Here is a 144,179-nt window from a genome sequence, read left to right on the forward strand (position 1 = left end):
ACTTGCAAAGGCCAAGTCCAGAACACAGGGTTATACATGCCTTTGCCTGTTCCTGTTGCTCCATGGGAGGACATTTCTATGGACTTCGTCTTGGGCTTGCCAAGAACAAGACGAGGAAGCGATGCTGTATTTGTGGTCGTGGATAGATTCTCTAAGATGGCTCATTTCATCCCTTCCGCTGCGAATAATAGAAATTAAATTCTTGAAACATAAGGGATTGGTGTTCGAAACAATGCGTTTTTCTTGGCTATAGCCCTTAACATAAGGGATTCAAATGTCTAGATGTTCCCACTGGTCGAGTTTATATCTCTAGATATGTCATTTTTTATGAAACCAAAATTCCATTTGAGCAACTCCACCCCAATGCCGGTGCTTTACTTTGCAAAGAAATTCTCCTTCTTCCACCACACCGTTCCAATTCCAGGGCTGATAATTGTCTTGATCCAACTATGACTAACCCTCCTACTAATTGTGTATCTCAGTTGTCTCATGATGCAGAAAATTCAGAGGAAAACAATGATCATGCAGCAACAAGTAGCACAAATAGCACTCAAAACCATCAGTTTATGTGTCACCCAGGGAGAGACACAACTGCTGGTGGCATTCGAGGCATATCCGCCTCAGAGCAAGTACAATAGAGTGACTTAGCCAGGCTATAAGAGATGTCACATCAGATTTGTGCCTAGTTGCAGGAGAGAAAAGAGGAGAGAGAAGAGAAGTGGGCTACAAACATATAGCCGAATGTAGCACGAGACCCAACAAATTTTGTGAGAGAAAGAGGTGGGCCATATATTAATTATACGACATACTAGTATGGCTAATTATTGTATGGGTGGGCTATTAGGTTGGCTATAAGTGACATGACAACTCCATATAGCCGGCTCTTGGCTATATTATTAGTTAACCACGCTCTCACATCAGGCATAGCAGCCGCCTGACGTAGCAGCTTCGGGATCGGCGCACGATCTGCGGCAGGAGCCGCGCACTGGTCCGGTTGGCCGCCCGCCCCAACCCGACCCTGCCACGTGCCCAGTCGGGCGCTGTGCGGGGACGCCCGTGATGACACACAAGTATAGGGGATCAATCGTAGTCCTTTCGATAAGTAAGAGTGTCGAACCCAACGAGGAGCAAAAGGAAATGATAAGCAATTTTTAGTAAGGTATTCTCCCAAGCACTGAAAGTAGCGGTAATAGATAGTTTTTTAGCAGGATAATTCGTAACAAGTAGCAAGTAACAAAAGTAACAAAGGTACAACAAGGTGGCCCAATCCTTTTTTATAGAAAAGGAAAAGCCGAAACGTTCTCTTATATAAAGCAAAGTGTTCTTGACGACACATGGGAATTACCGTCTAGTCACTTTCATCATGTTGATTTGATTCGCGTTCGCTACTTTGATAATTTGATATGTGGGTGAACCAACGCTAGGGTGCTTTTCTTACTTGAACAAGCAACCCTCTTATGATTAGCCCCTCTCGCAGGCATCCACAACTACGAAAGAAGAATTAAGATAAATCTAACCATAACATGAAACTTATGGATCCAAATCAACCCCTTACAGAATAACACATAAACTAGGTTTAACCTTCCGTCACTCTAGCAACCCATCATCTATTTATTTCTCCGCAAATGCCTTCCCTTAGGCCCAAATATGGTGAAGTGTCATGTAGTCGATGTTCACATGACACCACTAAAGGAAGAATAACTTACATATCATCGGAATATCGAACGAATACCAAATTCACATGATTATTTATAACAAGACTTCTCCCATGTCCTCAAGAACAAAAGTAACTATTCACAAATCATATTCATGTTCATGAATCAGAGAAGTCTTGAATATGTTTAAGGATCTGAACATTTAAAACCAACTAGCACCAACTACGAGATGTAATTAACACTACTAGTAACCCATAGGTACCAATCTGAGGTTTTGATACAAAGATTGGATACAAGAGAGGAACTAGGGTTTGAGATGAGATGGTGCTCATGAAGATGTTGATGAAGATTGGTCCTCCCACGATGGGAGGAACGTTGGTGATGTCGTTGGCTTTGATTTCCCCCTCCCGAAGGGAAGTATCCCCAGCGGAATAGCTCCGCCAGAGGGCAAAAGTGTTCCTGCCCAAGTTTTTGCTACCTCTTGAGCATGCGTTGGTTTTCCCTTGAAGAGGAAAGGGTGATGCAGCAAAGTAGCGTAAGTATTTCCCTCAGTTTTTGAGAACCAAGGTATCAATCCAGTAGGAGACTACACGCAAGTTGCCTAGTCCCTGCACAAAAAACAAGAACCTTGCAACCAACGCGATAAAGGGGTTATCAATCCCTTCACGACCACTTGCAAAAGTGAGATCTGATAAAGATAATAAGATAAATATTTTAGGTATTTTTGTTGTATAGATTGGAAAATAAAGATTGCAAATAAACGGCGACAGAAATAGCTAGTTTGATGGGAAAATAATATGATGTAAAGTAGACCCGGGGGCCATAGGTTTCACTAGTGGCTTCTCTCAAGATAGCATATATTACGGTGGGTGAACAAATTACTGCCGAGCAATTGATAGAAAAGCGCATAGTTATGAGAATATCTAGGCATGATCATGAACATAGGCATCACGTCCGTTTCAAGTAGACCGAAAGAATTCTGCATCTACTACTATTACTCCACACATCCACTGCTATCCAGCATGCATCTAGAGTATTAAGTTCATAAGAAGGGAGTAACGCATTAAGCAAGATGACATGATGTAGAGGGATAAACTCAAGCAATATGATATAAACCCCATATTTTTATCCTCGATGGCAACAATACAATACATGTCGTTTCCCTTTCTGTCACTGGGATCGAGCACCGCAAGATTGAACCCAAAGCTAAGCACTTCTACCATTGCAAGAAAGATCAATCTAGTAGGCCAAACTAAACCGATAATTCGAAGAGACTTGCAAAGATATTAAATCATGCATATAAGAATTCAGAGAAGAATCAAAGATTGTTCATAGATAATCTGGATCATAAACCCACAATTCATCAGATCTCGACAAACACACCACAAAAATAATTACATCGAATAGATCTCCAAGAAGATCGAGGAGAACTTTGTATTGAGATCCAAAGAGAGAGAAGAAGCCATCTAGCTAATAACTATGGACCCGAAGGTCTGTGGTAAGCTACTCACACATCATCGGAGAGGCTATGGTGTTGATGTAGAAGCCCTCTGTGATCGATTCCCCCTCCGGCGGAGCGCCGGAAAAGGCCCCAAGATGGGATCTCATGGGTACAGAAGGTTACGGCGGTGAAAAAGTGGTTTTGTGGCTCCCATGGATGTTTTCAAGGTATAAGAGTGTCGGTGTACAAAAGTAGGGGCCCTATTTTGTACCCCTTTACTTGTAAACGGGCAGTTAGAGCCGCGCCTGCGGCCACACTTAGCGGGGCAGAGGGAGGAAGTAAAGACACAAGACAACCAGAGAAACGCCAAGCCAGAGACACGAAGAGCAGAGGGTGAGGTGAACTCCCCCGGCAAGGCCCTCGCCGGGGCGGCCTCCACAACCCCGGCAAGAACCTTGCCGAGGCAACTTTCCCAACACCAGCAGAGCTGCCACCCTTGAGCCTAAGAGTTCCGACGCCATCAGCCACATTGGAACCAAGGCTCGGGAGGCGCCTCCATGGTGGCATGCAGATCTTTGTGAAGACCAAGAACATACAAGACTAGATGAGAATCAGAAGACGAAGATCCTCGGCAAGATCCTTGCCGAGGATACCCATGAGACCACCCGGCAAGACCCTTGCCGGGGACGCCCACAACGCCGCGGCAAGACCCTTGTCGGGGCCCCAGCAAGACTCTTGCCGAAGACATCCGCGGGGCCACAGCCAGGCCCCCACCCGCCAAGACTCCACCGCCGTTCCCACGCAGCTGCCAGCTCACCAACTAGGTGAGCACCTGCGTGGCAACGTGCGGCCTCCAAGCCAACTCAGCAAGCACCTGCATGGTGGCATGCAGATCTTCGTGAAGACTCTGCCACCGCACCAACTCAGCAGCCAGCCAACGTGGCACTATGCGCCTCGTCAACTCGGACGCGTGTCGAAACCAGGCGAGGCGGCACAGCTGGGATGAGCTTCCTTGCCATCCCCGATAAAGCAAGAAGGGCACGTCAGCAGCGCATTAAATGCGTTTGTCCTACGGTGCCAGGAGATAGACTCGACTGCTGTACAAACTTTCCACCTCATGTGTGCCACTGTGGCAACCCATTTATCTATAAAAGGAGGCCTGCGGCGTACTGGGAGGGGATTCGGACTTTTTGGACCCTGCACGCCTTGTAGCTAGTCCAAGAACACCAGATAAACATAAACCAGCAGGAGTAGGGTATTACGCATCACTTGCGGCCCGAACCTGGATAATCCCCCTGCGTCGATCTTCTAATCCCGCTCTTTTCACAGCCCTATGCCCGCCAACCGTAGCAAAAGGGATTCTACATGATCCCGTAGGTGTCGTTTCCCCCGTCATCTTTGGTGCGCCAGGTAGGCGGCGGAATCTGTGAAAATCCGGTTTTGAAGCCGACGCTTCGACTTCATCATCACGATGGCCCCCAAGAAGAAGGGGATGACAACGATTAGATCACCTAGAGCAGGCCCGTCCGCACCAGCGCGGGCGGGCGATGGGGTGGCCACGTATGGCGCCGGAGGCGCCGCCCGTGAGCATCCACGACACTCTGGCACCCGGAGCCGGGCGAGCGACGTCGTACCGGCCCAAGACGACGGGCCACACGCCGCTGGGTCCGGGGGTGGCACCATGCTACCCAGGGGCGGCGCAGCAACCTCTACGGCACCCTAGCTGGCACCCGCGCCGCGGCCTTCCCAGGCCGCGCGCGATGAGCAACACCGCGATGCCAGAGCCCCAGGGCACCGCCGCGGAAAGAGCCCTGTGCGCCACTCGCAGGACGCACCAGGCCGGCGAGCGCGCTCGGACGCCGGCAGAAGCGGCGTGCGACTACGAGACCGTGGCAGAGCCCCTTCTAACTTGGTTAGAAGCCTGAGCGCGTCACGGTCTACGCAGCTCTCGCCACCGCCCACTCTCGCAGAAGCGCTTGCGCGCAGGCAATTGCTCCTCGACTTCCCCCTGCTGTGGAGAAGCTCGATGAGTGGAGGGCCACCAATTGAAGCCTTGTCTTGCCAACAAGGACAAGCCGCTCCCAATGGACCCTCACACCGGCGTTCTGTCGTGCCGGTGCATGTCGGCGGTGGCGGGACCAGAGGCGCTGCGACTACGATACACTCCCCTCCCCCACGGCCGCGACAGCAGCCACCGGCCCGTCGGGCCGACGCCTGTGACAACGTTTCCACGGCGTCGTCCGACCCGCAAACCCACTACGATCAACGTCGAGTTCTTCGAGAGAGAGCTCAGGAAGACGCTCGAACTACCATCGAGCGACGGCGGGAGGCGCGCCATCAGTCAGATCGACGTGCCGGGCCTGCTATGGACCACCCAGCGCCGGGGGCCCATGGTGGCCTGCCTTACGAGGTGGGCTGTCCGGCCTTTACCCGAGAGCTGCAGCGGTTCTAGTGGCCCTCCCACCGCACGTTCAAGCTTGATGTTGGGGAAAAGTACAACGGCAAGACTCACCCGTCGGAGTTCCTCAGCATCTACACCATCGTGATGCAAGCTGCCGGGGCTCGCGACGATAAGGTGCTCGCCAACTACTTTCCGCTGGCACTTAAGCCCAACGTGATGTCATGGTTGATGCACCTGCCGGTAGATTCCATCTCCTCCTGGTCGGACCTGTGCCACGAGTTTGTTGGCGCCTTCACCAGAGGCCACCAAGCTCCTGGTCAGGCAAGTGACTTCCATGTCATCCCCCAGAAGGATGGTGAGTCCCTGCGTAAATATATACAGAGATTCAGCTGTGTGCAGTACACCATCCTAGATGTTCATCCCATTGCTGTCATCAGTGCATTCCACCAGAACGTACGCAACCGCAAGATCCGTGAAGAGCAGGCGATGAGCAAGGTCAAAGATGTGGCCGAACTTTATGTTCTGGCTGATAGGTGTGCTCTGGCTGAGGAAGGAAGGAAGTACCCCGGCGAGGACGCCGGCGTGGAAATCGATTCCATGAACGAAGACACCGCCGCCCCGACGAAGAAGGGCCGGAGCCGCAACAGGAAGCATAAGGGCAAGACTGTACTTGCCGTTGAGGGATCCGGTGACCCCGGCGCCACCAAGAAGGCCAAGGCTGACGACCCCGGCAAGGAGATTGCCGGGTGCACCGCCTGCCAGGCCTTATCGGCCGCCGACAAGCCAGGAAGCTCCAACAAGCAGTACTGCAAGATCTACTACACCAAGGGCCATGACCTCCAGAACTGCCGACAGGTTGAACTGCTTGCAGAGAAACAGAAAGCTGAATATGAGAGGCGGGACAAAGAGAAGGGTCAGGATGGTGCTGAGGGGTCCGGCAAGAAGCGTGGCGGCCAAGGAGGTCGACGCGGCAAGGATAATCGACAAGAAAGGCCCGCTTGGGGCCGCGACATGAAGGAGGAAGATGATGATCACGACGAGGACGACGAGTCCGGCGAGCACGAATTTCAGAAAGCTACAGAGGCCATGTGCGTTGATGGTGGCGCCTCGCTGCACACCTCTCACCGCCAACTGAAGCAGTGGCCGCGTGAGGTCACTGCGGCAGAGCCGTCATTCGATGCCCAGAAGCCGTTGAAGTGGTCCCGCACGCCCATCATTTTTGACACCGAGGATCACCCTGACCACACAACTGCGGTCGGGTGTTTGCCGTTGTTGGTCTTGCCAACAATATGCAACCTCAAAGTGACAAAAGTGCTGGTCGATGGTGGGGCCGGTCTGAATTTGATCTCGCCCGCTGTGATCAAGAAGCTGCAGATTTCTGATGGAGACCTCGAAGAGACGGGCACGTTTCAAGGGGTCAACCCGGGAAGGAGCCAGCCTAAAGGTAAAATCACGCTGCCCGTTACATTTGGGGGCGAGCTAAACTATAGGACGGAGAAGATCGTCTTTGATGTCGCTGAGATTCCCTTGCCATACAATGGGATCCTTGGCCGCCCATCGCTGGCCAAGTTCATGGCGGCATCCCACTACGCCTACAATACATTGAAGATGCCGGTGCCGCTGACCATCATCACCGTCCCCTCCGACAAGAAAGATGCACTCATCTGCGCCAATCAACTCTACCGAGAGGCAGTTGCAGCAACTGCCGCAAAGACACTTGCTCCTACCACTGAAGCCCCAGAGAGGAAGAAGGCCGGTAGGTCTCCTTCCGGCAAGACCTCTTCCGGCGAGACCTCTTGCACCCACTCCGGCAAGCGTGCCTCTTCGGAGTGCTGCGCTCCCGTTGAGGATGTGCTAGAGAGCTCCACCGGCAAGAGCAAGAAGTCCAAGGCTGCACCACCGGAAACCAAGAAGGTGTCCGTCAAGGAGGACGGCATGGGCGGAGCTTTCACCATAAGCTCCACCTTCGACAGCAAATAGGAAAGCACGCTCGTCGCCTTCCTGCGGGCGAATGTCGATGTGTTTGCATGGCAAGCATCCGACATCCCCGGCGTTTCCAGGGAGGTGATTGAGAACCATCTTGTTGTCTGTCCTCATGCGCAGCCCGTCAAGCAGAAGGTCAGGAAGCAAGCTTTGGAGCGACAACAGTTCATCATAGAAGTTGGGGGGCAGCAGGCCTGGTTAAAGGAGTACTCCACCCCACGTGGTTGGCCAATCCGGTGGTGGTGTGTAAGGAAAATGGCAAGTGGAGACTGTGTATTGACTACACAGATATCAATAAAGCTTGTCCAACGGATCCTTTCCCCCTGCCACACATCGACCAGATTGTAGACGCCACTGCCGGGTGTGACCTACTGTCATTCCTTGACGCCTATTCAGGGTACCACCAGATCTTCATGATGAAGGAAGACGAAGAGAAGACCGCGTTCATCACCCCATGTGGTATGTACTGTTTTGTTCGGATGCCTTTTGGGTTGAAGAGAGCTGGTTTGACGTTTGCCCGAGCGGTCCAAATGGGTTTTGAGCCCCAACTGCATAGAAATATGGAAGCCTATATGGATGATATAGTGGTCAAAACCAAGGATAGGGCCATGCTCGTGCAACATCTAGAGGAAACATTTGCGAACCTGCGCAAGATCAACCTCAAGCTCAACCCAGAGAAGTGTGTGTTTGGTGTCCCGTCCGGCAAACTTCTTGGGTTCTTTGTGTCTCAGCGCGGAATTGAAGCAAATCCCGACAAGATCAAGGCGAGCAAGCAGATTGAAGCACCGAAGCGGGTCAAAGACGTCCGTAGGCTCGCCGGCTGCGTTGCCGCCCTGAGTAGGTTCATCTCCAAATCTGCTGAGCGCGCCCTCCCCTTTTTCAAAGTTTTGAAAAAGGCAGGTCCAGTAAAGTGGACTCCGGAGGCAGAGGCTGCACTGCAAGATTTGAAGAGGTACCTCTCCTCCACGCCAATACTAGTCGCGCCCAAACCACAAGAGCCATTGCTGCTATACTTGGCAGCAACGAATCAAGTGGTCAGTGCTGCGCTGGTGGCGCAGAGGGATCTTGGGGAAGAAGCAGCAGTAGCAGCAGAGCCATCATGTGCCGGGCCGGGGCCCTCCCCGATAGAGTCCGACCCCGGCAAGACAGAACCCCCGGCAAGGCCCGATCCCGGCAAGGCGGAGTCTCAGCAGATGAGCAAAGTGGGACAGAAGAAGAAGATGGTACAGCACCTAGTTTATTTTGTCAGTTCCTTCTTGCAGGGGGCTAGGTCAAGATATTCTGGTATGCAGAAGCTACTTTTTGGCCTCCTCATGGCCTCGAGAAAGCTGCGCCACTATTTCCAAGCACATGAGATCACCATCGTCACTCGCCTCCTGTTGCAATGAATCTTGCACAACCCAGATGCAACTGGGAGGATTGTGTAGTGGGTGTTGGAGTTGTCGAGCTTTGGCCTCAAGTTTCAAAGTACTTCAACAATCAAGAGCCGAGCCCTGGCAGAGTTCGTAGCAGAATGGACCGCAACGCCCGACGGGGACATTCAAGAGACCACCCTTCCCGGCAAGGAACGAGCAGTGAGTGGATTATGTACTTTGACGGAGCTTTCTCACTCCAAGGTGATGGCGCCAGCGTACTACTCGTTGCACCCAGCGGAGAGCACCTCAAGTACGTAATCCAGATGCACTTTGCCCGGGAAAAATCAACGAACAATACGGCGGAGTACGAGGGGTTGATTGCCGGTCTCAGGATCGCGGCAGACCTCGGAATCAAGAAGCTCATCATCAGAGGTGATTCGCAGCTCGTCGTCAAGCAAGTTAACAAAGATTACCAGAGCCCGTTAATGGAGGCCTACGTGAATGAAGTGAGGAAGTTGGAAGAATGTTTCGACGGCCTGCAGGCAGAACATGTTCCCCGAGCGGAGAACAGCATTTGCCGACGACATGTCAAAACGCGCTGCCCTCAAGTTGCCTGTGGAACCAGGTACCTTTGTACTTCAATTAATTCAGTCATCCATAGAGTCATCAGCAGGGCAGAACAAGCGAAGGAAGACAAGCCCCGGCAAGTACCTTCCCACCGAGCTCCCAGGAGCCGCCGACAAGGAGGTTGCCGGGTACCCCAAGCTTGCCGAGGGGCAACCACCTTCGGCAGGGCCCCAGGCCCTGACCGTAGAGGAGGCCGCCCCTACGGCCGAGAATGAGCCTTTAGTCCTCGTCGTCGAGCCCCAGGCCCCGGCATGGGCACAGCACACCGTCTGTTTCCTCCAAACAGGGGAACTCCCTGAGGAGCAGGAAGAAGAAGAAAGAGTAGCCCGTCGGTCCAACATGTACCAGTTTGTGGATGATACCCTGTACAGGAGGAGACCAAACGGCGTCAGGCTGAAGTGCATTCCTCAAGAGGACGGACTGGAGCTGTTGGCGGGCATACATGGAGGTATGTGTGGTTCCCACATAGGGTCAAGAGCCCTTGCCGGCAAGGCATTCCGGCAAGGTTTCTTCTAGGCCACAGCCCTCCAGGATGCAGCTACGCTAGTAACCAAGTGTGAAGCGTGTCAGTTCCATTCGAAGAAGCTTCATCAACCAGATCAAGCCCTTCAAACAATCCCTCTCTCCTGGCCGTTCTCGGTCTGGGGGCTCGACATACTGGGTCCCTTCCCCCATGCTGTCGAGGGCTTTGAGTACTTGTACGTCGCAATCGACAAGTTCACAAAGTGGCCCGAAGTGGAAGCAGTGAGGAAGGTGACAGCACAGTCAGCCGTCAAGTTCTTCAAGGGGCTAGTTTGCCGTTTTGGTATGCCGAACAGAGTCATCACCGACAATGGCACGCAGTTCACGAGCCGCGCCTTCATGCAGTACATTCAAGACCTCGGCAGCAAGGTCTGTTTCGCTTTTGTTAGCCATCCCAAAAGTAACGGCCAAGCTGAGAGGGCGAATGCGGAAGTGCTGCGGGGCCTCAAGACCAGCACTTTCGACAAGCTGCACAAATGCGGAAGGCGCTGGATTGATGAGTTGCCAACGGTTCTTTGGTCAATCAGGACGACACCAAATCGAGCCACTGGCCAGACACCCTTTGCCCTGGTATACGGGGCAGAAGCAGTTCTCCCCATGAAACTCACATACGGGTCACCTCAAGTGCTCGCTTATGACGAGCTTGAGCAAGAGCAGTTGCGGCAAGATGACGCGACGCTCCTTGAGGAAGATCGTCTTCGGGTGGCTGTGCGAGCTGCACGCTACCAGCAAGCCTTGTGCCGCTACCATAGCTGCAAGGTTCGTGCCCGAAGTCTTGAGGAAGGTGACCTTGTTCTTCGGCGCGTTCAGTCGGCCAAGAATTCCAACAAGTTGACGCCAAAGTGGGAAGGCCCTTATCGGGTAATACGAGTCACCAGGCCTGGCGCAGTCCGCCTGGAGACCAAAGATGGTATCCCAGTGAGCAACTCCTGGAACATCGAACATCTTCGTAACTTTTACCCATGAGGCGCGGTTGCCGGGCCTCCCAGCAAACCACCTTTTGTACAAGCCATGCCGACAAGGCATGTAACCCTTTGTACAGAGCCAGGCGAAGACCCTGAGCATAAATAAATGAAGCGCTGGCGCCCTAAGTTTTAGCATACATGCTAGGTTAAGTCTCTCTCTTTGGTAGGGTTGATAGTGCTCAGTGGCAACTAACCCTTAGCATGGAGGTCGGGTGTGTTTCTTACCGTTCTTTCCAGTCCTTTCTTTGGTTCGCAGGCTGCACATGCGTTTTTGCCAAGCCATTTAATGGCAGGGAAACGGATCGACATCCTCGCCCCCGGCAAGCCATTGCCGGGGGCCGCAGATTCAAGTATCCAACCATGGCAAGCCAAAGTTGTCGGGGGCTGCAGATTCAGATAAGTATTTTGTCCCCTGTTATGCATTCCCGTATGGAACTAGGACGTATGAAGCCTCGTTTATTCCTGGGCCACCGTGCTCCCCCTTTCCTGTGTCAAGAACTATTCTCTGGGCCGGAACTTGGTTGTAGTTGCGGTGACAAGGAAGCAAACAAAGGGCCTAATCCTACTTCGCCTCTGCCTCCGCCGAGAGCATGAATACGGTCGTGCTATGAAGTAAGGGGACGGCGAGGCCTGTTGCTGGGCGACAATGTTTATCTTAGGAATAACAAGAATTCATTCCTTGGCATGGGCCTCGCTCACGCACAAAGAACCCGGCAAGCACCCTTTTTCATTAATACGTTCCAAACAAGTACAGTTCGTACAGAATGTAAACGTGAGCAAGGGGATTACAAGGTTTAAATCTGACAAATGCCTGTAGGCTTAAAAACTAAAAAAGGATAAGATGCCCGTAATCCATTTCTTGTCCCTCTCCTCAAGAAACGGATCAGGATAAGCGGGAGGGCAAAAGGGGCACCTGCGAGGTACGAGCAGCAGAAGACACCAAGAGAAGGCTAGTGATGACGGTGCCGGGGAAGGGGCCGAAAGATGAGGCAGCGGGCCGGCAATACGCGACGAAGGCGTCGGTGCCATCATACTCCGAGTTGGCGGCCCTCCACCCGCCTTCTTCGTCTTCTCCGGCCCTCCAGCGGCAGCCACCAGAAGCAGCGGCCCCGAGAAGTTCAAGGAGCTGACGATGCGAATGGTGGTGCTGCCGGCGTCGCCTAGGGACGGTGTATCCGACACCTAGTCGGACCCGTCATCCTCCCGCCCGCTACCCTCGTCGTCGCTGTCGCCCGAGGAGGAGCTTTCGTCGTCGGTCGAGCTCTCCGCACAGCACCCTAGCCTGTGTCCCGAGCGCCCGAAGACCTTGATGGAGAGCAGGTCGCTCTCCGCTAGCTTGAAGCAGAGGACGTGCCCATCCATCAAGCAATGGGCACGTGCGATGGTTTTCTAGCCCCGACGAAGGAGCATCACATGAGGGGCGGGAAACCTTGTGTTCGCCCACATGTCGCCGTGGCAACACCCCTTCATATGAAGCCTCAGCCGCGGTGGTCGGTCGATCTCCAGCACCCTCGCGAACGCCCCGGGAAGGCGAAGGCGGCTGCGCAGTGGCACACGCAGCTGCAGAATAAACTCGAGCGTCGTGTCCCCAACGTGACCACTCGACGAAGCAGGAGGAGATGGCGATGGAGATGGAGACGACGCAGGCGTCCCCCTTCCACGCCCACCTCTGCCTCGGCCACCTCCGCCTCGGCCGCCTCGCCGACCGCGGCCCCGTCCGGCGCTCCCGCCTCGAGCATGGCCTTCACCTTGGGCATCTGGCTCTTCCTTGACCACCACAGCTCTCTGGCGGGAGGAGGACCTGGTCGCCTCCGCAGAAGAACGGCCGCGACCACGCCCTCTCGCCATGACAGTGGATGAAGAATGGAGACAGAGGGGAGGCGCAGGGAAATGCTCTTCCTCCTACCCCTGAGTTCCCTTTTGATAGCTGAGTGGGAAAGGCCAAAAGACAAGCTCTACACCTCTGAAGAGCCCGCTTAGGTCCGGCTCATTAAGTGGCAACAAGCAAGGCCATCGACCGCCCTCCCCGCCCAATCAAAGGCACGTGAGCATCGACCCCCGCGCGCCTTCCCATATTCCATGCGTCTGTCACCTACCCCACGTCGTGCATGCGACGTACATGGCGCAAGGGGCAGACGTAGTGGGAAACGTGGAATGACGGTTCCAAGGCAGAGAGAGTAAATGGGCAGTGGCCCTGCAGTTTTAAAAGGACACGCTAGCCGCCTCTTTACTATTCACCACGGGATGATGCGAGCATGTTGCGGTCATTCCACGCACGACCCACGTCACGCATTCAACACAGGTCGTGGGGAAGCGCAACTGGCGAGATAGTTACTGTAGTAAAACTCGTCCCCGCAAGCCCGCGCACCGTTTTGGGCCTAGCCCAACAACGCGTCGTGCTTATGTGTGGCCCAGGCCCGGGGGCTCCTGCCGGTGTACAAAAGTAGGGGCCCTATTTTGTACCCCTTTACTTGTGCACGGGCAGTTTGAGCCGCGCCTGCGGCCACACTTAGCGGGGCAGAGGAAGGAAGCAAAGACACAAGACAACCAGAGCAATGCCAAGCCAGAGACACAAAGAGCAGAACGGCAAGGTGAACTCCCCCGGCAAGGCCCTTGCCGGAGCGGCCTCCACAGCCCCGGCAAGAACCTTGCCGGGGCAACTTGCCCAACACCAGCAGAGCCGCCACCCTTGAGCCTAAGAGTTCCGACGCCATCACCCACATTGGAACCAAGGCTCGGGAGGCGCCTCCATGGTGGCATGCAGATCTTTGTGAAGCCAAGAACATACAAGACTAGATGAGAATCAGAAGATGAAGATCTTGCCGAGGATACCCATGAGACCCCCCGGCAAGACCCTTGCCGGGGACACCCACGACGCCGCGGCAAGACCCTTGCCAGGGCCCCGGCAAGACTCTTGCCGAAGACATCCGCGGGGCCACAGCCAGGCCCCCACCCGCCAAGACTCCACCGCCGTTCCCACGCAGCTGCCAGCCCACCAACTAGGCGAGCACCTGCGTGGCGACGTGCGGCCTCCAGGCCAACTCAGCAAGCACCTGCGTGGTGGCATGCAGATCTTCGTGAAGACTCTGCCACCGCACCAACTCAGCAGCCAGCCAGCCAGCGTGGCACTACGCGCCTCGTCAACTCGGACGCGCGTTGAAACCAGGTGAGGCGGCGACAGCTGGGATGAGCTACCTTGCCATCCCGATAAAGTAAGAAGGGCATGTCGGCATCGCATTAAATGCGTTTGTCCTGCGGTGCCAGGAGATAGACTCGACTGCTATACAAACTTTCCACCTCCTGTGTGCCACTGTGGCAACCCCTTTATCTATAAAAGGAGGCCTACGGCGTACTGGGAGGGGATTCGGACTTTTTGTTCCCTGCACGCCTTGTAGCTAGTCCAAGAACACCAGGTAAACATAAACCAGCAGGAGTAGGGTATTACGCATCACTTGCGGCCCGAACCTCGATAATCCCCCTGCGTCGATCTTCTAATCCCACTCTTTCCACAGCCCCGTAGGTGTCGTTTCCCATAGGTGTCGTTTCCCCCGACAAAGAGTATATATAGGCGAAGGAAGTAGGTCGGTGGAGCTACGAGGGGCCCATGAGGGTGGGGGCGCGCCCACCCCCTTGGGGCGCGCCCTCCTGCCTCGTGGCTTCCTCGTTGCTTCCTTGACGTCCACTCCAAGTCTCCTGGATTGCGTTTCTTCCAAAAACGATCCTCGCGAAGGTTTCATTCCGTTTGATGTTCCTTTTCTGCGAAACACTAAAATAGGCAAAAAAACAACAATTTGCACTCGGCCTTTGGTTAATAGGTTAGTCCCAAAAAAATATAAAAGAGCATATTAAAGCCCATTAAACATCCAAAACAAATAATATAATAGCATGGAACAATCAAAAATTATAGATACGTTGGAGACGTATCAGTTTTTCCTCGAGACGGCGGTGTTTCGTCACGAAAGTCCTCCTCTTTTTTTTCTAGGGCAAAAACCCTTGTATAGCAGCAGATGGGGGATTAGATGATTTGCCCCACTTTACAAGGGGTTAGATGATTTGCCCCAGGGTTGTTTCAATTACCAGTGGCCCCGGCCCCATCCGACAGTCTCAAGGGAGGGGGGATTATCTAATGGAGAAGTAAAGTGGGGGCAAAAGATCTAATTTCCTAGCTGAAGATGGACACCGGAGGGCTCATGTGGGCTCGACAAGGCATCAGGGCGCACCCAAGGGGATGGCCGCACCCTGTTTCCTTATGAGCAACACGTGGCCCCCCTCTGGTATTTCTTTGCTCAAGTATTTTTTTTTATATTCAATAAAAAATCCTTGTGAAATTTGAGGTCATTTGGAGCTTCGTAGAATAGGTATCTCTGATGTAGTTTTTTAGTCCAGAATTCTAACTGCCGGTGATTTCCCTCTTCGTGTAAATCTTACAAATTAAGAGAGAAAAGGCATTAGAATTGTATCATAAGGTGAAATAATGACCAAAAACATTATAAATAACAGTACTAAAACATGATGCAAAATGGACGTATCAGCCCGCTGCTACTTCTTGAGCTTGTGTTGGTTTTTCCCTTGAAGAGGAAAAGGTGATGCAGCAAAGTAGAGATAAGTATTTCCCTCAGTTTGAGAACCAAGGTATCAATCCAGTAGGAGACAACGCATAAATCGCCGAATACCTGCACAAATAATCAAATAACTTGCACGCGATGCGATAAAGGGATTGTCAACCCCTTCACGGTTACTTGCAAAAGTGAGATCTGATAGAGATAGATAAACGATAAAGTAAATATTTTTGGTATTTTTGGTTTATAGATCGGAAAGTAAAAGATTACAAAATAGTAGATCAGAAACTTATATGATGGAAAATAGAAACTTATATGATGGAAAATAGACCCTCGGGCCATAGGTCACACTAGAGGCTTCTCTGAAGATAGTAAATAATACGGTGGGTGAACAAATTACTGCCAAGCAATTGATAGAAAAGCGCAAAGTTATGAAGATATCTAAGGCAATGATTATGAATATAGGCATCACGTCCGTGTCAAGTTGACCAAAACGATTCCGCATCTGCTACTATTACTCCACACATCGACCGCTATCCAGCATGCATCTAGAGTATTAAGTTCATAAAGAACGGAGTAACGCATTAAGTAATATGACATGATGTAGAGGAATTAACTCAAGCAATATGATGAAAACCCCATCTTTTTATCCTCAATGACAACAATACAATACGTGCCTTGCTGCCCCTACTGTCACTGGGAAAGGACACTGCAAGATTGGACCCAAAGCTAAGCACTTCTCCCATTGCAAGAAAAACCAATCTAGTTGGCCAAACCAAACCGATAGTTCGAAGAGAATTACAAAGATATCAAATCATGCATAAAAGAATTCAGAGAAGATTCAAATAATATTCATAGATAAGCTGATCATAAATCCACAATTCATCGGATCTCGGCACACACCGCAAAAAGGTATTACATCGAATAGATCTCCAAGAACATCGAGGAGAACATGGTATTGAGTATCAAAGAGAGAGAAGAAGCCATCTAGCTACTAGCTATGGACCAGTAGGTCTGTGGTAAACTACCCACGCTTCATCGGAAGGGCAATAAGTTGATGTAGAAGCGCTCCGTGATCGAATCCCCCTCCGGCAGGGTGCCGGAAAAGGTCCCTAGATGGGATCTCACGGGTACAGAAGGTTGCGGCGGTGGAAAAGTGTTTTCGTGGATGCCTCTGGTGGTTTGGGGATATATGAGAATATATAGGCGAAAGAATTAGGTCAAGAGGTGCACGAGGGGGCACAAGGGTGGGGGCCACGCCCTCCGGTCTTGTGTCCGCCTCGTGGCTCCTTCGACTTCATCTCCAAGTCTCCTAGTTGTCTTCTGGTCCAAGAAAAATCATCGCGAAGGTTTCATTCCGTTTGGACTCCATTTGGTATTACCTTTTTGCGAAACTCAAAAACAAGGAAAAAAAAATAGGAACTGACGGTGGGCTCTAGGTTAATAGGTTAGTTCCAAAAATCATATAAAATAACATATTAATGCATATAAAACATCCAAAACAAATAATATAATAATATGAAACAATAAAACATTGGGCCATTTGCAATTCTGTCCCTAACTCGAACCACCTACTCATATTTGCCCCTAATTTCGAAGCATGCTCAAATTTGCCCCTCTGTCGTTAGGTGCGCTTATAGAAATGCCCATCTGTGCCGTTTCCGTCCGGTCAAAGCTGTTCGACCGGTATCTGGCCGTTTCTTTGACAATTTTTGCCCCTGTCTTCATGTGTCACTTACCAGTAGGACCCACTCCCTTTTTTTTGAAAAAACCCTTTCTCTCACCCCCCATCTCTCTCACACACACTTACATGTGGGTCCTAGCTAGACAAAAAATATTTTTCTTTCTCTCACCTCTCTTTCCCTGCCGAACGACGACCGACGCCACTCTCTCTCAACTCCGGTGAGAGTGCCAAACGGGCGCCGCCTCTGCCGCTGGCCTCCCCTGACGCCGCATCCCTCTTGCCCTCGTTCTCTTTCTGCCGCTAGCCTGCTTTCTCTCTCCCGCCCTTGAGCCCTCTCCCGCAAGCACGCTAAAGAGTGACCTGTCGCCGTCGTCTGTCAAGAACGTGGCCAAGGGCAACCCCAAGCCCCGCCAACTCGCCGGGAAGCTCTTACGACATGAACGCATCCTACCAGCCTACTAATTCGACCAGAGACATCAAGGATTGAGCGCTACAATGCATCTTCCCCGCCTCTAGTCTCGGATTGCCGCCTTCGATTCGACGCCATTGAGGCACGCCGGTCGATTCCACCTGCTCCCCGGGCATCGTGATGTACCGAAGAAGACGTGGGCTTCCTCCACAGCAAGCGCCATGAGCTCGGGTTGTCTTCCCCGCGAGCTCCGAGCTCTGCCATGGCCGCCATCATCGAAGTCCTCGCTCTGGCCTTCTCTTAGCCCAAGCGGCGTAGCCATCGTGATCCTAGTGATGGAAGATCCCCCACACAGCCTTTTTCCCTCTCCCTCCCGGTCGCATGGAAGCTCCCCCACTTGCGCCGCCCAGAGCCGCCACGGGAATGGTCGCCACTGTTTGTTCCGACGACCATATGGTTCGACGACAATATCCCCGCATGCGGTAGATCGAGGGCTATCGCCTGGTCCTCTCGGTCGGCCTCCTTGCGGCCTCCCTGTGTGCCTCCGATGCGGGAATTGGTCGTCGCCGGCGACCGTCGGCCTAAGCCACGGTTTTTAATTGAGGCAGCCTAATCCACTGCTAATTAAAAAATCATTTGAGAAAATACTGATAAGCCAATGGCATGTGGGCCTAATATCTAGTTTGACTAGTCCTTTTCTATTTTTCATTTTAGTTTTTAGCTAGGACCCATGTGGAAGTGTGTGAGAGATAGGTTTTTTAACCAAAAAAATGGAGTGGGTCCCATCCATAAGAGACACATGGAGACAGGGACAAGATTGTCAAAGAAACGGCCAGATACCAGTCAACCCACTTTGACCAGACGGAAATGGCACGGAAGTACATTTCTATAAGTGCACCTAACGACAGAGGGGCAAATTTGAGCACACTTCAAAATTAAGAGCAAATATAAGTAGCACTAGTAGGAAAAGGGTCTTTTACCCCGGTTCATAAGGGCCTTTAGTTCCGGTTCTGGAACCGGGACTAAAGGGTCGTTACTAATGCCCTAGCCCTTTAGTCCCGATTCTTACACGAACCGGGACTAAAGTCCGTCCACGTGGCCGGTGCGGGGAGCCCAGGCAGGAGGGCCTTTGGTCCCGGTTGGTGCCACCAACTGGGACCAATAGGCATCCACGCGTCAGCACCTGGCAGGAGCTGAGGTTTTTGTTTTTTTTAAAGGGGGTGGTTTAGGGGTTTTGGGGGGTTAATTTAGGTGTTTCATATATTGTGTTAGCTAGCTAATTAATAGAGAGAAGTGTCCTCTCTTATCTCCGTGCTTGGTCGACGCTACGTACTATATACGTATGGAGAGCAGTAGACATGCTAGCTAATAATCAAATGAAGGAAACAGAAGATCGTCATGAACATATGCATACAGAGAGAAGTGATATCGACCACCTCTCCTTCTCCGAGATATTGGTCGAACAACAAGTTCTCGTATATCTATCCGACACTACCGGCTACATATATACAATAATTATCTCTTACAATACAATCTCCTAATTACATTGTAGGAACACAGGGTCCACATAGTATTCTCCGTTTTCAGCAATCACGTGGTCAAGGAAGAATGCCGCCAATTCCTCTTGAATTCCTCGCATACGATCTTCTGCTAGGAGTTCATCCCGCTTTCGAAACATCTAATTTGAATAAGGGGGTCAATACATATATATATGAATAAATGAAACTCAACACAAATGATCGTAATAAAATAAAATTGTGAATATTATTGCTTACGCACTTCATATTGTTCTTCAGTGTAGCCCCGCTCACAGGTATGGTAGCGGATGGACTCGCAAACGTAGTATCCACAGTAATTATTCCCGGGTTCCTCCCACAACGACTTTACAAGAAATAGAGGTCAATCAAACTGATAAGCAAGCATGCTAAATGGTATTGATGAAACTACCGCTTGAATCACTAGGAGATGCGCGGAACATGCTACTATAGTACTTACTTTCGGGTGATTAAATTGCAGCTTCTTCGGCAGTCCCGGAACTTTTGAGGTGAATTTTCTCCAAACCCTGCCAGACAAAGAAAACAATTACTTGATATCAGGAAATGAACAAAGTTGCTGATATGGTGGATAATGATCGATTTAACTTACTTCTGGAGCATTTGAGTCATGTTTGCATAGTCCTGGGGATCTTTTCGTCTCGAGTCTAAGACGGTTACTACTCCCGGCTCAAGCTTAATCTCTAGGAGAATATAGTGGAAGCTGCGCATGCATGCATAAGTCATCAATTACATTACCATAACCTGGACTAATAAGGGAAACCGAATATGCACAAGACAGTAACACTCACTTGAAGTTGTAAGGAAAGAGTATTATATCTTTGTTTTGATTTAATACCAACGATTGTAGCAAGTTGGCCTCGGCTTCTTTGGGATGTTTTTCAACCGTATATGCATCTATGAGATTTGTGTTAATGAACCCAATATCACCGATTTGTCTTTTCTTCAATTCGGCGATCTTCAATCTGCATAATATAGTGAGGATAAGTATAAATACATGCAATGAAAGAGCTGACCTATATAGAGAGACTTAATGACAGAAGTAGTACTACTTACAGACAGTAGCAAGTGATCGTTGTTTTATCGAGGGCCTTTTGATTGTAAAACTGGAAGAAATCCTCAAATGGAACATTCAGCAGTTCAATTCCAATGAGGTCATGCTCCGGTTTAACTCTCAGCGTCAAAGTACTCATCCCATCAGACTCTCTGCAGGTTTTCATGTATCAATCATGTAGTCTTCGCATCCTCGTGCTTAGAGATCTGACATCTTTGACGAGAGGCTTCCCGTAATGGTATTTGTGTTCGTCCACCTCCATGATTTCATAATGTACATCGTCGGGCAGGTAATCTCCAAGATTGCTATAACCGGGCACCATACTCGGATCATTAGCGACGATGTCTTTTGACACCTTGAGCGGGGGGCACGATTGGTTCGCTTGTTCGCCGAGCTGGGCAATTTTTTTCCCAGCTCGTCGTTCTTTCATCCTTTTATCACTGACAGTACTTCCCGACCGCTCCGCTTTGGCATATGTCTTTGCAAGAACGCGCTCATAGTTGCCTCTCGGCGGAGACTTTGGTGGTTTTGTCAGGGCAGCCAGAGTGCGCTTTGCTTTCACCGGATCTACCTTCTCCTCCGGAGGTGGATGTTTCTTTGCTTTCACCCCTTCAAAGAAGTTCTTCACTTCGGCTCGCACGATCTTCGCGTTCTCCTCCTCGGTCCTCTCATATGGTAACTTCTCTGGAGTCTTCAGAGAAGGACCGAATATGTATTGCCTCCCGCCTCTGGCAGCTGTACTGCTAGACGCCGGCAGAGCAGACGGAGCGGCTGCGGCTGTCTTCTTTCCTTGCTTACGAGGCGGAGGAGAAGGACTACGACGCGCCGGAGCAGCCGCAGCGGCGGCGGGTCTCTTCCGCCCTTGCTGATGAGGCGGAGAAGGAGGAGGCTGGCTGCTCTGGCGCGCCGGCGCTGGCGGAGAAGGATGCGGAGTGCCGCCACGCGCCGGAGAAGGAGGCTGAGTGCCCTGATCACTTGCCGGAGGAGGAGGCGGAGGAGGAGGCGGAGTGCCCTTACTCGCCGGAGCCGTCCAGTTCGGAAGCTTGATGAGCTCCTTCCGCCATAGGCATGGAGTCTTCAGAGCTAAACCCAGCCGAGCCTCCCCTTCACCGGTAGGGTGGACAAGCTGGAGGTCCTCAAATCCCTCCGTTATTTCATCCACCATCACCCTAGCATATCCTTCTGGAATCGGCCGGCAGTGGTAGGTTGCGCCGGGTTCATTAGGTAAAACAGAGCCAACAGCCGCCTTGACTTTCAAGTTCTGCCATTCCGCCATAAGGTGGCAATGTTGAGACTCCGTGATAGCATCCACGGGGTAGCTAGCAGGAGCCGCATGCTCCAGCTGAGGCAGCTCGGTGGAAGCCACGCTGCTTCTCCGCTGAGATGGCGGTGTAGCTTGGGGGCAGTTTCGGCATCTCGATTGCCGTCTCGTTCCTCTAGCGCTTGAACCCTTTCGTGCAGCTTCTGAATTTGGATCTGCTCCACTTTTTTCCTCCTCTCCTGGGTTTTGTAACCGCCCGCGTCCGGAAAACCAGCCTTCCACGGAACGGAGCCTGGCGTGCCTCGTGTCCGTCCAGGGTGCTCAGGATTCCCGAGGGCCATTGTGAGCTCGCCGTTCTCTCTATTTGGAACGAACGTCCCTTGCTGCGTTGCATCGATATAATGCTTAAGCTTCTTGACGGGTATTGCAAGTTGCTCGTCCGTCCAACGACACCTCCCTGCTACAGGGTCCAAGGTTCCGCCAGCCACGAAGAACCAAGTCCGGCAACGGTCTGGCCAGTTCATTGTCTCTGGTTCGATCCCTTTATCAAGCATATCCCTCTCAGACATGGCCCACTTAGGCCGGGCTTTGAGGTAGCCAGCTGACCCCGTGCGATGGTGAAGCTTCTTCTTCGCAGCATTCTTCCTGTTTGTCGCTGACATCTTCTTACTCTTTTCCGATGTCTTGTGGGCCACAAATGCGGGCCAGTGATCTCTGATCTTCTCATACCGGCCGATGAATTCTGGTGTCTCTTCTTTGTCGACAAACATTTTCAGCTCATTCTTCCACCTCCTGAATAGGTCTGCCATCTTCTTAAGAGCATGAGACTTGATTAATTGCTCTATAACTGGCTTCTCCGGATCCTCCTCTGGCGGTAGGGTGAAATTTGCCTTCAGCTCAGTCCAAAGATCATCTTTCTGCATATCATTGACATAAGACACCTCAGGGTCTTCCTTCTTAGGCTTATACCATTGGTGGATGCTGATCGGGATCTTGTCCCTAACTAGAACCCCGCACTGAGCAGCAAAAGCATCCTTTGTCCGGAGGGGTTCAATCGGTTGGCCGTCGCGCGCTGTGATCTCAAACCTTTCATCCGAGCGCAACTTTCTCTTCGGGCCTCGTCTCTTTACCGCAGTTGTGCTCGATCCGGAGGGCTAGAAAAAAGAAGAAAGACGAGTGTTAATTAATATGTGTACATACCAAAACAATGAATGCATCAATTAGCTAGTCAGCACAGGCTTAACTAATATATTTACCTGGCCGGACTCTGTTCGGTCACCGGAGCCGTCACCACGGGCTCCTTCTTGCACCAGCATTGGGTCACCGTCATGTCTTTCCTCCTCCACTCTTTGATCACCGTAGCCTGCTTCTTCACCCTGTTCTTCCAGACCATCATTGTCGTTACGATACGACAAGATATCACCTCCGGCTAAGATTATGTCCCCCAACACCTCTTCTGCTTGCTCATCTCGTCTGTGCTCCATTGTTTCTGCAAATATTACAACATGGCAATTATTACACAAACATGACAGCAGGTGGATATATTAGTGCAAACGTAGACCTAGCTTATTCCGGGTTTGGGGTGGCCTAGGAAACGCTTCAAGGGTAGGGGCGCGGCGGGAGGGGGTAGGAGACCGACATCGTTTTTTCTAGGGTTTGGGTGTCCTCGAGAGTTTTGGTCGAGCGAGAGGGTCGGGGGGTGTTCCCGTGGTATAAGTTATCACGGTCGAGAGGGGGTATACATATCGACCGTCCATCATGTCGAAAGTTATCTGGGAGGGAGTTATATATATCGACAACAACGACATATATACACGGGAAAATAATGTTATCGGGGAGGGGGTATATCGACCCCCCCCCCACGTGTTGAAGTTATCGGGAGGGGATTTTATATCGACAACGACAACATACATACACGGGAAAATAATGTTATCGAGGAGGGGGTATATCGACCCCCCCCCCTCGTGTTGAAGTTATCCCCCCTCGTGTTGAAGTTATCGGGAGGGGGTAATGTCAACAACGACAACATACATACACGGGAAAATAATGTTATCTGGGAGGGGGTATATCGACCCCCCCCCCACGTGTTGAAGTTATCAGGAGGGGGTTATATCGACAACGACAAATATATACACGGGAAAATAATGTTATCGGGGAGGGGGTATATCGACCCCCCTCGTGTTGAAGTTATCCCCCCTCGTGTTGAAGTTATCGGGAGGGGTATATATCGACGACGACAGACCTGATAAAACATAAGAAAACGAAGAAGAAATAAAAAGAGGAGAAGAAGAAAGGAATAGAGGAGAGGATTGAAGAAAAAAAAAAGAAGAAAAAAAAAGAGGAGAAGAAGAAAGGAATAGAGGATATTCTATTTTTTCTTCTTCTCCTCTATTCCTTTCTTCTTCTCCTCTTCTTTTTCTTCTTTTTTCCTCTTCTTATTTATTTCTCCTCTTCTTCCTCTCCTCTTCTTGTTTCTTTCCTCTTCTTATTTTCTTCTTTCCTATCCTTCTTTTTCTTCTTCTTCCCTTCCTAGCTAGATATGTAAAACTTTTCTAAAATTGTAACTTTTACATATATAAAACTTTTCCATGTGGATCATCATTTCTCATATATATCGAATATATATCCATTGTCATATATAAAAACTTTCTATATATGAACAAAAAACTTTCTATGAACAAAAAAATTTTTTGACATATATATTCATACATTTTGAACATCTACATACATACAAAAAAAAAATTTTGTTCACATATACATTATAGCCACATACACATATACATCACATATGAACAAAAAAAATTAAACAAATAAAAATAAAAAAACATATAGCCACATATGAACAAAAACATATAGCCACATACATACACATATACATTATATATATATATATGATCAAAAAACAATTAACTAATAAAAAAACAGAGCCGGTGCGGCGGCTCTCACAGCGGGGGCGGCTAGGACGATGGCGACGGCGGGGGCGGCGAGGGCGCCGGCGCGCGGGGGCGGGACGGGGCGGGGGGCGGCGAGGGCGCCGGCGAGCACGCGCGGGCCAGGCAGGGGGGCTCAGGGCGCCGAGGCGGCGCGCGCGAGCAGGGGAGCACGAGGCAGGGCGGCGCGTGGGGGCAGGGCGACGGCGACGAGCACCGGGCAGTGACCCGTCGAGGCAAGGGCGCGGGGCGACGGCAACGAGGAGCGGGCGGCGACGGCGAGCACGGGCAGCCTGGCGGCGTCGGGGGCAACTGGCGAGGTATCTGAAAATTTCGCAAGTGTTGGCTTATATAGGCACACCTTTGGTCCCGGTTGGTGGCACCAACCGGGACCAATGCCCCCCCCCCCTTTAGTCCCGGTTGGTGCCACCAACCGGGACCAAAGGTCCCTTTTCAGCAGCCCAAAGGGCGGGAAGCGGCGGCCTTTGGTCCCGGTTGGTGGCACCAACCGGGACTAAAGGGGGGGCATTGGTACCGGTTGGTGCCACCAACCGGGACCAAAGGCCTTGCGCTGCCCGCGGCCAAAAGTTTAGTCCCACCTCGCTAGTTGAGAGGGGCTCGGAGTGGTTTATAAGCCCCACTGCGGCTGTCCTCTCGAGCTCCTCTCAAATGCAGGCTTACGGGCCTAATGTCACACTGTGCTGTCTGTGGGCCTATTGGGCCTTCTGCGGGCCTGAATCCTGACCCAGGTTGGGTTTCTAGTCGTATTCAGGCCGTGGTGGCCCAATAGGTGGCAGTTTTTTAAAAAAAATCCCAGTTTTTTGGTTCTGTTTTTTGCATTATTTATTCTCTTTTGTTTTTTGCTTTATTTTTTAATTCTTTTTTGCTTTTAGGTCAGCAAAATTATAAACTGTTTGTTAGTGCCATTAGTTTTAGAAAACATATAAACTTTCTATTAGTGCCATTAGTTCTTTATGAAAATTCTTTTTGCTGTATTTAGTTTTTTTGTTTTCTTTTTTGCTATATTTATTTTGTTTTGTTTCTACTTACAACAAAAAACTTATTTAGTGCTATAAGACCCTAAAATTGAAAAGCATTTCAAATGAACTCTGAAAAGGTTGAAAGTTGGCATGGTATCATCATTTCATCCACATCTCATGTGCAAGAAAGTTGAGAGGGTTACGGCAAAAACTAGATGCACTTCTTGTACAAAACGGACAATGGTATCATACTCGTCTATTACAAAGTTGGCATGGTATCATCATAATAGTTGCGGGAGAAAGTCTTCACTTTTTCTTCGCTTGTGTCATTTGCTTATTGCGCCGTAACCATGGATAATCTTCATCGTTTATCAGGATGCTTGGGTCAGCCTTGACTTTGAAGGGAGGAATTTCATGAAACTTTTCATAATCTTCAGACATGTCTGTCTTGCCCTCCACTCCCACAATGTCCCTTTTTCCTGAAAGAACTATGTGCCGCTTTGGCTCATCGTATGATGTATTCGCTTCCTTATCTTTTCTTTTCCTCGGTCTGGTAGACATGTCCTTCACATAGATAACCTGTGCCACATCATTGGCTAGGACGAACGGTTCGTCAGTGTACCCAAGATTGTTCAGATCCACTGTTGTCATTTCGTACTGTGGGTCTACCTGTACCCCGCCTCCTGACAGATTGACCCATTTGCACTTAAACAAAGGGACCTTAAAATCATGTCCGTAGTCAAGTTCCCATATGTCCATTATGTAACCATATTATGTGTCCTTTCCCCTCTCGGTTGCTGCATCAAAGCGGACACCGCTGTTTTGGTTGGTGCTCTTTTGATCTTGCACTACTGGAATCAGCTAATTTGCCATCTGCCAGATCTTTGCCATCTGCCAGATCTTTGCCGTCTGCTAGCTGACGGCAAAGAAGCTCTTTGCCATCAGCTACACACAAACAGACGGCAAAGAAAAGGCTGACGGCAAAGAAGCTCTTTGCCATCTGCCAGGTCTTTGCCGTCTGCCAGCGGACGGCAAAGAATCTTTGCCGTCCGCTGGCGGACGGCAAAGAGTGTGGTGGCCCCCACCCCCCGCTCGTTTGAAAAAATCCTAACGGCCCACCTCTTTGCCGTCCGCTAGCGGACGGCAAAGAGGTAGAAAGGCGGACGGCAAAGGCTGGCGGACGGCAAAGAGGGCACTTGCCTAACGGCAGGTACCCCCCGCCCGTTACTCACTTCGTCCTCGCCTCGCCCTTCTCCTCCCACCCCCCCCGCCGCCGCCGCCGCCCGCCGCGCGCCGCCGCCCCGTCGCCCCCCGCCGCCCCGTCGCCCCGCCGCCCCACCGCCCCGTCGCCCCCCCTCCCCCGCCCCGGCCCCCCGCCGCCCCGCGCCCCCCGCCGCCTCCTCCACTGCCCCGCCCCGGCCCCCCGCCCCCCATCCCCCCCGCCGCCCCGCCTCCTCCACCGCCCCGCCCCGGCCCCCCGCCGCCCCGCCCCGGCCCTCCGTCGCCAGCCCCGCCCCGGCCCTCCCCCACAGTGAGCCCCTCCTCCCTTTTTTCTGTTTTTTTGTTTTTTTTCTGTTTTTTTTTTCTGTTTAAGTTTAGGTTTAATTAGTTTAAATAGTTTAGTTTTAATTAGTTTAGGTTTTTAGTTTAGGTTAGTTTAGGTTTAGGTTAAGTAGAAGGGGGAAGAAGAAGAAGAAGAAGAAGAGGAGGAGGAGGAGGAGGAGGAGGAGGAGGAGGAGAAGGAGAAGGAGAAGGAGAAGGAGAAGAAGAAGAAGAAGAAGAAGAAGAAGAAGAAGAAGAAGAAGAAGAAGAAGAAGAAGAAGAAGAAGAAGAAGAAGAAGAAGAAGAAGAAGAAGGAAGAAGAAGAAGAAGAAGGAAGAAGAAGAAGAAGAAGAAGAAGAAGAAGAAGAAGAAGACGAAGAGGAGGAGGAGGAGGAGGAGGAGAAAGAAGAAGAAGAAGAAGAAGAAGAAGAAGAAGAAGAAGAAGATGAAGAAGAAGAAGAAGAAGAAGAAGAAGAAGAAGAAGAAGAAGAAGAAGAAGAAGAAGAAGAAGAAGAGGAGGAGGAGGAGGAGGAGGGGGAGGGAGAAGGAGAAGGAGGAAGAGAAGAAGAAGAAGAAGAAGAAGCGAAGAAGTAGAAGAAGAGAAGAAGATGATGAAGGAAGAAGAAGAAGAAGAAGAAGAAGAAGAAGAAGAAGAAGAAGAAGAAGAAGAAGAAGGAAGAAGATGAAGAAGAAGAAGAAGAAGAAGAAGAAGAAAGAGAGGAGGAGGAGGAGGAGGAGGAGGAGGAGGAGGAGGAGAAAGAAGAAGAAGAAGAAGAAGAAGAAGAAGAAGAAGAGGAGGGAGAGGAGGAGGAGGAGGAGACACCCCGAAGCCCCCGACCCCGAAACAGCACCCCGACCCCCGACAACGGCACCCCGACACCGACACGGCACCCCCGACACCTACACGACACCCCGACCCCCGACAACGGCACCCCCGACACCCCCGACCCCGAGAACCCCGACCCCGACCCCGACCCCGACCCCGACACCCCGACCCCGAGCCTGACCCGACACCCCGACCCCGACACCGACACGGCACCCCGACCCCGACCCGGCACCCCGACCCCCGACACCGACACGACACCCCGACCCCCGACACGACACCCCCGACACCCCGACCCCGAGACCCCGACCCCGGCCCCGACCCCGACACCCCGACCCCGAGCCTGACCCGACACCCCGACCCCGACACCGACACGGCACCCCGACCCTGACCCGGCACCCCGACCCGACACCCCGACCCCGACACCCCCGACCCCGACACGGCACCCCGAGACCGACACGACACCCCCGACCCCGACACGGCACCCCGAGACCGACACGACACCCCGACCCCCGACACGACACCCCCGACAGCCCGACACCCCGACCCCGAGACCCCGACCCCGACCTCGACCCCTGACCCCGACACCCCGACCCCGAGCCTGACCCGACACCCCGACCCCGACACCGACCCGGCACCCCGACCCGACACCCCGACCCCGAGACCCCGACCCCGAAAAGGTGTTCTTTGGCCTTCCAGAAGCCGACGGGGTCATATATTTGTGAATTATTAGTTAGGTCATATATCTTTCGATTTTGTTATGAAAAACATCATATATAATTGTGTTGATCGGGTAGTTTTAAATGTGCAGTTGTTTCATCGCTGCGAGGTTTGGTGTTCGACGACCTCGCCGTGCGTTTGACGAGCTCTGCCCCTTCGTTCGTGGGTGAGCACAAATGACATGTCCTCCTCCCCCATTAATTATTTGATCTATTCCGATGAAACTTGATAGCTAGATATATATGTGTCTTGAATCATCAGTATGCGTAACCAATATGTGTCTCCCGTTCGAAAGCGTCATAGTTATAAATATGCATGCATTTGCATATTTATAACCTTGATTCTTTCGAATTGTCCAACGCTATCCATGGACAGCCCGAGTATGTTTAGATTGGGTTCGTTTTCCCATATGCTTTGCTCCGGATCCGACGCATAAATTTCGTCAGTGCCTCCCCTGTTGTTCTCCGGGTACACATCCTCTCTGTTTATTGCAGAGACATGTATCAGGAGAACAGCGGGGAGGTGCTGCCGAAATTTTGCGTAGAATCCGGGGCATACCATGGGAAAATGAACCCAATCTAAACATACTCGGGTGGGATTAGGACCTATCATTACCTATTAGAGTGTAGGTTGCATGGACGTAATAAAATTGACAAAGTAGATCAACTGATGAATACATACATGGTGAATTATATATATATATATATATATATTTGTTGTGTGTCTAGTAGCTCTGAAAGTCAAGATGAGTGATCGTGCGTGGATGTACACCGGTCACACTGGTCAGAACAAATGGAGCACTGAATGGTTCACAAAAACCAAGGGGTTTGTGCGAGCCGCATTTGCAAATGGCCAGAGGAAAACCTGGTGCCCCTATTTACGGTGCGGCAATTGGGAAAAGAGGACAGAGGCTGAAATGGGCAAACACCTGCAGAAGAGTGGTTTTACGCCCGATTATACGGTGTGGACATTTCATGGTGAGTCTGCCCAACGTGACCGAGCTGAGGTGGATCGTCGTCGCACCGACGAGCATGGTACCGGTATGGAAAACATGGTGCAAGACTTTGATGATGCTCGGGATTCGGACGAGGAGATGGAGGAATCTGCAAAGGCCTTCAATGAAATGTTGGAGTCTTCAAAACGTCCGCTCCATGAGCACACTGAGCTTTGTCAGTTGGATGCCATCTCACAAGTAATGGCTCTGAAGGCTCAGTTCAACTTGGGCAGAGAATGCTACGATGCAATGATGACAGTATTTGGACGCTTTCTACCCAAAGGCCATGTAATGCCTGCAAACCTGTACCAGTCGGACAAAATCCTCCGTGCACTGAAGATGCCCTATGATAAGATACATGCCTGTGAGAAAGGATGTGTCTTGTTTAGGCTTGACTATGCGGACTTGAACTGTTGTCCCATTTGCAAGTCTTCCAGGTATGTTGTGGTAGACAACGGTATGGGTGAGAAGACACAGACCAAAATCCCCGTTAGTGTTCTTCGGTATATGCCAATCGTACCAAGACTTCAACGTCTTTTCATGGTCGAAGAGACGGCCAGACAGATGACATGGCACAAAACGGGCAAAAGAACCGAACTAGATGCAGATGGGAATCTGATGATTGTACACACATCGGATGGTGTTGCGTGGAAAAAGTTTGATGAATTACATGGTGACAAAGCGGCAGATCCGAGGCATCCTCGAGTCGGCATCAGCACGGATGGGTTCAGTGTGTTTGGTATGACGGCAGCCCAATACATTTGTTGGCCCGTATTTGTCTTTCCACTCAATCTCCCCCCCCCCCCCGGACAGATTATGCAAAGAAAGAACATTTTCCTGACGTTGATAATTCCAGGGCCCAACTATCCGGGGAAAAATATGAATGTGTACATGCAACCGCTTAAGGACGAATTGCAAGAAGCCTGGGATAATGGGTTCAAGACATACGATGCCTATAGCAAACGGAACTTCATAATGCGTGTCTGGTACATGTACTCGACGCATGACTTGCCGGCGTATGCGCTATTCGTTGGTTGGTGTGTGCATGGAAGGTTCCCGTGCCCCACATGCAAGGGAGCTCTTGAGTTTCGTTGGCTTCAGGCCGGTCGCAAGTTTTCTTGCTTCGACATGCATAGAGAGTTCCTGAATCCTCGCCATAAGTTCAGGAAAGACAAGAAGAACTTCATCAGAGGTAGAGTTGTCAAAAACTCTGCACGACATGCATTGACAGGCCAACAGACCCTGGATCAGTTAAACGCTCTCGAGCCAGATCTCGAGCGTCCAGGGTACTTCAAGGGGTATAATTCTAAGCACGCCTGGAGTCACAAAACATGCTTATGGGATCTGCCTTACTTCAAAGACCTCCTTTGCCCACACAACATCGACGTGATGCACACTGAGAAGAATATCGCCGAGGCACTTTTTGGTACATTGTTCAGCATAGATGGGAAGTCAAAGGATAATACTAAGGCTAGAGTCGATCTGGAGGCGCTATGTGATAGGCCGTTACAAAACATGAAAGAACCGAAAGGAAAGCAGAACTGGACGAAGCCAAAGGCATGGTTCAATCTTGGAAGGCCGGCTATGAGGGAAATTATCTTGTGGGTGAAAATGCAGTTGATGTTCCCCGATGGGTATGCAGCGAATCTACAGAGGGGAGCCAGTCTTGATAAATTGAAGATATTTGGTCTCAAGAGTCATGATTGGCACATATGGATTGAGCGGGTAATGCCGGTGATGTTGCGTGGCTTCATCCCTGAGGATGAATGGCTAGTACTGGCAGAACTCAGCTATTTCTTCCGTGTTCTTTGTGCGAAAGAACTATCGCCTAGCGTGCTAGAAGAAATGGAAGAGTTGGCGCCGGAGTTGATCTGCAAGTTAGAGAAGATCTTTCCACCGGGCTTCTTTAATCCAATGCAACATTTGATTTTGCATCTCCCGACCGAGGCAAGATTGGGGGGGCCCGTGCAAAATCGTTGGTGCTACCCAACTGAGAGGATGCAGAAGACGCTTCGACAAAAATGTAAAAATAAACGTAGAATTGAAGCATCGATGGCTGAGGCATTCATCACTGAGGAGGCGGCAAACTTCGTGACAGCACACTACGAAGCCAAAAATCGTCATTTGCATAATCCGAAGCCTCGGTACAATGCTGACGACCCTAAAAAGGGTGGATCCAACCTCAGCCTATTCAAAGGGAATCTCGCACCAGCCAGTGTTTCAAATCCAGTATCTTTGGATAACGAACAATGGCGGACCATTTCGTTGTATATCTTCAACAACCTAATAGAAGTGCGGCCGTACATCGAGTAAGTTCTCGGTACATAGTTTCGCAACTTCTATTTCCTTTGAACTGCTCTTATTCCTGGATATTTCATACAGTCGATACGTCGCCTTATTCTCGTATGGAGCGGTGATCCAAAAGGATTTTGTCGAAGAGTATGAGCTTCTCGCAAAGCAAGGTGGCGGCTATCCCGGTTTCATCTCTTGGTTCAAACAAACGGTAATTTCTATTAGACTTGTAGGCTAATTTTTAGGCGGCTATCCCGGTTTCATTCGCTAATTTGTGCGTAATGCAACAATCCTTTCATATTAAACTTGTAGGCTAATTCAGAGTCTATGGACGCCGAATTGAGACAAGTCGCTAATGGTTTTGACTATAAGGTCCGTTCATTTGACAAATACGACATCAACGGGTATCGCTTTCGTACCTATGGCAAAGAGCTATCTATGGCCGACCGAAAGTCTACAAATTGTTGTGTATCTGCTATCGGCGAAGGAGGTACCGAGTATTATGGGAGAGTTGAAGCAATTTATGAACTTCTATTCTATGGTGAAAACCCACCGAATGTCGTAGTCTTCAAATGTTATTGGTTTCAGCCGAAGGAGACTAGAAGAACTCATGAACATATAGGGCTAGTTGAAATCAACCAAAGCACCCATTTAGATGTTCCTGATGTCTATATTACGGCTCAACAGGCGACCCAAGTATTCTATCTACCGTGGGCCTGCCAAACTAATCCAAATCTGAAAGGTTGGGATGTCGTTTATGAAGTGCCGCCACGTGCTAGACTATCTCCCCCAAAGGAAGAGGATTATGAACCTCACATTAACCCAGACACATATGAAGGAGAATTCTTCCAAGAGACACGTCTTTCCAAAAAGCGTTTCAAGAACCGCTATACTTCACCCCAAAACATTGAAGTAGACAGTGACAGTGAATCCGACATCACCCGAGAGGAGGAACAAGAAGAGCCGGAACAAGAAGAGGTTACTGCTGCGGATGACCTGTCATTGCTTGACCGATTACGTCAAGGTGGCCTTGCACATGTTGATGCCACTGAACCCTATGAGCCCGTCATTGATTATAGTGATGATGATGATTATGCATTTATTGATGATACTGATCGAGATTATTAGTAGTGTCAGGTATTAAATTTTTTAATGTTGTACTTGATGATGATACACTTAAGTGATACACATATTATTATTCATGTCGGTCTTTTTTTATGTTGTACTAATTTCGTTTACTGTTTGTCATGGCAGGTGTTGAAAGATGGTGGGCGCTGGTCGGGAGCGCGCCAAGGCCCCTTCTTCCTCGGCGCGTGGTCTGAGGTCTTCGATTCCAGACGTACCTCTTCGCCGAGCGTTGCTGGACAGTATGTCCACACCGCCGGGCCCTTCTTCGTCCACCGCGGTGCCCAGCAGGGGACGAGGTAGGAAGAGAGGAGGTGGGGCACGTGGTCGCGGGAGAGGAGGTAGGGTGACTGCTAGGGAGCCTTCCTCGCCGCCACCCCCAGCTGTTTCACCCGAGCACGTGACTGCTAGGGTGGACTCGTCCGAGGAGGAGGCTACATGGACTCCGGTCCACGAGCCTCCGGTCCACGGGTCTTGGGCCCACGAGCCTCGGGTCGACTGGCCTTCGGCCCACGAGACCCCGGAGGAGCACACGTCCGGATGGGGTACCTGGCCGGATCAGCCCGAGGAGCCGAGTGGCCATGCTGATGATGGCGGGGAGCCGACTGGTCTTGAGGAGGAGGGTGGCACCATCTACCAGCGTGGTGCTACACGGCTCCCATCCGTGCCGGCGACCCGCGAGCAGAGGTGGTTGATCTTCCCTGATGGGGAGAGGTACGTAAGTGCATTTAATATTTTTGTACCTTCTGCATTCACGTTTCTTCAAATAACTAATGTGTTGGCCTTGTCATGCTGCAGCGGTTGGGACCACCATCATAGTGTCCGCCGGCCCAACTCCGTCCTTGGAGTTCTTTGCCGGCAAAACTTCCCGGGGTTTGTCACGTTGCCTGGTGAGGGTCGGCTTCCAGAGCTTGGGTTGAGCTGGGAGCACTACGTGGCTGCCCCGGCCCCGCCGGATGTCATTATCGACGGTGTCGTGTGCGACACGAGGGCAGACATGGTGATCAGGACGTTCTGGGTAATTTCTCCTTTACACATTTCAAAATCTTCAACTAGCTAGTTATTAATTGTACTAATCAATATTGTCTCATTTGATTGCAGACATTCTACAGGTGTGAGGAGGGATACGAGGAGGAGTGCGCAAATGTTATCCAGAACGTCTGCAAGCGCCTACTCCAGAACTTACGGCACGAGGCTCGGGTGCAGGCTGTTCGAGACTACTACGCCTTGCGTGGTATCAAGAAGCCCAAGCCGGCGTGCCGCGATAAGTTCCTGAGTAAGGAGCAGTACATGAAGGTAATTCTTAAGGCCTTCTACTTAAGTTCCTTCATTTAGTAATTCATAGCCGTAGCGCTCAGGTTTCTATTTGCTAACTTAGGCGCCTCCGAGATGGTGTGCGGATCGGATGGATTGTTGGGAGGTGTTGGTCGATGAGTGGTGCTCACAAGAATGGCTAGCCCTCCACAACCAGGCCAAGGACAAACGTGCCCAAATGGAAGGTGTGCCACACCATCAAGGCAGCTCCAACTTATATCAGTTCGGGCGCAACTGGGTATGTGGTTTGCTTCATGATTCATGCAATTCATTCATCATGCTAGCTTGAGCCCTTTAATTACTAATTTTCATTGTTTCTCTCTTTCAGGCACGCCACAATAAGGCGGATAAGGTGCCAGAGGTGTACGACCTGTATGCCATGGCCCACACTGGCTCTTACAAGAAAGTCAAGGCTTTCTCTCAGTCTGACCTCGATGATGCAAACAACTTCACCAACATCTCCTCCCACAACAAGCTCGTGAGATATAGAGATGAGGGGAAGGCGAGGAAAGGGGAGGACTTTAACCCGAGCCAGGGTCCCATTGATCCAGAGCTGGTGATGATATCTGGTGGCGGGAGGTCCCATGGCTCCATAGCCATTGGAGATGGACTTATCCGTTGTCCTAGCACTCTCCCGGAGATCAAGGCGCGCCAGTCGAGCTCCGCTCCTGAGATAAGGCCTCGTGAACGGCCAGTGCAACTCGCCATCAAGGTTAGTGATACGTACTCAGCTATCTTTCTCCATTACATTGTGTGCGCTTCCATCAATGATTACAAATGGTCATGTGAGTGGTGTTGCAGGCTGCTATACAGAGTGAGAGAGATAGAACGGAGAAACTTCTGGCGGAGGCGGCGGAGAGGTAGCGGGAGTTGGAGGAGAGGACGACAAAGATGATGGAGGAGGAGAGGGCACGGAATGACATGCAGGAAAGGGCCATGTACGAGCTCCTTGTGGTAAGTTTCTTCTGCAGATTAGCCAAAACATTCATGTAGTGTTTGTCTCATTACTAACTAGTATGACTGAGTCGTCAAAACCAAATGTGCAGTCTGTGTGCGAGAAGACCGGTCAGACCGCTCCGCCGATGCCAGTGATTGCTCCTGGGACCACGGTGAGTTTAATTTGAATGGACATTACTTGCTAGTCTTAACATTTGAGTGTCATAATGCTAACGAGACATTGGAAATGATCTTTGGTGCAGCTTAACTCCAGAAACGCATCGCATGATCCTTCTCCAGCTACCGGCACTAGCCAGCCCGCTCCTACACCTCCCTGATCACGGTAAGTTTCTCTAGTGTTTTGCTTAACAAATGCATAAAGACCTAGACTTAGCTTTATTTCCTCCAATATGCTTACCATAATGACCTAGAGTTAGCTTCTTTTCCTCCAAAATGACTTAATAAGCTTACTGACCTCATAAACCATCCATTTTACCTAAGTTAGCTCTAAAAGGATATGTACTTAGCTTACTTATGTCAAAAATTGCATAATTAGCTCATAAACGACCCATTTCACCTAGGTTAACTCATAAACGACCCATTTCACCTAGGTTAGCTCATAAACGACCCATTTCACCTAGGTTAGCTCATAAACGACCCATTTCACCTAGGTTAGCTCATAAACGACCCATTTCACCTAAGTTAGCTCAAAAAGATCCATTTCAACTAAATTAGCTCATAAATGATCCATTTCACCTAAGTTAGCTCAAAAACGATCCATTTCAACTAAATTAGCTCAAAAATGATCCATTTCAACAAAGTTAGCTCAAAAACTATCCATTTCAACTAAGTTAGCTCAAAAACGATCCATTTGACCTAAGTGAGCTAAAAAAGATCCATTTCACCTTAGTTACCTCAAAAACGATCCATTTCAACTAAGTTAGCTCAAAAACGATCCATTTCAACTAGGTTAGCTCCAAAATGACCCATTTCACCTTACTTAGCTCAAAAACGATGCCCTTCACCTTAGTTAGCTCATAAACGACCCATTTCAACTAAGTTAGCTCATAAATGATCCATTTCAACTAAGTTAGCTCATAAACAACCCATTTCAACTTAGTTAGCTCATATATGATCCATTTCACCTAAGTTAGCTCATAAATGACATATACTTCTTGTTCTAGTCTTCTTCTTGTTCTAGTCACCTATTTCTAACTTTCTTATTTACCATTTTGCAGATTTCATTCACTTGATGGAAGCTAGCTTGCTATGATGGAGTGCTTGCTTTTCCTTTGATGAAACTTTGCATTGTATCTAGCTTGCTATCTTCATGACACTTTGCATTGTAATATATATATGGATGGAACAATGTGTATGGATGGAACTTCCTTATGTATGAACAATGTGTATGGATGAAACTGATGTGATATGTGATATGAAACTTATGTGCTAGATATGTGTTGGATATGTGCTGGATATGAAACTTATATATGTGATATGTGCTGCAAATTGTGGGATTTAATAAAAAACAGAAAAAACAGACAATATGCAGGCTCTTTGCCGTCTGCCACCGACGGCAAAGAGCCTTTGCCGTCTGCCGCGGACGGCAAAGAAGCCACGTGGCAGCCAACTGTGCTTCCTGGGAGCTGACCCATTTGGTCAGTTTGCCTACAGTGGCAGACGGCAAAGACTTTGCCGTCCGTGGCAGACGGCAAAGAACCTGCACTTTGCCATCAGTGGCAGGCGGCAAAGAACCTGCCATCTAGTGACGTGTAGATGACATCATAAGGCGGACGGCAAAGACCAAAGGCTCTTTGCCGTCTGCGGCGGACGGCAAAGGTCTGCCGTTAGCCACTTAACGGACTGACAGCGCAAATATTGCCGTCCGCCCTCTTTGCCGTCCGCCGCAGACGGCAAAGAGCCTTTGCCGTCCGCCGCCAGGAAGCAGACGGCAAAGCAGCTGTTTACCGTAGCCTTCTTTGCCGGAGCCTTTTGCCGTCCGCGGCTGACGGCAAAGGTCTTTGCCGTCCACCTTTCGAGCCTTTGCCGTCCGCCATGGCAGACGGCAAAGTAGCTGTTTCCTGTAGTGTTGGGCGATCGTGTAAAATGTATTCCCATTTATCTCGTATCCTTTGTAAGTCAATACAGTCGAAGATGGTCCCCTGGACAACGAGTACAACTCATCACAAACAGTGGTGTCACCTCTGAGACGTGTTTCCAACCAACTGCTGAAAGTCCTGATGTGTTCACATGTAATCCAGTCGTCACACTGCTCCGGGTGTTTGGAGCGCAGACTGTTCTTGTGTTCATCGACATACGGGGTCACCAAGGTAGAGTTCTGTAGAACTGTGTAGTGTGCTTGAGACCAAGAATATCCGTCCCTGCATATTATTGAGCCCCCCCCCCCTCCAAGCGTGCCTTTTCCAGTCAGTCTCCCCTCATACCGCGATTTAGGGAGACCTATCTTCTTAAGGCCAGGAATGAAGTCAACACAAAACCCAATGACATCCTCTGTTTGATGGCCCATGGAGATGCTTCCTTCTGGCCTAGCGCGGTTACGGACATATTTCTTTAGGACTCCCATGAACCTCTCAAAGGGGAACATATTGTGTAGAAATACGGGCCCCAGAATGAGAATCTCGTCGACTAGATGAACTAGGACGTGCGTCATGATATTGAAGAAGGATGGTGGGAACACCAGCTCGAAACTGACAAGACATTGCGCCACATCACTCCTTAGCCTTGGTATGATTTCTGGATCGATCACCTTCTGAGAGATTGCATTGAGGAATGCACATAGCTTCACAATGGCTAATCGGACGTTTTCCGGTAGAAGCCCCCTCAATGCAACCGGAAGCAGTTGCGTCATAATCACGTGGCAGTAATGAGACTTTAGGTTCTGGAACTTTTTCTCTGGCATATTTATTATTCCCTTTATATTCGACGAGAAGCCAGTCGGGACCTTCATACTGAGCAGGCATTCAAAGAAGATTTCTTTCTCTTCTTTCGTAAGAGCGTAGCTGGCAGGACCTTCATACTGCTTCGGAGGCATGCTGTCTTTTTCGTGCAAACGTTGCAGGTCCTCCCGTGCCTCAGGTGTATCTTTTGTCTTCCCATACACGCCCAAGAAGCCTAGCAGGTTCATGCAAAGGTTCTTCATCACGTGCATCATGTCGATTGAAGAGCGGACCTCTAGCTCTTTCCAGTAGGGTAGGTCCCAAAATATAGATTTCTTCTTCCACATGGGTGCGTGTCCCTCAGCGTCATTCGGAACAGCTAGTCCGCCGGGACCCTTTCCAAAGATTACGTGTAAATCATTGACCATAGCAAGTACGTGATCACCGGTACGCATGGCGGGCTTCTTCCGGTGATCTGCCTCGCCTTTGAAATGCTTGCCTTTCTTTCGACATTGATGGTTGGTCGGAAGAAATCGACGATGGCCCAGGTACACATTCTTCCTGCTTTTGTCCAGGTATATACTTTCAGTGTCATCTAAACAGTGCGTGCATGCGTGGTATCCCTTGTTTGTCTGTCCTGAAAGGTTACTGAGAGCGGGCCAATCGTTGATGGTTACAAACAGCAACGCGTGCAGGTTAAATTCCTCCTGTTTGTGCTCATCCCACGTACGTACACCGTTTCCATTCCACAGCTGTAAAAGTTCTTCAACTAATGGCCTTAGGTACACATCAATGTCGTTGTCGGGTTGCTTAGGGCCTTGGATGAGAACTGGCATCATAATGAACTTCCGCTCCATGCACATCCAAGGAGGAAGGTTATACATACATAGAGTCACGGGCCAGGTGCTGTGATTGCTGCTCTGCTCCCCGAAAGGATTAATGCCATCAGCGCTTAAACCAAACCATACGTTCCTTGGGTCAGCTGCAAACTCAGCCCAGTACTTTCTCTCGATTTTTCTCCACTGCGACCCGTCAGCGGGTGCTCTCAACTTCCCGTCTTTCTTACGGTCCTCACTGTGCCATCGCATCAACTTGGCATGCTCTTCGTTTCTGAACAGACGTTTCAACCGTGGTATTATAGGAGCATACCACATCACCTTCGCAGGAACCCTCTTCCTGGGGGGCTCGCCGTCAACATCACCAGGGTCATCTCGTCTGATCTTATACCGCAATGCACCGCATACCGGGCATGCGTTCAGATCCTTGTACGCATCGCGGTAGAGGATGCAGTCATTAGGGCATGCATGTATCTTCTGCACCTCCAATCCTAGAGGGCATACGACCTTCTTTGCTGCGTATGTACTGTCGGGCAATTTACCCTTTGGAAGCTTCTTCTTCAATATTTTCAATAGCTTCTCAAATCCTTTGTCAGGCACAGCATTCTCTGCCTTCCACTGCAGCAATTCCAGTACGGTACCGAGCTTTGTGTTGCCATCTTCGCAATTGGGGTACAACCCTTTTTTGTGATCCTCTAACATGCGATCGAACTTCAGCTTCTCCTTTTGACTTTCGCATTGCGTCCTTGCATCGACAATGACCCGGCGGAGATCATCATCATAGGGCACTGGTTCCTCTTGATCTTCAGCAGCTTCCCCCCTTGCAGCATCATTGGGCACATCGTCTGGTTCCTCTTGATCTTCAGCAGCTTCCCCCGTTGCAGCATCACCGTATTCAGGGGGCACATAGTTGTCATCGTCCTCTTCTTCTTCGCCGTCTTCCATCATAACCCCCATTTCTCCGTGCCTCGTCCAAACATTATAGTGTGGCATGAAACCCTTGTAAAGCAGGTGGGTGTGAAGGATTTTCCGGTCAGAGTAAGACTTCGTATTCCCACATGTAGGGCATGGACAACACATAAAACCATTCTGCTTGTTTGCCTCAGCCACTTTGAGAAAATCATGCACGCCCTTAATGTACTCGGAGGTGTGTCTGTCATCATACATCCATTGCCGGTTCATCTGCGTGCATTATATATAATTAAGTGTGTCAAAAACCATTACAGAACATCATGAATAGATAATTAAGTGACCAAATTAATAGAAGTTCATCATCACATTAGAACCAAAGTACATACATAGTTCTCATCTAACAACATATATATAGCTCTCCAGAGCATCTAATTAATTAAACCATACATTGAAACTATGTAAAACATTTCAATGCGAAAACAAATGCGATCATAATCGCAACCAAGGTAACAATTGATCCAACGGCATAATGATACCAAGCCTCGGTATGATGGCATATTTTCTAATCTTTCTAATCTTCAAGCGCATTGCATCCATCTTGATCTTGTGATCATCAACGACATCCGCAACATGCAACTCCAATATCATCTTCTCCTCCTCAATTTTTTTTATTTTTTCCTTCAAGTAAATGTTTTCTTCTTCAACTAAATTTAACCTCTCGACAATAGGGTCGGTTAGAATTTCCGGTTCAACCACCTCCTAGATAAATAAAATCTATGTCACGTTGGTCGGTATATTTGTCATAAACAATAAATGAACCAAATAGTTATAAAAAGATAATATATACCACATCTGAATCATAGACAGGACGAGGGCCGACGGGGGCGGATACCAAAACCATCGCACTATGTAATAAGAAGGAATAATAAAAGTAACAAAATTAGACAAGTAACTATCTAAAGTAAGAATTTTTTCCTTTCAGAAAGAAGATAAGAACAAGAGGCTCACCACGGTGGTGCTGGCGACGAGATCGGCGCGGGCGATCGACGGCGGTGAAGACGGGGACGGGACGTGACGGACCGCTAAACCTAGACAAATCTCGGGGAAAATGGAGCTCGGAGGTCGAGTTTCGAGAGGACAAAGATTAGCTAGTGTGGCTCAGACATTTCATCGAACACCTCATGTGCATAGGAGGTGAGCTAGAGCACCCAAATGCCCTCCCCTCGCCGGCCAGAAAAAACAGAGCACTCTGAAGTGCTTTGCTGTGGCGATGGGGTATATATAGGGAACTCATTGGTCCCAGTTGATGGCACCAACCGGGACTAAAGGCCATTGGTCCCGGTTTGTCCCACCAACCGGGACCAAAGGGTCCGGACGAACCGGGACCAATGCCCCCACGAGGCCCGGCAGGTCCCTGGCCGCACGAACCGGGACCAATGCTCACATTAGTCCCGGTTCGTGACTGAACCGGGGCTAATGTGAAAACTGTCCTGTGACCTAAGCCCCTTTTCCTACTAGTGTAGTGGGTTCCAATTAGGGACACAGATATAAAAGACCTAAAAAATTATATATACATTGAAATTGAAGACGTATCACTTGCGCTGAGCCGGCCTCCATTTTGGTCGGCCACAAAGGCAGGGTAGCGTCTTCCACGCCTGACCAGGTAGGTCCCACGTCCACCCATGCCCATGCAGTCCTGCCCGCTTCGGGATCATGAGGATCCCCTGCTGGCGCATCTCGTCTGGGATCTGGGCCACCAGGATTTCCTACGGTGCCCAGATTTGCTGCCGCTGAGCTGCATGTAGCCGGATCTCCTGCGGCGGAGCCGCATGTGGCTGCTGCTTCTCGTGTGCATGGAACACATATGGACGTCCCTCCATCACCAAGTCCTCCTGCAGGTGAACCCCGCAGTCTCATGGATGCACTTGGTGATGCACAATGGAAGAAGGCTATGGAAGAAAAGTACAAAGCACTGCAAACGAACAATACGTGGCATGTAGTTCCCCGAAGTTAAGGTAAAAATTTAATTAACTGTAAGTGGGTCATCAGAATCAAGAGCAAATTTGATGAAACTATTGATTGCTATAAAGCACGACTTGTAGCCAAAGGTTTTAAACAGCGATATGGTATTGACTATGAGGACCCCTTCAATCCTGTTGTCAAGGCCGCTACTATTCTTCTTGTCTTGTCTATTGATGTTTACAGGGGATGGAGCTTAAGGCAGTTAGATGTGCAAAATGTGTTTTTTCATGGTGTTCTGGAAGAGGAGGTGTACATGAAACAACCTCCTGAGTTTGAGGACAAGAATGCACCGTTTCATGCGTGCAAACTTGATAAGGCTCTTTATGGTCTAAAGCAAGCACCACGAGCCTGGTACTCCCGGTTAAGTGCCAAACTGGAGGTTCTTGGTTTTGTTCCTTCCAAGTCTGACACGTCCCTATTTATTTACAACAAGATGCACACAACCATATTTGTTCTTATCTATGTTGATGATATCATTGTGACTAGCTCATCTGACAAGGTAGTCGTTGGCTTGCTCAAAGGATTTGAGCTCAGACTTCGCCCTTAAGGATTTGGGTGATTTACACTTCTTTTTGGGCATTGAAGTAAAATAAACCAGAGATGGTTTACATTTATCACAAGAAAAATATGCTACTGTAGATCAAAACGGGCTCTCTGCTCGCCCGAGCCGCTCTCGCGGGCGGCAGGGCAAAAACCTAGCCGCCGCCCGCCAGCTACCCCTCCCCGCCTCTCCCCCTCCCCGCCGCCGCCGGAGGGCGCCACCAGGCGAAGCCCGGCTGGCGTCGGTGGCGGCGGGGTTCCTCTCCCACCTCCCCTGGGGCCCTGTGGCGCGAGACACATGGTCAGGCGAGGTGCGCGGCGCTGGCGCAGGGCGGCGCGGCAGCGCCCCGGGCTACTGTGCGGCGGCGGCTGCGTGGAGCTGGTGGCGGGGCGTGCTGGCTTGGGGGCGGCAGGGCAGCAGTGGCTGCTTCGTCAGATCCGGTGGCCGGCGACGAGGGATGCGGCGGCGCGGGCTGGGGGCGGCTGCCGGCTTAGCTGGGCCGGCCCCTGGCGTGGGGGAGCTGCTCTTCCATGGGGTGGCTGCATCGGGCGGATCGCGCGGGATGGCCCCGGTTGGATCCCGCGAGATCTGGCGCTGGGGTTCCTTCCAGCGGCGAGGGCTGGGTCCAGCAAGAGCCGCGAGCGGCCGGCGTTGCCGTGCTTAGGGGTGGCAGTGCTGGTGGCGTGGTTGTGGCGGTGGCGGTGCGTGTGCGTCCTCGGGTCCGGCCGGGTCTCCCCCGGCTTGGGCGTGCGGCGTGCGGCGCGGGCAGGCTGTTTGTGGCTCTTCCTTGGATGCGGTGGCGGCGGTTCTCTCCCCTTCTTCGACGGACGCGCGCCGTCAGTGGCCTCTCGCTAGTTGGTGCCAATGGCCGTGGTGGGGCGAAGCAGCGTGCTTCGGGTGGGAAGGCCGGTAGGATGGGGGCTTCGACGAGGTCGAGCCGCCCGTCGCCGGTCGGAGCCATGTGCCGCTCCTTCCTTCCCACTTCCCCAACCTGGTGCTTGTTGGTTGCTGACTCGGTGTTCTGAGGCGGGATGGTCGTTGCAGTTTTCGGCGATGGTTGGGGTTTGCACTGGCCAAAGCTTGCTCCTTTGATGATTCCAGGACGGTCTGGATGCAGGGCGGCGGCCCTGGCGGTGGGAGGCGTGTTGATCTTGGGCGGATTGCGCGGCTCGGGTGCGGGCGGGTAGACATGGCTGCCCGGGCGCCATGGATGCGGGTGGTTGGCGGAGTGAGGTTGCGTCGGAGGGATCGGTGCACCAGGGTACATCACTTGTCCAATCTCTGTACTGGCCGACGGTGGCGGCGTCCGTGGACGTCATATCCTCCCTGCAGGCTCCGTCGCGGTGCTCCCTCTCCCTTCAGGTTACTCCGGGTGAAAACTTGATCCGCGGGATCGGACGGTGGCGGCTTTGGTCGTTCCCTTCTTGGAGGCATCGTTTTGGAGTCCTCACTCCGCCGTTGGCCGTCTCATTTCTCCTCGGTGGATTGCTCATGGTGATCTCCGTCGGCTCTAAGCGACGCTTCTTTGTTCATCTTTTTGGTGCTTTGTAGTCGTTGGAGTGGTGGGTTGGTGCCCCGCACCCTTGTATCTATTCTTGGATGTGTGGTGTGTGTAGTGGGGTGTGTGTTTGTATCGGCTCGCGGTTGTAATTGGTGATGCTTTATAATATAAAGCAGGGGGAAACCCTTTTTCGTAAAAATATGCTACTGATCTATTAACTCGAGTTGGCATGCATGACCGCAAACCCTCTCCCACTCCATTGTCAAGTTCTGAACATTTATCCTTGACAGAAGGAGAACTCCTGAACCAGGAAGACAACACAAGTTACAGAAGTATAATTGGTGTGCTTCAGTACTTGACTCTCACCAGGCTTGATATATCTTTTGCAGTTAGCAGAGTATGTCAGTTTCTGCATGCTCCCACCACTGCTTATTGGACGACAACCAAATGTATTCTGAGGTATGTGAAGAAAACACTAGGTACTGGCCTAACATTCAGTAAATTATCCTCTACTCGCATAAGTGCCTTTTCCGTTGTGGATTGGGCTGGGTGCTTAGATGACAGACGGTCCACTGGTGGTTTTGCAAATTTTTATGGCCCAAACTTAATTTCATGGCGTGCAATGAAGCGGAATATAAGGCACTAGAAAATGCAACAGCTGAAGTTATTTGGTACAGTCTATACTCAAAGAACTTGGGGTGTCACACATACAAACTCCATGTCTTTGGAGTGATAATCTTGGTGCTACTATTTATATGCAAATCTAGTGTTCCATGCCAGGACTAAACATATTGAGATCGATTTTTATTTTGTTCAAGAACGAGTTGCTAACAAACAATTGCAAATCAGATTTATCCCGTCCAAAGATCAACTTTCAAATGGATTTACTAAAGCCTTGCCCACAAGAAGCTTTGAGGAGTTGAGACGTAATCTCAACTTGTGCAGTTGTGATGGGCGGATGTTGAACGTAATATTAGTGGGCAATATACTTGGCTCATATGTTTGTATTAGAAGGATATTGTTTAGGAGATTTCTTCTGATTGTAACCTTCCTTGTATTCTCTACAATATCTCTCTCTGTGATTTCCCTTGATCCTCAAGGATTGTAACCAAACATGTGTGCGCTGATGGGATAAGCCCCCCATATAATCAATCTAAACCAACGCGGGCTCTCTACGAAGAGTTGAGACGCTTGGATCATCTTCCACACATTCCCTGATCCTGAAGAAGAAGAAGCCATAGCTTGCACGAGGAAGCAGCAAATGGAGGCGAAGAGGCCAAGGTCGGCCGCCATGGCCGCGCTGTGCGTGCTCCTCCTCCTGGTGCTGCTGCCCGGGGAGGTGGCCGCCAAGTCCAAGTTCTGCCGGTGCTTCGACGACTGCTTCCCCGGGTGCGTGAACAAAAAGGTGCCGCACTTCCTCTGCCAACTGTTCTGCGCCAACAAGTGCAGCCCCAACACCGCCGCCGTCCGCGGCGACGCCATGTGCAGGATGGCCTGCAACAAGCTGAGTATCAACATCTGCGGCTGGTCAGCGGCGCCGGCCGGTAAGAAGACGTCGGACCGTCTTGATCACATTCTTCTTCTTGATGAGTTGAATCCATGTGTTCTTTTCCTTTTGACAAGAATGGTTTCGTCTTTTTGTTCTGATGATTTCTGCTCTTGCGTTGCAATTTTTGCAGATGCAACTGACGCCCAAGTCTGCGCGCAGAACTGCAACAGGAGACTGAGCCACATGGCCCGTACCAATTAACCTCCAAGCTGCTCCGGTTTAGGAGAAGAGAAAAAAAGTTTGAAGATCTAGCTTATCGATCGTGGGATCATTACGTATATGATATATATGATGTTGAGTGGCTATGATTGTAGCAGCAACAAATAAAATGAGTGCCTCGATATGTAAGGCCGGCATATATACATAATATGAAGTTAATTATGCTTTGATTTGGTATTTCCAATGTTTTTTTCTTTTTTGTGATGAAAAAGTGCGACCTTCACCCCCTTATCCCGAGATGAGAAAAAAAATTCGAATGTTAGCCAAGCCATTGAAGTTGAAGCTTTCGCTACAGATCAGAGAAAGGAGAAAAAATAACAGGCCCAGAAGCAAAGTAGCATTCTACTGAAACTTAATAACAAAGGCTAATACTGATTATTTGGCCTTGGTTTGCCTGTCTTCCTAAGAATAAGGAAATCATTTCTTCAGAAGCAAGTTAGGCTTGGACTTTTTGTCAGAAACAAGTGAGCCATTTTATTATTGGCAAAAAAAAAAAGCGAGCCATCTTATTTTCTTCAGAAGCTAGCTCATAAAATATTTCAATTGTTAGCCAACTCATAGAGGAATTCCAAAAAATTTCAACTGATACAACATCCAAGGCTTCATAGCATCTAAAAAACGAAGAAAAAGTAGCACTGGAACCTCTTCCCAACTCCCAGCTCAGACTAGACTACTAATGGGATTCAAAATTCATTAGTCAGTACTATATACTTCCGAATATTGAGGTGCAAATTTAACAACAAAAAACACGCACAAGGGGCATAAAGGAATATAGGCAAAGCAGTAGACAGTAGCTACCATATGATTTAATGAAGGCGCACGACACAATGACATTCCAGAGAAAGCTCAAAACGGAACAAGGAGCCATTAGGGAGATATTTAGATAAACTTACGACTGTAATTTCAGAAACACAGTCTCAAAAACAAAAAAACAGAAACGCAACTCATTTTTGAAACAAAAATAGTTTTAGATATATAAAACACAACTACTGTCAAATTTACTGAATATTCCCGAAACAGCATGTACTCATTAATATCGTATGAAAAATAAAGAATATGCACAATCAGAATTATCTGGTCAGAAGGGAGGAGTCATCCAGAGCTATCGTTTAAGCTTGTTCTACACAATACTGGAAGACAAATAAAGTATACTACTACTGAAAAATCACGGCCACAATACGTAAGTGGTCATGATTTACTTATCTAAACAAATCTAGCCTGCCAAGATGAAATCATTTTTTTCTGGCACCAAATATTCCCCACTGGAATTATTACATCTACAAGCTAGTAAACTGCCTGGAAATATTTATTTGCTGTCATGCCAAATTGCCAATGAAGTATTGTCTCTCACGCGTAGCTGTACAGCTAATTAAAGAGATACTAGTAGAGTAATGTTCACTCGTATAAAAAGAATTGGATCAGAACTGCATTCTGTTCCCTTTCTACATCAACACAGGCAGCTTCATAGTGGCTTGCCTGCAAAAACAGAGATGAGCAGCATTCCCTTGTCTCTAATCATTTTTAGGTCCAAGGTTAGTTTCATGGTGAGTGGTATTATCTTCAGAAAATGAGTACCATGGCAAAACTGGCTGAAGGACACGCTCCACCTGGCCTTCATCCATTCGCCGAAAACACGCCGCCGCATAACACGGAGGCGACGCTAGGGAAATCGTGCCCATTTTAAACCGATAGCCACAACATCCATAACTGTGTCTATCAGCGTAGAGCCATAGACACGGTTGCATGTAGCATCGAAGTAGGATCATTTTCCGCAGTGTGGATACTTGTATATGATTTGCGGCATGAGTTCACAAGGGTTTGTAACATATTCTAGGTTTTCAGATGGTTCTTGCCTGTGTAAAAGAATGAACACATAATTTGCCACATGTTTTTTCTTTTAGAAAAGGAGGATTACCCCCGGCCTCTGCATCAGAATGATGCACGCAGACCCTTTATTAAGCAAAGTATCCGAAATGTGTAAAACAAAAAACTTGTAAACTGCTTGGAAGTATTAATTTACTTGCTGTCATGCCAAAATGAAGTCTGATCTCTCTCACGCGTATAGCTGTACTGGAAAAGAGATGCTAGTGGTATAGCCTCCACCGTACTGGTATATATAAACAGAATTGGATCAGAACCGCATTCTGTTTCCTTTCTACATCAACACAGAGGCAGACTCATGCATGGTGGCTTGCCTACTTAAACAGAGATGAGCAGCATTCCCTTGTCTCTAATCATTTTTTAGGTCCAACAAGGTTGTATTCACAGTGAGTGATATTATCTTCAGAAATGAATACCATGCATGGCAAAACTGGCTAAATGACACACTCTCCACTTGGCCATCAACCATTTCGCCCAAACTCGCCGCATAACCCGGAGGCGGTGCTAGCAAAAATCGCGCCCGTCCCAATTTCCCGAAAACAGCGAAATACGATGCTCGATGCTCGGAAAACACATCATGAGTCATCCAGGTTAAATGACGGTTATGCCCTCTGAACGGAACTCCGGTGCCCATATAAGAAGAGCCCACACTGCCACAGTCTCTCACACACAGACACACTCACCACAGCACTTCTTCTCTCCACTCCCTGACCCCGAAGAAGAAGAAGCCATAGCCCGTAGCTTGCGCGAGGAAGGAGATGGAGGCGAAGAAGCTGAAGGGGGCGGCCACCATGGCCGCGCTGTGCGTGCTCCTCCTCCTGGCGCTGCTGCCCAGGGAGGCGGCCGCCAAGTCGGAGTTCTGCAAGTGCTTCGACGACTGCTACCCCGGGTGCGTGAGCGGCAACGTGCCGGGCTACGCCTGCGATGTGTTCTGCGCCAACAAGTGCAGCCCCAACACCAACCACCCCGGCTATGGCGTCGGCGTCGGCACCTGCAGGATGGCCTGCAAGATACAGATCTGCGGCCACTCAGCGGCGGCGCCGACCGGTAAGACGACGGACCATCTTGATCACATTCTTCTTCTTCTTCTTCTTCTTCTTCTTCTTCTTCTTCTTGATGAGTTGAAAATCTGCGTGTTCTTTTCTTTTTGACAAGAATACTTCCATCTTTTGTTCTGATGATTTCTGTTCTTGCATTGCAATTTCTGCAGATGCAGCTGACGCCGACGTCTGCGTGCAGAACTGCAACAGGAAGCTGAGCCAGATGGCCCAGACTGATTAACCGCCAAACCGCTCCGTTTTATGAGAAGAGAAGAAGATTTGAAGAGCTACCTTGTCGATCATGGGATCACTACATATATATGAATATGATGTTGAATGGCTGTGATTGTAGCAGCAACCAATAAATTGAGTATGTCGATATGTAAGGCATAATATACATGCATAATACTAAGTTAAATTGGCTTTTATTTGGCATTTCCAAAGTTTTTTGTCTTTTTTGCGACAAAAAAGTGCGACCATTTCCCCCTTAACTTAACCCAGAGATGAGAAAATTTTAGGCAACTGATACAACACCCAAGGCTTCATAACATCTTAAAAAAAGAATGAAAAGTAGCACTGGAACCATATGTTAGAGCTAGTTGTTGAATCGCCAGCCATATATGCAGTAGCAAATAATACCAGGATAAGGCAAGTGCAAATTCAGTTCAACTCACACGAACTTCTTCCCAACATTCCTAGCTAACATCAGACTGAGAGACTACCGATGGGATTCAACATTCATTATTCAGAACAGTGCTTCTAAATATTGAGGTGCGAAGTTAACAACAAAAAACACGCAAAATAAGGGACATAAAGGAACATAGGCAAAGCAATGACAGTAGCTAGCATATGATTTAATGAAGGCGCATGACACAATGACATTTCAGGGAAAAGCTCAAAACTAAACAAGGAGACATTAGGGACATATTTAAATAAACTTACAACTGTAAATTCAGAAATACAACTCAGTTTTGAGAAACACACACCCTAATAGATAGTATATAGAACACGCCTACTGTCAAATTTACTGAATATTTCCAGAACAGCATATACTCATTAATATCGTATAAAAAGGAAGAATATGCACAATCAGACTATTAGCTGGTCAGAAAGGAGTCGTCATCCTGAGCTATCGTTTAAGTTTGTTCTACACAACACTGGAAGACAAATAAAGTATACTACTACTGAAAAATCACGGCCACCATACGTAAGTGATCATGATTTACTTATCTGAACAAATTTAGCCTGCCAAGATGAGAGTAGATCATTTTATTCTGGCACCAACTATCCGACTGGAATAGCATTCAGAAGCTTGTAAACTGCCTGGAAGTACTTGCTTGCTGTCATGCCAATGAAGTATGATCTCTCTCACGCGTAGCTGTACAGCTAAAGAGATACTAGTAGAGTAATGTACAGTTGTTCACTCGACTGGTATATAAACAGAACTGGATCAGAACTGCATTCTGTTTCCTTTCTACATCGACAAAGGCAGACTCATAGTGGCTTGCCTACTTATACAGAGATGAACAGTATTGTCTTGTCTCTAATCATTTTTTAGGTCCAACATGGTTATATTCATAGTGGATGATCAGTGATATCATCTTCAGGAATGAATACAATGGCAAAACCGACTAGAGGACACACGTACTCCACCTCGCCTACATCCATTCGCCGAAAATACGCCGCGGCATAACCCGGCGGCGATGCTAGGGAAATCGTGCCCATTTGATTTACCAGGAGATAGTAGTACCGAATGTTCAGTTCTTCACTCAAACTGGTATATAGAAACAGCATTGTATCAGAACTGAATTCTGTTTCCTTTCTACATCAACACAGGCAGATTCACAGTGGCTTGCCTACGAAAACAGAGATGAGCAACATTCCCTTGTCTCTAACCATTTTTAGGTCCAAGGTTAGTCTCATGGTGAGTGATATTCCCTCCGATCCATAACAGTGATTGATATTTTGTTCAGAAAATGAATACCATGGCAAAACTGACTACAGAGGACACTCCACCTGGCCATCACCCATTCGCCGAAACACGCCACACAATTGAGCCGTGACGCGGCGCTATGAAACCATAGTCATTTGATTTGCCATGGAAATAGCGAAATACTATGCTCGGCTAACTTACGAATTATCTGGGCCAAATGTCAGTTTTGCCCTCGGAGCTCCAGTGCCCCCTATAAGAAGAACCCCAAAACTGACTAGCAGAGTCACCACCAACAGCAGTCCCCTTCCTTCCTTCTCCTATTGATCCTTAAGAAGCATCGTACGTTGGTCCCCAAGAAAGAGATGGAGGTGAAGAAGAGAGCGGCAGCCATTGCCGCCCTGTGCATCATGTTCCTCCTCGTGCTGCCGTCCGGGCAGCGGCAGCAGGTGGCCGCCATGTCCGACTTCTGCAGGTGCTTCAACGACTGCTACCCTGGGTGCAGGAGCCCCGGCGTGCCGCGCTGGCTCTGCATCCCGTTCTGCGCCAACAAGTGCAGCCCCAACACCAACCAGGCCGGCGACGGCATCGGCTCTGCCGCCGCCACGTGCAGGATGGCCTGCAAGATACACATCTGTGACTTTCCAGAGGCGCCAGCCGGTAAGACAGTAGACTACCTTGAGTCCTTGATCGCATTCTTCTTCTTCTTCTTCTTGATGAGTTGAATCTGTTCTGAGGATTTCTGTTCTTGCGTTGCTATTTTGCAGATGCAGCTGACGCCGACGTCTGCATGCAGAACTGCAACAAGATGAAGATATGGAGCCACAAGGCCCATAATTAGCTTCCAAGCTGCTCTAGAGGAGAAAAGGATTTGAAGAGCTAGCTTGTCGATCATGGGATCGTATATATACGATGTTGAACTGCTGTGATTGTGGCAGCAACCAATAAAATGAGTTTATGTGTCTGTCATGTCATCTATACTATTATACTAATTTAATTTGCAAGGAAGAAGTGAAAACAAACATTCTCAAGCTAACTCATAGACGACCTAAAGTTCAAATGTTACCCAAGTCGTGGAAACCTTCGCCACACCTCAGCGAAACGAGGAAAAAACGTCCCACAAGCAAAGTAGTATTGCTACTGAAACTTAAAAGCAAAGGCGGTAATCGATGTTCAGAAGCAAATCAAGGCTAATATTGTTTTACCTATCCCTGTCCTGATAAGAACTAAATCATTTCTTCAGAAGCAACAGCAAGTGCGACAAGTTTTTTTTTTCTCCAGCAGGAACAAGCGAGCCATTTTATTTCTCATCAAAGAAGGCAAAGAAGCACCGAAACCCAGCCATGTATGTAAGCAGTAGCAAATAGAACCAGGGCTAAGGCAGGTGCAATTCGGTTCAGCTTACAGGAACTTCTTCCCAACTCCCAGGCCAGACTTCTGATGGGATTCATTCAACGTTCATTGGTCAGAACTGAGCTTCTAAATGCTGATACAGCATGAGTACACACTAAAGTGCTAGCAAGATCAATCGGCGGATGAATTTAGCAAAAAAGTGATTAATTCCTACAAGTGCACTACATAGCTGACAGTGCATGCTACATAGAGGATCCATCTCCACGGCGAGCATACAAATAGAAGAAACTACACCCAACAACTCTCTGCATCTCAGCCACTGGAATGTAACTTTAGATACCTGCAGAGCAAGCAATACCACCGGTCAAACATATATGTACTATAAGAAAGGTGTGCTATCTCCCGGGTGTCCCTACACCTACTCCCTACACCCTCATGAACATTAAATTAAAACAAAAAAAATCTGAAACTTTGTGACAACGAACATGTTCACATGTTTTAGGTGCTTGTTCATTCTTGTCAAGAAATATCATCTGATGAGCTCTACACATGAGAAACAAAATCAGTGCTCAAAAGTCCTCAAAACTCTGAGCAGTGAAATTATTTTCTTGTGTAGAGCTCCTCGAATGTTTTTTAGGCATGAAAGCTTGCAAGAACGTACAAAATTTGAGAATATTTGATGTCATGAAATTTTAGATTTTTTCTATTTTTTTATTTACTGTTCATGGAGGGCACCCGGGAGTTGAAAAACCACTCTCCTTATCCCAATAGCGGCCCATCTCAGCCACACTTTATCAGCCCTGTTCAGTATCCCAGCCCATTCCACTGACACTGAGAGCCCATGGTTTTCCTTTAGAAATTGATTGGACGAGAAAAAATGAAATAAAAACACTATTTGTCATTAGCTAGAACAAATAAGAACAAATTTTATTTGCCGGGAAAGTGATACAGCAACTTTGAAAGAAGTGGTAAACAAGCATTTTGTAAAGTGTAATAAAGTGCAAGTGCTCTTTTTTTGTTCATGTGTAATATGCCGAAAAATATAATGTATCTACGCAAACAGTAGACTTGCGCAAGCAGGAAGGATTCGACATCAAGGATGTGTACCTGGTTGCAACATCAAGGATGTGTACCTGGTTGCAAGAGGTTTGCACTTGCACTAACTAAACCTGCATTCAAAAGAAAAAACTAAACCTGCATCAGTAATCAATGAAACAGAGCACTTATCTACCGTCCATTAGCAGCTGGGACTCCCAAATTCAGTGGAAACTGGAAAGCGTAGAATGCAGTCATATATTTTGCTTTACCGAAAATTCTCTATTAAGCGGGTGCTAATCATATACTATACCATAAGCTTGGCAGCTATTAACAAAGGCACCAAAAACCAGGAAACACTTACTTTACAATGATCACACACTGAGCTCTGTAAGGCTGCCTCCACTTTTCTGGACCTACTATCCACTTCACTCGGTTGGGTGGAGGCCTGGTGAACTTAATTAGCTGCGAGAGCATGTTTACGAATTAAGTCCTGTGATCAATCATCTCATTCTTCAGGAAAAAACTCAGGGCACCTATGTACATACAACATACGAGATGACCAAGATTATTATTTCTTTGACATGATATTATATGAAACCAATCGAACCAGTACAAATGTAGAATCATACAGAGTCAAAACCGAAAATGTCATTAGGAACACCGCATCATCGTCAGTTGTATTTTGTAGTGTGTCAGAGTGAGAGACTACAAATGCATCTCTGTTGGGAGTCACTAAAAGCAACTAGTGACTGCTACTCCACACCTTTTCCTTTCTACACTCTGGAAAGCAACACCTTTGTGGTTGTCAAATGCCACTTCTACTCTTTTAATATTATTTCTTTTTAGAAGAAAAGATGCACTTGGGTGACCAAGTATGATTGAAGTACAATTTATAGGTTATGACTACTCAAGAAGAACCAAAAACAATACATGGTCAGTTCTGGGCAATTAGCTTGATTTCTATATATCGAGTGATACAAATAAAATCCTGTTGTGAATACCGACGGGTTTGCCAGGACCAATAGCATAGATGCAGGGAAAATGCCTATAAAAAAAGGTACAAGTGGATCGCCAATAAATCAATGAATAAGTAAGGAGAAAGGGCACACTCTTGATATACACAAAAATGATCAAAGTGTTAAATAATCTGCATTACAACTGTAAAAGTCTCAGGCAGAAAAAACAGAGGAAAAGTATAGTTAGAAGGGTATACTTAGGTTGTCTAACAGAGTAGTATGTGCATCATCAGCGGTTTGACACATTGGATTAAATGAACATAGTCGCATAATCATCTCACAACATTACGTGGTGAGCGACTTGACATGGGATTGAGTATGAGGGTACATATGTTGAACAGCAGTTATTTTCTTTGGTTCATTCTACCAGCTTTCCCCAAGCTCAACCTTTCTCTCAGTGCCTTTTAATTCATTGATTGATTCCTGAAGTTATGACATTTAGTCGCCCGTAAGGGTAGTACTAAGTTTGTCAGACATGTTAAAAAGAAAGGAAAATTTGAACCCCTCATAAACTCACCCAACAACCAATAGTAAAAAAAAGTCTCTCAAGCAAACACAAATGAGTCGGTTTATTGTTGCCTCCTTTGTCGCTTGCGTCCTTCTGAAAGGAATGTCAAGTTGGTATAGAACTGGGAACCTGGCTTTTGGATAATGGAATCTGCAGGCCATTAGGGAGACCGTGTCCGATTAATTATTCAACAAACTAAGCCATCCCCGGCATGTACCCCATTGCTAGTGCTAGAGTAGCCTTTATAAGTGGGAAGGATTGATGATTCACTTTGCAAGCTGCAAGGAACAAGAATACACCACCAGCATCGATCAGGTAGCAGGAGCAATGACAGGGTTTCCCTCTCCATGCGGCGCATGCAAGTTCCTTCGGAGGAAGTGCGTGAATGGGTGTGTCTTCGCCCCACACTTCTGCCATGAGCAAGGGGCTGCACATTTTGCCGCCATCCATAAGGTCTTTGGTGCAAGCAATGTCTCAAAGCTCCTCACGGGCCTCCCGTCAATCGACCGCCGCGAGGCTGCAGCCACCATCTCCTACGAGGCACAGGCCAGGCTACATGATCCTGTATATGGTTGCGTCGCGCACATATTTGCTCTGCAGCAGCAGGTTAGTCAGTTCTGCATTACTGTTGCACTCACACCGACTTCAACAACAATTCTGTTGCTTTCTGAATTTTTATTTGGTGAACTGCTAATTGGATGGACAGTAATAACTCAAAACTGATGCCATGCAATGTTCTCTTAGGTTGTGAATCTGCAAGCACGGTTGGAGTCACTAAAGGCTCAGGCACCACAAGAGTATACTTATTCCGTATCAAGCCCTGAAGAAGATAGTATTAAGGCCAAGGTTATGGCTTACCAGAAAGGGGAAGCTAGGATGCCACGGCCAGCAGAATTATGCCCCGCTGTAAAGAGTGAGGGCGAAAGCTACTTCGGCAATGACCTTATGACCTGTACTTCCATGCAATCTTCTCAGGATTACAGCATGTCACATGTATACACATCTGACTATACAGCCCCGTTTAACGATGAGGGTATCCACAGTAGCACCATGTTTCCCGGCGATATCCAAGAATATCTGCAAGAGAATGGGAATTATTGGCACTGAGGGCCTCTAATCGGTTGCCTTTGCATATGTCAACTAGGTGTCACATCATGTGTTTGGTAACTGCAAAACTACCAGCAGTTCTCTTTTGTAATGTGCAGTCCGTCAGATTATAAGCCATGGATAGCCGTTGTAGAATGTTCCATGAGCAGCCCGTACTAAAATGCTGAATCAAGCAGGGTGTAGAAGTCATGGTTTTTACTAACCATCATTGAAGTATGCTGAAATGCCTCATCGTGATTTTTTAGCTGTCGTGACTTGGCCAAGCTATATTTTTCTCTCCTTTGATCATTAATTCGTTGCCTACAAGCCAGACATTTGGTTTAGTTCAACCGAGAAAGAAGTTTCATGCTTAGGGAATCAAAATTAACATTGTAGTTTGTCGATTGGGTGTCCAAACGATAGGGATGACATAACTGGGATCGAAAAAGAAGCAGCATCAACTGGCTGGAAAACATACGAAACTGGGAGGACAGGAAACAGCAAAGCAAAACATAACAATGATGGTGGAGCTAACCAAGCTACTTCTGTCAAGTTCATTTCACACATTCCAAACCAATACGTGGAATGGAAGTTAAGATCTGATTCAGTATCATGAGACAGACGCCAAACTGCCTGTGGCCATGCCACCGACTGGCGGTTCGTAGGTGTGTGACAGAGTCAGAAAGCAGAAGAGAAGTCTCTGATTATGATAGAATTAACTAGGAGATGTGGTATGCACGCCCTAATTACCAAAATGGCGGCCATGGTTTTTGTGGATTAGGAGGCATTCCATCGAACAGGTTGAGTTCGTGGTGGATGGTACTTGGATTCAGAGTAGAGGTACGCTGACCTGCACGCCTGCACTGCGGCCGGATCACATAGTGCTGGCAGGCGAGGCATTTCGTCTCCAATCAACGGTCGGCGACATCTGAGGCTCGGACGCCGGCGATCGCCGGAGGCAGCATTCAACCGGCCGGCCGACTGGCCGAACACCCGTGAGAGTATGGGCCTATCTCTTTTTTAGGAATGGTATATGGGCCTATCTATTCCTATGGTTGAAGGCCTACTTTGTCGAATGGGCTTCCAAGTACATTTCTGGCTATCCCCTGCCTGATCTTTAAAAAAAATGTCTAACCCTCAAAAAAAAATGTCCCAGTGTCCCCTGCCCTGCCCCTGAGAAAGAAAGAAAAATAACTCTGAACTTTTTTTTCTTGTACAAATAAAAATGATGTTCCCACCATTTACTTGAGCTTGCGATGAGGCAATTATTTACTAATTAAATCCTCCCTCATCCAAAAGCAAACAAAATAAGAAATGCACTTCCTCAACTATCGGCAAAATAAAAGGAAACTCTACTTTTTTTGCGAGGAAAAAGGAAACTCTACTTAGTTCAAAGTTGGTCTCTTGAGTTTCAAAACCGTCTATATTTGTCCTGGAGATCCACACAATTGCTTTTATGGTGACATGGCGCGGTTTCAACCGCTGCAAAATTAGAACAAAAATATCAATCAAATCCACAGATGAATATCTAAAAGTTAAGCAGTCACATATCTAGTTAAATTACTAATGATCCTAGGAATGTAAAATGAACAATAATTATAAATACTCTGGAAAAGATTGGAGCTTGGCAACAATATTCAAGAAAACAATGGAACACAATAAAAGTATTCAAGAAAACCATGCATACTCACAATTTCACCTAATTATTAGTTATTTTTCTATTTCCCCTGAATTTTTCTCATTTTATTTTCTTTCTTTATTTTCTAAGTGTTTTGTAAAGTTCTACTTTCATGGTTTTTCTATTCTATTTTTTTTACACATAGAAAAACTTTGTTTCCCCACTTTTTTCTTTCACTTAGTTGAATTTATAAAAATAGAAAAACTTCAGCCGTTTTGTCTTTTCATATATGTATTTCTGATTACCTCAATTTTCCCGTGATTTTTAAATAGGAAAATAGCAAAATCTTGATGGTTCTAAGAAGTGAGAGTCTAGCTCATTTTATTTTCACAGGGAGAGGCTAGCTCACTTAGTTGGGGATGAAGGTATATAATTCCACCGTCTAAGTTCAAGTCCTCCTAGTCCTAAGCAAGCATCCGAATTCGTAATTATATTTTGGGGACTCCCTTGAATTCTTTTTAAAATAAGCAGTATGGTTTTGGCACCATCGAGAGACCAAAAGTTCCCGTATTGAAATTAATTTAAACCTTGGCAATAATTGAGAGACCAAAACATATTTTTCTCCTTCCATTTACCCATACATGTGGACAACTAGGATTACGTTGCCGTCTACTTGTTCTAGAACGTGTTATAAGGAGAATGGGCAAGCTGTTTTTTTTTAGGAAAGAATGGGTGAGTTGTTGTTCTAGCAAGTTGTGTTTGCTTTTAGCATGACCAAGTACGCGTGTCGAGTTTAGAAGCAAACCTTACTCTAAATTAACCAACAAGCAGTATTAATCAGATAAACAAACTATGCATGACCATGACAGGCAGGATCATCGACCTTTGATTAGTAATTGGCCTGGTTAGTACGTAGTGGATCAGTGAATACTCTAGTAGTGTTACTTGGCAACTTGTGCTTAGGACCACCACTAATAGAGCCAAAAGGAATCTCATCACTACTTCTCTCTACTTTTAATTAACCGGGGATCGAAGCTAGCTACTAATTGGGACTTGCATGTTCTAACTTCACTCGAGCACAAGCCCCCATCCCCTTAGAACATATACTACCTTATAAGTATTTCTTTTGCTTTATAGGCGCGCTCACTGAATTTTCCTATTATAAAACTTTGTATAACACTAGTATTTAGTTGGTGTTGACGCTATTATTATTTTTATGGTCGTCAAACTAAAATGTTTAACTGGAAAAATTCTATACAACGACCTGCATTTAAATCAGAAGCAATATTTACAATTATCGGAGAGGAAATCGGTTTCTTCATGTCTCTATAGTAAATATTAGATGATTACACTCACACCTCTCGATCTTGAGCATGCCCACAACTTCTTTTTTTTGTTGGAAAAGGAGGTTAAGACCCCCGCCCTCTGCATCAATCGATGCATAGAACCATCTTTATTAATTATTCAACAAAGATCTAATCAGAACATACATCAAGTTACCCGAAGCCACCACTCACACTTACAAACTCGATAATGTGAAGTACTCCCACTCCTCATATCTAAAACCGGTGTCGTCGCCGATACATCCACATAACGTATCAGAACCTACAACCGGTGTAGCGAACCTAAAGCGTGCACCACATGCACACGTTCCAGAGACCGCCATCATCATCAAACCGCTAACCCATCTTTGAAAGGATCGATATAGTTGACTAGAGGGGGGGGGTGAATAGGCAACTAACAATTTTTTAGCTTTTCTTTACCAAATTAAACTTTGCATCAAAGTAGGTTGTCTAGATATGCAACTAGGTGAGCAACCTATATGATGCAACAACAACAAGCACACAAGCAAGCAAGGGATATAACACAAATAAGCTTGCACAAGTAAAGACACGAGATAACCAAGAGTGGAGCCGGTGAAGACGAGGATGTGTTACCGAAGTTCCTTCCTTTTGAGGGGAAGTACGTATCCGTTGGAGCGGTGTGGAGGCACAATGCTCCCCAAGAAGCTACTAGGGCCACCGTATTCTCCTCACGCCCTCACACAATGCGAGATGCCGTGATTCCACTATTGGTGTCCTTGAAGGCGGCAACCGGACCTTTACAAACAAGGTTGAGGCTCTCTCCACAACTTAATTGGAGGCTCCCAACGAAACCCCGGAGCTTCACCACAATGGAATGTGGCTCCGAAGTGACCTCTTCCGTCTAGGGCGCCCAAGCACCCAAGAGTAACAAAATCCACACAAGAAAGTATGGGGGAATCAAATATCCTTTCGTGGAAGTGTAGATCTAGGTCTCCTCCTTCAATCCCTAGCAAATCAACGAGTTTGAGTGGCTAGAGAGAGAGATCGGGCAAGAGATGGCAGTAATGGAGGAGAGAGAGAGGCAAGAGGTAGGTGGGAGGAAGGAGAAGCACCTCCTTAAATAGGCCCCCCAAGATCCAACCGTTATGTGCAGAAACGCAAGGAGCGGAACTTCCGGTGGCGCACCCGGTGGTACCGGTTTATCGGAACAAACCGGAACTACCGCACAACCACCGCTCAACTACCGGGCCACATACAGAAAGTAAACCCCTTAGCCCGGTAGTTGGAGCGGAGGTTGGACCGGAACTACCGCTGGGCAAGCAGTTCCTGGGCGGTGGGGTCCGAGGCGGTACTACCGCCCTGAACACCGGTAGTACCGGTTTATCAAGAAAAACCGAAACTACCGTTCCACCACCGGTCTACCACCGCACCCGGTACAGAAGGGAGTCACCCCTGAGCGGTACTAGGGGCGGTGGTAAGACCGGAACTACCGGCCAGCGGTACAACCGCCAAGAGCAGGACTGCACAGAACAGAGGATGGGGAACCTCTCTCTCCTCGAACGGAGGGTATATGGTGGGTGCAGAGAATGTGTACGTGAAGGATTCACCCAATACCTTCCGATGTGGATTCCCTCTTAATAGTACGGATATCCTACGACCAAAGGAAATAAAAACGTCGAAACTCCATCTTCGATCTTTTCCGCATAGAGGGAAAACCTAACCGTCTTGCGCCAGACAAAGTGTGTTGGAAATATGCCCTAGAGGCAATAATAAAATGGTTATTATTGTATTTCCTTGTTCATGATAATTGTCTGTTGTTCATGCTATAATTGTATTAACTGGAAACTGTAATACATGTGTGAATACATAGACCACAACATGTCCCTAGTAAGCCTCTAGTTGACTAGCTCGTTGATCAATAGATGGTTATGGTTTCCTGACCATGGACATTGGATGTCATTGATAACGGGATCACATCATTAGGAGAATGATGTGATGGACAAGACTCAATCCTAAGCATAGCACAAGATCGTGTAGTTCATTTGCTAGAGCTTTTCTAATGTCAAGTATCATTTCCTTAGACCATGAGATTGTGCAACTCCCGGATACCGTAGGAATGCTTTAGGTGTACCAAACGTCACAACGTAACTGGGTGGCTATAAAGGTGCACTACAGGTATCTCCGAAAGTGTCTGTTGGGTTGGCACGAATCGAGACTGGGATTTGTCACTCCGTATGACGGAGAGGTATCTCTGGGCCCACTCGGTAATGCATCATCATAATGAGCTCAATGTGACTAAGGAGTTAGCCACGGGATCATGCGTTACGGTACGAGTAAAGTGACTTGCCGGTAACGAGATTGAACAAGGTATTGGGATACCGACGATCGAATCTTGGGCAAGTAACGTACCGATTGACAAAGGGAATTGTATACGGGATTGATTGAATCCTCAACATCGTGGTTCATCCGATGAGATCATCATGGAACATGTGGGAGCCAACATGGGTATCCAGATCCCGCTGTTGGTTATTGACCGGAGAGTCATCTCGGTCATGTCTGCATGTCTCCCGAACCCGTAGGGTCTACACACTTAAGGTTCGGTGACGCTAGAGTTGTAGAGATATTAGTATGCGGTTAACCGAAAGTTGTTCGGAGTCCCGGATGAGATCCCGGACATCACGAGGAGTTCCGGAATGGTCCGGAGGTAAATATTTATATATGGGAAGTCCTATTTTGGCCACCGGAAAATGTTCGGGATTTTTCGGTATTGTACCGGGAAGGTTCTAGAAGGTTCCAAAGTGGGGCCCACCTGCATGGGGGGACCCACATGAACGTGGGTTGTGGGGGCAAGGCCCCACACCCCTGGTCAAGGCGCACCAAGATCCCACCTTAGAAGGAATAAGATCATATCCCGAAGGGATAAGATCAAGATCCTTAAAAAATGGGGATAACAATCGGTGGGGAAGGGAAATGATGGGATTTCTTTCCCCCACCTTTGCCAACGCCCCAATGGACTTGGAGGGCAAGAAACCAGCCCCCTCCACCCCTATATATAATGGGGAGGCGCATGGGAGCAGCACCCCAAGCCCTGGCGCCTCCCTCCCTCCCGTGACACCTCTTCCTCCCCGCTTGCGCTTGGCGAAGCCCTGCCGGGATCCCGCTACTTCCACCACCACGCCGTCGTGCTGCTGGATCTCCATCAACTTCTCCTCCCCCCTTGCTGGATCAAGAAGGAGGAGACGTCCCTGCTCCGTACGTGTGTTGAACGCGGAGGTGCCGTCCGTTCGGCGCTAGGATCATCGGTGATTTGGATCACGACGAGTACGACTCCATCAACCCCGTTCTCTTGAACGCTTCCGCTCGCGATCTACAAGGGTATGTAGATGCACTCCCCTCTCTCTCGTTGCTAGATGACTCCATAGATTGATCTTGGTGATACGTAGAAAATTTTAAATTTCTGCTACGTTCCCCAACAGTGGCATCATGAGCCAGGTTTATGCGTAGATTCTATGCACGAGTAGAACACAAAGTAGTTGTGGACGATGCTTTATTCAATTTGCTTACCGTTACTAGTCTTATCTTGATTCGGCGGCACTGTGGGATGAAGCGGCCCGGACCGACCTTACACGTACTCTTACGTGAGACAGGTTCCACCGACTGACATGCACTTGATGCATAAGGTGGCTAGCGGGTGTCTGTCTCTCCCACTTTAGTCGGATCAGATTCGATGAAGAGGGTCCTTATGAAGGGTAAATAGCAATTGGCATATCACCGTTGTGGCTTTTGTGTAGGTAAGAAACGTTCTTGCTAGAAACCCATAGCAGCCACGTAAAACATGCAACAACAATTAGAGGACGTCTAACTTGTTTTTGCAGGGTATGCTATGTGATGTGATATGGCCATAAGGATGTGATGAATTATATATGTGATGTATGAGATTGATCATGTTCTTGTAATAGGAATCACGACTTGCATGTCGATGAGTATGACAACCGGCAGGAGCCATAGGAGTTGTCTTAATTTATTGTATGACCTGCGTGTCATTGAAAAACGCCATGTAATTACTTTACTTTATTGCTAACCGTTAGCCATAGTAGTAGAAGTAATAGTTGGCGAGACAACTTCATGAAGACATGATGATGGAGATCATGGTGTCATGCCGGTGACGAAGGTGATCATGCCGCGCCTCGAAGATGGAGATCAAAGGCGCAAGATGATATTGGCCATATCATGTCACTTTATGATTTGCATGTGATGTTTGTCATGTTTACATCTTATTTGCTTAGAACAACGGTAGCATAAATAAGATGATCCCTCACTAAAATTTCAAGAGACGTGTTCCCCCTAACTGTGCACCGTTGCGAAGGTTCATTGTTTCAAAGCACCACGTGATGATCGGGTGTGATAGATTCTAACGTTCGCATACAACGGGTGTTGACGAGCCTAGCATGTACAGACATGGCCTCGGAACACATGCGAAACACTTAGGTTGACTTGACGAGCCTAGCATGTACAGACATGGCCTCGGAACACAAGAGACCGAAAGGTCGAACATGAGTCGTGTAGTAGATACGATCAACATGGAGATGTTCACTGATGATGACTAGTCCGTCTCACGTGATGATCGGACACGGCCTAGTCGATTCGGATCATGTATCACTTAGATGACTAGAGGGATGTCTATCTGAGTGGGAGTTCAATAAATAATCAGATGAACTTAATTATCATGAACATAGTCAAAAGGTCTTTGCAAATAATGTCGTAGCTTACGCTTTAGTTCTACTAAGATATGTTCCTAGAGAAAATTTAGTTGAAAGTTGATAGTAGCAATTATGCGTACTGGGTCCGTAAACTGAGGATTGTCCTCATTGCTGCACAGAAGGCTTATGTCCTTAATGCACCGCTCGGTGTGCTGAACCTCGAGCGTCGTCTGTAGATGTTACGAAACATCTGACATACACGTTTTGATGACTACGTGATAGTTCAGTGTGTGTTGCTAACGGTTTAAAATTGTGGCACCAAAGACGGTTTTGAAACGTCGCAGAACATATGAGATGTTCCAAAGACTGAAATTGGGATTTCAGACTAATGCCCACGTCAAGAGGTATGAGACCTCTGACAAGTTTCTTAAGCCTGCAAACTAAGGGAGAAAAGCTCAATCGTTGAGCATGTGCTCAGATTGTCTGAGTACTACAATCACTTGAATCGAGTGGGAGTTAATCTTCCAGATGAGATAGTGATGGTTCTCCATAGTCACTGCCACCAAGCTATTAGAGCTTCGTGATGAACTATAACATATCAGGGATAGACATGATGATCCTTGAGCAACTCGCGATGTTTGACACCGCGAAAGTAGAAATCAAGAAGGAGCATCAATTGTTGATGGTTTGTAAAACCACTAGTTTCTAGAAGGGCAAGGGCAAGAAGGGATACTTCATGAAACGGCAAATCAGTTGCTACTCTAGTGAAGAAACCCAAGGTTGAACCCAAACCCGAGACTAAGTGCTTCTGAAATGAGGGGAACGGTCACTGAAGCAGAACTACCCTAGATACTTCGTAGATGAGAAGGCTGACAAGGTCGACAGAAGTATATTGGATATACATTATATTAATGTGTACTTTACTAGTACTCCTAGTAGCACCAGGGTATTAGATACCGGTTCGGTTGCTAAGTGTTAGTAACTCGAAATAAAAGCTGCGGAATAAACGGAGACTAGCTAAAGGTGAGATGGCGATATCTGTTGGAAGTGTTTCCAAGGTTGATGTGATCAAGCATCGCATGCTCCCTCTACCATCGAGATTGGGGTTAAACCTGAATAATTATTATTTGGTGTTTGCGTTGAGCATAGACATGATTGGATTATGTTTATCGCAATATGGTTATTCATTAAAGGAGAATAATGGTTACTCTGTCTATTTGAATAATACCTTCAATGGTCTTGCACCTAAAATGAATGGTTTATTGAATCTCGATCGTAGTGATACACATGTTCATGCCAAAAGATATAAGATAATAATGATAGTACCACATACTTGTGGCACTGCCACTTGAGTCATATTGGTATAAAACGCATGAAGAAGCTCCATGTTGATGGATCTTTGGACTCACTCATTTTTGAAAAGATTGAGACATGCGAACCATGTCTATTAGTATATATGCATGAAGAAAGTCCATACAGATGGATCATTTGGACTCACTTGATTTTGAATCACTTGAGACATGCAAATCATACCACATGGGCAAGATGACTGAAAGGCCTCGTTTTCAGTAAGATGGAACAAGAGAGCAACTTGTTGGAAGTAATACATTTGATGTGTGCAGTCCAATGAGTGCTGAGGCACGCAGTGGATATCGTTATGTTCTTACTTCACAGATGATTTGAGTAGATGCTGAGAATATTTACTTGATGAAACACAAGTCTGAATTATTGAAAGGTTCAAGTAATTTCAGAGTGAAGTTGAAGATCGTCGTGACAAGAGGATAAAATGTCTATGATATGATCATAGAGATGAATATCTGAGTTACGAGTTTGGCACACATTAAGAAATTGTGGAAATTGTTTCACGACTAATACCGCCTGGAACACCATAGTGTGATGGTGTGTCCGAACATCATAACTGCAACCTATTGGATATGGTGCATACCATGATGTCTCTTATCAAATTACACTATCGTTTATGGGTTAGGCATTAGAGACAACCGCATTCACTTTAAATAGGGCACCACGCAATTCCGTTGAGACGACACCGTATGAACTATGGTTTAGAGAAACCTAAGCTGTCGTTTCTTAAAAGTTTGGGGCTGCGACGCTTATGTGAAAAAGTTTGAGGCTGATAAGCTCGAACCCAAAGCGGATAAATGCATCTTCATAGAATACCCAAAACAGTTGGGTATACCTCCTATTTCAGATCTGGAAGCAAAAGTGATTGTTTCTAGAAACGGGTCCTTTCTCGAGGAAAAGTTTCTCTCGAAAGAATTGAGTGGGAGGATGGTGGAGACTTGATGAGGTCATTGAACCGTCACTTCAACTAATGTGTAGCAGGGCACAGGAAGTTGTTCCTGTGGCACCGACACCAATTGAAGTGGAAGCTTATGATAGTGATCATGAAACTTCAGATCAAGTCACTACCAAACCTCATAGGACGACAAGGATGCGTACTACTTCAGAGTGGTATGTAATCCTGTCTTGGAACTCATGTTGCTAGACAACAATGAACCTACGAGCTATGGAGAAGCGATGGTGGGCCCGGATTCCGACGAATGGCTCGAGGCCATAAAATCCGAGAGGATCCATGTATGAAAACAAAGTATAGACTTTGAAAGAACTACTTGATGGTCGTAAGGCTGTTGGGTACAGATGGATTTTAAAGGGAAGATAGACAATGATGGTAAGTGTCACCATTAAGAAAGCTCGACTTGTCGTTAAGATGTTTTCCGGCAAGTTCAAGGAGTTGACTGCGATGAGACTTTCTCACTCGTAGCGATGCTAAGAGTCTGTTAGAATTATATTAGCAGTTACTGCATTATTTATGAAATCTTGCAGATAGGACGTCAAAACATTGTTTCCTCGACGATTTTCTTGAGGAAAGGTTGTATGTGATACAACCAGAAGGTTTTGTCAATCCTGAAAGATGCTAACAAGTATGCAAAGCTCCAGCAATCCTTCTAAGGATTGGAGTAAGCATCTCGGAGTTGGAATGAACGCTTTGATGAGATGATCAAAGATTTTGGGTTTATACAAAGTTCATGAGAAACTTGTATTTCCAAAGAAGTGAGTGGGAGCACTATAGAATTTTTGATGAGTATATGTTGTTAACATATTGTTGATCAGAAATGATGTAGAATTTCTGGAAAGCATCCAGGGTTATTTGAAAAGTGTTTTTAATGGAAAACCTGGATTAAGCTACTTGAACATTGAGCATCAAGATCTATAAGGATAGATCAAAAACGCTTAATAGTACTTTCAAATGAATACATACCGTGACAAGATTTTGAAGGAGTTCAAAATAGATCAGCAAAGAAGGAGTTCTTGGCTGTGTTACAAGGTGTGAGTATTGAGTAAGACTCAAGACCTGACCACGGCAGAAGAAAGAGAAAGGACGAAGGTCGTCCCCTATGCTTTAGACGTAGGCTCTACAATATGCTATGTTGTGTACCGCACCTGAAGTGTGCCTTGCCATGAGTTAGTCAAGGGGTACAATAGTGATCCAGGAAGGGATCACATGACAGCGGTCGAACTTATCCTTGGTATCTAGTGGACTAAGGAATTTTCTCGATTATGGAGGTGGAAAGGGGGTTCGTCGTAAAGGGTTACGTCGATGCAAACTTTGACACTAATCCGGATGACTCTGAGTAGTGAACCGGATTCGTATAGTAGAGCAGTTATTTGGAATAGCTCCAAGTAGCGCGTGGTAGCTGCATCTACAAGATGACATAGAGATTTTTAAAGCACACACGGATCTGAATGTTGCAGACCCGTTGACTAAAACTTCTCTCGTAAGCATAACATGATCAAACCCTAGAACTCATTGAGTGTTAATCACATGGTGATGTGAACTAGATTATTGACTCTAGTAAACTCTTGGGTATTAGTCACATGGCGATGTGAACTTTGAGTGTTAATCACATGGTGATGTGAACTAGATTATTGACTCTAGTGCAAGTGGGAGACTGTTGGAAATATGCCCTAGAGGCAATAATAAAATGGTTATTATTGTATTTCCTTGTTCATGATAATTGTCTGTTGTTCATGCTATAATTGTATTAACTGGAAACCGTAATACATGTGTGAATACATAGACCACAACATGTCCCTAGTAAGCCTCTAGTTGACTAGCTCGTTGATCAATAGATGGTTATGGTTTCCTGACCATGGACATTGGATGTCATTGATAACGGGATCACATCATTAGGAGAATGATGTGATGGACAAGACCCAATCCTAAGCATAGCACAAGATCGTGTAGTTCGTTTGCTAGAGCTTTTCTAATGTCAAGTATCATTTCCTTAGACCATGAGATTGTGCAACTCCCGGATACCGTAGGAATGCTTTGGGTGTACCAAACGTCACAACATAACTGGGTGGCTATAAAGGTGCACTACAGGTATCTCCGAAAGTGTCTGTTGGGTTGGCACGAATCGAGACTGGGATTTGTCACTCCGTATGACGGAGAGGTATCTCTGGGCCCACTCGGTAATGCATCATCATAATGAGCTCAATGTGACTAAGGAGTTAGCCACGGGATCATGCGTTACGGTACGAGTAAAGTGACTTGCCGGTAACGAGATTGAACAAGGTATTGGGATACCGACGATCGAATCTCGGGCAAGTAACGTACCGATTGACAAAGGTAATTGTATACGGGATGATTGAATCCTCGACATCGTGGTTCATCCGATGAGATCATCGTGGAACATGTGGGAGCCAACATGGGTATCCAGATCCCGCTGTTGGTTATTGACCGGAGAGTCGTCTCGGTCATGTCTGCATGTCTCCCGAACCCGTAGGGTTTACACACTTAAGGTTCGGTGACGCTAGAGTTGTAGAGATATTAGTATGCGGTTAACCGAAAGTTGTTCGGAGTCCCGGATGAGATCCCGGACGTCACGAGGAGTTCCGGAATGGTCCGGAGGTAAAGATTTATATATGGGAAGTCCTATTTTGGCCACCAGAAAATGTTCGGGATTTTTCGGTATTGTACTGGGAAGGTTCTAGAAGGTTCCGAAGTGGGGCCCACCTACATGGGGGGACCCACATGAACGTGGGTTGTGGGGGCAAGGCCCCACACCCCTGGTCAAGGCGCACCAAGATCCCACCTTAGAAGGAATAAGATCATATCCCGAAGGGATAAGATCAAGATCCCTAAAAAAGGGGGATAACAATCGGTGGGGAAGGGAAATGATGGGATTTCTTTCCCCCACCTTTGCCAACGCCCCAATGGACTTGGAGGGCAAGAAACCAGCCCACTCCACCCCTATATATAGTGGGGAGGCGCATGGGAGCAGCACCCCAAGCCCTGGCGCCTCCCTCCCTCCCGTGACACCTCTTCCTCCCCGCTTGCGCTTGGCGAAGCCCTGCCGGGATCCCGCTACTTCCACCACCACGCCGTCGTGCTGCTGGATCTCCATCAACTTCTCCTCCCCCTTGCTGGATCAAGAAGGAGGAGACGTCCCCGCTCCGTACGTGTGTTGAACGCGGAGGTGCCGTCCGTTCGGCGCTAGGATCATCGGTGATTTGGATCACGACGAGTACGACTCCATCAACCCCGTTCTCTTGAACGCTTCCGCTCGCGATCTACAAGGGTATGTAGATGCACTCCCCTCTCTCTCGTTGCTAGATGACTCCATAGATTGATCTTGGTGATACGTAGAAAATTTTAAATTTCTGCTACGTTCCCCAACAAAGTGTACCTGAGAAAACTATGGCGCACGATTAGTCCACGTGTGTTGTCATCATCACCAAAACCCTAAGGCAAAAGATGCCCTTACAATCTTCAAGAAAGAGATCCGCATCATCCTTGTTAGTCCGGCCCTCTGTCGACGCCGCCATGACGCCCAAGGGCACCACCTCCCTGCGCGCAAACTGTTGAGCACATCGCGGTCACCGTTGGTACACCGCACCACAGGATGCCCACAAACTTGCAAGAGTGAGGATTGTTACAACATATTGGAGGATTATCATGGGAGCGGGTGCAACTATAATTACATTTCAAGTTGATGGATGGTAATGTTGTAATATATATGTAGGTTGATGATGGTTATAGTGCCCAAAGATTGTGGTGAATGGTGTAAAAAATGCATTGATCAAGAGGCAATGACAATACTGGAAGAGGCGGCGGGTTTATTGGTGAGTTGTTCGAACGAAAGGAGGTGTGAGGCGGTAGAGATAGCGAGCTAAGATATTTCTTTTGGCAAACAGAAAAACAACAGGGATGCGGCAAAGCGGAAGTTGTGGAACGGGAAGGGGAAACGAGTATTTGAGCGGAGAACGTCCAATAATAAGTGTACCTTTCAGCAAAGAGTAAATTCTACCGGATATGTGTACACTTCCAAGATGGATGTAACTTGATCAAAGAAACACAAATTAGTACAACCTCCGTTCAGAAATACTCCCTCCGTTCCAAATTACTTGACCCATATTTATCTAGATACGAATGTATCGAGACACTAAACAAGTATAGATACATCCGTATTTAGACAAATTCAAGTCAACTAATTTGAAACAGAGGGAGTACTTGACGTGGTTTGAACGTCAAACCACGTCAAGTACTTCCGAATGGGTACTAGCTATTGGGAGCCATCTATAGTCTCATTTGGAAATTAAGTTCAGTAAAAGAAGTAGCCAGTCAGGATTTTTCGAAGTGTTCGCATGTTTCAATCAGCAACACAATCTTTGGGCACTACTACAGTATATGTTGAGATCTGTGATGTGTGATGTCGTGATAATCTATTTATACATGGTGTGTTGTAAGTTGTAACACAATTTTAGTTGATGAGTAAATGGCTCCGTGCATCCATTTGATTCAGAGGATGGGTTTAATCTCCCATCTACAAAGAAAAAAGAACAAGTTGACCATTGCATACCATATATTTCTCTACTTAATAGGATCGATTATTATTTCCATTTTGTATACAAATCAGCTTATGTAAAGTATTCAGAATCATGGCGTTGAAAATACATGTTATATTTAACCCAAAAAAAAACAGTTGGTAGGGGCTGGTAATGTATGTCAATCCACATTTGATCGTAGGTGACTTATTTTGAAGTGTTTACTTAGTGGCAGCAACAAAAATACATCAGCTAAAAAATGGCACCAATAGTGGTCCATGAAACCATAGAAATTAAGCTATGGTACCACTAGTGTTCCACGCGGCCTTATTAGACACGCCCAAAGGCTATACCAAACGGTGAGACATCCAAGACTTTTACAATTAGTGGTAGTAACATGTTATGACGCACAGCACGAAAAAGCCATGTTTACTGCGCCACGAACCAGGGCATTTTCTTGCCACGAGTCTTACCACTATATGTGAGCCATCTTTGATAGTGGAGGTTCTAAAACGGGAGAAATGCTTCTTCACCTTCATCAAGCCTGCTCAGAAGCGCGCATCTCCGGGTTCCCACCAAACCCTCGAGAATGCCATAGAGCCTACATAAGTGTTATGTAAAAGAACCTACCACACATCATGCTCACTCAGTAAGTTGACTATTGTACAACTGTTGATACTTATGATCATTTCTATTTTTATATAACACGAATTGGGTAACATATTCAAAATCAGGGCGTTGAAAAGTATACGCTACCTTTGACATAAAAAAACTGGTTGGTTGGGCTGGCAATATGTGCAAAAATCCACATGTGATGGTAGCAGGATAGCTAGCTTAATTTTTAAGTACATTCTCAGATGCATCTTTGAAAATACCTTGCTATAAAAATGGTGCCAGAGTACGTATAGCGTGGTCCATGCAATCATACAAAGTATTCTCAGTTTTGTATGTCCGGGAGTTGTACTCCCCACCACGTTATCCACTGTAAAATATAGGTAAACCAACTTAGGGGTGCGCTTAGCCTTTTCAAATTTAAAAACAATGTCATCATGTACACATACTGATCATATGTAGTACATACTAGTATGCATAACATGCGTATCGATCGATCTATATTTAACTTAACAAATTAGTTTGCAGGCAGGTGTTGAACAAGTAGAGCCAGAAGGTACCCATCAACACACCTCTCCATGACAAAGCTTGCTTACTCAGCTTGCAACAAGCAAGTCTTGGTCTTCCTCTTCTACCCTCTAGCTAGCTAGCTTTCTCGACCCCCCAAGAAAAAGGAGCAACCAAAATCTCATACTAGATCGATTGATGGGAGCTAGCTGGTTTGATTAGCTGCAATTTCATGGCGCGTAATTAAGGTACTGACATAGTTATCCTTCTTCTCCTAGCTAGCTAGATCGACCGGGTTTTTCGATCCCGGCCGGGCCCTTTAGTTCCATCTTCTTCTTGGTCATGAAATCAAAAGCTAACAAGGAGCTGATTCCCAATCCCCACACATATGCTGAATCACATCTATATTTGTAGCATGTTTTTTTCTTCGATCTCTTGTGTGTTTGACATGAAGCTTCTCTGATCTTCATTTGTGTGCACAATTTCAGATCCAGGGCATCATGGTGAAGTAGCTCGGCAAGAAGTCAACTAATCAAGAAAGCTTGCTAGCCGCCCTTGAAACTACACAAGGAAGAAGAAGACCAGATCGAGGAAGGAAGCAAGCTATAGCACAGAGAGTTAGGTTAGGTGGAGAGATGGCCAACAGGTGGTGGGACGAAGGGCGGCTGACGGAGGCGCCAGCAGCTGCATCGGGCCTCGCCGGCGACCAGAACCGGCAGCAGCTGGAGGACGCCATGGCGGCGCCCAAGGCGGACGGGGAGAGCAGCCACAGCGGCGGAGGGAGCGGGCAGGACGACGAGCCCGAGCCCAAGGAGGGCGCGGTGGTGGTGCCGGCGAACCGCCGCCCGCGCGGCCGGCCGGCGGGGTCCAAGAACAAGCCCAAGCCGCCCATCTTCGTCACGCGGGACAGCCCCAACGCGCTGCGCAGCCACGTCATGGAGGTGGCCAGCGGCGCCGACGTCGCCGAGGCCATCGCGCACTTCTCCCGCCGCCGGCAGCGCGGCGTCTGCGTGCTCAGCGGCGCCGGCGCCGTCGCCGACGTCGCCCTGCGCCAGCCCGCCGCGCCCGGGGCCGTCGTCGCGCTCCGCGGCCGCTTCGAGATACTCTCCCTCTCCGGCACCTTCCTCCCCGGGCCCTCGCCGCCGGGGTCCACCGGGCTCACCATGTACCTCGCCGGCGGGCAGGGGCAGGTGGTCGGGGGCAGCGTCGTCGGCGCGCTCACCGCCGCCGGGCCCGTCATGGTGATCGCGTCCACCTTCGCCAACGCCACCTACGAGCGGCTGCCGCTGGACGACGCCGAGGAGGATCACCAGCTGGAGGCCGCCCGCATGCACGGAGCCCCCGGCGGTGGTGTCCCTCAGATGATGGCCGGCGACCCCTCTGCGGCGGGGATGCCGATGTACGGCGTGCCGCCGAACCTGATGCCGGGAGGCGGTGGGCATGCAGCGCCGGAATGGACGGCGCATGCACGGCCGCCCTACTAGCTACCTACCTAGCATCAATCAATCAGGACTTCAGGATCAGATCAGTGGCCGTGTCGACGTTCCCAAGCATCAAGATCAGCTAGCTCTCCCCTCATCCTCATCCAAATCCATCCTGCCAATAACTAGACTTGCGTTGCATATATTTAGCAGCTGGTAAGTAACTAGAATATCTGATTTTGCTTTGCTTATTAGTATCTGCCAAAAATCATCTTGGAGTTGCTTGCTCCGATTCATGTACGAGGAATTATAAATGAGCTCCTTTTACTGCGATTGGTTAGTGATCATACAGTAAAAACAAAACTCTCCAAGTGTATGACTCTTATATACTCCATCCTCTCTGATTATTGCATGCTTATATATCCTCCCTGCATAATTCACAAAGTTCCTTTAACTTGAACTAGTTACTGATATTGGTTATGTATTTATGCAATTGTAGTGTATGAGCACAAGAAGCCTGACATTGCTGAGAAATATTTATAATGAATTCACATTTCTTGCAAGATTAACCAGTTCTGTTTGGTCCAATCGATCAATCTATACAAGATAATTATGAAACTGGATCTTCTGTTTGATTGATCTAAACTTTAATTGAGTCATTTTTTCACAAATTGTAATTGCTGGATGTTGCTCATCCTTTGGTTACTGAATCTCATTCCACATTCCTAGCAATGTTATGATAGGTTGATGTTGCCATGACTGCACAAGGTGGCCATGTGTGGCCTTTTTTTAGGGTAAATGTCGCTGCTTTATTAACTTAAACGAAGTTCGGAATCTCGTCCGCGATCACATCCAGAATGCAATATGGAGGTGGCCATGTGTGGTCATTCCATCAAGTTTTTTTTTTGGACAGGATGGTCATTCCATCAAGTTTATGGGACTTTTTGATTCGCATGATCCCCAAACATAGGATTAGGAAAGACACGAGAATTTGGTATAGTGAAATGTTTTTTATACATGGTTGTGTTTTTTTTTAGTTGGAAGTTTTTTTAGGGTGTATGGTTGTAGCACCAAACAACGAAATAAATTGTGCTTCTTTCTTCCTCGCAAAGAAAGAAAGGGCGTCCTCACGCAGCCGCCAGGAGCATCTTCTTTCGTCACCGTCCTCCGGCGACGACCTCGGTTATCGGTGGTGAGGGGGATCGCCGGATCCATGCGTGTGAATAGTTTAGGCCATAGTAGTTTAGGTTTTTAGGTTGTTCATCTTGGCTTCGGTGGCGACGATGGCGACAGTAAATAAAGAATATTTAGATCCTTCCCCGATGAGGCGATCAACCCTATGATTGGGGATGGATTTGGAAACTAGTCTGTTCAAGTAAGGATGACGTGGCGGTGGCGGGATCTTCATGGTGGACTTGTGTCCTCGGGCTCCGCCATTGCGACAGCATTTGCTCCAGCGCCGGCACGGAGCTTGGGAGATAGTCCAGGATTGGATGCAGATTGTGGTCTGCATCGACGGCATCTGAAAGATGGTGGATCGTGTGTTGGGTTCATGGTTCGTGGATGGCATGTATGGTTGTCTCCTCCGATGTCTTAGTCATGCGGGGGTGCCAGATCTAGGGTTCGATGGCGTGTATAGGGTGTTGCGCCAGTCTGATTCGTTCAACAATAATGATTTCACCTTTGAGCCACCTTCGAGATCCGCAAAGCTGCACATCAGTGATGAAGCCGCTTTGAGCTTGAGTGAGGAGGTGATTCATCATTTTTTTCCTTTGGTGGCTGCTATGCTGGTGCCATAGGCAGGTGACGGGTATTGGTGCCAGACTCAGATGATTCTTCCATCTTGCTTGTAATTTCCTTCTTGGCTGGTATTTTTTTATGCAAAGGCTAGCGTTTTGTTGTCTTTTCAGGTTTGTCAAATCGATGTTTACATGGTTTATACTATGATCTTTATGATATAAATAGACATGTATTATCATAAAAAAACATTTTATGGTTAAGTGCATTCGCTATATAGTTGTCTTGGACAGGATCGGAGGGAAATTCCCAACGTGTTAAAACTTCAAAAGTTAAAACATAAGGCGTAGTTTGAGTGTCCAAATTCATGTTTCGACCGTGAATCTCCCGTACAATGTTTACTCGCTTACAAAATTAAAACAACACGGAAATGTTTTGAAAAATATATTTGATGGTGGCTATTTAATGTAACAAAGATGATATGGTCAAGGCGTTATTTTGGATAGTCAAAGTAATAAGTCAGTACGGTGTATATAGTACTGTGGCATGAGACTTCTCAGTAGAGTATACAATGGCGTGGTCCAATATTCGTCTCGCTCGCGTGCTTGCATCGGACAGATCGATATTGTAAAAGGCTGAGTAGCCAGCAGCTGCCCCCATGGAATCAAAAATTTGAAACCGAAAGCAAATTGATCCTAGTGCACATTGGTGCTGAATGAAAATAGTATCATCCTAGCTACCTAGGGGGCCGATCGATATGCTCGCTCGCCGGTTATTAGAGGTGCATGCCTGTACTAAGAGCAACTCTAGCAGACCCCGCATTTTGCCGACCCGTAAAATGTGTTTGCAAGTCGCACGGGGACGATTATGCAGGCCGAAAGATGCGGCGGCAGACTAGAAACCGCAAACGGACCCCTAAATTTTAAAACAAGTTGTTTCGCGCGAGAAATTTAAACAACAGCTCGCCGGAGCTCGCTCGCATACATGTTTCTTCTTCGCATAATAAGTTTACACGCTACATACATACATAGAGGTTAGATATGCTAGACAGGGCCTACGCTAACGCATCACTGCAACAAAATTGAGCTCGCCGGAGCTCCTGCGGTAGCTGCCCACCGGCGGCGATCAGTCGGAGTCGGAGGAGTCGGACCCAAGGTCGACGAAGAGCTTCGCCTGCTCCTCCTTCATCATGCGCAGGTCGGCCTCCTTCGATGCATGCGCCTGCGATGCCGTGAGGCCCGAATCGAGGAAGAGCTGCTCGTACTCGAGCTCGCGCCGGATGCGCTCTTCCATCTCCTGCAGCTCCCTCGCCGACCGCTCGAGGACGACGCGCTCGAGGAGCTCCTCCTGCCCCGGTGGGAGGTAGTCCTCCGGTCCGATGACGCCTCGGCGCGGCGGCGCATCGGGCACGGCCTCCTCCGGCTCCCTCTTCACCGGAACGAGCCGCGAGCTCGATGCGCCCGCGGATGAGCTCCCCGTGGACCAGTGGCCGGATGAGCTCCCCGCGGACCATTTGCCGGAGGAGGCGCGGCGGCGACGGGCGCGCTCGAGCTCGAACTCGTCGAGCTCGCGCCGGTCGAATGCCGGCGGCGGCCGGGCACCCTGGTTGAGCCACCGACGCGCCCCCGCTTGCGCGCGGCGTCAGATCTGGCGCGGCGGCGGCGCTCCGCCTCATCCCCTGAGTCGGCCATGGTGGTTCAAGGCTCGCCGGCGGCGAGAAATCGAGCGGCGGCGGGAGGATAGGCACTAGTAGAAAACTGGGCTTTGGTCACAGGGCAATATTCACATTAGTCCCGGTTCAGTCACGAACCGGGACTAATGTGAGCATTGGTCCCGGTTCGTGCGGCCAGGGGCCTGCCGGGCCTCGTGGGGGCATTGGTCCCGGTTCGTCCGGCCCCTTTGGTCCCGGTTGGTGGGACAAACCGGGACCAAAGGGCCACGCTCGTGGCCCACCACCCTTTAGTCCCGGTTCATACCACAAACCGGGACTAAAGGGCTGGTCCTAGTTGCTGCCAGTGTTTAGTCCCACCTCGCCAAACGAAGGGCGCTCACACCAGTTTATAAACCCGTCCCTCTCTGCCTTTTAAAGTGAAAATAGATGCCCTTATACAGGGAATTTGACCTAAATTCACAGTAAATTTCATAGAAATTTATTATGAATTTAGGTTGAATTTTCTCTATAAGCGCATCTATTTTCATTTTTTTATATTTATAAAATAAATAAACCTTAATAAAATAAATAAAACTAAATAAAACTAAATAAACCTTAATAAAATAAAATAAAATAAACTATAGTAACTACAATAAATAAACCTTAATAAATTAAGTAAAAATAGCAGCAGTAAAATAAATAAAAATAAAATAATTAAAGTAAAATACATAAGTAATTAGAAATAAAATAAATAAGTTTTTTGTTGTAAGTAGAAACAAAACAAAACAAATAAAGCAAAAGAGAAAAAAAATAGAGGAAACAAATTATGCCACCTACTGAGCCACCACGGCCTGAATACGACTAGAAACCCATCCATGGGCCAGGATTCAGGCCCGCAGAAGACCCAGTAGGACCCACAGGCAAAGAGTGACAGAATAGGCCCGTAAGCCTGCATTTGAGAGGAGCTCGAAGTGGTCAGCGCAGCTGCGCTTATAAACCACTGTCGAAGCCTCTCGGCTAGCGAGGTGGGACTAAACTTTTGGCCGCGGGCAGCGCAAGGCCTTTGGTCCCGGTTGGTGGCACCAACCGGGACCAATGCCCCCCCTTTAGTCCCGGTTGGTGCCACCAACCGGGACCAAAGGCCGTCGCTTCCCGCCCTTTGCGCTGCTGAAAAGGGACCTTTGGTCCCGGTTGGTGGCACCAACCGGGACTAAAGGTTGGCATTGGTCCCGGTTGGTGCCACGAACCGGGACCAAAGGTGTGCCTATATAAGCCACACTTGGGAAATTTTCAGATCCCTCGCCAGTTGCCCCCGACGCCGCCAGGCTGCCCGTGCTCGCCGTCGCCGCCCGCTCCTCGTCGCCGTCGCCCCGCGCCCTTGCCTCGACGGGTCGCCGCCCGGTGCTCGTCGCCGTCGCCCTGCCCCCACGCGTCGCCCAGCCTCGTGCTCCCCTGCTCGCGCGCGCCGCCTCGGCGCCGCGAGCCCCCTGCCCGGCCCGCGCGTGCTCGCCGGCGCCCTTGCGGCCCCCGCCCCCGCGCGCCGGCGCCCTCGCCGCCCCCGCCATCGCCATCGTCCTAGCCGCCCCCGCTGTGAGAGCCGCCGCCCCGGCTCTATTTTTTTATTAGTTTAATTTTTTTTTGATCATATATATATAATGTATATGTGTATGTATGTGGCTATATGTTTTTGTTCATATGTGGCTATATGTTTTTTTTATTAGTTTAATTTTTTTGTTCATATGTGATGTATATGTGTATGTGGCTATAATGTATATGTGAACAAAAAAAATTGTATGTATGTAGATGTTCAAAATGTATGAATATATATGTCAAAAATATTTTTTTGTTCATAGAAAGTTGTTTGTTCATATATAGAAAGTTTTTATATATGACAATGGATATATATTCGATATATATGAGAAATGATGATCCATGGAAAAGTTTTATATATGCAAAAGTTACAATTTTAGAAAAGTTTTATATATCTAGCTAGGAAGGGAAGAAGAAGAAAAAGAAGGATAGGAAAGAAGAAAATAAGAAGAGGAAAGAAAGAAGAAGAGGAGAGGAAGAAGAGGAGAAATAAATAAGAAGAGGAATAAAGAAGAAAAAGAAGAGGAGAAGAAGAAAGGAATAGAGGAGAAGAAGAAAAAATAGAATAGGAGTCTATTCTATTTTTTCTTCTTCTCCTCTATTCCTTTCTTCTTCTCCTCTTTTTTTTTCTTCTTTTTTTTCTTCAATCCTCTCCTCTATTCCTTTCTTCTTCTCCTCTTTTTATTTCTTCTTCGTTTTCTTATGTTTTATCGGGTCTGTCGTCGTCGATATATACCCCTCCCGATAACTTCAACACGAGGGGGGATAACTTCAACACGAGGGGGGCTCGATATACCCCCTCCCCGATAACATTATTTTCCCATGTATATATGTCGTCGTTGTCGATATAACCCCCTCCTGATAACTTCAACACGTGGGGGGGGGGGGTCGATATACCCCCTCCCCTATAACATTATTTTCCCGTGTATGTATGTCGTCGTTGTCGATATTACCCCCTCCCGATAACTTCAACACGAGGGGGGGTCGATATACCCCCTCCTCGATAACATTACTTTTCCATGTATGTATGTCATCGTTGTCGATATAACCCCCTCCCGATAACTTCAACACGTGGGGGGTCGATATACCCCCTCCCCGATAACATTATTTTCCCGTGTATGTATGTCGTCGTTGTCGATATATATCACTCCCTCCCAGATAACTTCGACATGATGGACGGTCGATATTTATACCCCCTCTCGACCGTGATAACTTATACCACGGGAGCACCCCCCGGCCCTCTCGCTCGACCAAAACTCTCGAGGACACCCAAACCCTAGAAAAAAACGATGTCGGTCTCCTACCCCCTCCCGCCACGCCCCTACCCTTGAAGCGTTGCCTAGGCCACCCCAAACCCGGAATAAGCTAGGTCTATGTTTGCACTAATATATCCACCTGCTGTCATGTTTGTGTAATAATTGCCATGTTGTAATATTTGCAGAAACAATGGAGCACGGACGAGATGAGCAAGCAGAAGAGGTGTTGGGGGACATAATCTTAGCCGGAGGTGATATCTTGTCGTATCTTAATGACAATGATGGTCTAGAAGAACAGGGTGAAGAAGCAGGCTACGGTGATCGAAGAGTGGAGGAGGAAAGACGTGATTATGATGGCTCCGGTGACCCAATGCTGGTGCAAGAAGGAGCCCGTGGTGACGGCTCCGGTGACCGAACAGAGTCCGGCCAGGTAAATATATTAGTTAAGCCTGTGCTGACTAGCTAATTGATGCATTCATTGTTTTGGTATGTACACATATTAATTAACACTCGTCTTTCTTCTTTTTTCTAGCCCTCCGGATCGAGCACAACTGCGGTAAAGAGACGAGGCCCGAAGAGAAAGTTGCGCTCGGATGAAAGGTTTGAGATCACAGCAATCGCGCGCGACGGCCAACCGATTGAACCCATCCGGACAAAGGATGCATTTGCTGCTCAGTGCGGGGTTCTAGTTAGGGACAAGATCCCGATCAACATCCACCAATGGTATAAGCCTAAGAAGGAAGACCCTGAGGTGTCTTATGTCAATGATATGCAGAAAGATGATCTTTGGACTGAGCTGAAGGCAAATTTCACCCTACCGCCAGAGGAGGATCCGGAGAAGCCAGTTATAGAGCAATTAATCAAGTCTCATGCTCTTAAGAAGATGGCAGACCTATTCAGGAGGTGGAAGAATGAGCTGAAAACGTTTGTCGACAAAGAAGAGACACCAGAATTCATCGGCCGGTATGAGAAGATCAGAGATCACTGGCCCGCATTTGTGGCCCACAAGACATCAGAAAAGAGTAAGAAGATGTCAGCGACAAACAAGAAGAATGCTGCGAAGAAGAAGCTTCACCATCGCACGGGGTCAGGTGGCTACCTCAAAGCCCGACCTAAGTGGGCCAAGGCTGAGAATGATCTGCTTGAAAAAGGGATCGAACCACAGACAATGAACTGGACAGACCGTTGCCGGACTTGGTTCTTCGGGGCTGGCGGAACCTTGGACCCTGTATCAGGGAGGTGCGTTTGGACGAACGAGCTTTTGAGAATACCAGTCAAGAAGATTCAGCAATATATCGATGCAGCGCAGGAAGGGACGTTCGTTCCAGACAGAGAGAACGACGAGCTCACAATGGCCCTCGGGAATGCTGAGCACCCTGGACGGACACGAGGCACGCCAGGCTCCGTTCCGTGGAAGGCTGGTTTTCCGGACGCGGGCGGTTACAAAACCCAGGAGAGGAGGAAAAAAAGTGGAGCAGATCCAAATTCAGAAGCTGCACGAAAGGGTTCAAGCGCTAGAGGAACGAGACGGCAATCGACATGCCGAAACTGCCCCCGAAGCTACACCGCCATCTTAGCGGAGAAGCAGCGTGGCTTCCACCGAGCTGCTTCAGCTGGAGCATGCGGCTCCTGCTAGCTACCCCGTGGATGCTATCACAGAGTCTCAACATTGCCACCTTATGGCGGAATGGCAGAACTTCAAAGTCAAGGCGGCTGTTGGCTCTGTTTTACCTCCTGAACCCGGCGCAACCTACCACTGCCGGCCGGTTCCAGAAGGATATGCTAGGGTGATGGTGGATGAAATAACGGAGGGATTTGAGGAGCTCCAGCTTGACCACCCTACCGGTGAAGGGGAGACTCGGCTGGGTTCTGCTCTGAAGACTCCATGCCTATGGCGGAAGGAGCTCATCAAGCTTCCAAACTGGACGGCTCCGGCGAGTAAGGGCACTCCGCCTCCTCCTCCGCCTCCTCCTCCTGCAAGTGATCAGGGCACTCAGCCTCCTTCTCCGGCGCGTGACGGCACTCCGCCTCCTTCTCCGCCAGCGCCGGCGTGCCAGAGTAGCCAGCCTCCTCCTTCTCCGCCTCGTCAGCAAGGGCGGAAGAGACCCGCCGCCGCTGCGGCTGCTCCGGCGCGTCGTAGTCCTTCTCCTCCGCCTCGTAAGCAAGGAAAGAAGACAGCCGCAGCCGCTCCGTCTGCTCTGCCGGCGTCTAGCAGTACAGCTGCCAGAGGCGGGAGGCAATACAGATTCGGTCCTTCTCTGAAGACTGTAGAGAAGTTACCATACGAGAGGACCGAGGAGGAGAACGCGAAGATCGTGCGAGCCGAAGTGACGAACTTCTTTGAAGGGGTGAAAGCAAAGAAACATCCACCTCCGGAGGAGAAGGTAGATCCGGTGAAAGCAAAGCGCACTCTGGCTGCCCTGACAAAACCACCAAAGTCTCCGCCGAGAGGCAACTATGAGCGCGTTCTTGCAAAGACATATGCCGAAGCGGAGCGGTCGGGAAGTACTGTCAGTGATAAAAGGATGAAAGAACGACGAGCTGGGAAAAAAATTGCCCAGCTCGGCGAACAAGCGAACCAATCGTGCCCCCCGCTCAAGGTGTCAAAAGACATCGTCGCTAATGATCCGAGTATGGTGCCCGGTTATAGCAATCTTGGAGATTACCTGCCCGACGATGTACATTATGAAATCATGGAGGTGGACGAACACAAATATCACTATGGGAAGCCTCTCGTCAAAGATGTCAGATCTCTAAGCACGAGGATGCGAAGACTACATGATTGGTACATGAAAACCTGCAGAGAGTCTGATGGGATGAGTACTTTGACGCTGAGAGTTAAACCGGAGCATGACCTCGTTGGAATTGATCTGCTGAATGTTCCATTTGAGGATTTCTTCCAGTTTTACAATCAAGAGGCCCTCGATAAAACAACGATCACTTGCTACTGTCTGTAAGTAGTACTACTTCTGTCATTAAGTCTCTCTATATAGGTCAGCTCTTTCATTGCATGTATTTATAATTATCCTCACTATATTATGCAGATTGAAGATCGCCGAATTGAAGAAAAGACAAATCGGTGATATTGGGTTCATTAACACAAATCTCATAGATGCATATACGGTTGAAAAACATCCCAAAGAAGCCGAGGCCAACTCGCTACAATCGTTGGTATTAAATCAAAACAAAGATATAATACTCTTTCCTTACAAGTTTAAGTGAGTGTTACTGTCTTGTGCATATTCGGTTTCCCTTATTAGTCCAGGTTATGGTAATGTAATTGATGACTTATGCATGCATGCGCAGCTTCCACTATATTCTCCTAGAGATTAAGCTTGAGCAGGGAGTAGTAACCGTCTTAGACTCAAGACGAAAAGATCCCCAGGACTATGTGAACATGACTCAAGTGCTCCAGAAATAAGTTAAATCGATCATTATCCACCATATCAGCAACTTTGTTCATTTCCTGATATCAAGTAATTGTTTTCTTTGTCTGGCAGGGTTTGGAGAAAATTCACCTCAAAAGCTCCGGGACTGCCGAAGAAGCTGCAATTTAATCACCTGAAAGTAAGTACTATAGTAGCATGTTCCGCGCATCTCCTAGTGATTCAAACGGTAGTTTCATCAATACCATTTAGCATGCTTGCTTATCAGTTTGATTGACCTCTATTTCTTGTAAAGTGGTTGTGGCAGGAACCCGGGAATAATTACTGTGGATACTACGTTTGCGAGTCCATCCGCTACCATACCTGTGAGCGGGGCTATACTGAAGAACAATATGAAGTGCGTAAGCAATAATATTCACAATTTTATTTTATTACCATCATTTGTGTTGAGTTTCATTTATTCATATATATATGTATTGACCCCCTTCTTCAAATTAGATGTTTCGGAAGCGGGATGAACTCCTAGCAGAAGATCGTATGCGAGGAATTCAAGAGGAATTGGCGGCATTCTTCCTTGACCACGTGATCGCTGAAAACGGAGAATACTATGTGGACCCTGTGTTCCTACAATTTAATTAGGAGATTGTATTGTAAGAGATAATTATTGTATATATGTAGCCGGTAGTGTCGGATAGATATACGAGAACTTGTTGTTCGACCAATATCTCGGAGAAGGAGAGGTGGTCGATATCACTTCTCTCTGTATGCATATGTTCATGACGATCTTCTGTTTCCTTCATTTGATTACTAGCTAGCGTGTCTACTCCTCTCCATACGTATATAGTACGTAGCGTCGATCAAGCACGGAGATAAGAGAGGACACTTCTCTCTATTAATTAGCTAGCTAACATAATATATGAAACACCTAAATTAACCCCCCCCCCCCCCCCCAAAACCCCTAAACCATCCCCTTTCAAAAAAAAAAACCTCAGCTCCTGCCAGCTGCTGGCGCGTGGATGCCTATTGGTCCCGGTTGGTGGCACCAACCGGGACCAAAGGCCCTCCTGCCTGGGCTCCCCGCACCGGCCACGTGGACGGCCTTTAGTCCCGGTTCGTGTAAGAACCGGGACTAAAGGGCTAGGGCATTAATAACGACCCTTTAGTCCCGGTTCTAGAACCGGGACTAAAGGCCCTTATGAACCGGGGTAAAATCCCCTTTTCCTACTAGTGAGGGTTTCGACCTGCATCTGCCCCGCAAACCCGCAGTTATAGTGGCTCGGGGGTTGCGTTTGCGGGTTGCGGCAAAAAATTTTATGGGCCGGACACCGATGTGGGCTCTGATCTGGCCAGAAAAATGGGCCGAGCCCGTATAATCGCCGGAATTATGCGGGTTTGCGCCGGATGCAAGGTCTGCTAGAGTTGCTCTAATTTCAGATCGGCTCAGATACGTGTGTGCGTTCTTCCATTATTATAGTCGGTACATACTTGCATGTACGTTCATGCATAGTATAGGTAGTAGGGAACGTGTAAAGCTTGAAAGGTGACTTCCTCTTGGTTTTCTTCCCTAACCTTAGACGGCTAGGCCAAAACTCTTCCCTTTGAGCCCATGGATTTGCCCCCCTATGCCTGCCACTCCAGCTGTCGATGGTGGGGAGTGGAATCCCGGTGCTTTTGCTTCGGTTAGTAGTTTAGGTTGGGTTTTTTTAGTCCTCGCAGGTGCGACGCTCAGGCAGATGGCAGCGCTTCTTCTTCAAGTTTGTCATCTCCTTGGGGTGGTGAGGTCAGGGTTTCTCGTTATGTGGCAAGATTTGGTATCGGGTGTTTCATATCTATGCAACGGTTCAACGGCGACGACTATGGATCCAGGGCGCGTCGGCGGCTCGTTCTGACGGTAGTGGTGGTCATCCGCTAGTCTTGGAATCTCATTGCAATTTCTATTATGTTTGAGATGCTTTATACTTCCGATGAACACATAGAACATAAAGATGTACTCATGCAACCTTTTTTCAGAATAATTTGACATTTAGAAATGTGTTTTCCGAAGTGGGTTCATATGTATCTGAGTTCATCCATGTATTTTCCAGAGAGGGATGCACTAGATTTGTTGTTTGAAAGATACGAACAAAAGCGGATCAATCTATTTATAATTATAAGAATAAGATATGTTTGTTATTATGTTATTTTGTGAAGGAATGAAAACAATTCTATATATAATGGGTTGGGAATTATGCCTAGACGACCCTGCGTGAATGGAAATTTCATTGATAAGACCTCCTCAATTGTATCCACTATTTTATTGCGAATAATTCCGACAACCTCATGAGGGAAAAAGGCATTTACTTATTATAGAGATGGTGCGATTTGACTCTCTCTCTCTCTCTCTTTTTGCTTTTCTAGACCTACCTATACCTCAGTCTTACGAAAGAGAGAAGGGGTTGGCATAGAGGAACCAAATTTGTAAAGCAAACAAACCCATTGCAGCCATCATTATTAATTTTCAGTTACTTTATGTTTTTTTCCTTAGCGATTGTTTTTCTTTTTGTTGTTGGAGATGCATACTTGCCAAATGTTGCCAGCCTATTATTTTATTACTAGGACAATGCATATGCATTGCAACGAAGTTCTAGTTAGCTTGTGATTTACCTACTCATATTAACGCCATTTTATTAATAATTGTTTGTCAAATCCTGTCTGCGATTTACCTTATATTGATGAGAAGTTTTCTAGTAAATTAAAGTGGAATTGGTTAAGAAGGGAAGTAAATTGAGGTGATTGATTATCATATGGAAGATCGAACGAAGGGGTAGTGGTAAGAAAAGTGAAACATAGAACCTTGCATTCTTTTTTGAAAACTAGAACAATCCCCGTGCGCTGCAACGGGATATAAATATTCTAGTACGTTAGCTTGTGATTTATCTGTCAATAATAGTGTGATTGGGTAAATAAATGTTCATCAAATTCTGACAGTGAATTACCTTATATTTTGATTAGAAGTTTGGTAAGTAAATTAAAGTGAAATTGGTTCAAAAGGTATAAAAATTAAGGTGATTGTTATCATATACTACATGGAAGGTTGGACGAAGTGGTGGTGAGAAGAAAGATGAAATGGGAACATTACGTTCTTTTTAAGTAGTAGAGATTTAAGTAGTAGAGAAAAGTGAAACATGAAATTTACTTACATTCTTTGTAAGTGGTAGAGATAGAGATAGAGGTTTAGTAGTAAATTAAAGTGAAATTGGTTCAGAAGGTAAGTAAATAAGATGATTGATTATCATACAGGGAAGGTTGGAGGAAGGGGTAGTGGATATATGACTTCAAAGTTTATATATTTGTACATTATAACCTGGTTTATTAATATACAATCGCACTTACCATCATGTTTAACTTACTAGTTTTTCTTAGATCGGTGTTACAATGCTCGCTCGCAAAAAAGAATACGCCAAGTAGGATTCGAATACAAGACCACGTGCTTCACAAGTACCAGTACTCCTACAACTTGAGGTAGCGAGCTAGGTGTTTTAATGGGCAGCACAAATACTTAAGAACCAAACCAAGCGCCGATACGAATGTTTTTCACAATTTGAACACGTAATATTATTTTGGAGAAAAACTGAATTCTGAATGAAACCCCGAACACTTTTCGAAATTGTGTATATTTGAAAAAACTCAAACATTTCAAAAAACACAAACAATTTCTGGAAACGGAAACAATTTTTAAACTCCCCCCAAAAAATTGAAAATACAGACATTTTTTCGAAAACTAGAACATTTTTTGAATGGCAAGACAGTTTTTGCATACGGGAACATTTTTGAATAATGGGAACTTTCTTTTAACCTCCCAAACAAAATTTGAAAATACCAACATTTTTTTAAACTCCAAACAAAATTCGAAGCATGAACAATTTTTGAAAAATGCGAACAATTTTTTAAATCCCAGAACAAAATTTGAAAACATGAACATTATTTTAAAATTGTGAACATTTTTTAAACTCTTGAACAAAATTTTAAAACCCAAATATTATTATAAATTTGAGACAATTTTCGTAATACTGAACAAAATTTGAGAAGTTGTGAAATTTTGAACAATTTTTGAATTTCTGAACAATTTTTGAAAAGCACAAACATTTTTTGAATTTTTGAATAAAATTTGAAAATGGAAACATTTTTTGAAATGTCGAACAATCTATGATAAATCAAGCTTTTTAAAAATACAAAAAACGAAAAAAGAAAGAAAAAAGAACACAAAAGGAGAGAAAAAAAGAAACAAACAGGAAAAAAGAAAGAAAGGAAAACGAAAAAAAGAAGAAAAAACCGGTCCAGGAACCTACTAGAAGGTTCCCAAAACCGGCTGGTTCCCAAAACCGGGATCGGTGGAACGCTTCTAATGCGCCGGCCCGTCTCGTTGATTGCTAAGAAAAAGTGTGCGAAACACCAACATTTTGACGCAGTGTGTGTCGTATAGGATTTTCCACTCTGCTGCACCGAGTTTCTAAAAGAAAATGCCCCACAGACTGTTATTATGAAGTTCAGTCTGATATGTCGACTCTGCTGAAGTAGCTCTTAGTACATGACATTAACTCCGTCCCGAATTACTTGTCTTACATTTGTTAGATACAAATGTACCTAGACATGTTTTTGTGTTAAGTACATAGGTATCTAGACAAATTTAGAGACAAGTAATTTAAGGAGGAGGCAATACATTCATACACTTTAGTACAAAAGTTGGGTCATCTATTTTGGAACAAAGGGAGTACATATGGAGGGCCGTTTTGTTTATATAAAATGTCGTACATACAGGTCGGTGAAGAAGCTTGAAGAGGTCTACTTCCAAAGCAGCAGCCAGCCTGACCTCGGGCGTCCACCGATCAAGAGAAAGACGGCGCTGGACCAGAAACCCGTGAAGAAGACTGCTCGAGCTGATCGACGCTCCAGGCAGGGAACCTGGCTGACTGAATGCCTCCATCGTGGGTGATGCGCCATGCATGTTGCATGAGATAAGGCTGACCAGATCAGCTCCACAAGAACAGCTAAGCTATAACAATAACATCCAACACGATCCCTTTTCATCTAACTTCACCGACAGCTTCTTCGTTGTCGCCCCCATCGGCTTTGATCCGGGCCCTCTGAGAGGTTAGCAGATGATGCACCCTTTGCTTTAGCTGGGGAAAAAAGGAAGACAGTCCACAGATGCAATCATATTAGCCTGGAGTACACATGGTGATGGCTTTCAGTATAAGAGGCTCGGATGAGACGATTCATAACTAGCGAGGCAGCCATGAGTTTTGCTGACCTCTCGTGTTCCAATTTGGCTCTGCACGGACACCCGGATGGCGTCTTCCGGTCCAAACTCTCTGTATCTCCTTAGTTCATCGTCGACGCCATCATCGGCGGCATCGTCGAACCTGGAGGGTGTGGCCCTGTCCAGAAGATCACATTTGGATACGACGTCGATCCAAAGACGGTCGCCAAACCGCTCCTTTATATGCTTGTACGTGATGTACTGCAAAGGAGGAAGAACAAGTTGTGTTTAGTACAACCAATCAAGTAGGAGAATGCGAAACCGATGGGCTGACCGGCTGACTGCATCATCTGTTTGGTATTGGGAGGCTAGAACCTATAAGTGACAGAAAAAAAAACGGAGAGGTAAATAAAAGATGCACCTGATCAGCCACCTTAGTCCCACAGTCTTCAGATAGATCATGGACATAGAGAACAGCAATTGGCATGTAAGAAAGGACAGCCAGCGTCAATCTCTCTATGTTATTCCGGTCATCTGTCAACCACAAAATAAGGGATGTGATAAAGGAAATGCCAGTATAATACAGGTGCAATGAAGCCTAGCACAGAACGTGGAATTTTTGTTAAAGTAGGGTGCGGAGAACATATAAGGACCCAATCCTCTGAACAAGTTGGAACCAAGCCGACGTTTGGTTCCTGGGTGTATATACACCGCATATGGGGAAAAAAGTAGTAATTCAATATAAAATCAAAAAATTCTGAAAATACTTTTGAAATAAACTTGACCAAAAAATTCCACGAAAGAAAAACCCCTGTTGACTTCAGGGCAAAAAAGAGAAAACCAAAAAAATGTGAATAGTGACTTGAATAAAGCAATAAAAATAAATTCTCCCTGAAGTCGACGGTGGTTTTTATTTGCAGAAGTTAATATACTAGTGCAAAAGAAAGTCATGTTTATTCCCCCAAAAAAAACTACTGAACTTTTTTGCTTTTTTTAATTATTTTGTTTTTCCATATCAGGTTGACAAAAAAAAAACCCATGAACCAAAGGCCATTTCCCAACCAAGAAAGGCTTATATAGTGTTGACAAATGTTACTTACCAGAGAGCATTTTGTTATGAATGTACATTCTGCGGGAAAACTAGAACCATGGCACTGCAAACTTTATGTAAAAGGGAATCACGTACTCGTCCTCGTCTACTTGGTTCCAATTTCCCATATTTATTTTATTCAAAGCATACGATGACTAATTCAATAAGGGAAGTCTGACTGACCATCATGTCTTGTCAGAAGCCCCGGAGTGTCAGTAACCTACAAATATTTTGGTTGTTCAGTGGCATCAGATCTTAGATGGAAAGGAGGAAATAAGCATTTTTTTTCCTGAAGAGTAGAGAAAATAGAAATGCATATGTTTGAACCTGAAAACGTTCATGATTGGATACTATATGACCCATTAGAATCCCTCTTGTTGTGAAAGGGTAGCTGCAGACCTGCAGAAAGGTGAGGTAGAATAAGAAATCAGAAACACAAAATTATATTGAAATAAAGAAAGGAGAGTAGAATGAGGCTACAAGGTACTCAGTTAGGCTAAGGCCAGACAAAGAATATTGTCAACATAGGTTAAAAGTAAAGTAGAACATTTGTGCTTTGATGTTAATCTAAAACAAGAAGCCCTAGTGCTATACAATGGAGGAACTATTAGAAAAAGCAGCATTAATACTGAATAAGACAAGAGTACAAAAAATTGCCATCTTCAAAGAATTGTAAATTAGCACAGTTGTTTAGAATCTTAATTACTAACCAGAAATACATGAATTATCAGGAAGCTGTGTCTACCACCAAACTATACTACAGATGGATTAAGCAATAAGCATTATTCACTGCTTAGAGATACGCTCACCTCTGGTTTTCCAGTTGATAATATGCGGACTAATGATGACTTCCCCACATTGGGTGATCCAACAAGACAAAGTGTCGGTATATGTGGATCAACAACTGGCATAGAACGCAGAGCCTGTAATAGTTTACTGATCAGTCTAAATAAGCAAAATAGAAATCTTAGAAGCCTAAATAAGTATGAAAAAATAAATTATGAGGCAATTTTCTTGGTTTTTCGCCCACAAAAATCTCCAATGACAAAGTATGGAATATTACCTTTGCAACGTTTATTAAATCCTCAATTGCATTCTGACCACGCTGGAAAACTTCCTCAAGTTCCTTCCGGCCCTACAAAATATTAGAGGCAACCAAACAACTCATCAAACAGAGAAAGAAGTGTAAATAAACTGATTATACATTTGAACGAAAAACAAAAGATAGTTGGGGTCTAGGAAGAACTTATATGTGCTTAAACTTGAACAAACCTCAGTGAGTCGCTCCTCTGCTTCACGCTTCGTCAAAGACTGTCAATATCAAATGTAGATCGTGAATCAAATTTACAAAATTTATGCTACTATTTTGTTGAAAGAGAAGAAGCTCACAAAATTTAGGGTTTGGCTATCTAGGCTTAGTAAGTGAACAACAATGAATAGCATACTAAAAGGCTGTTGAATTGTCCTCATTCCCATAGTGGACGACCAAAGTACCTTTACAGAGCATGTCAGTTCATATACGGTGTGATCATCTTCCCTACATTATGTGCTCATTGTAATCATTTCCTATCAGAATGCCAATCTAACTTTGAAACATAAATGGCTTTATGTGTCATCAATGGTTATAGTTACTAGTTCCAAATGTGTTTGTAAGACACTTGTCATGCTTAGTAAAAACAATACATGAATAGTTGCAATGGTACAATATTGATACAGGTGGGAATGAAGTTAACAGAGCATATGGGTGTGACCAGTTTGGAGGCAGATGGTCTGATTCTGTTCTTTTTGTAATGTTCGTGTCGCATTGAATTTCTATTCACTCTTCTACCCTATTGCATTTGTTCTTTAGGCTGTTGTACTTGGATACTTCATTATGTGATTAACTGATTACTGAATTTTGGTGGTGCTTTTTCTGAACATGCCGTTTCCTTTTCTTTGAGTTATTAAAGACAGGATAATGTTTGGTTTCAACAAATGAAGACGGGGTAGCCCCACAAGGTCTGCATCTACGCTAACCTTAGCACAGACAGAAGCATGTTGCTTCCCGACAGAAGTTATCTTTTTCCTAAGAGCATCCACTCGCCCTAGTACCTGCCATAGCACTACCAATAAAATCACAATAACTCAAGAAGTAATATGAAGAACTTTCATGACAAATACAATTGAAAGAGATAGCAACACTGCTAGTTTTGACATTTGTTCTGTAATCATTAGTCCGGCGCTTATACTCAGAACCGGGAGGGGCAACTTACATAAGAACAGTACCTTTTCATAATATCCCTCCCCAAAGGTCAACTCAATGAGAGATCTCTCATAAGGATGTAAATCTCTCCTTCTAGGGAAGTTCTCTGTATAAGTTCTCAGTGGTACCGAAAGTTCCTAGAAAACAAAACAGCTCACAGTAACCAAGTTGAACTATTTGAATTGGTAGTGCAACAAAATAGAGGACTTACCTTCATTAAGGCATCAAGTTGTTTTGCACCTTTGTTTCTTTCGCGCTTGGCTATGTTTTGTATACCTGCAGAATAAATGGATCTTAGAACAAAATAGGTGACCCAGAACTGTATGTGAAATGTCATAGTAGCTACAAAGGAAACAAAATGCTAAAAAATATATGTTAAATTGAAGAATACCCTTCGTGGGTGGCACATTTCTTGATTTTCTTTGTGCTGACATAAGTATATCAGTTGCAGGCATCACCATAGGTATTCTTTGAAATGCACCAACCATTTCACGCTTTTGCAGAAGTTCTCCCTGAATGCATATATATAGCAAACAAAAGAAACTTATGATGCATCTGATAGTAAATATACTGTGTGCTAATGGAAGTAACTTTTGCCTAGTATAAGTCTTCTTGTGTGAAATTTCATATAACATAAGAAAATGCACCAAGTACATGTCAGCTCTTGAGGTGCCAAGAATTAATTAGGCCAGAAGTAGAGAAACTCAGTTTCACAGCACTTGAGGTTTATATATATTACACTATTAACCAGCTCCTTGTTATTTAGCACTGGTCAAGTATAATACAGCACCACGGTTCTTGTAGATTATGCAGCTTCGGTATACTTACAAACGACCCCAGTGACACCCGCAAAGTAAATCCCGCTACACTCCTATCATATAACCACTAAGCAAAGCAGAAACTCTGGCTATAAAGAAAATTCAAGTGAAAATGCAAAAAAAACTAGACAATACACATGAGATTATTTTTTAATACATTATACAGAGAAACGGGATCTTAGGACTTTGAGGAAGCTAAAGATGAATATAGGTGCACATACAAGAATCAGATTGGTCGGGCAAGAGAAGTTAGAGGAACAAATAGACACCAACAAAATATGGTCTCAAAACAAAAATAACACACAGGAATCTTGGCAATCAATAATATGCTAAAATTTTGGTTCAAAATGATGACTACCAAAAAGTGAAATAGAAAATAAGGAAACAACAGGTAAGCACACCAGACAAGTAGTTTTTTCATGACAGCAATGCATGCGACAATAAATCGCTGAATATGGAACGCGACATAAATTTCAAAAGGACATGCTCGGCGAAGGGTTTGAAGAAATGTACATTTGATCCATCTGTTAACTCTACATGTGGTCTGTCATCTACAGAAACACTGCATGTTGCAGAATGGACCCAACGACCCAAGTAGACCGTAGAAGCCCCTCGTTCCAAGAGTTGACAAAAAAACCTGAATTCCAAGTACCAAAGATGAAGACATATTCAGAATAGCATAACGAAATGAATAGTTTAAAGATAAATATAGCTGCATCAACAGAGTTCATATTCTAAAAGTATATTCAGACTGGAGAAGCTTAATGGGTTCTCAATCTTCATTGTCATCTAACACCTTACATATAATTACAATCTAGGATAAAAGAGGAAGAGCTACTTGGATTGGATGGGTAAAGAAGATCTTTGCGGTCACATATCAGTAAAAATTATTAGCCAAAAAACCATTTTCTTGCCTTTGGCTCATTTGTGATGGTGTTGTGTTTCAGCCCATTCTAAGTACGATTTGATTATGTGCACACACAAGCAAAGGGAATTACCACACAAAAAAAACTGAAAACAAAGGGTTGGAACAAAATAGAAAAATAATATTATTAGGTGAAGAACAGCATGCTATATATATTGGTTATACTGCCGAATTTAAAAGATTTAGCTCAAGACCGTTTTTTACTTTTTTTAATTCAAGACCGGGAGATTATTCTATATTTGAATTCCTGTGATATGCTTAGTGGTTATTTCAGCATATTGTTGTCAATGGTTGTAAAATTCTATATTTAGCTAATTACCATGGATAATAAGAATAAATGATTTACAATGGCACAGTCTATCAAAATAAATATGATATGCTTAGTGGTTATTTCAGAATCACAAAACAACAGAGAATATCACATAAATATGAATTCCAGAGGAAACATGTAGAAGAAAAGAATGTGTGCAATAAACACAGGAAATACACAGACTAGATAGTTTGAGTCGACCTAAACAGGGGGGGAATCTTTTTTCGAACCAGGTCTTCATGTGATTTAAGGAATAAGGTGCACAATTGTTTTTGTGACTATGCAAATGCAACTATAATAAAGTGCACAGATGTAATTTGTGAGCAGAAGTTTTCTATTCTCTCGAAAGGGGGTTCATTAGTACTTCTAAAAAATACCAATATGTCCAGCCACCAGCGTATTTGTATCGGATAATGTATTCGATACAGATTCGTTCCCAACGTCCCGATATGTATCAATGCCAGTATCGGTGAATATAGGCAATAAAATAAATGCAGATACGTTCCCTGAGACATCCTAGATACGGTCCAGCCCAGTCAAAGCTCAGTAAGGGGCATATGTTAACCCTAGCCTACCCCAATCCCTGTGTACAGACTCCAACTCCCGATCCTCTTCCTCCCTTTCATACTCAATCTTGGCAGCTAACGGCAAACCGGCGACAAGACGGTGGTGGGCTATTCGCCTCGCCTCCTCCCCGTTTCAGTCTCCAGCAGCAGGCCAACATTAGCCGGCGGGCGGTGGAGTGCTCCTCGCCTCCTCCCCCTCAGGCTCCAGTACTGCCGGCGGCGAGCTTGCAGGCTGCTCCAGCAGTCCTGCTGCAGTGCTCATTCCTCCTCACCTCCTCCCTGTCGTCCCTGACTCCCCCTAACGGCAGCAAGCAGCAGCAGCAACGGACGGCGGTGGTGGGCTCAGGGCTCCTGAAGCAGCTCACCGACAGCAACAGCACCAACGCATGATTTCTGCTCTGGTGCTCCCCCTCCTCCTTCTCCCTCTCCAGTAGAGTAGCTCCCTCTGGTCCTGTAGACCTCTCTTGGCCAAACACTGAACTTTTATGTTTGCTAGCCTGCTGTTGATTTTTGGCTGGCTTTCGTTGGAATAATGGATAGCAAGACAGAAACGAATGGAGTGCACTAACAAAAATTACTACTAATTTCGCTTCTGTGTAACCTCATTTCATAGCCCAAGCAGTCATTTTTATTCCCCCAAACTACAGAAGAAGGCGCCTGCAGTCCCAAGTCGAAGTAATGGGACGGCGAAAATCTAGCTCAGGGGGCACGCACGCACACCGTTCCAGAGAGAACGCGTGCGGAGAATCAGGGGGCTGACCTCTGAGCCGCGGCGGACGGGCGGGCGGAGTGCAGCGGAGAAGACGGAGGCAGGGCGCGCTTGTAGAGCATGACGGCGGCCGCCACCCCCGACGATAGCGCCGGAGAGGCTCGCGCACCCCGCAGCGCCGGGCCGCCCGCCGCGCCGGAAGGCAGCCAGGCCATGGCTACGCACGCGCAGGTCGATTCAGCGCGCGCGCACACAGCTCGCGGGGAGCGGGGGAAGAATGGATTGGTGCGGCGGCTGAACGAAGATTTTTTTCTTTTTTTTTTTTGGAGGATGAGGGGAGGCTGGACGAAGAAGATGCCTGTGGGTTCTAGGTTTCTTTGGCGATTCTTTACATAGTGGGCCTGGCCCAACCACAACGCTGTCACTCACAGCGCGCAATATCCCTCTATTTGACCCAGAACTAAAAGAAACCAGTAATACGCATGGGCTATTGGCTGCTCCTCGCTCTATATGAATATTAAATTGAAAAAATACCAGAGAAACTAAAAAAGGGAATCTTCGGATATCAAACTTAGGTGCCCAATCTACTACCATGTGAAATTTCGTGAACAAATATCAGAAAATGTATCTTTTGAAAGAAAATACAATCCAAACTACGATCCATCCAAATAGTTTTTTTATACATAGAATTTATTTTTGGTTTTTACTGAGAATACATCTCCTGATAGTTTTTTACAAAACTTCACACGGGATTACATAGAATGGGGCACCCTGGTTAGATATACCAAAATCCCTGATTTTTTGGAGTTTTCTTGGCATTTTTTGAATTCAATGTTCATATAAGGCTTGGAGCACCCAGGAGCTTCAAATCTTCTTCCATATCCTATATACCTAAAGATCAATCCCCACTAACTTATTTATTTCAACATGCAAACATGCCACCTCATCATGCAATCATGAACTGGATAAGGACCACCTCACCATGCAGTCATGCATGTGAAAAGGCCCACCAAAACATTCAACCATGCAAGCAATTTATTTAATTACTCCACTTATATTCAATAAATATTATTACAACTACACATACTCAAATATTCTAAATTTTGGTTCTCATGTTATCAACCCAAAATATCATCAACCAATTCCAGCAGTAACGCGTAGGTATCCTCTAGTTATTATTGCGCACCCCTAAAAGAATTATTATTGTGCTTCCCTCAAAAAATAAAAAGCTACAGCACTATTATTGCGCAACAGATATTTCTCACGGTAAATCTTATTTGGCGCATACACTCCACTCCCCGCTACGTACACCTAGGCCGACCCAACTAGCTCCTTTTCAGTTTTGCCAAGGTTCTAAACCTTCCCATACGGTTTTTCCTGTTTTTTCTTTCGATTTTTCTGATTTTGTTCATTTATGTTTTCCTTTATTTTTTCATTTAATTACTTCTTTTAATTTTACATTTTCGTTTATTTCATGTTTGTTTTTCCTTTTCCATTTTGAACTTTTCCTTTCTTTCTTTATTTTTGCAAACATATTTCAAATTTATGAACAATTTATGAAATCAAGAACATTTTTAAATCATGAATATTTTCCAAAATCGTGAACATTAATTTGAAATTTTAAAATTTCCAAAATTTATGAGATTTTTACTAATTTTTCAACATTCTTAAAGTCGTGAAATGTTTTATAAACTGTAAAAAACTTTTAAAGTCAACGAAATTTTTTTAATCAGAAAATATTTTCTGAATAGCTGAACAGTTTTCGAAATTCATGAACATTTTTTTTTAATCATGAACATTTTATGGATCGATGAATGAATTTTAAGAACAAATTCTACACGAGTAAATTTTGAATTTTGTGCGCATTTTTTAAAATTCATGAACATTTGTTTAATTCGCAAACAATTTCTCAAATTCATGAAAAAAAAATTATACCCTAACATTTCTTAAAAATCATGAGCATTTTTTATTTTCACAAACATTCTACTCGAAATCATGAGCATTTTTTGAATAAGTGAAGAACAATTCAAAATCACAAACATTTTATGATTTGTTGAATATTTTTTCAGAAGCACATTTTTTTGAACTTTTTTGACCTGTTTTGAAACACTGTGTTATTTTAAATAATAAAAAGGAAAAAACATGGGACGTACCGCCCCACAAAAAGGGCACGTGGGGGAGCGGCGGGTGCGTGTTTCACGTATTTTTCAAGGAGCTCCCATTTTCTCGCTTGGGTCGAGATGTAGTTGTTGTAAGGTGGTCTGCAGGCCTCACCCTGTTTCTTATATATGTCGAATATATACGAGGGGGTGACCATTTCACCTCTGTACTAAATGCGAGAACGAGGCCTAGGAATGGGTTGGACCCATAACATTCCATTCCATGGCTACAACCAAACACACCTAGCTAAGCTCCTAGGGAATAGAGTCCTGGGTGAGCTCCAATGTTATTTTTTGGAAGTGGGCCCGTTTGTGGTAGGGAAAAAAGGCGTTGATGACTGACTTACTTTCACGCAGAGCGATTTCACAGCCATTGCAACGGTTGTGCTGCTGCATGTGGGCCCATGCTTAATCGGTCGGTTTGTATCCAGTCTAGCTCCAACTCTTCTTGTCCCGACTGTCGTGCCTCCTCTTTCCTATTCTTCTCCTTGCACCCACCTCACTCTTGTGCCCTTCTGAGCTGTCGCTGCCCCCTCGACGCCTCACGGTCCCCTCTCCCTTTCTCTTTCTAAGCGACAACGACTGGTGGGATTGGAGGTGGTGTTGGAAATATGCTCTAGAGGCAATAATATTGTATTATTTTATTTTCATTTTCATAACCAAGAGTTTATATTTCATGCTATAACTGCTATGATCCTGGAATATGTGCAATTCACTGGAAAACTCATATGCACGTGTGAAATAATAAACATTAAAGAATAGGTTCTTTAGTCTTGCCTCTAAGACTGGCTCAAGTGTTGTTGATGCTCATGTTTCCGGATCTTAGCATATCGTTAAGTGTAATGATAGTCGTCAAACAATATTGAGAGTATGACGTTAGAAGAACGATAATATTAAATGGACCGAAACTTGTTTGTTATACTTTCAGATAATATCGTTTGAAATCAATTGTTATAACATGGAGTGTTAACATGTTTTTTAGTTTCTCAGACCATGAGAGTATCGTAGTCACTTCCTCCCGTAAGGTGAACTTTGGGGTTGCTGAAACATCATCTGTAACACAGTGATCATAACGACAATTTACAAGTTCATCGGAAAGTTTGACAAGAGACTAGATAACTCGAGAATGGGATTTGCTCCTCTGGCCATGGAGAGATATTCTTAGGGCCCTGATACGTCTCCAACGTGTCTATAATTTTGGATGTTTTATATACATTTACAAGCAATTATATATCATTTTTTGGGACTAATCTATTAACTTAGCGTCCAGTGTCAGTTGCTGTTTTTTGTCTGTTTTTTAGTTTTTCAGAATATCAGTACCAAACGAGATCCAAATGCCACAATTTTTTTTCGAGATTTTTTATGGACATAAGAGCTCGTGGAAGCTTCGGGAGGGGACGATAAGATGTATCAGTGGCCCACGAGGCACCAGGGCGCGCCCAGGGGGGTAGGTGATGACCCACAAGTATATGGGATCAATTGTAGCCTTTTCGATAAGTAAGAGTGTCGAACCCAATGCGGAGTAGAAGGAAATGACAAATGGTTTTCAGCAAGGTAATGTCTGCAAGCGCTGAAATTGTAAGTAACATAGTAGTTTGATAGCAAGATAATTTGTAACGAGCAAGTAATGATAGTAGTAACAAAAGTGCAGCAAGGTAGCCCAATCCTTTTGAGGCAAAGGACAGACCAAAACGGTCTCTTATAATAAGCAAAGCGTTCTTGAGGGTACACGGGAATTTCATCTAGTTACTTTCATCATGTCGATTCGATTCGTGTTCGCTACTTTGATAATTTGATATGTGGGTGGACCGGTGCTTAGGTGCTGTTCTTACTTGAACAAGCCTCCTACTTATGATTAACCCCCTCGCAAGCATCCGCAACTATGAGAAAAGTATTAAGAATAAATTCTAACCATAGCATTAAACTTTTGGATCCAATCGGTCCCTTACGGAATAGCGCATAAACTAGGGTTTAAGCTTCTGTCACCCTCGCAACCCATCATCTAATAACTACTCCACAATGCATTTCCTTAGGCCCAAATATGGTGAAGTGTCATGTAGTCGACGTTCACATGACACCACTAAGGGAATCACAACATACATACTATCAAAATATCGAACACATATCAAGTTCACATGATTACTTGCAACATGATTTCTCCCGTGACCCCAAGAACAAAAGTAACTAATCACAAATGATAAACATGCTCAAGAACAGAGGTGTATTAAATAGCATATTGGATCTGAACATATAATCTTCCACCAAATAAACCATATATCAACCACAAGATGTAATCAACACTACTAGTCACCCACAAGCACCAATCTATAGTTCCGGTACACAGACTGAACACAAGAGATGAACTAGGGTTTGAGAGGAGATGGTGCTGTTGAAGATGTTGATGGAGATTGCCCTCCCCAAGATGGGAGAGTTGTTGGTGATGATGATCACGGTGATTTCCCCCTCCGGGAGGGAAGTTCCCTCGACAGAATCGCTCCGCCGGAGGGCAAAAGTGCTCCTACCCAAGTTCCGCCTCGAGACGGCGGCGCTCCATCCCGGAAGTCCTCCCCTTATTTTTTTCTAGGTCAAAATTACTTATATACCAGAAGATGGGCACCGGAGGTGGGCCGGGCTGAGCACAACCCACCAGGGCGCGCCTGGGGGGGGGGGGGCGGGGCAGGCGCGCCCTGGTGTCTTGTGCTCACCAGGTGGCCCCCTCCGGCAGTTATTTGCTCCAGTATTTCTTATTTATTCCATAAAAAATCCTCGTGAAGTTTCAGCTTATTTGGAGTTGTGCAGAATAGGTGGCCTAACGTAGCTTTTCCAGGTCTAGATTTTCAGCTGCCGGAATTCTTCCTCTTTGTATGTACCTTGCATATTATGAGAGAAAAGGCATTAGAATTACTCCAAAAAGCATTATTATGCATAAAAACATCATACATAACAGTAGGTAAACATGATGCAAAATGGACGTATCAATTCCCCCAAGCATAGACCTCGCTTGTCCTCAAGCGTAAACCGAAACCGAAAAACATGTCCACATTCTTAGAGAGAAAGGTGTCGATAAAAAAAAAATACGGACATAGAAGCATCATGTGAATTATTATAACAACAACAAACTTAAACATAAAACTTTTATCATAGAACCTTTATCATAGACTTATCATGAATAAGTAGCAATTCATCACACTATCGAAGTATAAAGCATAAACTCTATTGGAAACCAACAAACTATGTTCTCAGTCAACTTTGCAACTACAATTCATCATCTTTTCAGGAAGGGTCAGGTATCGGAGCCTTTAGGCAAGTCCACATACTCAACCATCATACAGTCTTCTATGATTGCTAACACTCACCGCATACACATGAGGAAAATATTTCAACCGGACACATAGAAAGATAGGGGCTCATAGTTTCGCCTCCCAACGTATTCACCTCGAGGGTGATGTCAACAATAATAACTCATGCTACCCATATTCAACTGGACATATGTGCCTAGATCTTTCCTCACCACATGATGCTTGCCAAAGGAGAAAAATAAAAAGAAATAGAGAGAAAAACTTTGACTCTTGCATAAAAGTAAATACATAAAGTAAAAGCTAGGCCCTTCGCAGAGGGAAGCAGAGGTTGCCATGCGCTTATTTGTTTGTATGCTCAACCCCTTAGTGCAAAAGAACGTCACGTTATATTGCCCCTTGTGATGGCAACCTTTATTATGCAGTCTGTCGCTTTTATTCTTTACCATCACAAGTTCGTACAACGCTCAATTTTCTCTTACACTAAATGATCTCACACTTTTAGAAGAAATTTTTATTGCCTTATTGCACCGATGACAACTTACTTGAAGGATCTTACTCAATACTTAGGTGGGTATGGTGGACTCTTGAAAATAAGATTTGGATTTAAGGGTTTTTGGATGCACAAGTAGTATCTCTACTTGGTGCGGAGTTTTTGGCTAGCAAAGATGGGGGGCAAGCACCACATGTTGAAGGATCTATGACAATATAACTTCTATGTGAATATGAACAAACATAAATCATTAAGTTGTCTTCCTTGTCCAACGTCAACAATTTTGGCATATAATATTTTGATGGGGGCTCACAATCACAAAAGATTTCCAGGATAGTGTATTTGTATGTGAACTTCTCTTCCCTTATTAATTCTTTCATGAGTTGCATCATTGACCAATGCTATATTTGTCAATCTCTAATAAAATTTTCTACTTATACTTTTCCTTATGTGGTGTCATTACCTACCATAAGATTAGCATATGATCTTTTTCATTTATTTCCTTTCTTTTTATTGAAACATGAAAGTAAAGAAAGCAAAAACTCAAACTAAACTTTATTATATATCTCGCACCCGATTACAAGGATAGATCACTAAGCAAACTCTCAAAAAGAAAGGATCGAACTAAACTTTTATTCATCTAGAGCAAAAGATAACTGTGGATCAAACTAAGATAAGTAAAGGCAAAAGATAGTGGAGGTGATACGATACCGGGGCACCTCCCCCAAGCTTGGTGGAGGCCAAGGGGAGTGCCCATACCCGATACTCAATTTTCTTTTGGTGATGAAGAAGGAGGTGGTGGTGATGAAGTAGAGGGTTTGTCCTTCTTCCTTAGCTTATGCTTGAGGATGGAATTTTCCTCCTTCAGTTCACCGATCTCCTGCTCAAGCGCCAGTACCTTTTTCCATAAATCTTGCTTGTTTTCCTGCAAAAGGCGGAAGCGTATAAATTGAACCTTAGGCCTCTTTGCTTTGTTGGGGAGGCTTGACTTCTTGAATTCCACATGCATGTCCCCAGGTTGAGGCAAGGGGGCTTCGTCCTCGTCTGAGCTCGTCTCCTCCTTCTCCCTAGGATAATAGTCTTCCTCTTCCTCCGAAGTCCAGCCATAATGCTCCACATCCCCATAAGACTTAGGGTTTGCGATAAAATCAACAACATAGCTCTCACCCTCCAAGTCTTGGGATGACATATTTTCAGATCTATCAGGGAAACCAGCAAGAAAAGAAAACAGAAGATTTCTCCGCGATACGGAGGTCAATAGGTTCAGGGTGTATATAAAGATTATTTATCTTGGGAAACCAGCAAACGAAAGAAAAACGGAGTCCGGAAGGTACCCGAGGTGGGCACAACCCACCTGGGCGTGCCTGGCTAGGCGCGCCCTGGTGTCTTGTGCCCACCAGGGTCACCTTCCCGGTAGTTTCTTATTTTCCTAATTTTCTAAATATTCCAAAACCGACAGAAATATTTTTGCGGATTTTTAGAAGTCTGTTTACTTACCGTATCACCTACCTCCTCTTTTTTCACGATTCTGGAGTGTTCCGGAAGGTCTATTTTATGTGTTCTTCTGGTGTCACAGTTTGGATAATATTACTTTCAACATTAATGGACATACCTGAGATATAATGTTTTATTCATTGCCCATTAACAACCTTCGGGTTAGTACCTTCAGCATTATTTATTTTGATAGCTCCAGACCGATAAACCTCCTCAATAACATAGGGTCCTTCCCATTTGGAGAGGAGTTTTCCTGCAAAGAATCTGAAACGAGAGTTGTACAAAAGAGCATATTCTCCAACTTTTTCTTTAAATAACTTGGCATTTTCATAAGCTTGGGTTCTCCATTCATCTAATGAGCTAATATCAAATAACCTCTTTTCACCGGCAAGTTTAAAATCATAGTTGAGTTCTTTAATTGCCTAATAAGCTTTATGTTCTAACTCAAGAGGCAAATGACAAGCTTTTCCATAAACCATTTTATAAGGAGACATACCCATAGTATTTTTATATGTTGTTCTATAGGCCCAAAGTGCATCATCTAATTTCTTAGACCAATTCTTCCGGGACCTAACAGTCTTTTGCAAAATTAATTTTATTTCTCTATTGCTAAGTTCAACTTGACCACTAGATTGAGGATGACAAGGTGATGCAATTCTATGGTTAACATCATACTTGGCAAGCATTTTACGAAAAGCACCATGAATAAAGTGTGAACCACCATCAGTCATTAAATATCTAGGGACTCCAAACCTTGGGAAAATAACTTCCTTAAGCATTTTAATAGAGGTGTTATGATCAGCACTACTAGTTGGAATAGCTTCTACCCACTTAGTAACATAATCAACAACAACCAAAATATGTGTATACCCATTAGAGGAAGGAAAAGGTCCCATGTAATCAAAACCCCAAACATTAAATGGTTCAACAATAAGTGAATAATTCATAGGCATTTCTTGATGCTTACCGATATTACCTATTGTTTGACATTCATCACAAGATAATACGAACTTACGAGCATCCTTGAAGAGAGTAGACCAATAAAAACCAGATTGTAATACCTTGTGAGCAGTTCTGTCACCCGCATGATGCCCTCCATAAGCTTCGGAGTGACATTTCCATAGGATTTGTCCCTGTTCATGCTCAGGTACACAACGTCTAATAATACCATCTACTCCTTCTTTATAAAGATGTGGGTCATCCCAAAATTAATGTCTTAAATCATAGAAGAATTTTTTTCTTTTGTTGGTATGTAAAACTAGGTGGTAAATATTTAGCAACAATGTATTAGCATAGTCAGCATACCAAGGAGTGCTATTAGAAACATTTATTGCTGCAACTGCTCATCAGGAAAACTATCATCAATAGGTAGTGGGTCATCAAGGACATTCTCCAACCTAGACAAGTTATCAGCCACGGGGTTCTCTGCTCCTTTTTTGTAAGTGATATGTAAATCAAATTCTTGTAGCAAGAGAACCCATCGAATAAGCCTAGGTTTAGCATCTTTCTTTTCCATAAGATATTTAATAGAAGCATGGTCGGTGTGAACAATAACTTTAGAGTCAACAATGTAAGATCTAAATTCACAAGCAAACACCACTGCTAAAAATTCTTTTTCAGTAGTAGCATAATTTTGTTGTGCACTGTCTAGAGTTTTACTAGCATAATGAATAACATTTATTTCTTATCGACTATTTGTCCTAGAACAGCACCAACAACATAATCACTAGCATCACACATGATTTCAAAAGGCAAGTTCCAGTCAGGTGGTTGAACAATAGGTGCAGAAATTAAGGCTTTCTTGAGTGTTAAGGCTTCTAGACAATCATCATCAAAAACAAAAGGAACATCCTTTTGCAAAAGATTTGTAAGAGGCCTAGAAATTTTAGAGAAGTCTTTGATAAATCTCCTATAGAAACCAGCATAACCTAAGAAACTACGAATACCTTTGATATCTTTAGGACATGGCATTTTCTCAGTTGCATCAACCTTAGCTTTGTCCACCTCAATACCTCTTTCAGAAATTTTATGGCCCAAAACAATACCTTCATTAACCATAAAGTGGCACTTCTCCCAATTCAAGACAAGATTTGTTTGCTTGCATCTTTGCAAAACTCGATCAAGATTGCTTAAACAATCATCAAAAGACTTCCCATAAACAGAAAAGTCATCCATGAAAAGCTCAACAATCTTTTCACAAAAGTCAGAGAATATAGCAGTCATACAACTTTGAAAGGTACCAGGTGTATTGCATAAACCAAAAGGCATACGTCTATAAGCATAAGTTCCAAAAGGACAAGTAAAAGTGGTCTTTTCTTGATCAGGTTGAGAAATAGGTATTTATGAAAAACCAGAATATCCATCAAGGAAGCAACAATGTGTGTGCTTAGATAATCTTTCTAGCATTTGTTCAATAAAAGGCAGACGGTAATGATCTTTTCTAGTTGCCTTGTTTAATTTTCTAAAATCAATTATTCTATAGCCTGTAACAATTCTTTGTGGAATAAGCTCATTCTTATCATTTGGAAACAATGGTAATACCTTCTTTCTTAGGGACACAATGAACAGGACTTACCCATCTACTATCAGCTATAGGATAGATTATACCTGCTTCCAGAAGTTTTAATATTTTCGTTCTTACCACTTCCTTCATCTTCGGATTTAACTGACGTTGGTGATCAACAACGGGTTTAGCATCGGGTTCCATATTAATTTTGTGCTGACATAGAGTGGGACCAATGCCCTTAAGATCATCAAGAGTATATCCAATAGTAGCTCGGTGCTTCCTTAGAACTTTCAATAATCTTTCTTCTTCATGTTTTGAAAGGTTAGCACTGATAATAACAAGATATATCTTCTTCTCATCAAGATAAGCATATTTCAAAGTGTCTGGCAATTGTTTTAATTCAAACACAGGATCACCTTTAGGTGGAGGAGGACCTCCTAGAGTTTCAATAGGCAAATTGTGTTTAAGCAGAGGACGTTGTTCAAAGAAGATCTTATCTAATTCATTTCTTTCGTGCATATGTAAATCATTTTCATGGTCTACCAGATATTGTTCTAAAGGATCAGTAGGAGGTACATCAATAGAAGCAAGACCAATTATTTCATCCTTACTAGGCAATTCTTTTTTATGAGGTTTTCTACTAAACTTGGAAAAATTAAACTCATGAGACTCATCACCAAAGCTAACACCGACAGTTTGTTTCTCACAATCATCACCAAAGCTAACACCGACAGGTGTTCAAGAAAGATCTACCAAAGATAATGGGACAAAAATCATCTTGTGGGGAATCAAGAACAAGAAAATTAGTAGGATATTTTATTTTTCCACACAAGACTTCAACGTCTCTAACAATCCCAATTGGTGAAATAGTATCTCCATTAGCAAGTTTAATAGTAGCATCTATTTCTTCTATTTCAGCGGGTGCTATGTCATTCATAATTTCTTGATATAAGGTAAAGGGAATAGCACTCACGCTAGCACCTATGTTGCATAAACCATGATAACAGTGATCTCCTATTTTAACTGAGACAACAGGCATGCCAACAATGGCTCTATATTTATCCTCTTTAGCAAGTTCGGCAATTCTAGTAGCTTCATTACAGAAGTAAATAACATGCCCATCTATATTTTCTTCCAGGAGATCTTTAACCATAGCAACACTAGGTTCTACTTTGATTTGTTCATCAGGTTTAGGTGTTCTAATATAAATTTTGTTGACCACAGTTGAAACTTTAGCATGTTCCTTCATCCTAACAGGGAAAGGTGGTTTCTCAATACAAGCAGTAGGAACAACTGGATCAACATTATAAATAATAGTTTCCTCTTTAGCTAGTACCGGTTCTTTAATTCTTCTTTTAATAGGTGGGTGATATTTAAACCACTTCTCCTTAGGGAGATCAACATGAGTAGCAAATGATTCACAAAAGGAGGCTACTATCTCAGAGTCAAGTCCATATTTGGTGCTAAACTTTTGAAAAGCATTGGTATTCATAAAAGATTTAACACAATCATTCTTGAGCTTAGTACCTGACTCCTTACCTTCATCGAGTTCCCAATCTTCAGAGTTGTGTTTAATTCTTTCCAAAAGATCCCACCGGAATTCAATAGCCTTCGTCGTAAAAGAACCGGCATAAGAAGTATCAAGCATGGATCGATCATTATGAGAAAGCCGAGCATAAAAATTCTGGATAATAATTTCTCTTGAGAGCTCATGATTGGGGCATGAATATAAAATTGACTTAAGCCTCCCCCAAGCTAGAGCGATACTTTCTCCTTCATGAGGCCAAAAATTATATATGTAATTCCGATCACAATGAACTAGATGCATAGGATATTTTTTTGGTGAAACTCCAATTTCAATCGATTCCAGTTCCAAGATCCAATATTATCGCATAGCCTATACCATGCCAATGCTTTTCCCTTCAAAGATAAAGGGAAAACCTTCTTCTTAACTTCATCTCTAGGTAAACCTGCAAGCTTAAACAATCCACAAATTTCTTCCACATATATCAAGTGCATATCAGGATGTTCAGTTCCATCTCCTGCATAAGGATTAGCTAGCAGTTGTTCTATCATACTCGAAGGAATTCCATATTCAATATTTTTAGTAGGTGCAGTAGGTTGAGGGGTAACTAATTGTGGTTCCGGTCGAGGTGAAGATACCCCAAACAAACCCCTCAAAGGATTGTTCTCCATAGTAACAAGTGGCAATAAATTTCAGCACGTAGTAATAATTCTTCCTTACCGATTTCCACTTACCAAGAGCGCTTCACTCGCCGGCAACGGCGCTAGAAAATGGCCTTGATGACCCACAAGTATATGGGATCAATTGTAGCCTTTTCTATAAGTAAGAGTGTCAAACCCAATGAGGAGCAGAAGGAAATGACAAATGGTTTTCAACAAGGTAATGTCTACAAGCGCTGAAATTGTAAGTAACAGAGTAGTTTGATAGCAAGATAATTTGTAACGAGCAAGTAAGGATAGTAGTAAAAAAGTGCAGCAAGGTAGCCCAATCCTTTTGAGGCAAAGGACAGGCCAAAACGGTGTCTTATAATAAGCAAAGCGTTCTTGAGGGTACACGGGAATTTCATCTAGTCACTTTCATCATGTTGATTCGATTCGTGTTCACTACTTTGATAATTTGATATGTGGGTGGACCGGTGCTTAGGTGCTGTTCTTACTTGAAAAAGCCTCCTACTTATGATTAACCCCCTTGCAAGCATCCGCAACTACGAGAAAATATTAAGAATAAATTCTAACCATAGCATTAAACCTTTGGATCCAATTGGTCTCTTACGGAATAGCGCATAAACTAGGGTTTAAGCTGAAGGAAATATGCCCTAGAGGCAATAATAAAGTTGTTATTTATATTTCCTTATATCATGATAAATATCTATTATTCGTGCTAGAATTGTATTAACCGGAAACTTGATACATGTGTGGATACATAGACAAAACACAGTGTCCCTAGTAAGCCTCTACTAGACTAGCTCATTAATCAAACATGGTTAAGTTTCCTAACCATAGACATGTGTTGTCATTTGATGAACGAGATCACATCATTAGGAGAATGATGTGATGGACAAGACCCATCTGTTAGCTTAGCATAATGATCGTTAAGTTTTATTGCTACCGCTTTCTTCATGACTTATACATATTCCTTTAACTATGAGATTATGCAACTCCCGGATATAGGAGGAATACCTTGTGTGCTATCAAACATCACAACATAACTGGGTCATTATAAAGATGCTCTACAGGTATCTTCGAAGGTGTTTTGTTGGGTTGGCTAGATCGAGATTAGGATTTTTCACTCCGAGTATCGGAGAGGTATCTCTGGGCCCTCTCGGTAATGTACATCATGATAAGCCTTGCCAACAATGTGACTAATGAGTTAGTTGTGGGATGATGCATTACGGAACGAGTAAAGAGACTTGCCGGTAACGAGATTGAACTAGGTATGAAGATACCGACGACCGAATCTCGGGCAAGTAACATACCGATGACAAAGGGAGTAACGTATGTTGTCATTACGGTTCGACCGATAAAGATCTTCGTAGAATATGTGGGAACCAATATGAGCATCCAGGTTCCGCCATTGGTTATTGACCGGAGAGGTGAATCGATCATGTCTACATAGTTCTCGAACCCGTAGGGTCCGCATGCTTAACGTTCGATGACGATTTGTATTATGAGTTATGTGTTTTGGTGACCGAATATTGTTCGGAGTCTCGGATGAGATCACGGACATGACGAGGAGTCTCGAAATGGTCGAGAGGTAAAGATTGATATATTGGACGATAGTATTCGTGTTGGGGAACGCAGTAATTTCAAAAAAAAATCCTACGCACACGCAAGATCATGGTGATGCATAGCAACGAGCGGGAGAGTGTTGTCTACGTACCCTCGTAGACCGTAAGCGGAAGCGTTATGACTACGTGGTTGATGTAGTCGTACGTCTTCATGATCCGACCGATCCTAGTACCGAAAGTATGGCACCTCTGCGATCTGCACACGTTCGGCTCGGTGACGTCCCACGAACTCTCGATCCAGCTAAGTGTTGAGGGAGAGCTTCGTCAGCACGACGGTGTGATGACAGTGATGATGAAGCTACCGGCGCAGGGCTTCGCCTAAGCACTACAACGATATGGCCGAGGTGGATTATGGTGGGCGGGGCACCGTACACGGCTAAGAGATCAATGACCAACTTGTGTGTCTATGGGGTGCCCCCTTGATGACCCACAAGTATAGGGGATCTATCGTAGTCCTTTCGATAAGTAAGAGTGTCGAACCCAATGAGGAGCAGAAGGAAATGATAAGCGGTTTTCAGCAAGGTATTCTCTGCAAGCACTAAAATAATAGGTAACAGATAGTTTTGTGGTAAGATAATTGGTAACGAGCAACAAGTAACAAAAGTAAATAAAGTGCAGCAAGGTGGCCCAATCATTTTTGTAGCAAAGGACAAGCCTGGACAAACTCTTATATAGAGAAAAGCGCTCCCGAGGACACATGGGAATTATCGTCAAGCTAGTTTTCATCACGTTCATATGATTCGTGTTCGGTACTTTGATAATTTGATATGTGGGTGGACCGGTGCTTGGGTGCTGCCCTTACTTGGACAAGCATCCCACTTATGATTAACCTCTATTGCAAGCATCCGCAACTACAACAAAAGTATTAAGGTAAACCTAACCATAGCATGAAACATATGGATCCAAATCAGCCCCTTACGAAGCAACGCATAAACTAGGGTTTAAGCTTCTGTCACTCTAGCAACCCATCATCTACTTATTACTTCCCAATGCCTTCCTCTAGGCCCAAATAATGGCGAAGTGTTATGTAGTCGACGTTCACATAACACCACTAGAGGATAGACAACATACATCTCATCAAAATATCGAACGAATACCAACTTCACATGACTACTAATAGCAAGACTTCTCCCATGTCCTCAGGAACAAACGTAACTACTCATAAAGCATATTCATGTTCATAATTAGAGGGGTATTAATATGCATAAAGGATCTGAACATATGATCTTCCACCAAATAAACCAACTAGTATCAACTACAAGGAGTACTCAACACTACTAGCAACCTACAAGTACCAATCCCGGACTTAGAGACAAGAATTGGATACAAGAGATGAACTAGGGTTTGAGAGGAGATGGTGCTGGTGAAGATGTTGATGGAGATTGCCCTCTCCCGATGAGAGGAGCGTTGGTGATGACGATGGCGATGATTTCCCCCTCCCGGAGGGAAGTGTCCCCGGCAGAACAGCTCTGCCGAAGCCCTAGATTGGTTCCGCCAAGGTTCCGCCTCGTGGCGGCAGAGTCTCGTCCCGAAAGGTTGCTTATGATTTTTCTTCGGACTAAAGACTTCATATAGCAGAAGATGGCCACCGGAGAGCCAACAGGGGGCCCACGAGGCAGGGGGCGCGCCCCCACCCTCGTGGCCAGGTGGGGCCCCCTTGACGTACTTCTTCCGCTCAATATTTTTTATTATTTCCAAAAATAACTTCCGTGGAGTTTCAGGACTTTTGGAGTTGTGCAGAATAGGTCTCTAATATTTGCTTCTTTTCCAGCCCAGAATTCCAGCTGCCGGCATTCTCCCTCCTTATGTAAACCTTGTAAAATAAGAGAGAATAGGCATAAGTATTGTGACATAATGTGTAATAACAGCCCATAATGCAATAAATATCGATATAAAAGCATGATGCAAAATGGACGTATCAACTCCCCCAAGCTTAGACCTCGCTTGTCCTCAAGCGAAAGCCGATAACGATAAATATGTCCACATGTTTAGAAGTAGAGGTGTCGATAAAATAAAATACGGACAGGAGGGCATCATGATTATTCTCATACAGCAACACATATGGATATTGTCATATGATTTCTTATGCTCAAGTAATAATCTATTCACAATGCAAAGTATGAATCAGAAACTTTATTTAGAACCAACAAACTATAATCTCAGTCATTGAAGCAATTGCAATTTATCATAACATCAAAAAGAGTCTATGTCAGAGCTTTCTAGCAAGTCCACATACTCAACTATCATTTAGTCTTTCATAATTGCTAACACTCACGCAATACTTGTGGTTACGGAGTTTTAATCGGACACAGAGAAAGATATGGGCTTATAGTTTCGCCTCCCAACCTTTTACCTCAAGGGTAATGTCAACAATAATGGTTCATGCTAACCCATATCCAATTAGATATACCTATCAGGATCTTTCCAACACCCTGTGCTTGCCAAAGGGTAAAATATAAAAGGGTCTTTTACATCTGTCTCCCTAACTCGAACCCACTACTCACATTTGCCCCTAATTCGAAAGCCAGCTAAAAAATGCCCCTCCGCCGTTATGTGCACTTATAGAAATACCCTTCTGTGTCGTTACCGTCCGGTCAAAGGCCTTTGACCGTGAACGGGACGTTTTCTGGACATTTCTACCCCTCCCTCCATGTGTCACTTACTGGTGGGACCCACTCTCAAAAAATAAAATGGAAAAACCCTTTCTCTCACCCCCTCTCTCTCACACACACTTACATGTGGGGCCCCTCATCCATAGAAAAAAACAAAACTCTCTCTCACATCCCCCTCTCTCTGTCTCTCTCCCTGCCGAACGATGGCCCGACGACCGCTACCTCTCAACTCCGGCGAGAGTGCCGAACGGGCGCCGCCTTGGCCGCTGGCCTCCCTGATGCTGCAACCCTCTCTCTCTTGTTCTCTCTCTGCCCCTTGCCTTCGTTCCTGTCCCGCCCTCTAGCCCTGTCACGCAAGCACTCCAGAGAGCGCCCCGTCGCCGGCGTCTATCAAGTACATGGCCAACGGCAACCCGAAGCGCCGCCACCTCGCCAGGAATCTCATACGCCATGGCCTCATCCTAATAGCCTATGATTTTGACCAGAGACGTCCAGGACAGAGCACCACAACACATCTACCCCACCGCCGAGCTCAGACTGCCGCCTTCGATTCGACGCCGTTCAAGCACGTGAGCCGCTCCCAGTGGCTCCTATGGCATCCTGATGTACCAAAGAAGACCTGGGAGTCCTCCATAGCAAGCTCCATGGCCTCGGGCTGTCTTCCCCATGAGATCTGAGCTCTGTCATGGCCGCCATCATCGAAGTCGTTGCTCCAGTCTTCCCCGAACCCCAGCGGCATCGCCATCATGCTCCTTAATGGCACATGGACGGTTTCTGTCTCCCTCCCCCTCGCATGGTAGCCGCCGCACTTGCGCCGCCCGGAGCCGCCGCGAGAATGGTCGCCGCCGTTCGCTCCAGCAACAATATGGTCCGAAGAGCACATCGTTGGACGCGGTTGAGCAAGGGCTATCGCCTTGTTCCCTCGGCTGGCCTCCTTGCAGCCTCCCAGCGTGCCTCCGCCGTGGGATTTGGTCGCCGCCGGCAACCGTCGGACTAGTTTGAATAGTCATGTTCTTTTTTATTTTTTTCAAGATCGGCCCCACATGTAAGTGTGGGTGACAAAGAGGGTGAGAGAAAGTATTTTTCGTTTTATTTTTTAAGAGTGGGACACGCTACTAAGTGGCACATGGACACAGGGGCAAAATTGTCAAAGAAACGGTCAGATAACAGTCAAACAGCTTTGACTGGACGGAAACGACACGGAGGGGCATTTCTATAAGTGCAACTAACGGCGGAGGGGCAAATTTGAGCAGGCTTTCGAATTAGGGGTATATCTGATTAGGTGGTTCGAGTTAGGGACAGAAATGCAAATGGCCCAATATAAAAAGCAAAGGTGAAGATCACCATGACTCTTGCATAAGGTAGAAGATAATAATAAAAGATAGGCCCTTCGCAGAGGGAAGCAGAGGTTGCCATGCGCTTTCAGAGTTGGATGCACAAAATCTTAATGCGAAAGAACGTCACTTTATATTGCCACTTGTGATATGAACCTTTATTATGCAGTCCGTCGCTTTTATTTCTTCCATATCACAAGATCGTATAAAGCTTATTTCCTCCACACTAATCAATCATACATATTTAGAGAGCAATTTTTATTGCTTGCACCGATGACAACTTACTTGAAGGATCTTACTCAATCCATAGGTAGGTATGGTGGACTCTCATGGCAAAACTGGTTTAAGGGTTTTGGAAGCACAAGTAGTATCTCTACTTGGTGCAAAGAATTTGGCTAGCATGAGGGGGAAAGGCAAGCTCAACATGTTGGATGATCCATGACAATATACTTTATCTCAGATATAAGAGAACATAACCCATTACGTTGTCTTCCTTGTCCAACATCAACTCTTTAGCATGTCATATTTTAATGAGTGCTCCCAATCATAAAAGATATCCAAGATAGTATATTTATATATGAAACCTCTCTTTCCTTATTACTTCCTATTAATTGCAACGATGACCAAAGCTATGTTTGTCAACTCCCAACAATTTTTAATCATCATACTCTTTCTATGTGAAGTCATTACTATCCATAAAATCAATATGATCTCTATGTTTCTTTTTATTCTTTTCTCTTTTCTTTTATTCACTCAAGATCATGGCAAAATAATCAAGCCCTTGACTCAACACTAATCTTTATTATATAGCTCACGGACTCGATTACATAGAGGGATCATAAAGAAAAACTCAAAACTAGATCATACCAAAACTTTTATTCTACTAGATCAAGATACTACTAATAGGATTGAACTAAGAAAAAACGGTAAAGATAGGAGTGTGGTTCTGATACGATACCGGGGCACCTCCCCCAAGCTGGGCAGTTGTCAAGGGGAGTGCCCATACCCATGTGATTATGTCTCCTTCTTCGGGGAAGAAGATGGTGGTGATGGTTTAGTTGATGGCGTAGGCTTCTTCCTTAATTTGTGCTTGAGGACATAATTTTGATTCCTCAAGTCATCAATCTCCTGCTCCAGGCTTAATATCCTTTTGCATAGTTCCTTCTTGTTTTCCTGCATGAGACGAAAAGGGATAAACTCGATCTTAAGTTTCTTTGCTCTATCAGGGAGGCTTGACTTTTTGAACTCCACATGCATGTCCCCAGGTTGAGGTAATGGGATTTCATCTTCATCTGAGCTCGTCTCCTCCTTTCTCTTGGGTTCATAGTCCTTTTCTTCTTCCGTAGTCCAACCACAATGCTCCACATCTCCATAGACCTTAGGATTTGCAAGGTAATCAGCCACATAGCTTTCTCCTTCAGAATCCTGGGACGACATGTTGCTCTAATCTGCAGCAGGATAGCTCGAAACGAAAATAGAGGATATTTGCGTGATAGAGGAGTCAAAACCTTCGCTAGATTATATAATGAATTTTTACCTACCAAAATACGTATCGTGCAAGAAAATGGAGTCCGGAGAGCGCACGAGGTGCCCACGAGGCAGGGGGCGCGCCCAGTAGGGTAGGGCGCGCCCTCCACCCTCGTGGAGCCCTCGTGTCTTTCCCGGACTGCTTCTTATTTTTCTATTTTTCTAAATATTCCAAAACGGAGAAAAATTGCCTTTAGAACTGTTTCGGAGTCGGTTTACTTACCGTACCACATACCTATTCCTTTTCGGAGTCTGAAACGTTCCCAAAAGTGTCCCTTATGTATTCCTCCGGGGTTACGGTTTCAATAACATTGGTTTCAACATTTATAGGATTACCTGAGATATAATGTTTGATTCTTTGACCGTTCACCACCTTCGGATTTGTGCCTTCGAAGTTGTTGATTTTTATGGCACCGGAACGATAGACCTCCTCGATGACGTAAGGGCCTTCCCATTTAGAGAGAAGTTTTCCTGCAAAAAATCTTAAACGAGAGTTGTATAGCAATACATAATCACCTACATTAAACTCACGCTTTTGTATCCTTTTGTCATGCCATCTTTTAACTTTTTCTTTAAACAATTTGGCATTCTCATAGGCTTGGGTTCTCCATTCATCAAGTGAGCTAATGTCAAATAACCTCTTCTCACCGGCAAGTTTGAAATCGTAATTGAGCTCTTTAATAGCCCAATATGCCTTATGTTCTAGTTCGAGAGGTAAGTGACATGCTTTTCCATAAACCATTTTATACGGAGACATACCCATAGGATTTTATATGCAGTTCTATAGGCCCATAATGCATCATCAAGTTTCTTGGACCAATTCTTTCTAGATCTATTAACAGTCTTTTGCAAAATTAATTTGAGCTCTCTATTGCTCAATTCTACTTGACCACTAGACTGCGGGTGATAAGGAGATGCAATTCTATGATTAACATCATACTTAGCAAGCATTTTACGGAAAGCACCATGAATAAAATTTGAACCACCATCAGTCATTAAATATCTAGGGACTCCAAACCTCGAAAAAATAACTTCCTTAAGCATCTTAATAGAAGTGTTATAATCATCACTACTAGTTGGAATAGCTTCTACCCACTTAGTAACGTAATCAACAGCAACTAAAATATGTGTGTATCCATTAGAGGCAGGAAAAGGTCCCATATAATCAAAGCCCCAAACATCAAATGGTTCAATAACAAGTGAATAGTTCATAGGCATTTCTTGACGTCTACTAATATTACCAATTCTTTGACACTCACACAAGACAGGACAAACTTACGGGCATCTTTGAAGAGAGTAGGCCAATAAAAACCGGATTGCAATACCTTATGTGCAGTTCTGTCTCCAGCGTGGTGTCCTCCATAAGCCTCGGAGTGACACTTGCGTAGGATCTGTTCCTGTTCATGCTCAGGTACACAACGTCTAATAACACCATCTACTCCTTCTTTATAAAGATGTGGGTCATCCCAAAAGTAATGTCTCAAGTCATAGAAGAACTTTTTCTTTTGCTGGTATGTGAAACTAGGTGGTATAAATTTAGCAACAATATAATTAGCATAATCAGCATACCATGGAGCAGTACGAGAAGTATTTATGACATTTAGTTGTTCATCAGGAAAGCTATCATCAATAGGTAGTGGGTCATCAAGAACATGTTCTAACCTAGACAAGTTGTCTGCAACGGGGTTCTCAGCTCCCTTTCTATCAACAATACGCAAATCAAATTCTTGTAGCAAGAGAACCCATCTAATAAGTCTAGGTTTAGCATCTTTCTTTTCCATAAGGTATTTAATAGCAGCATGATCAGTGTGAATAGTTACTTTAGAATCAACAATATAAGGTCTGAACTTATCACAAGCAAATACAACTGCTAAGAATTCTTTTTCAGTAGTAGCATAATTTCTCTGAGCATTGTCTAGAGTTTTACTAGCATATAGAATAACATTTAATTTCTTATCAACTCTTTGCCCTAGAACATCACCTACAGCATAATCACTAGCATCACACATAATTTCAAAGGGTAAATTCCAATCAGGTGGCTGAACAATAGGTGCAGAGATCAATGCTTTCTTAAGTATTTCAAATGCTTCTACACAATCATTATCAAAAACAAATGGTATATCTTTTTGTAATAAATTAGTCAGAGGCTGAGAAATTTTTGAGAAGTCCTTAATGAACCTCCTATAAAAACCGGCGTGACCAAGGAAACTTCTTATACCTTTAATGTCCTTGGGACATGGCATCTTTTCAATAGCACCAACCTTGGCTTTATCGACTTCAATACCTCTTTTAGAAACTTTATGCCCCAAGGCAATACCTTCATTAACCATAAAGTGGCACTTCTCCCAATTCAAGACAAGGTTAGTTTCTTCACATCTCTGCAAAACTCGATTAAGGTTGCTCAAGCAATCATCAAAAGAGGATCCATAAACGGAGAAATCGTCCATGAAAACCTCACAAATCTTTTCACAAAAGTCAGAGAATATAGCCATCATGCATCTTTGAAAGGTAGCAGGTGCATTACATAAGCCAAAAGGCATACGTCTGTAAGCAAAAGTACCAAAAGGGCAAGTAAAAGTAGTCTTTGATTGATCATTGGCTGACAGAGGTATTTGAGAGAAACCAGAATAACCATCTAGAAAGCAAAAATGTGTATGTTTGGATAATCTTTCTAGCATTTGATCGATAAAAGGTAGGGGGTAATGATCCTTTTTAGTAGCCTTATTTAATTTGCGGAAATCAATTACCATCCTATAACCTGTAATAATTCTTTGCGGGATCAACTCATCTTTATCATTAGGAACGACGGTAATACCTCCCTTCCTAGGGACACAATGGACAGGACTTACCCACTGACTATCAGCAACGGGATAAATTATACCTGCCATAGGAGCTTTAGTATTTCTTTTCTTACCACTTCCTTCATCTTAGGATTCAGCCGTCGTTGATGATCACGAACTGGTTTGGCATCTTCTTCCAAATTTATTTTATTTTGACATAGAGTGGGACTAATGCCCTTAAGATCATCAAGAGTATATCCAATAGCAGCACGGTGCTTCCTCGGAGTTTTCAATAATCTCTCTTCTTCATGCTCTGAAAGGTTAGCACTAATAATAACAGGATATATCTTTTTCTCATCAAGATAAGCATATTTAAGAGTATCAGGCAACGGTTTAAGCTCAAACACGGGATCACCCTTGGGTGGAGGAGGATCCCCTAGGATTTCAACAGGCAAATTGTGTTTCAGGATAGGTTCCTGTTTAAAGAATACTTCATCTATTTCACTTCGTTCATTCATAAACATATCATTTTCATGGTCTAGCAAATATTGTTCTAAAGGATCACTAGGAGGTACAGCAATAGAAGCAAGACCAATAATTTCATCCTTACTAGGCAATTCTTCTTCACGGTGTTGTCTACTAAATTTAGAGAAATTAAACTCATGAGACATATCACCCAAGCCTATAGTAACAACATCCTTTTCGCAGTCTATCCTAGCATTGACGGTGTTCAAGAAGGGTCTACCAAATATAATGGGACAAAAGCTATCTTGTGGGGAACCAAGGACAAGAAAATCAGTAGGATATTTAGTTTTCCCACACAAGGCTTCAACATCTCTTACAATTCCCATTGGTGAAATAGTATCTCTATTAGCAAGTTTAATTGTGACATCAATATCTTCAATCTCAGCAGGTGCAATATCATGCATAATTTCTTTGTATAAGTCATAAGGTATTGCACTAACACTAGCACCCATATCACACAAGCCATGATAACAATGATCTCCTATTTTAACATAAATAACGGGCATGCCTACCACAAGTCTATGTTTATCTTTAGCAAATGGTTTGGCAATTCTAGCAGTTTCACCGCAGAAATAAATAACATCCCCATCAATATTATCAGCCAAGAGATCTTTAACAATAGCAATATTGGGTTCAACTTTAACTTGCTCAGGAGGTGTATAAGTTCTAATATTGCTTTTACGAACCACAGTTGAAGCTTTAGCATGATCCTTTATTCTAATAGGGAAAGGTGGTTTCTCAATATAAGAAGTAGGAACAATAGTATCATTATAAGTGATGGTCTTTTCTTCAACTTTAATAGGTGCAGCTACTTTTGCTTCTATCGGAGGATGATATTTAAACCACTTCTCCTTAGGGAGATCAACATAAGCAGCAAAAGATTCACAGAAAGAGGCTACTATCTCAGAGTCAAGTCCATATTTAGTGCTAAACTTACGGAAAACATCGGTATCCATAAAAGATTTAACACAATCAAACTTAGGTGTCATACCTGACTCCTTACCTTCATCGAGATCCCAATCTTCAGAGTTGCGTTTAATTCTATCCAATAAATTCCATTTGAATTCAATACTCTTCATCATAAAAGAGCCAGCACAAGAAGTATCGAGCATGGTGTGATTGTTTTCAGAAAGCCGAGCATAAAAACTTTGAATAATTATTTCTCTTGAGAGCTCATGATTGGGGCATGAATATAACATTGATTTAAGCCTCCCCCAAGCTTGAGCGATGCTTTCTCCTTCGTGAGGCCAAAAATTATATATATAATTGCGATCACGATGAACAAGATGCATAGGATAAAATTTCTGATGAAATTCCAATTTCAATCGTTTGTAGTTCCATGATCCCGTATCATCACATAGCCTATACCATGTCGATGCATCTCCCTTCAAAGATAAAGGGAAGACCTTCTTCTTAACAACATCACCGGGTATACCTGCAAGCTTAAATAATCCACAAACTTCATCCACATAGATTAGGTGCTCATTAGGATGCTTTGTTCTGTCTCCTGCAAAAGGATTAGCTAGCAGTTTTTCTAACATACCCGAAGGAATCTCAAACTGGACATTTTCACCTTCAGTAGGTTCAGTAGGTTGAGGAGCAACTCTTTGCTCTACTGGTCGGGGTGAAGATACCCTGAACAAGCCCCTCAGAGGATTACTTTCCATAGTAACAAGTGACAGTAAATTTCAGCACACTATATAAATTTTTCCTTACCAAAAGCGCTTCACTCCCCGGCAACGGCGCCAGAAAAGAGTCTTGATGAACCACAAGTATAGGGGATCTATCGTAGTCCTTTCGATAAGTAAGAGTGTCGAACCCAACGAGAAGCAGAAGGAAATGATAAGCGGTTTTCAGCAAGGTATTCTCTGCAAGCACTGAAATAATAGGTAACAAATAGTTTTGTGATAAGATAATTGGTAACGAGCAACAAGTAACAAAAGTAAATAAGGTGCAGCAAGGTGGCCCAATCCTTTTTGTAGCAAAGGACAAGCCTGGACAAACTCCTATATAGAGAAAAGCGCTCCCGAGGACACATGGGAATTATCGTCAAGCTAGTTTTCATCACGTTCATATGATTCGCGTTCGGTACTTTGATAATTTGATATGTGGGTGGACCGGTGCTTGGGTGCTGCCCTTACTTGGACAAGCATCCCACTTATGATTAACCTCTATTGCAAGCATCCGCAACTACAACAAAAGTATTAAGATAAACCTAACCATAGCATGAAACATATGGATCCAAATCAGCCCCTTACGAGGCAACGCATAAACTAGGGTTTAAGCTTATGTCACTCTAGCAACCCATCATCTACTTATTACTTCCCAATGCCTTCCTCTAGGCCCAAATAATGGTGAAGTGTTATGTAGTCGACTTTCACATAACACCACTAGAGGATAGACAACATACATCTCATCAAAATATCGAACGAATACCAAATTCACATGACTACTAATAGCAAGACTTCTCCCATGTCCTCAGGAACAAACATAACTACTCACAAAGCATATTCATGTTCATAATCAGAGGGGTATTAATATGCATAAAGGATCTGAACATATGATCTTCCACCAAATAAACCAACTAGTATCAACCACAAGGAGTAATCAACACTACTAGCAACCCACAAGTACCAATCCCGGACTTAGAGACAAGAATTGGATACAAGAGATGAACTAGGGTTTGAGAGGAGATGGTGCTGGTGAAGATGTTGATGGAGATTGCCCTCTCCAGATGAGAGGAGCGTTGGTGATGACGATGGCGATGATTTCCCCCTCCCGGAGGGAAGTGTCCCCGGCAGAACAGCTCTGCCGGAGCCCTAGATTGGTTCCGCCAAGGTTCCGCCTCGTGGCGGCGGAGTCTCGTCCCGAAAGGTTGCTTAGGATTTTTCTTCGGACTAAAGACTTCATATAGCAGAAGATGTCCACCGGAGGGCCAACACGGGGCCCATGAGGCAGGGGGCGCGCCCCCACCCTCGTGGCCAGGTGGGGCCCCCGTGACGTACTTCTTCCGCTCAATATTTTTTATTATTTCCAAAAATAACTTTCGTGGAGTTTCAGGACTTTTGGAGTTGTGCAGAATAGGTCTCTAATATTTGCTTCTTTTCCAGCCCAGAATTCCAGCTGCCGGCATTCTCCCTCCTTATGTAAACCTTGTAAAATAAGAGAGAATAGGCATAAGTATTGTGACATAATGTGTAATAACAACCCATAATGCAATAAATATCGATATAAAAGCATGATGCAAAATGGATGTATCACCCCTTCCCCCGTATATAAAGGAGTGGAGGAGGGGGAGACGGCCGGCCTCCTAGGCGCGCCCAAGGGGGGAGTCCTACTCTTGGTGGGAGTAGGATTCCCCCTTCCCTAGTTGGAGTAGGAGAGGGAAGGAAGGGGGAGAAGGAGAAAAGGAAATGGGGGCCGACCCCCCTCCCAATTCGGATTGGGCTTGGGGGGGGCCTACCTTGGCCGCCTCCTCCTCCTCCTTTCCACTAAGGCCCAATAAGGCCCATTGACTCCCCAGGGGGTTTCGGTAACCTCCCGGTACTCCGGTAAATGCCCGAACTCACCCGGAACCATTCCGATGTCCAAACATAGCCATCCAATATATCGATCTTTATGTCTCGACCATTTCGAGACTCCTCGTCATGCCCGTGATCATATCCGGGACTCCGAACTATCTTCGGTACATCAAAACACATAAACTCATAATACCGATCGTCACCGAACGTTAAGCGTGCGGACCCTACGGGTTCGAGAACTATGTAGACATGACCGAGACACGTCTCCGGTCAATAACCAATAGCGGAACCTGGATGCTCATATTGGCTCCCACATATTCTACAAACATCTTTATCAGTCAAACCGCATAACAACATACGTTGTTCCCTTTGTCATCGGTATGTTACTTGCCCGTGATTCGATCGTCGGTATCTCAATACCTAGTTCAATCTCGTTACCGGCAAGTCTCTTTACTCATTCCGTAATGCATCATCCCGCAACTAACTCATTAGTCACATTGCTTGCAAGGCTTATAGTGATGTGCATTACGGAGAGGGCCTAGAGATACCTCTCCGACAATCGGAGTGACAAATCCTAATCTCGATCTATGCCAACTCAACAAACACCATCGGAGACACCTGTAGAGCACCTTTATAATCACCAAGTTACGTTGTGATGTTTGGTAGCACACAAAGTGTTCCTCTGGTATTCGGGAGTTGCATAATCTCATAGTTATAGGAACATGTATAAGTCATGAAGAAAGCAATAGCAACATACTAAACGATCAAGTGCTAAGCTAACGGAATGGGTCAAGTCAATCACATCATTCTCTAATGATGTGATCCCGTTCATCAAATGACAACTCATGTCTATGGCTAGGAAACTTAACCATCTTTGATTACCGAGCTAGTCAAGTAGAGGCATACTAGTCACACTCTGTTTGTCTATGTATTCACACATGTACTATGTTTCCGGTTAATACAATTCTAGCAGGAATAATAAACATTTATCATGATATAAGGAAATATAAATAACAACTTTATTATTGCCTCTAGGGCATATTTCCTTCAGTCTCCCACTTGCACTAGAGTCAATAATCTAGATTACACAGTAATGATTCTAACACCCATGGAGTCTTGGTGTTGATCATGTTTTGCTCGTGAGAGAGGCTTAGTCAACGGGTCTGCAACATTCAGATCCGTATGTATCTTGCAAATCTCTATGTCTCCCTCCTTGACTTGATCGCGGATGGAATTGAAGCATCTCTTGATGTGCTTGGTTCTCTTGTGAAATCTGGATTCCTTTGCCAAGGCAATTGCACCAGTATTGTCACAAAAGATTTTCATTGGTCTCATTTGCTGCTTCCGAAGCAGCTATGTACTCCGCTTCACACGTAGATCCTGCCACGATGCTTTGCTTAGAACTGCACCAACTGACAGCTCCACCATTCAATATAAATACGTATCCGGTTTGTGACTTAGAGTCATCCGGATCAGTGTCAAAGCTTGCATCGACGTAACCATTTACGACGAGCTCTTTGTCACCTCCATAAACGAGAAACATATCCTTAGTCCTTTTCAGGTATTTCAGGATGTTCTTGGCCGCTGTCCAGTGATCCACTCCTGGATTACTTTGGTACCTCACTGCTAAACTAATAGCAAGGCACACACCAGGTCTGGTACACAACATTGCATACATGATAGAGCCTATGGCTGAAGCATAGGGAACAACTTTCATTTTCTCTCTATCTTCTGCAGTGGTCGGGCATTGAGTCTGACTCAACTTCACACCTTGTAACACAGGCAAGAACCCTTTCTTTGCTTGATCCATTTTGAACTTCTTCAAAACTTTATCAAGGTATGTGCTTTGTGAAAGTCCAATTAAGCGTCTCGATCTATCTCTATAGATCTTGATGCCCAATATATAAGCAGCTTCACCGAGGTCTTTCATAGAAAAACTCTTGTTCAAGTATCCTTTTATGCTATCCAGAAATTCTATATCATTTCCAATCAACAATATGTCATCCACATATAATATTAGAAATGCTATAGAGCTCCCACTCACTTTCTTGTAAATACAGGCTTCTCCAAAAGTCTGTATAAAACCATATGCTTTGATCACACTATCAAAACATTTATTCCAACTCCGAGAGGCTTGCACCAGTCCATAAATGGATCGCTGGAGCTTGCACACTTTGTTAGCACCCTTTGGATCGATAAAACCTTCAGGTTGCATCATATACAACTCTTCTTCCAGAAATCCATTCAGGAATGCAGTCTTTACATCCATTTGCCAAATTTCATAATCATAAATTGCAGCAATTGCTAACATGATTCGAACGGACTTAAGTATCGCTACGGGTGAGAAGGTCTCATCATAGTCAACTCCTTGAACTTGTCGAAAACCTTTTGCGACAAGTCAAGCTTTGTAGACAGTAACATTACCATTAGTGTCAGTCTTCTTCTTGAAGATCCATTTATTCTCGATGGCTTGCCGATCATCGGGCAAGTCAACCAAAGTCCACACTTTGTTCTCATACATGGATCCCATCTCAGATTTCATGGCCTCAAGCCATTTCGCGGAGTCTGGGCTCATCATCGCTTCCTCATAGTTCGTAGGTTTGTCATGGTCACGTAACATGACCTCCAGAACAGGATTACCGTACCACTCTGGTGCGGATCTTACTCTGGTTGACCTACGAGGTTCGGTAGTAACTTGATCTGAAGCTTCATGATCATCATCATTAGCTTCCTCACTAATTAGTGCAGGGATCACAGGAACTGATTTCTGTGATGAACTACTTTCCAATAAGGGAGCATGTACAATTACCTCATCAAGTTCTACTTTCCTCCCACTCACTTCTTTCGAGAGAAACTCCTTCTCTAGAAAGGATCCATTCTTAGCAACGAATGTCTTACCTTCGAATCTGTGATAGAAGGTGTACCCAACAGTCTCCTTTGGGTATCCTATGAAGACACATTTCTCCGATTTGGGTTTGAGCTTATCAGGTTGAAGCTTTTTCACATAAGCATCGCAGCCCCAAACTTTAAGAAACGACAACTTGGGTTTCTTGCCAAACCACAGTTCATAAGGTGTCGTCTCAACGGATTTAGATGGTGCCCTATTTAACGTGAATGCAGCTGTCTCTAAAGCATAACCCCAAAACGATAGCGGTAAATCAGTAAGAGACATCATAGATCGCACCATATCTAATAAAGTACGGTTACGACGTTCGGACACACCATTACGTTGTGGTGTTCCAGGTGGCGTGAGTTGCGAAACTATTCCGCATTGTTTCAAATGAAGACCAAACTCGTAACTCAAATACTCTCCTCCACGATCAGATCGTAGAAACTTTATTTTCTTGTTACGATGATTTTCCACTTACTCTGAAATTCTTTGAACTTTTCAAATGTTTCAGACTTATGTTTTATCAAGTAGATATACCCATATGTGCTCAAATCATCTGTGAAGGTGAGAAAATAATGATACCCGCCGCGAGCTTCAATATTCATCGGACCACATACATTAGTATGTATGATTTCCAATAAGTCTGTTGCTCGCTCCGTTGTTCTGGAGAACGGAGTTTTAGTCATCTTGCCCATGAGGCATGGTTCGCAAGTACCAAGTGATTCAAAATCAAGTGATTCCAAAAGTCCATCAGAATGGATTTTCTTCATGCACTTTACACCAATATGACCCAAACAGCAGTGACACAAATAAGTTGCACTATCATTATCAACTCTGCATCTTTTGGCTTCAATATTATGAATATGTGTATCACTACTATCGAGATTCAATAAAAATAGACCACTCTTCAAGGGTGCATGACCATAAAAGATATTACTCATATAAATAGAACAACCATTATTCTCAGATTTAAATGAATAACTGTCTCGCATTAAACAAGATCCAGATATAATGTTCATGCTCAACGCTGGCACCAAATAACAATTATTTAGGTCAAAAACTAATCCCGAAGGTAGATGTAGAGGTAGCGTGCTGACGGCGATCACATCGACTTTGGAACCATTTCGCACGCGCATCGTCACCTCGTCCTTAGCCAATCTTCGCTTAATCCGTAGTCCCTGTTTCGAGTTGCAAATATTAGCAACAGAACCAGTATCAAATACCCAGGTGCTACTGCGAGCATTAGTAAGGTACACATCAATAACATGTATATCATATATACCTTTGTTCACCTTGCCGTCCTTCTTATCCGCCAAATACTTGGGGCAGTTCCGCTTCCAGTGACCAGCCCCTTTGCAGTAGAAGCACTCGGTCTCAGGCTTAGGTCCAGACTTGGGCTTCTTCACTTGAGCAGCAACTTGCTTGCCGTTCTTCTTGAAGTTCCCCTTCTTCCCTTTACCCTTTTTCTTGAAACTGGTGGTCTTGTTGACCATCAACACTTGATGCTCCTTCTTGATTTCTACCTCCGCAGCCTTTAGCATTGTGAAGAGCTCGGGAATTGTCTTATCCATCCCTTGCATGTTATAGTTCATCAGAAGCTGTTGTAGCTTGGTGGCAGTGATTGAAGAATTCTGTCAATGACACTATCATCAGGAAGATTAACTCCCAGTTGAATCAAGTGATTGTTATACCCAGACATTTTGAGTATATGTTCACTGAAAGAACTATTCTCCTCCATCTTGCAGCTGTAGAACTTATTGGAGACTTCATATCTCTCAATCCGGGCATTTGCTTGAAATATTAACTTCAACTCCTAGAACATCTCACATGCTCCATGACGTTCAAAACGTCATTGAAGTCCCGGTTCTAAGCCGTAAAGCATGACACACTGAACTATTGAGTAGTCATCAGCTTTGCTCTGCCAGACGTTCTTAACGTCATCAGTAGCATCTACAGCAGGCCTGGCACCCAGCGGTGCTTCCAGGACGTAATTCTTCTGTGCAGCAATGAGGATAATCCTCAAGTTACGGACCCAGTCCGTGTAGTTGCTACCATCATCTTTCAACTTAGCTTTCTCTAGGAACGCATTAAAATTCAACAGAACAATAGCACAAGCCATCTATCTACAAGAACATAGACATGCAAAATACTACCAGGTACTAAGTTTATGATAAATTAAGTTCAATTAATCATATTACTTAAGAACTCCCACTTAGATAGACATCCCTCTAATCATATAAGTGATCACGTGATCCAAATCAACTAAACCATGTCCGATCATCACGTGAGATGGAGTAGTTTTCAATGGTGAACATCACTATGTTGATCATATCTACAATATGATTCACGCTCGACCTTTTGGTCTCAGTGTTCCGAGGCCATATCTTCATATGCTAGGCTCGTCAAGTTTAACCCGAGTATTCTGCGTGTGCAAAATTTGGTTGCACCCGTTGTATGTGAACGTAGAGCTTATCACACCCGATCATCACGTGGTGTCTCGGCACGACGAACTTTCGCAACGGTGCATACTCAGGGAGAACACTTGTACCTTGAAATTTAGTGAGAGATCATCTTATAATGCTACCGTCAATCAAAGCAAAATAAGATGCATAAAAGATAAACATCACATGCAATCAATATAAGTGATATGATATGGCCATCATCATCATCTTGTGCCTTTGATCTCCATATCCAAAGCACCGTTATGATCACCATCGTCACAAGCGCGACACCTTGATCTCCATCGTAGCATCGTTGTCGTCTCGCCAACTATTGTTTCTACGATTATCGCTACCGCTTAGTGATAAAGTAAAAACAATTATAGGGCGATTGCATTGCATACAATAAAGCGACAACCATATGGCTCCTGCCAGTTGCCGATAACTTCGTTACAAAACATGATCATATCATACAATAAAATTTAGCATCATGTCTTGACCATATCACATCACAACATGCCCTGCAAAAACAAGTTAGACGTCGTCTACTTTGTTGTTGTAAGTTTTACGTGGCTGCTACGGGCCGAGCAAGAACCGTTCCTACCTACGCATCAAAACCACAATGATATTTCATCAAGTATGTGATGTTTTAACCTTCAACAAGGATCGGGCGTAGCCACACTTTTTTTTGCGGGTGAGGGCGTAGCCACACTTGATTCAACTAAAGTTGGAGAAACTGACACCCGCCAGCCACCTGTGTGCGAAGCACGTCGGTAGAACCAGTCTCGCGTAAGCGTACGCGTAATGTCGGTCCAGGCCGCTTCATCCAACAATACCGCCGAATCAAAGTATGACATGCTGGTAAGCAGTATCACTATTATCGCCCACAACTCATTTGTGTTCTACTCGTGCATATAACATCTACGCATAAACCTGGCTCGGATGCCACTGTTGGGGAACGCAGTAATTTCAAAAAATTTCCTACGCACACGCAAGATCATGGTGATGCATAGCAACGAGCGGGAGAGTGTTGTCTACTTACTCTCGTAGACCGTAAGCGGAAGCGTTATGACAACGCGGTTGATGTAGTCGTACGTCTTCATGATCCGACCGATCCTAGTACCGAAAGTACAACACCTCCGCGATCTGCACACGTTCGGCTCGGTGACGTCCCACGAACTCTCGATCCAGCTGAGTGTCGAGAGAGAGCTTCGTCAGCACAACGGCATGATGACGGTGATGATGAAACTACCGGCGCAGGGCTTCTCATAAGCACTACAACGATATGACCGAGGTGGATTATGGTGGAGGGGGGCACTGCACACGGCTAAAAGATCAATGATGAACTTGTGTGTCTATGGGGTGCCCCTTCCCCCGTATATAAAGGAGTGGAGGAGGGGGAGAGGGCCGGCCTCCTAGGCGCGCCCAAGGGGGGAGTCCTACTCTCGGTGGGAGTAGGATTCCCCCTTCCCTAGTTGGAGTAAGAGAGGGAAGGAAGGGGGAGAAGGAGAAAAGGAAAGGGGGCCGGCCCCCCTCCCAATTCGGATTGGGCTTGGGGGGGGCGCCCCTACCTTGGACGCCTCCTTCTCCTTTCCACTAAGGCCCATTGACTCCCCGGGGGGTTCCGGTAACCTCCCGGTACTTCGGTAAATGCCCGAACTCACCTGGAACCATTTCGATGTCCAAACATAGCCATCTAATATATCGATCTTTATGTCTCGACCATTTCGGGACTCCTCATCATGTCCGTGATCATATCCGGGACTCTGAACTATCTCCGGTACATCAAAACACATAAACTCATAATACCGATCGTCACCGAACGTTAAGCATGTGGACCCTACGGGTTCGAGAACTATGTAGACATGTCCGAGACACGTCTCCGGTCAATAACCAATAGAGGAACCTGGATGCTCATATTGGCTCCCACATATTCTACGAAGATCTTTATTGGTCAAACCGCATGACAACATACGTTGTTCCCTTTGTCATCGGTATGTTACTTGCCCGAGATTCGATCGTCGGTATCTCAATACCTAGTTCAATGTCGTTACCGGCAAGTCTCTTTACTCGTTCCGTAATGCATCATCCCACAACTAACTCATTAGTCACATTGCTTGCAAGGCTTATAGTGATGTGCATTACCGAGAGGGCCTAGAGATACCTCTCCGACAATCGGAGTGACAAATCCTAATCTCGATCTATGCCAACTCAACAAACACCATCAGAGACACCTGTAGAGCACCTTTATAACCACCCACTTACGTTGTGACGTTTGGTAGCACACAAAGTGTTCCTCCGGTATTCGGGAGTTGCATAATCTCATAGTTATAGGAACATGTATAAGTCATGAAGAAAGCAATAGCAACATACTAAACGATCAAGTGCTAAGTTAACGGAATGGGTCAAGTCAATCACATCATTCTCTAATGATGTGATCCCGTTCATCAAATGACAACTCATGTCTGTGGCTAGGAAACTTAACCATCTTTGATTAACGAGCTAGTCAAGTAGAGGCATACTAGTGACACTCTGTTTGTCTATGTATTCACACATGTACTAAGTTTCCGGTTAATACAATTCTAGCATGAATAATAAACATTTACCATGATATAAGGAAATATAAATAACAACTTTATTATTGCCTCTAGGGCATATTTCCTTCAATTCGGACACCGGAAGTGTTTCAGAATGTATCGGGTATGTATCGGAGTACCGGGAGGGGGTTACCGGAACCCCCCAGGGGAAGATATGGGCCATATGGGCCATAGGAGGGAGGCAAGGCAGCCCACAAGCGGTGGCGCCCCCCCCCCCAGGGAAGGAGTCCGAATTGGACTAGGGGAGGGGCGGCGTCCCCCTTTCCTTCTCCTCCTCCCTCTCCTTCCCCCTTTCCCCTTCCGGTAAAAGGAAAGGGGGGGCGAATTGGACTAGGAGTCCAAGTGGGACTCCTCCCACTTGGTGTGCCCCTAGGCCGGCCTCCTCCCCTCTCCTTTATATATGGGGGAGGGGGGCACCTCTAAGACACATCAATTATTCTTAGCCGTGTGCGGTGCCCCCCTCCACCGTTTACTCCTCCGGTCATATTGTCGTAGTGCTTAGGCGAAGCCCTGTGCGGATCACTTCACCATCACCGTCACCACGCCGTCATGTTGACGAAACTCTCCCTCGACACTTTGTTGGATCAAGAGTTCAAGGGACGTCATCAAGCTGAACGTGTGCAGAACTCGGAGGTGCCGTACATTCAGTACTTGATCGGTTGAACCGAGAAGACGTTTGACTATATCAACCGCGTTAAACTAACGCTTCCGCTTTCGGTCTACGAGGGTACGTGGACACACTCTCCCCTCTCGTTGCTATGCATCTCCTAGATAGATCTTGCGTGATCGTAGGAATTTTTTTGAAATTGCATGCTACGTTCCCCAACATAAGCTTCTGTCACTCTCGCAACCCATCATCTAATAACTACTCCACAATGCATTCCCTTCGGCCCAAATATGGTGAAGTGTTATGTAGTCGACGTTCACATGACACCACTAAGGGAATCACAACATACATACTATCAAAATATCGAACACATACCAAGTTCACATGATTACTTGCAACATGATTTCTCCCGTGACCTCAAGAACAAAAGTAACTACTCACAAATGATAAACATGCTCAAGATCAGAGGGGTATTAAATAGAATATTGGATCTGAACATATAATCTTCCACCAAATAAACCATATAGTAATCAACTACAAGATGTAATCAACACTACTAGTCACCCACAAGCACCAATCTATAGTTCCGGTACACAGATTGAACACAAGAGATGAACTACGGTTTGAGAGGAGATGGTGCCGTTGAAGATGTTGATGGAGATTGCCCTCCCCAAGATGGGAGAGTTGTTGGTGATGATGATGACAATGATTTCCCCCTTCGGGAGGGAAGTTCTCCCGGCGGAATCGCTCCGCCGGAGGGCAAAAGTACTCCTGCCCAAGTTTCGCCGCGAGACGGCGGCGCTCCGTCCTGAAAGTTCTCCCCTTATTTTTTCTAGATCAAAATGACTTATATACCAGAAGATGGGCACCGGAGGTGGGCCGGGCTGAGCACAACCCACCAGGGCGCGCCTGGGGGGCCAGGCGCGCCCTGGTGTCTTGTGCTCACCAGGTGGCCCCCTCCGGTAGTGTAACACCCGGATAATCAAGCTACAGTAATCCCACGCTAATGGTGCCACGTCACCACAGTTACTGTTGCTAAGCTACCGTTAGGTCAAACCGTTTAAAAACTCAAATTCAAATTAATTCAACAATAAAAGTTTTTAAAAATTACAACAAAAATGTTCGGGAGGTGCCATATTTTGCATAAGTAAATATGGTGTAGTAAACACATTTTTATAAAATGCCTAAATAATTTAAATTGAAATAAAACATAAAAGCAAATAAATAAAAGAAAGAAAATACAAAAGAGAAAACAAACAAAAAAAAGAAAGAAGAAAACCCCCTCTGGACCGTGGCCCAACTGGGCCAACCCCCCAGGCCCAGCCGACCGGCCCACTCCCACTCTCCCTTATCCACTCCCCCCCGCAAACCCTAACCCACTCCCCCACTCGCGCCCCCACTCTCCCCCTCCCTCCCCTGATCCAGATCGGATCGGGCTCGACGCCGCCGCCTCGCCCTCGTCCGCCGCCGCCCGGACCGCCCGACGCCGCCTCGCCCTCGCCGGCCTGCCTCCTCCTCCTCGCCGGACTGCTTCCTCCACATCGCCGTCGTCCCCGCCTTCCACCCCGAGCCCCGCTGCCCCAGACCCCGCGCCCCCCATGAGGACCCCCCTCCTTCTCTTCCCCACGCCCCGCCAGCGCGTGCCCGCACGCGCCCGCCGCGGCTGCGTCCGGCCGCCCTCGCTCCGCCCCGCCGTTGCAGTCCCGTCGCCTGCCCCGCACCCCCTGTCCAGCGCGCACTCGCCGCGGTCGCCGCGCCCCGCGCGCGCTCGGCCGCGCTCGTCGCCGCACCGTCCCGCTGCTCCCTCGTCCCGTCCGCGCTCACCGTGCGGTGCCGTCGCTGCGGGCGGCGCACCCCCTCCCCCGGTTCCCCCTGCGACCACGCGCGCTCGCCGTGGCCGCGCTCGGCCACTTCCTCTGCCCCGCACGGCGCTCGCCGCCGCGCTCACCGCCTCCACCACTTCGCCGCACGGCCCCCCTCCGTTCGCCCTCACCACCGCCGTGGCTTGCGCGCCCCGCCCTCGGCCTCGTCGCCGCTTCGACCTGGGGGCCACGCCGTGCCGCCCCCGCGTGCTGGTCGCCGCTCGGGCTTGACCCCGCCCGCGGCGCTCGTCGCCGGGTCCGCCCGCACCACCGCCCATCGCACGCGTCGCACACGCGCGCCGCGCCCGCGCCCGCCTGTGGCCCCTGGGCCACTGCCAGGTGGGGCCTCGTGCCCCTGAGCCACTGCCCCTGGGCCCGACCCCTAGGCCCAATGACATGTGGGGCCCAGCCCACAGAACGAAAAATAATAATAATAATAATAAATATAAAAAAATAAAAATAAATTTAATTAATTAATTAAGTTAATTAATCCTCTTTAAATTAATCTAATTAATTAGTTAATTTAATTAAACAGTAATTAATTAGCTAAACCCGAATTAAATTAAGCAGTGTATGACATGCGGGACCCGCACGTCAGTTTGACCCAGTCAATGCCCTGTTGACTGCTGACGTCATGATGACGTCAGCATGCACTGTTCTGGATAATGTTGTATTAAATAAATTAAATAAATGCTAAAATTAATTTAAATCTTTTAAAATTCATATAAAATAAACCGTAGCTCGGATGGAAAAACTTTGTACATGAAAGTTGCTCAGAACGACGAGACGAATCCGAATACGCAGTCCGTTTGTCAGCCACATTTTCCTAGCATAGCGAACATGGAACTTTCCCCCTCTGGTCCGTCTGTCCGAAAATGCGAAACATCGGGAATACTTTCCCTGATGTTCCCCCCTTCGCCGGTACCACCTACTGCCGCGTTAGGGCACACCTAGCACCGCTCATTGTCATGTCACGCATCGTCTTGCTTATGTTTGCATTGTATTTACTGTTTCTTCCCCCCTCTTCTCTCCGGTAGACTACGAGACCGACGCTGTTGCTGCCCAGTTCGACTACGGAGTTGACGACCCCTCCTACTTGCCAGAGCAACCAGGCAAGCCCCCCCCTTGATCACCAGATATCGCCTATTCTTCTCTATACTGCTTGCATTAGAGTAGTGTAGCATGTTACTGCTTTCCGTTTATCCTATCCTGATGCATAGCCTGTCCTTGCTTCTACTGTTGTTACCTTTACCTGCAATCCTACATGCTTAGTATAGGATGCTAGTTTTCCATCAGTGGCCCTACATTCTTGTCCGTTTGCTGTGCTATACTATCGGGCCGTGATCACTTGGGCGGTGATCACGGGTATATACTTATATACTATATACATGACACCTGTGGTGACTAAAGTCGGGTCGGCTCGTAGGAGTACCCGCAAGTGGATCTTTGTGGCGGAGCGACAGGGCAGGTTGAGACCACCTAGGCGAGAGGTGGGCCTGGCCCTGGACGGCATCCGCGGTTACTTCGACATAACACGCTTAACGAGTTCTTGGTATTTGATCTGAGTCTGGCCATTTGGTCTATACACACTAACCAGCTACGCGGGAACAGTTATGGGCACTCGACGTCGTGGTATCAGCCGAAGCTCTTTTTGACGTCAGCGACGGAGCGGCGCGCGCCGGATTGGACTGGAACGCCACTAGGCTAGGTCTGCTTCCGGCCGCCCTCACAACGTGCAGGTGTGCAATGGGCGATGGGCCCAGACCCCTGCGCGCATAGGATTACCGGCGTGTTGACCTCTCTGTTGAGCCTAGGTGGGGCTGCGACGTGTTGATCTTCCGAGGCCGGGCATGACCCAGAAAAGTGTGTCCGTCCAAATGGGATCGAGCGTGTTGGGTTATGTGGTGCACCCCTGCAGGGAAGTTTATCTATTCGAATAGCCGTGTCCCTCGGTAAAAGGACGACCCGGAGTTGTACCTTGACCTTATGATAACTAGAACCGGATACTTAATAAAATACACCCTTCCAAGTGCCAGATACAACCCGGTGATCGCTCTCTAACAGGGCGACGAGGAGGGGATCGCCGGGTAGGATTATGCTATGCGATGTTACTTGGAGGACTTCAATCTACTCTCTTCTACATGCTGCAAGATGGAGATAGCCAGAAGCGTAGTCTTCGACAGGATTAGCTATCCCCCTCTTATTCTGGCATTCTGCAGTTCAGCCCACTGATATGCCCCTTTACACATATACCCATGCATATGTAGTGTAGCTCCTTGCTTGCGAGTACTTTGGATGAGTACTCACGGTTGCTTCTCTCCCTCTTTTCCCCCTTTCCTTTCTACCTGGTTGTCGCAACCAGATGCTGGAGTCCAGGAGCCAGACGCCACCGTCAACGACGACTCCTAAGGCACTGGAGGAGCCTACTACTACGTGCAGCCCGCTGACGACGACCAGGAGTAGTTAGGAGGATCCCAGGCAGGAGGCCTGCGCATCGTTCGATCTGTATCCCAGTTTGTGCTAGCCTTCTTAAGGCAAACTTGTTTAGCTTATGTCTGTACTCAGATATTGTTGCTTCCGCTGACTCGTCTGTGATCGAGCACTTGTATTCGAGCCCTCGAGGCCCCTGGCTTGTATTATGATGCTTGTATGACTTATTTATGTTTTAGAGTTGTGTTGTGATATCTTCCCGTGAGTCCCCGATCTTGATCGTACACATTTGTGTGCATGATTAGTGTACGGTCAAATCGGGGGCGTCACAAATTGGTATCAGAGCCGACTGCCTGTAGGAATCCCCCTTTCCACACTCCTTGGCCGAAGTCGAGTCTAGACATTACAAAACTTTTACTAACATGGCTGTGTGTCTTACGGGCCCACATCGCCATTGGGTGGTACTAGGATCTTTTACTCCTCGACCTTTACTCTAGGACTCTGAACTCTCTTCTACTCGGGTTAAACGAATTTGCTAACTCTAACACTAGGATCCCGTGACCGCATTCACCCCAAAGTTGGATAAGCCATAGTTGTTTCTTAGAATAGTATTTTGAACAATTCACACACTGTCATTTGACTCCTTTGAAACGTCTTTGCTTTCAGATGGAACCCACGAGGCAGGTCGTGCGCCACACGACGGCCATTGGTGCCATGGGATCACCGGCTGTGCTAGCTGAGATGATGACCTATCTGGGTTATCGCTGGCACCCTGAGTACACCGTCTACGAGGAGTACCAGGACTTTAACCAGGAGCAGTACCGTGCCATCGTCCACCTCTACTCGCGGGAGTATGACTCCACTACTGTGCTGCACACCGCTCATGGTGTTGGAGTGACCATCAATATGGCTGTCCACAATGCTGCCTATGCTGCTCTGACACGTCTTCGTGGAGAGTATCGGGAGTTGGACACCTCCCCTTTCAGGCACATTGCTATCGCATCTGATGTTGGTGTGGAGGGATACTATACTGCTGCCTACTCCATTGTCACCCGAGAGCCCTTCTACCATCAGAACCTGGTTCTGCATGCTGATGGGCTGGATCGAGCTAACCGAGCTCTTCGCCATGATTTGTACACCACCCGTCAGCACCTTTACCGTGCTCTGACGCTGCTGCACCCCTTTGTCCGATCTAGGGAGCTACCCCGTTCTGCGATCTACCCAGCCAGGACTGTGATGCCCCAGGGTGTCGGCTGGCCAGATGTGGGAGGCCACTCTCCCGCACTTGGACCTCTTCTGCCACCTGAGCGTCAGGTTCTGCACCAGAGTATTCGTGGACCCCAGGTTGCTGACGTGGAGTTCCCGATGTGACACTACCAGCTTTCAGGCTACACCTACCTCCACAGTACCTCTTGGGACTGATGTACGCTTGCTTATTAGTGTTAGATGCATTCGCCACGAGCCTGTGTGCCGCCTATGTTGTTTTAGTCTATGTACTGAACTCTGTGTACTGAACTCTATGCATGACCCCTTTTGTAAGTTATGCCGACTACTATGTAGTAGCTATCGTGCTCCTTTCATTATGCATGTTTCATCATGAATGATCCTTGTCTTTGCAAATTTCTCAATGCTGAACTACCCCTGTTATATATTAGCAGGATGGTTAGACCAGGTGGTCGTGGTAGTGGTGGAAATGCCCCACCACCACCTGAGTACATGGCTGGTATGATCCAACAGTTCAAACTGAACCGCCAATTCATGGAAAATATGATGGCTCAGTTTCCTCGCCCCAATATGGACCAGCAACCAACCCCAGTAACTCTGCAGGATTTCATGCGCCTGAACCCAACTGTGTACCGCAGCTCAACTCAGCCTCTGGATGCTGATGACTGGCTCCGTGACATCACCTATGAGATGGAGTCTGCCGATGTAGCTCCTGCCAGCTATGTCACCTTTGCTTCCTTCTTCCTGAAGGGACCCGCAGCTCAATGGTGGGACAGCCACAGGCGTACTCTGCCAGCTGGAACAATCATCACCTGGCCAGACTTCCAAGCTGCTTTCCGTGCCCGCTTCATTCCTCAGGGAGTCATGGACCGGAAGAAGCGTGAGTTCCGCAACCTCACCCAAGGCAACAAAACTGTTGAAGCTTATCAGCGGGAGTTTCTGGACTTGTCTCGCTATGCTCAAGAGGACATTGCCACTGATGCACGCAGACAGGAGAAGTTCCGTGATGGCCTTCAAGCTGACATCAAGCTCGCACTTCTAGTGCATGACTTTGCTGATTCGCCACCCTGGTGAACAAGGCATCAATGTCGAAACTGGTCTGCAGGAATACCAGAGCTCTCACAGGCGCAACCGTGACACGGGCTCATCTTCGGGCCCGCCCTCACAGAAGCGTAAGATATGGATCCCGAACAACATGTACCGTCCAAATGCATCTGCCCCAAGGCAGACCTATGCTGCACCTCGTCTGCCCCCACCACCATCTAGGCAGTCAAGACTTCCAGCTCCACCACCCCAAGCTCCTGTTCCCACTCCCAATAATGGTTTGTGCTTCAGGTGTGGTCAACCAGGACACCGTGCTAGAGAATGCAACCAGAATCAGAATCAACTGGCCCTTCCAGCAACTAGCCATGGAAGCAACCAGCCCCGCAGCAACAAGGCCAAGTCTTATGGTCGTGCTCATGCCAACCACGTTGATCTCAATGAAGCTCAAGACCAGCCTGCTACTGTGATGGGTACACTCCTCGTAAATTCAGTACCAGCATCCGTTTTATTTGATACAGGTGCATCACATTCATTCATGTCAGAAGATTTTGCATTCATGCATGGCATTAAAAGCGAAGACATGAATGCTTCACTATTAGTACACACCCCTGCGGGCCAATGTCGAACCTCCATGATCTGCAATGACGTCCCCGTTGAAATCGAAGGACTGGAATTTCTTGTCTCCCCCATCGTACTGAAGTCCTGTAGCATTGATCTCATTCTGGGAATGAATTGGTTAAAAGCGCATACTACTTCAATCGTTTGCACCACTAAGACCGTCCATCTGCTACACCCTTCAGATGAAGTAGTTACTTACCAAGCTCATCTGGTGCAAAATGCCGAGGCAAGGCTCTATGCATTGAATGCATTGAACGCTGCACCACTCGAGGGCATTGAAAACATTCCCGTCGTGCGTGAATTCCTCGACGTCTTCCCTGAAGAACTTCCAGGGATTCCCCCTGCTAGAGCTGTCGAATTCATCATCGACTTGAAACCAGGCACCACTCCTATAGCCAAGCGACCCTACAAAATGCCGCCGCATGAACTCCTTGAGCTTAAGGAGGAAATCGACAAATCTCTTCGCAAAGGATTCATTCGCCCAAGTTGCTCTCCTTCGGGAGAACCTTCTCTCTTTGTCAAGAAGAAGGATGGGACAAACCGATTAGTTCAAGACTACCGTCCTATAAACCAAGCTACCATTCAGAATAAATACCCTCTTCCTCGGATCAATGATCTGTATGATCAACTGGCGGGTTCATCAGTGTTCTCTAAGCTCGACTTGAGGTTGGGTTACCACCAGATCCGTGTTCGCGAAGAGGATATCCCAAAGACCGCCTTCGTGACTCGATATGGTTCATACGAGTACACCGTCATGTCTTTCGGTTTAACCAATGCTCCAGCCACCTTCTCTCGTCTGATGAACTATATATTCATGGATTACCTCGACAAGTTCGTCATGGTTTATCTGGATGATATCCTGGTATTTTCCAAGAACGAAGAAGAACATGCTGAACATCTTCGACTTGTGCTGGAAAAGCTACGAGAGCATCAACTATATGCCAAGTTCTCCAAATGTGAATTCTGGCTACCCGAAGTAACCTATCTTGGGCATGTCATCTCTAAGGATGGTATTGCCGTCAACCCTGAACGAGTCCAGGCTATCCTTGATTGGACTCCTCCCAAGAACGTTAAGCAAGTCAGAAGTTTTCTCGGTCTCGCCAGCTATTGCCGTCGATTCGTCGAGAACTTCTCCAAGATCGCCAGGCCTCTGACTAACCTGTTGCATAAGGGCGTCAAGTTCCAATGGACAGACAAATGTCAGGAAAGTTTCCAGGAACTCAAAGACAAGTTGACTTCTGCCCCAGTTCTAGCTCCACCTGATACTAAGAAGGACTTCGTCATTTACTGCGACGCTTCCCGTCAAGGATTAGGCTGTGTCCTAATGCAAGACCGCAAAGTGATTGCTTATGCCTCTCGGCAATTGCGCCCTCACGAAGAGAACTACCCAGTTCACGACCTCGAACTTGCTGCTGTCATTCATGCGCTGAAACAGTGGCGACATTACCTTCTCGGTAATCGTTGCGAGATCTTCACTGACCACCAAAGTCTGAAGTATCTGTTTACTCAGCCAGACCTGAACCTCCGTCAGCAGAGATGGATGGAGCTTGTTGCAGACTTTGACTTGGGTATTTCCTATACGTCAGGCAAGGCTAATGTAATGGCTGATGCCTTGAGCCGCAAGTCTTACTGCAACCACCTCCAGGTTCACAAAGTTCAGCCTTCGCTTGTTGAAGAATTCAGGAAGCTGAACCTCCATATTGTTCCTCCAGGTGCACTCGCTCCCCCTCCTAAGGAGTTTCGCAAGATGAACCTCCGTGTTGTTCCCCAGGGTTCCCTCAATACCCTGGCTGTCGAGCCAGATCTCTTGGACTCCATCAAGAGAATACAGGGATATGACTCTGAAGCCCACAAGATTAAGCGCTACCTCGCAGAAGGAAAGCCCTCATTCTTCACTATCGCTGAAGATGGCACTTTATACTTCAAGGGCCGCCTAGTGGTGCCATGTGCAGAGAAAAACCTGGATATGACATATGAAGTTATGAAAGAAGCTCATGATACGCCTCTATGTATCCATCCTGGTAGTACAAAGATGTACCAAGACATCCGTCAGAGATTCTGGTGGTCTAATATGAAGCAAGACATTGCTCGTTATGTTGCTGAGTGTGACGTTTGTCGTCGTATCAAAGCAGAACATCAAAGGCTTGCTGGAACTCTGCAACCTATCTCTATTCCTGAATGGAAATGGGACCATGTTGAGATGGACTTCGTCACTGGATTTCCTAAATCACAGAAAGGTAATGATGCTATTCTTGTCGTCATTGACCGACTTTCCAAGGTTGCACATTTTCTGGCGGTCAAAGAAACAATCACTGCTAGTCAGCTTGCAACTCTCTACATGTCCAGAATTGTCTCACTGCACGGTATTCCATTGGTAATCAGTTCAGACCGTGGCAGCTTATTCACTTCAAGATTCTGGGCAAGTTTCCAAGAAGCCATGGGAACTCATCTGTCATTCAGTACTGCATTTCATCCTCAGATGCAAGGGCAAGTTGAACGCGTCAACCAAGTTCTCGAAGACATGCTTCGAGCTTGTGTTATTTCCTTCGGCAAGAAATGGGAGGAATCTCTCCCGTATGCTGAGTTCTCTTATAATAATAGCTATCAAGCTAGTCTGAAGATGGCCCCCTTCGAAGTGTTATATGGACGAAAGTGCCGAACCCCTCTGAACTGGTCAGAAACTAGGGAATGTCCACTCTTCGGTCCGGATATTATCCAACATGCCGAAGAACAAGTCCACATTATTCGTGAGAATCTCAAGACTGCTCAATCACGCCAGAAGAGTCAGTATGACCGTCATCATAAAGACATGGTCTATCAACCTGGCGAAAAGGCTTATCTTCGAGTCACACCAATGAAGGGTGCTCACCGCTTTGGAATCAAGGGCAAACTAGCTCCTCGATATATTGGCCCATTCACTATTCTTGAAAGGCGTGGAAAAGTGGCATACCAACTGGAGCTTCCACCGAACCTTTCTCAGGTTCACGATGTGTTCCATGTGTCACAGCTCCGCCGTTGCTTCAAGGACCCAATCCGAGCAGTGGATCATGAAGTGCTCGAATTGCAGCAGGACCTCTCCTATAAGGAGCATCCGGTCCGCATTCTCGACCAAGCTGAACGCCGCACACGTCAGAAGGCGATCAAGTTTCTCAAAGTCCAGAGGTCACACCATTCTGAAGATGAGGCCACTTGGGAACACGAGGATCGCCTGCGTGATGAATACCCCGCACTGTTTCCTTCTACCTCCTAAATCTCGGGACGAGATTTCTTGTAGTGGAGGAGTTTTGTAACGCCCGGATAATCAAGCTACAGTAATCCCACGCTAATGGTGCCACGTCACCACAGTTACTGTTGCTAAGCTACCGTTAGGTCAAACCGTTTAAAAATTCAAATTCAAATTAATGTCAACAATAAAAGTTTTTCAAAAATTACAACAAAAATGTTCGGGAGGTGCCATATTTTGCGTAAGTAAATATGGTGTAGTAAACACATTTTTATAAAATGCCTAAATAATTTAAATTGAAATAAAACAGAAAAGCAAATAAATAAAAGAAAGAAAATACAAAAGAGAAAACAAACAAAAAAATGAAAGAAGAAAACCCCCTCTGGACCGTGGCCCAACTGGGCCAACCCCTCAGGCCCAGCCGGCCGGCCCACTCCCACTCTCCCTTATCCACTCCCCCCCGCAAACCCTAACCCACTCCCCCACTCGCGCCGCCGCTCTCCCCCTCCCTCCCTCGATCCAGATCGGATCGGGCTCGACGCCGCCGCCTCGCCCTCGTCCGCCGCCGCCGCCTCGCCCTCGCCGGCCTGCCTCCTCCTCCTCGCCGGACTGCCTCCTCCACATCGCCGTCGTCCCCGCCTTCCACCCCGAGCCCCGCTGCCCTAGACCCCGTGTCCCCCCCGTGAGGACCCCCCTCCTTCTCCTCTTCCCCACGCCCCGCTAGCGCGTGCCCGCACGCGCCCGCCGTGGCTGCGTCCGGCCGCCCTCGCTCCGCCCCGCCACTGCAGTCCCGTCGCCTGCCCCGCACCCCCTGTCCGGCGCGCACTCGCCGCGGTCGCCGCGCCCCGCGCGCGCTCGGCCGCGCTCGTCGCCGCACCGTCCCGCTGCTCCCTCGTCCCGTCCGCGCTCACCGCGCGGTGCCGTCGCTGCGGGCGGCGCACCCCCTCCCCTGGCTCCCCCTGCGACCACGCGCGCCCGCCGTGGCCGCGCTCGGCCACTTCCTCCGCCCCGCACGGCGCTCGCCACCGCGCTCACCACCTCCACCACCGCGCCCCACGCCCCCTCCGTTCGCCCTCACCACCGTCGCGGCTTGCGCAGCCCGCCCTCGGCCTCGTCGCCGCTTCAACCTGGGGGCCACGCCGTACCGCCCCCGCGTGCTGGTCGCCACTCGGGCTTGACCCCGCCCGCGGCGCTCGTCGTCGGGTCTGCCCGCACCACCGCCCATCGCCCGCGCCGCACACGCGCGCCGCGCCCGCGCCCGCCTGTGGCCCCTGGGCCACTGCCAGGTGGGGCCTCGCGCCCCTGAGCCACTGCCCCTGGGCCCGAACCCCCTAGGGCCAATGACATGTGGGGCCCAGCCCACAGAACGAAAAAATAATAATAATAATAATAATAAAATATAAAATAATAATAATAATAAATTTAATTAATTAACTAAATTAATTAAGTTAATTAATCCTGTTTAACTTAATCTAATTAATTAGTTAATTTAATTAAACAGTAATTAATTAGCTAAACCCGAATTAAACTAAGCAGTGTATGACATGCGGGACCCGCACGTCAGTTTGACCCAGTCAATGCCCTGTTGACTGCTGACGTCAACGTCAGCATGCACTGTTCTGGATAATGTTGTATTAAATAAATTAAATAAATGCTAAAATTAATTTAAATCTTTTAAAATTCATATAAAATAAACCGTAGTTCGGATGGAAAAACTTTGTACATGAAAGTTGCTCAGAACGACGAGACGAATCCGAATACGCCCGTTGCAATACGAAATCAATCCCCTTCGCTTCGTCCACCAGCAACCGCAAGCTCTCCGCCCGATTTCCCCAACCCGCACCCGCAGGAGCCGTGAGGGAGGAGTGAAATGGCGGCAGGCGGCCTCCCCAGCCCGCCGTCGGCGCCGCCGCCGCTGTCGCCGATCGATCTGGACGATCTCCTCACGGAGATCCTCCTCCGCCTCCCTCCTTTGCCGTCTTCGCTTCCCCGCGCCTCCGCCGTCTGCAGGCGGTGGCGCCGCCTCGTCTGCGACCCCGTCTTCTTCCGCCGGTTCTGCCTGCACAACCGCCGCAGCCCTCCCATGCTGGGCTTCTTCGTCGGCCGCCGCCCGCTCTGTTTTTCCCCCACGCTGGAGGTACCGAATCGCGTCCCCAGGAGCGCTTCATCCTCGACAACGGCCGCGACGACGACGAAATCATCGATTGCCGCCATGGCCTCGTCCTAATCCTCCTCGGGGACGGGGACCGGCTCCTGGTGTGGGAGCCCTTGACCGGCCTCCAGCATCGCATCGCCGCCCCCCCCCCCCCCCCCCCCCCCCCCCCCTCAGAGGCCTAGGACCGATTCATGGGGCGGTGCTTCGCCTTGCCTGGGATGATGAGCAGTTCCAGGTGGTTCTGGTAGGACTTGAGGGCGCGCGCGCAAACGCGCTCTTCTATTCCTCCAAGAACATGGTATGGAAGAAACTCGTCTCTCCCTCACTTCCAGGGAAGGATCCGTCCAGTGGTCCTCCTACCATATCTTTCAGGAATTCCCCACCTGTGCTAGTTGGAAACTCTATTCACTGGCTAGTGTATAATAGATTGAGTCTGTCTGATGTTATGGATGGAGTTCGCTTATCAAATAGCCTGGCTGCGTTTGACGTTAGCACACATAATCTGTCTGTTGCATGGTAGTAGGTGATATAAACAGCATGACTGATTATCAGATCTTGGCAATACCAGAAGAGGGCGCTGTCAGTTTGCTCACACTGTCAGGCCTACGTGTGCATATCTGGAGGAGGCTTACTGACTGTGATGCCAACAATTGCTGGGTCATAACAAGGAGCATCGACCTAAATATTCGACTCCCAATTGATCCACAGAGACACGCGGGGCGTGTAATCATTCGAGGGCTTGCAGAGTACAACAGGATGCTGCTGTTATCTTCTGCCAGCTGCCTCTTCGCCTTGCAGCTGGATACATTTCGTTACGACAAATTTCGTGACTCTGGCTGCTGGTACCACCCCTTCGAAAGTTATTGTCGCTCAGGTAATAAACATATAACGACTTTTTCCATAGCTGCTACATATGTTTTTTATGTCATTAGTTCCGCTTCGGTACCCAGGCTACAGGTGTAGTCAACTATAAACATGGCAAGGCGAAATTGTAGTCAAGTTGCTTTTAAAAGTACAATGGTTATTTTACTAATAGCATTAAATAGTTGTTCTACTCTATGTGTGAAGGAAAAGATATAATAGTGATTTCTGTAGATTCAAAAGGTACATTGTTGTCCTGTCATGTGATTCCTTAGTAGCAAGAGAATGACATGATGGTCATGGAGGTTAATTCCTTAATTTTTGTGCCGATCTACAGTGACCCACATTTGTGGACAAACTGAAATAGTTAAATCATGCATTTTTACTTGTTACTTCATAGCAATTGTCTGTTTGTACTTAAGCAATAAAGTGCACTAGGCGCGTAGTAATTTTTTTCTTGCTGAGATAGTAGCTGATGCCTACAAACCAATTGAACTAGATCCTTCGATGCATATGGCCTGCCCTGGTTCCATCAAGCCAGAGGAATACCAAACTGCAAAGGCTGCTCTTGAAGTGGGTTCTTCCTGCATATCTGGTGACTCGAGGTTTACTCGTCTGATGAAGGAGTGTGATGATCGTATTGCTGGTGAGCCGAACATTTTTAGCTCAGCAATTGCCTAATGGATATTGTGAATTTTTCAGTTTGGCCTATTGTTGGACTATATGTCCTTTATGTTTGCCCAATTCTTGACTTACTGTGTTCTGTTGAAATCTCTCATAGCAGCCTTGCATTATCCTATTTTTGGAACATGCTAGCATTTCTTGAAGCTGCATATGATCTTTTCAGTTGCTCTTTCTTACTCAACTTGTACTACTGGGCTTATGGGTCATTTAACTTGTAATGTGTTCAGAGGAGGCTAGCCAGGTTCTAGTCACGACATTTTCGGAGTCTACAACTGTGGCTACTGCTACGGAGGACCAGGATGGTGCAAATCTGGAGAAGACACAGCTTACGGTAGAAATGCCAAAAGAAAGCCCAAATACAGGTAATTGGTGCAGAATTCCTTCAGTAGTGTTCTTTCTCCCATGACAAATTTCATTTTCTATGTATAAGCCCATTTAAATTTGGGGAGACATCTACTACATCCACTAAAATTTACATTTGATTTCAACCTCAGTCACATCGCCAAAGGTGTGCACAATACTAGTTTATCTAAGGAATGACTAAATGTTTATGCTGTAAACAGTGGATGTATGCTAATATTTTCTGGTAATCCATTTGATGTTGTAGGCATATTGGATGTAATAAGATCTTATATTATGGGACGGAGGGAGTAGCTTATACAAACTGAATTGTCACATAGTCAGCTCAATGGGTATCTTTGGATGCCTATAACTAGTCTATTTCTTTCAATCAATATTGTTATCTTTGCTAATCTTGCTACTCATTTTAAATCATGATGCTTTTGTTTAAAATTTACGAATAATTGTTCATTGTATCACTTTAGGATAGTATGTTGCTCTATCTATACCTGGGAAAACTAATAAATTGAGTTCATTCCATTTTCAGGCTAAATTTATTTAGGATAATCTAAATATGAACAGTGGCAATCCATTTTTTGCTTGGATCAGTATGATTATATATGTTTTCTGATATGGCATGGAACAAGCTTAGTAATTCTGGATAACTTGTCTCTTCTGCTAGCTAATGGTCTGGGTGTGATCTTTTTCATTTTTACAATATTTATCAGTATACACTATTTTCAGACTATTCATTGAATTCGACGGCATATGTGATTTATCTATCTACCTCTAATGCTGTATCCAAACTGCTTTTTTTAAAACTACCAATATCTATTTGTCTTTTTGTTGGAACTTAATTTGTGGTTTGACTTCGTATGCTTGCAGAAACAGTTACTGGTGATGGAGACGATTCATAAGATGATTGCTTGTTAGATATGCTATTGGACTGGGGCTTCACCAGGTAAGCATATATTCTGCATGTATGTGTAGGTATCGGGTCTGTTACTTCAAAAAATGTACTCTATCCTTTTTACTGACATTTCTCAAGTACCAAATTGCTTAGCTGTTAACCCACCTGCCCACCACTTACCAAATTCTTATTTCCTATTTGTGCATATGCTTGTGCCTGCTCAGAGATTAGGGTGCTATCATTCTAAGAAGTAC

General features: G+C 46.0%; 5 protein-coding genes and 1 long non-coding RNA gene across 8 annotated transcripts in view; 4 read left to right on the forward strand and 2 right to left on the reverse strand.

The window, feature by feature from the left end:
• Positions 1-48,139: 48,139 nt before the first annotated feature.
• On the forward strand, positions 48,140-48,951 carry LOC120966783 (uncharacterized). Its single transcript, XM_040393318.3, has 2 exons — positions 48,140-48,530; positions 48,694-48,951. Exons 1-2 carry the CDS (start codon positions 48,242-48,244, stop codon positions 48,762-48,764), a joined length of 360 nt encoding a protein of 119 aa, XP_040249252.1. The 5' UTR covers positions 48,140-48,241; the 3' UTR covers positions 48,765-48,951.
• A 1,436-nt stretch (positions 48,952-50,387) lies between these two features.
• On the forward strand, positions 50,388-51,417 carry LOC120966101 (uncharacterized). The gene is made up of 2 exons (XM_040391777.3): positions 50,388-51,113; positions 51,221-51,417. Exons 1-2 carry the CDS (start codon positions 50,819-50,821, stop codon positions 51,292-51,294), a joined length of 369 nt encoding a protein of 122 aa, XP_040247711.1. The 5' UTR covers positions 50,388-50,818; the 3' UTR covers positions 51,295-51,417.
• Positions 51,418-51,489: 72 nt separating this feature from the next.
• Positions 51,490-57,303, reverse strand: LOC123494314 (uncharacterized). 2 transcript variants are annotated; one of them, XR_006664966.2, is made up of 6 exons: positions 56,305-57,303; positions 55,679-55,775; positions 55,227-55,445; positions 53,206-53,306; positions 52,914-52,975; positions 51,490-52,146 (listed from the first exon to the last, which is right to left on the reverse strand). It is a non-coding gene; the product is annotated as an uncharacterized lncRNA (long non-coding RNA). The 2 variants fall into 2 exon arrangements; XR_012187052.1 differs by having other exon boundaries at positions 53,206-55,445.
• Positions 57,304-71,052: 13,749 nt separating this feature from the next.
• Positions 71,053-72,989, forward strand: LOC109749277 (AT-hook motif nuclear-localized protein 20). The gene is made up of 2 exons (XM_020308242.4): positions 71,053-71,292; positions 71,533-72,989. The coding sequence occupies exon 2, from the start codon at positions 71,680-71,682 to the stop codon at positions 72,526-72,528; it is 849 nt and encodes a 282-aa protein (XP_020163831.1). The 5' UTR covers positions 71,053-71,292; positions 71,533-71,679; the 3' UTR covers positions 72,529-72,989.
• A 13,582-nt stretch (positions 72,990-86,571) lies between these two features.
• Positions 86,572-94,340, reverse strand: LOC109733816 (nucleolar GTP-binding protein 1). Of its 2 annotated transcripts, XR_012187053.1 has the most exons (15): positions 94,036-94,340; positions 91,988-92,111; positions 91,048-91,168; positions 90,868-90,932; positions 90,680-90,793; positions 90,431-90,505; positions 89,687-89,725; positions 89,478-89,549; positions 89,224-89,337; positions 88,742-88,813; positions 88,598-88,634; positions 87,746-87,858; positions 87,376-87,585; positions 86,840-87,244; positions 86,572-86,793 (listed from the first exon to the last, which is right to left on the reverse strand). XR_012187053.1 is itself a non-coding variant. In XM_020293030.3 (14 exons), the coding sequence occupies exons 1-14, from the start codon at positions 94,197-94,199 to the stop codon at positions 87,149-87,151; spliced, it is 1,416 nt and encodes a 471-aa protein (XP_020148619.1). In that variant the 5' UTR covers positions 94,200-94,340; the 3' UTR covers positions 86,572-87,148. The 2 variants fall into 2 exon arrangements, 1 of the variants encoding a protein (XP_020148619.1); XM_020293030.3 differs by having other exon boundaries at positions 86,572-87,244.
• A 46,404-nt stretch (positions 94,341-140,744) lies between these two features.
• The window catches only part of LOC109733812 (uncharacterized), a 4,632-nt gene continuing 1,197 nt past the window's right edge, over positions 140,745-144,179 (forward strand). The window contains exons 1-4 of the mRNA XM_020293025.4: positions 140,745-142,005; positions 142,492-142,638; positions 142,904-143,038; positions 143,901-143,976. Coding sequence (XP_020148614.1) covers positions 141,645-142,005; positions 142,492-142,638; positions 142,904-143,038; positions 143,901-143,932 — 675 coding nt within the window. The 5' untranslated portion in view covers positions 140,745-141,644 and the 3' untranslated portion in view covers positions 143,933-143,976. The remainder of the gene's footprint in view (positions 142,006-142,491; positions 142,639-142,903; positions 143,039-143,900; positions 143,977-144,179) is intronic.

Source organism: Aegilops tauschii, chromosome 6 (genome assembly GCF_002575655.3).
Source record: "Aegilops tauschii subsp. strangulata cultivar AL8/78 chromosome 6, Aet v6.0, whole genome shotgun sequence".
NCBI lineage: Eukaryota > Viridiplantae > Streptophyta > Magnoliopsida > Poales > Poaceae > Aegilops > Aegilops tauschii.

Coding starts and splice junctions, on each gene's coding strand:
- LOC120966783 (XM_040393318.3), top strand. CDS start 48,242: ATGGAGGCGAAGAAGCTGAAGGGGGCGGCCACCATGGCCGCGCTGTGC. Junction 48,531..48,693: donor CTCAGCGGCGGCGCCGACCG/GTAAGACGACGG, acceptor CAATTTCTGCAG/ATGCAGCTGACGCCGACGTC.
- LOC120966101 (XM_040391777.3), top strand. CDS start 50,819: ATGGAGGTGAAGAAGAGAGCGGCAGCCATTGCCGCCCTGTGCATCATG. Junction 51,114..51,220: donor CTTTCCAGAGGCGCCAGCCG/GTAAGACAGTAG, acceptor GCTATTTTGCAG/ATGCAGCTGACGCCGACGTC.
- LOC109749277 (XM_020308242.4), top strand. CDS start 71,680: ATGGCCAACAGGTGGTGGGACGAAGGGCGGCTGACGGAGGCGCCAGCA.
- LOC109733816 (XM_020293030.3), bottom strand. CDS start 94,199: ATGGCCTGGCTGCCTTCCGGCGCGGCGGGCGGCCCGGCGCTGCGGGGT. Junction 92,112..94,035: donor CCGTCCGCCGCGGCTCAGAG/GTCAGCCCCCTG, acceptor CTTGGAATTCAG/GTTTTTTTGTCAACTCTTGG. Junction 90,794..90,867: donor AACTTGATGCCTTAATGAAG/GTAAGTCCTCTA, acceptor TTTGTTTTCTAG/GAACTTTCGGTACCACTGAG.